The following is a 144,179-nucleotide window of genomic DNA, read 5'->3' on the forward strand; positions in this document are numbered from 1 at the left end:
ATCTTTTTTGTCTTTGGATAAGTGTGGATTTGAAGACGAGATGCTTTCCCTACAAAGTGTAGAACATATAAAAGGTAAAAAAAATGTTCTATCAGAGAAATGTGGCTCATTATTCTGATAAATAAGTCTTTCAAATTTAAAGATAGCAATTTTAAAATTAATTTCCATGTTTTGATCCACATGGGTGTGTAAGTCAACATTTTCTAAGCTAGATTTTCTCAAGTCTAGATACAGATCTCGGTTTACTGACATAAATTTAGAGGCAGAGCTAAGATACTCATTGAGCATAGATATTAAGCCAAATTTCACGAAACTTGTTGATGAAAACCCCCATCAATTTTCACAATGAAGGTTAGTTGAAATACAATTATTTTGATTAAACTAACATATTTCAATTTTTTGTTTTTGAATAGTGTTGTCAATGTTGTTTTCATTAGGCACAGTTGTGACCACTGTGAAAAATAAGTTGCCCACCCCTTATATATACCTTCCTATTTACGTTTTCAAGGTTCATCTAGTGGATAAAATGAATACTAAATTATTATTTTCTGTAGAAATAGGTCATGAACTTAAATCACAGGAAACGAAATGGCAGTATTCTCATTTTATTATCATATATTTATATTACTATAACAGTTATACAATATATGTTTTTTAAATTTGGATATTTAATATGAAAATCTAATAAAATAAAGGCATTTTAAATTGTTACTTGTCTTATAATTTATGAGTTCAGAAAAAAAGTACTTAAGTTTTTTAGTTGTTGTTCTAAACAAAAACCTTTAATAGTATATACACTTTTGTTTAATATTTAAACCTGTACAGTAAACCTTCCGTTGAATAATAATACACCGTAAAAGTCTGTAATATACATATAAAATAAGAAAAGTCATATTAAGTTCTCTTGTTTAGTTTTTAACGCATTCTGTTGAAAATGTGTACTTAAGTTTCTTTTTTCCTGTTCTACTAATATTACAAATGAAGGCTCAAATATATATAGTTTTGATAATTAATGCCACCTACTAAAACAATTTTATTGTAAAAGAATAACATTTAACTAAATTGTGATCGAAGAAGGAATGAGGGGTAAATAATTTTAATGTTATTTATCAAACTTACTGATTTCACGTGTTTTTACTACCACCCATAGCTATGTCACTTTACACGTGAAAATGTAAGGTTAATTCAGTTATATACTAAATGTGTAAAGCTTCATTCACTCAGCATAAAAATGTTTTAATGAGTCTCCCATGATGATGAAAACCCACTTCAAGTAAAAATGTGTTCTCAAGGCAGCTGGTTTGGATATTAAAACTTTAATTAATTTACAGAACAACGTTTCGACCTTCTTTGGACATCTTCAGTGAGTTAACCTGAAGATGACCATAAAATGTTGAAACATCGTTCTGTACTTTATTTTAATTAAATTTTAATACTCATACTAGGCATTTAGAAAATACAGTGACGAGTCTAGTACAACTGTGAAGTATGAGAAATGTCTAGATTACTTTCACTTTACTTCTAACAAAAACAATATGAAGCATACCTTTAAGATAATAAAAGATGGCTTTATTTCATTTTCACCTACTGTACAAGAGGTCAATGTACAAAATTCAATCATGCATTGGACAAGTACAAGAATTCTCAAATTTCAAAAAGATAAAAGAAAGAACATAAAGGTCACACCGTGCACCAGAGAGTTTATCAAATTCTTGTACAACCATGATGGAAGCACTTTATTCATTCTAAGATTTTTCATCAATGGATAACAATCCTTGAATCTCATACTATGGAACTGCAGGACAAGCACGTATCCTTAGATAGTTTTCCGATCTTTAAACACGAGTGGCTAGCAAATGTGTAAAAATAACTTATTGAATGTTACAAGGAGCACACAAAATTATGCAATTTGTGATAATGGAAACTGATGGGCATGAGAAAACAACAGCATATCTTCAAATCCCACTGAACACTTTGTTGTAGAAATATTTGTTATTCTAAATAATATTTCCAGACATATCACAAATTCAAGAGTTGCTTTCTTTCAAATAATTATTTCTTTCCAATAAATTTTTTTTTATGAAAACCACAACAAACATATGGGGCAGAATAAATAGAAAGTCAAAACAACTCAAACAAAACAAAAACTCTAGCTACAGAGTGTCCGAATAAAACACACATGAGTAAGGTGACACGCTCCTACTGTGCATTGTTGATTGTTGATCAGACTACAGTGATCAAATAAAAAGAGGAAGTAAAATTTGAAATGGGTGCAATTTTAAATGGTCAGGCATGTGTTTCCTCTTTTGTGGATGTCAATGTTAAACTGTTGATTAACATTGGACTATCACATTCCATCTTTATGGAAACCAAAGGCCCCATTGGAAAAAAAAATCATGTAGTTATGTTAATGAAATTGTCTATTCACAAAAAATAAACGGAATAACAATAAATTACCTCATAGAACTTGAATCAGGGATGAGTGAGAGAAAGGAAAATGGGAGGTGTGCAATTGTGATTCACACTATTTATATGACTGAAAGGTGTGTATGTATATGTCTCTTTTCAATATCAAAATGCAGGTTTTGATGCCTCATTGACTTGGATATGTGTAAAATATTTTATTTTTGATGGTAAGACCAAATGAATTTGATCCAAATCATGGATGAAAGAATAAATAAGGGTGTTTTAAATAAATCACATTAATGGGAATTGAGCTGGTTTAATCTTAAACAGCAGGTAGAAAGTCTCAAAGTGGAACAATGGTTGAAAGTTTGGTTGCACATGTGCAGAAGCCCTGCGTCATCAGCAAATTTTTATGGTTTTTTCTTCCTTTCAAGTGGAGAAACTGAAACAAAGGTGAAACACCAAGTTAGCAAAATCAAGAAGGAAACAAAAAACTTGAAATAAAACCCTTGGCTATAAGTCATGCATTACTATAAACAAATAAAGACTAAACAAGAAAAACAACATTACGTGCTTATAGTATTTTAACATCTTGCGTGATTAAAAATAGTTAACAACTGGCTAATTAATGATAAAAAACCTTATAATATTCTTCAGTCACTTCCAGGTTAGTGACAGAGAGGGGTAGCAGGGGAGTAACTACCCACGAGCCCAGACAAATAAATAAAACCTAGTTGTGCTGTAAAGCCCACAAAATATCTTTAGGCTATATCTTCATTTAATCATAAAAGCTGTAGTTTCTAGCCTTGTTTTCCATATAGATGCTTAATACATTACCAATGATTGGAATAATAATTTGAGTGATAAAATATAATTATTACTTTATAGGTTTAATGGATATTTTGTTGGTACTATATTGACTTATACTGTGAGCTGCAAATGATTGCTACTACGGTTTTGCCTTGTTTATTAGCTCATTGTCATCCTAGTTTAGGATTTCTTCTTTACAAAGTTCTTAATCAAAGAGATAGAAAGGGGGTCTTGGGAGGACATTCATCCCAGGGCCCATTTTATCTCTCAACACCCCTGATCTCTTCCCTTTATGATAATATACACCAAATGTCCATTATGTTGAAGAGGTATCTGCTGTTGGGAATAGTTTTACTTTCAAAAACAGAGAACACAAAGTTTGTAAGTGTAATATAACTGTGCTGTCTGTTAGATAACTTTAATTTCATTAAAGATTTTTAAAAAATATGTAATTTTACAGCATAAAAACAATCAGTTTTTTCTTTAGAGGAAATGGTTTATTTTATTTTTTTGGGGATGGGTGAAATGAGAAACTGACAATAGAAATAATTACTATATATTGGCTAAAGAACTTCAGCAATGTACTGCAAAATGCACAAGTCTTAAATGTCATATAAAGTACCAAAAACAAACACTACAAGTCAGCATATTATTTCCTGCTCAACAAAATTGTATGCCATATTTTCATTCTTACAAATAAGCAATGGTGAACTGAGACTACACACTGCAATTCCTACAGTTTCCAACTAGTGCCTAACAGTGTACTAATATTAGTTTTTACAGCTAATATCTTTAAACTATGGTTACTATTTCATGATAAAAACAACTAAAAAATAAACCAAACTAATTTCATCAGCAATACAAAGAAAATGCAGTTTCCAGCAAAAAATGAAATTAGGAATTTTATTATCTTTTAGATGCTGTTTTGTGGGGTAAATTGGCTTGTCACATCAAATAGCTATAAATGTCAAATTATATATATCCCATTGAAGTATCATAAGATAATATAAAAACAATACATGTATCAATTTATTTTCACTTTATCAAACTGCTTATGTCTGTAATGTATGTAAATAATTACATGTACAATAAGTGTTTAAGGAAACATCTAAGTAAAAGTGGATACCAACAACTAACAAATTTTAAAACATGCACAACCATAAACATAAAAATTAACTATCTATGCATTGAAAATAGTTCCAGAGATCACAGAAGCACTATATTAAAAAGTACAATTGTGCTTGTATAACTTAAATTTGTTGTTTCTTTTTAATTTTGTTGTTGAATTTCATACAAAGTTATTCAAGGACTATCTGTGTTAGGTATCCCTATTTTTGACAGTGATGGACTAGAAGAAAGCAGGTAGTAAACCTCACCCACTGCCAACTTTTGGGCTACTCTTTACCAATGAATAGTAGAACTGACTGTCAAGGTATAATGACCATGTTCTCCCTCTGTAGGAAACTTGATTAATACACGTTTTTTGTTATTATAAAGTATTTTCAAAATACTTTTTAGAAGGAACACCAATGGCAGGGCATGGGTCAGGTTCTAATGTTAAGATAAAAATGTTATCAATATTGTTTGGAATAAATTACTTTGTAAGAAACAGAAGTTACATGAAATGACGAATAATGTAATGGAAGAAGTCAGTAAGGAGGTGTTATGACATGCAAAAGTGAAAATGTTTTAGTACACTTGTTTGCGAAGAAACAATTAAACACAATAAAACACTTTTACACAAAATATTAATACATTTCTTTTATATTCATATGGTAGATAAACTCATACAAAACACTAGAAATTCCATGTTCCTCATTATACACTGGCGACAAGACATAAGTAGTTAATAACACAGTTCATGCAGATTTAACAACAATAACAACGAGCTAAGATATCTACTAGGATCTAGAATAAAGTTTTCATGATTCTCAAATACTACATGCAGGAATAAACTTGTATAACCTTGGAAATTTTCAACATAAAATGCAAAGTCAGTATTAACTCTAGATAACATGGTATACAGTTTGGATGTGACAATGCAATTCCCTTACAGAGGAGTTCAGGTCATAAAAAAATATATGTACATTTTTTTTTTGTAAGGTTTAAGTAAGAAATTTATTAATAGTTAAGAAACTATGGATTTCCAAGCTTCCAGTTGTTACTGGACTAGTTTAAAAGTATCACGTCTGTTTTCCAGGAAATTCTTTCACACAAATTTACTGAAATTGTGAGAATTTTGAATGCCTACAAAGATAACAAGTGAGCCATTTATGGTGTTTTGTAAAAATTCAACATTTCTTATGCATGCTTTGAGGACTGTAGATATGGTGAAATCATAATTATAAAATATGGAAGTTTCATGAAGAAGATGAAATAGATTAATGATACGTACATTTACATGTTTAATGAAAAAAAATGAATGTCTTGTTTATAATCTCACTCACTGATAACAGCAAACAATAAACATAAGTTGTTTTCAAATACAAACACTACACAGTAAAATGGATTTATATTATGAATGTAGGTAGAGGAACTAATAAGACTAGATATTAACGATACACGAAAACATTTGTTAATCTTGCAATACCCAATCACAAGCACCAGGGGTAAAAGGACTAATAACAGCTATGGGTTGAAGAAGAAATGCACTGGTTGCTGAATATATAAATAAAACAAAGGTTATTTGTCTTGCAGTATTCAATCAAAGAAACAGAGGTCAAATAATGTAAATCAAGGTCAAGGATCAGAAAGGAACTGAACTAAGATGCTCCATGTATTAGACTAAAGGCATCAAAACTGTTAAAGGGGAGAAATACATCAAGAGCAGGAATGAAGATCCAATGAACTGATTTATGAGAATTCAAAACAGATTTTGTTTTTTTCTTCTTGCAGTTTCCAATCAGACACACTGGATTATCAAACAGGAGAGTACATTGTGGTAGAAACACACACTGCCCAAGCAGAAGTAAGCCAATGAAGATTAGCGAGACATTTTGTACCATCAATAAAGTTGCGTGCAATGAACTTCATAATCTCATCTAAGATGAGGACCGGAACAGATATCTTCATAACGGCCATCCACTCATCAAACGTCAGTGGGCACACTGAGAAAATTGTCTGTAAAAAATAAACTTCAAACATTATAGTATGAAAAGTTCAGACATTTCCATTATATATTTGATTCATGTGAAATATATAATAAACTCATTAAATAATCAATTCAAATGCAATTGAACCAAAGATATAACTAGAGTAGTAAAAAGAAAAAGAAAAAAGGGGGGTTATAGTAATACAAAAAGTTTAAAATCATCGTAAGGAATAGAGCGATGTGTGATAAACGTTCTGACCAAATGAACTACAATAAACTTTAACCACTTCTTCATTTTCAGAGTTTAAACCAACCTAAACATACTTTGAAAAATATACAATATCTACTATCTTTTACACTTTACTTATAAACAATATTAAACTAATGAAATAAATGGTTTTTGTTTCTGATTTATTCTATCAAAACATACGTAAAAAACTTACAGAAAGGATATCAATGTAAAGAATCATGAAGTGTAAGGTCATGGAGAGAGCTATTGCAGACATTAACCATAAGTTCGTCCAGGGAGGCATGGTAATAAGGGACTGGTTTTCTGAAAGACTAGTTATATTGAACAGAATTAAGCATTACTTTCAGGATCACTTAATCATACCTTACTATTCCATTTACTTTTGGAAACATTGCTATTTAAATAAGTAACTAATAACTATTAAGTACTCTAGGTTTAACTACAAATAATTTAACAGTTTCCTTTAGACCTATAGATTGTTTAACATTTTTATTCATTAAAACAAACACTGATTTACTGTTTCATATATTTTACCTTTATAACATACAAGTAACATTTTCTGGCCAATTAATAAATACATTATGTTACTGAAAACTGAGGAATGATTCTTTTAATCTGATGTCTTTGATGGTAAATTAGTAGTAATGTTATTAATTATCACTAGCATAGATAAGACCATGGTCACTGGATGGGGTCACTGAATACAATGTTTACAGTAATGTAACTAATACAGATAAGACCACGGTCATAGGATGGAGGTCACTGAATACAGTGTTAACAGTAATTATTGGTTCACCTGTTGAGAGCATTCAACATCTCAATTGTCACTAATACAGACAAAGCCATGGTCATAGGATGGGGGTCATTGAATACATTGCAGTCTATTCCTTTGAAGTGTTCTGATTCACCATGGCAACCAAGATGGTGAGTTAGTTGGTAGTAGTTCATATGGGGTCCTGCAGGAGAAATCATAAACCACCAGGCAGCAGCACCAACAGTACCAGCGCCGACATAACCTGAAAAAAAAAATAAGTATCCCCCATTGAAAATCTTCTCTCAAGTGGTGTACCTTCACTGGAAAATACTTTAACTTGTGTACATCTTCTATTTTTTGGGCTTTAGCTGTTCATCCAAGTACATATTATTAGGAAATATTATGTAGAGACATTTTAAAAATTAGTGTTTTTATTTCTACATTATAATATAACTAAATAACCTGAGCTCCTAAAATATTCTTGGTTTGTATCAGACTCAACCAGTTTTCATCAGTTCAAGTTTTTTTTTAATTTTTTATGTTAGCTCTTGTACTTTTCCAAACAACTCCTCCCCCAATACACGAGTTTGTGTAAAGCTACTCAAGGACCATCTGCTATAGTTGTCCCTAACTTAACAGGGATACACTAGAGGGAATGCAGTTGGTCAACACAATCCACTGCAAATTTTGGGGTTACTATTTTACCAACAAATAATAAAATTGACCATCACATTATAATGCCCACACAATTGAAAGGATAGCTATGTTTGATGCTGGGATTTCGACCTGCAGGTACCTAGTCAACTACCCTAACCATCAGATTATGCCAGGTCCTCTATGAGGGAGATAAAAAAAAAATTAAAGTATAACTTAAGTATACTAAGATATTGAAAACATAAATTACCACAAGTAAACATATGTAACAAATATAAAGAGCTTGCTAGCTGGTCAACAAATGAAGATTTTAATATTATAGAATACCTAGAATTATTTTATTACTTAGATAACATGTAGGTATCAATCAGAAAGATAAAAAACTTGTTGAATTTTCATAAGTACCTTTTAAGAAGAAAAAATATCAAGGGTAATAACAGTTCAAAGTAAAGGAAATAATTTGAAAACCAATTTATATTTATGTAAGAATTTCAAAACCAGTTTATATTTATGTCAGCTTTTGAAGTCTAATTTGTATTCCAAGTTGCAAGAGAAATCTGGATGAAGGCACTTAAACAACAGGTGTATGTAAGAAAGAAAAACTGCAAGGTGTTTTCTTTGGTAAAAAAAGATTTGTAATTTTAACAGCTAACCATTCCCTGTTAGATGTTGGGTACTTAGGTGTCATAAAAATTTATGCATGACATACCAAGCCATGCACAGTATCACATACACTATGCACATCTACTAAATACCGGCAATCAGCAAAAGTACCTGTGTAACAGGCTTCATGTAGTAAAAATTGAAACAACTGATGAAGTCAAACCATTCATTTACTTACTCATGCCATTAAACTCCACTTTTGAACTGGAAGGTGGAAACGATAAACATAATTTCCTTTACCACATTTCATCATAACTGGTTCATCGAGTTTCTCATAAGCCATCATATGCCAGTTAAACAGACAACTGTATTTTAAATATCTGGATATTCAGACACTTGATTCATTGCACAAATTTCAACACAAAACCTGCTACACCCTATAAAATATCTAAAATAGCATAAAACTCTTGCATAGTTCACAAAACAGACTAAAATAGTACTTCAGCCACAGTGCCACCAACCTCCGATCGCCATATAGCGGAAAAATAACCAGCCAGAAATGAGAGACTCATCTGTTTTACGGGGTGGACGTTGCATGATGTCAAGATCTGGAGGATTAAAGCCCAAGGCTGTGGCTGGAAGGCCATCAGTTACTAGATTCACCCACAAGAGTTGAACAGGAATTAAAGCTTCTGGTAGACCTAAAGCAGCTGTGAGGAAAATACTAAAAAAAAAAAAATTACAATAACTATTTCTAGAATATTCCAATTTTTTTAAAGTGAATCACTCATTAACATAGCAACATTTTAATAAGTGAATCATCCCTATTTATAATTGTTGGTCGCTCCTAATGAGGTAATCAATCCCTAAATGTCACTTAAACCGAAACCTCAAAGACTTGAAAAAAGTTTATTATAAATACATGACATAAAATAAATGTACTTTGTATACATTTCCATAGAAAGACTTCTATATTTCACTTTTAGCAGAAGAACCTATTATACTTGTTAAATTTCTTTTATATTATTTAAAATTTTTCACACTAAGAGAAGATACATTTGTTATTATCTGAGCCTTTATACAAAAAAAAAAATACATTTTTTATTATCTGAACTTTTATACAAGGAAACAAGTTTTTACCTTACTACTTCACCAATGTTTGAGGAAATCAAATAACGGATAAACTGCTTCATATTGTTGTAAATCGCTCTACCCTCTTCTACAGCAGCAACAATGGTAGAAAAGTTGTCATCAGCTAATACCATCTCTGCAGCAGACTTGGCGACAGCGGTTCCCGAGCCCATAGCAATTCCGATTTCGGCTTTCTTCAAGGCAGGAGCATCATTCACGCCATCACCAGTCTGAAATGTGTCTTAGGAGTTATAAATGTGTACTTATTAAACATAGCAGTTTGTAAATACAGCACTCGGTACTTTCTTTAAGAGTTAACAGCATGGTTGAACTGAAGTAACTTTAATAACCTGAAATTTGTATTGATATATGAAACAAACAACACACACATCTGTTTATACACACAAGTTAGTTATGTAATGCTTTAGTCAAGCTCTCTACTATAAAACGTCCTTTACAAAGTTACTGTTAACTTTATTACCGTGGTTTACTTCACTAGTGCTACTTGTTATGTACCCCACTGCTTCAAGTTAAAAGTAATTTCTTTAATACATAAAGCTCCATTATGAACACAATCTGAGTTCCAACACAGTTATTCAAGTAGTTCTAATACTTGTAAATATATGTTTACTGGCATAATAATACTGATGATACAAATAAAATATATTAGAATAAATATTTCCCGTTGTCTGTACCATGGCCGAGATCTCTCCATCTGCTTGAAGATATTCCACAATCTTACTCTTGTGAGCTGGTTCAACACGAGAGAAGAGACGAGCTCGAGCACATGCCATCCTCTGTTCACTGATGGAAAGATCATCAAACTCTCGGCCAGAAAAGGAGAGACCAGAGGTGTTCTCATTTTCTCCAAATACTCCAATTCTGCGACAGATGGCTTCAGCTGTTGCCTATTGCACACATTGAGAAATATATACATATATATAGCTCTATCTCTAAAAAATTGTCACAGTGTTCTCTGCAATCTAAAATTTTCATCTTACAAATCAGTATGGGTAGTTCTTGAGTTAAATGATAACTACCTTTCAGAAATTGGTCACACAAATCAAACACTATTTCCCATAGAGTATACACAGTGCATGCAATCCCAGTGGGAATGCAATTAGTCAAGCCTCAATATACTGCAGGAATATACTATAGAAGAATGACAGTAGAAAGACTTCTGAAGATATCAGCAAGATCAAAGTGAGGTAATCTCGTATGGCCTGTGGATAGTGAACTTCGATGCTTTTCTGTTCCATCGGGTATCAAACTGCCCATTTATTTATAGTGTTATAGGTGCTGTTGATGCTCACATAGTCAACATATCTACAGAAAACATCAACTCCAGTCTGAAGCATGATCAATTGATTTGATTACTTCATTGTATAACAAAACGGACCCTGCGACTATCTGGCTACTGCACAGATAATCCTAACATTTATTGCCATTGTAACGTCACTTCAACTACTGTGAGTTGCATTATTCGGGATGTTATTATAATAAAGCATCTGCATTGGCTAAACCTCCAAGCACATGGTTAGTAAATACTCCTATGTGTACCATCACAATATACAAATCTCTCAAAAATCACGTTACTCAGAATTTGCAAGGATGTAAATCGAGAAATGGTGTTATTCCATCAATTGCGTGAATAGAGAACTACCTGTATTTTACATTTCATACTAAATTACAATTTCATTGTATTGATACGAGGCTAAAATGACACTTAGTAAAAGTACAAAATTATAGCTTTAAGCATTTGCTTAACACTGTTAGATATTGTAATACAAGCCATCAGCACCAGTGTTCTGATTACTTTCGCTCATTACTTATCTAGCAAGTGAATCACTGTTATCTTTACTACATGCTTACAGAAACAAACAATTCTTGTTGTAATTTTATAGATAAATGATATAAGAACATATATAATGCATTATGTCACGTAAGATTTTAGTATTCTTGTACCTTGTTATCGCCAGTAATGACAATGACACGAATACCAGCAGCTCGACATTCCTGAATAGAGTCAAATACTTCCTTCCTAGGAGGATCCAGCATTCCTACAACTCCCACAAATGTCATGTTAGTCTGGAAAATGAACCAAAAATAATTATATAATAACAATAATACCAATAAAACAAATCTAATTAATTGGCCTTTTAATAACCAGTTGCATTCATACTCAATAATTTAAGTATTACAAACAATGTTTTAAATGCTCTAGGCAATGTCTTTACATGAAAAAAAATTCAGCTAAGTTTACACAAGTCCAACTTGGTTTGTGAATAGTTTTGCCCTTATCAACTTGGGTGATTTTTGGTTGGGAGACAAAGACTAAATGTTTTGTTTGTTTGTTTTGCCATAAAAACTATCATCTGTTTAAGAAAACCTATACAAAATTACTGCAAACAAAAAAATTCCATTCAACTGTAGTACATAAAATCTTAACATTATTATAAACTATGAAAATAAGTTATCAACAAAATACATTCTCAGGGGTCACAGATGTTACTCTAACACTTAAAAGTTAAGATAAATCATTATAAAAACAAATATGTAAAATGACTTGGATACATTTAGTTTCTATAAACCAAATTAGACCTATTTACTGATATTTAAATATGAAGCAGAATTATTTTTCCTTGAATAAAAAAAAAAAAAAAAAAAATCACATTTTCAAGCACTTATTAAGTTGATAATAAATAGCAACCTTGAATTACTAACTACTTAACCCGAGCCAAAACTTCAAGTTAAGTTGAATCAATTGTGAATGTCACACAAGACATTCATAATTGATTCAATTAGAAAGTTTACATTAAGAGTCCAAAACTGAGTTTCTAATTAAGCCTAAAATGTAAATATTGTTCTCCCAAGAACTGGCTTTCTAACCAACTGATCACCATAATAAAGACAGCTTGTACTGATTTAAAATCAATGCTTATATTTTTCATACATAAAGAAACTTCAGTGTTTCAATTCGTGAATGTAGAATCTAAGAGACATATTTTTCTTTCTTAAATAAACCTAGTGTTTTACCTCATACAAGTAGAATTTTGTGGAATCTACAAGATCCATGTCCTCTGGGGATTGTGGTTCATCAATGGTGGCCAGAGCCAGGCAGCGAAGTGTGTCTCTTCCAGTTCCATAATGTCTTGTTGTTTCCAAAATTTTCTTTTTAATGCTATTTGTTATAGGTATTTTCCTGTTTCCAATTCTTACATGAGTGCATCTATCTAACACACCTTCAGGTGCACCCTAATAAAAAAAAAATTGTAGAGTTAAGCCTCGACATGTACTTAGAACATACAACTATTTAACTAGATTATTTATTCATTTAACTACTACAACAAGGCATGTGGACACATTAGTAGTTTTGTCTACTCTTCATTTATCTGGCTGTTCTTATAATTGTTAATATGATCAAGAAAAAGTCTGACTAAACAAGAGACCAGCCTTTGGTTTATGTTCGAACCTGAGAGTAAAACTAATTAATAAGTTATAAACTGTCTTCAAAAATAATACAAGAACTTCTAAAACAAACAAGTTCTAATAAAATATTTAACTGGTTATTAAGGGCAGTTAAACAGGAAGAAAGTCCAAAATAAATTTAAGAAACTTTCACAAAATTATGATTTAAAAGATACGAAGCTAATCTGAAATTAATGTTTTCACAAAGTTTTATGTATATTTTTAGTATGTCACCATAGAAACATTCAAACTCTTTCAGGTTATTATTATTAAAAATTATGTGGCCTATGAATAAACCTTCTTCCCCTAAACTTACCGTTCATTTATTTATATGCATTTGAGAACTTTAAATATTTACAAATTGCTCATTAATGTAAACAATACCATAATCAACTCAACTTACAGAAAACATTTTCCAATCAAACTTATAATCTATTTTATAATCACCTTAACTCTTACTTACAGGACATTAATCAATCTTTAATCTACCTTAAAAATCATTTTACCTTACCACAACTCTCACTAACAAAACAATTTAAACTCTCTTTAACTTTTCCTTACAGAAACATTTCAGCTAGACTCTTAGTTACAAAAATATCTTAACTCACCCTGACTCCCTGTAACAAAATATTTTATCTTACCTTAACAAACATCTTCGGCCCAGATCCTAAAGGAACAGATTTGACAGGAATACAGTAAGAACTCATAGATTTGCGATCACGGGAGAACTCCAGAGTAAATTCTTTCTTCCAAATAGCTTGAATACCATGGTTTACAGCTAAAGCAGCATCTCTCCTGGTTAGGCCAGCCTTACTAAAGTTGAATGGATTCATCTTTTCCGAGAGAACAGTAAGGGCCGTCTCTGTGGCTTCACCAACCTTTTCAAACATCTGTTTATACTACAAGAAGCAGATGGGAATCATAAAGACAGCTAAGTAAATAAAAATGGGGTATACAGATGGAGATAAAAAAAAAAGAATCTTATTTTAACTTGACAAAACACACGATCCAAAAACAAAGCACAAACTGATTCAAACATCTGGAATCAAGTTTACATAACATTTTATGTTCCTTGTGATGAGGAATAAGGATATTTCTGCTACATGAAGTGTGATGAAATTGATACCATAATTTTCATACAGAACATGTTTTAAATTTGTGAAAACTCTGCTGTAATTTTTCAAAGACAAATAAAACAAACGTAACTGTAAGGTTTGAAATAAGAACTTATTATTAAGATCCAAACAATCATCTGTACAATTAACTTGTGCTTTTAAAGCAAAATTATAATGTAACTGGTTAGACCTAAGTACAACGTAGGTTATGAATACATCTCACATATTCTCATTCCATATGTACTTACAGGGGGTGGACAAAAAAGTGCTCCCCACCAAAAAAAAAAGTTGTTAATTTGTTTTATCTTTTATAAAGTAACAGAAAAATGTGTAAAACTACATGTTTTTAGAATGCACTTGATGAGGTCTGTACAAACATGATCTCAAACCATAATTTTTACACTGGCTTTCAAGTATTTCTCCAATGTAAAAATGAGTCTCAAAATAACACAAACAAGTTTCACTGTTGGCATTCCCTTCTCTTGGATTTTAGTCCTGCTAGATTCATATCAATGTGGTGTGCTTTCAATGCATTTGTTCAGATATTCCTGAATGATTGACTGTCATCTTTCTTTGAGTACTTCAAAAAGTTTATCTTCCATGTTTAGTTTGCAATCTTTTATTAATTTGTTTAATTCAGTCCATAACTTTTAATTCAGATTGATATCAGGTGATTCCATAATATCAATTCCCTTATTTTGAAGATATCTTTTAACAACTACACAGTTGTAGAGAAACTCATTTGATCATTGCATAAGCTAACTGGAATAAGATCTAAAAAGCTACAGCAGGTGTAAAACACATTTAAAGTCATGAAAAGTTCAGATATTTACAAAAGTCAGTGTTAAAATTAAGTTTTGAACAAATCTCATCATGTGCATTCTGAAAACATAGTTTTACTTATTTTTCTACTATCTAATAAAAGATACAAGAAATTAACATCATCTTCAAGAGTGGGGGACTCTTCATGTCTACCCCCTGTACATTAAATGACACCAGAACTTCTTGAAGGCACTAAAAAGTGGTATGTCCTTACCTCATTATAATCAATGCTGGAATCATTGCACATTGAACATATTGTGGCTAGTTCGTACAAAGCATCATAGTCGCTGCACTGCACTTTACTTCCATTTTTGAAACTGTGAAAAAAACGAGATAATTCATATTACTGACCACTCTAAAATACTGAAGATGTCACAAAAAATACCAAACTTTTTTCAGTAAATGACCCCTAATTTTAAATACCACAATGTTTTGACCCATAGCATCAAGTAGTCATCAGGTTAGTGACTTAGAACAGTGGTTCTCAAACCTTCTTGTTCATGAAACACTGTATAAACTACGGTATCATTTCTTTTCATAATCACTCAGTTTCTCCACAGATTAACAACACTGGCCTGGATGATAAGTGTAAACAATATTTAGGTACAACTTTAAAGACATTATGGATATTTCCTGAAACTGAAGTGAAGACATTTTATAAATGTTTTTAGTGCTTGAATGTGTCAATTTCATATAGCTATAGGAAACTACTTTAGTTATTTGAAAATTTCATTATAATAAATGATGTTAAAAATCTAAGTTTGGGAGAAATCATTACAAAATAGTAAACAAGACACAAAGAGGTCCAACATAATATAAACAAGCATGTTTTCACAAATCAAAGATCCTTTATACATCACTTAAACAAATAAAATCACTGAATTACAATGTTAACAAACTTCAAGTTTCATCAGCTTTTATGTGACACATGAAACATCTTTCCTTGGACTCAAATGTACTATCAAGGTTTGGAGAAAAGTTTTATCCCAAATAACTATAAAAACAATTGATACATACATTTCTCCTATTGGCTCATAAGTAGATCCTGTTACTTCAAATTCATGTAAGGCAATGTTGTCATCCTCTACCCGATCAATGATGAAAAACTAGTGAAGTGAAACAGAAATTACATTTAATATTTGAAAGCCTAAAATATCTTTGAAGACATAAAGGTTCTTTGAAGTTCTATGTACCTTCAGTTTCTTTCTTCATTGACCAATTTTGAATACTGATCTAATTTCAAACATTAGGTAAAGAGAAGTATTTGTCTTGTGGACATAGTCATAAAATTTTCAGTAATTCATTTGGAATATGTCTCTGTTCAAGGAAATTTACAGTTTACAAGCATCACAATTCAATGCTCCATATATACATTACTAAAATGCAACAAGTAATGTAGATCCATCCCCAAACAAACCCTAGGAATAACCAGATAACAAGGTAAACAAAGTGCAAATGAATAAGTGATTGTGGAATTTTCAAAGAGAGTACATACATAAATATATATAAAACACTACACAGATCAACAACAACACACACCCACTATGAACGAGCCATCCAGGAAGAAAAGTTAAATATGAGTTGTCCATAAAAAAAAAAAGTAAAATGGTATTAAACTCACTGAAATATGTGCTTTAACCAATTTTAGTTTATCATTTTTTATAAACTCAGTTCTTGTTCTATGATCCCTTGTACTGAATAGATTGACACGAAAGCTTTGTACTAAACAAAAAAAGGGTGACATCACCTCCTGTGTGCAGAACTATACAATTTGAACTATGGTACCAATATGTTTATAAATAATATAAGTATTATAACTGCAGGTGAAAAACACAGCTTTCCAAACAATTCTCATTAATACTTCAACTGCAAGGTAGTCTTTTACAAGGCAGTCGCTATTTTAATAAAAATATTCCAGTGAAACGTTAATCTTAAACCTATAAAGTTAAAATATTTATGCTTAGGAAATTTAATGATAAGACTCTTAAAACTATGTTTTGTTTAAACTTCTACATGAAGTTTGAACTGAGAGATAATAACAGCAATGTTTCACATCACATGCTGCTTTTGGAACCACTTCCTCATTGACAATTATCCTCAGGATCACAACTAGACATTATTGCCCCAAACCACCATGTTTCATTTATGAAGTTGGACAATGACTTTTAATCTGAGACAATATATCTTACCAAACTTTACACAAATCCTTCACTGTACACCAGTGTTGGCTTCCATGATCTTGTTCAAGTACACAAGAGTACATTGAAGTTGCATCAGCAGATCCAATAGATATGTAGTTGAATGTGATTGCTGTTTCTTTGTCCATTTTTCTGAAGAAAGCAGCCACTGATTGAAAGATGCGATTAAAATCCCCTCTCAACTTCAAATTCTGTTAATGGTACTAGAAGATATGTTCTGTTTCATGAAATGAATTTTAGTTCAAGAATTGTCTTTTATGGTCACAGCCTTCATTCTGTGGGTCTAGTGTTGCTCCACAGTGGTTTGAGTGAGATTCTTGGAATCTATTCTTGTCATCTGTAGTCACAGCCCTCATTCTATGGGTCAAGTGTTGCTCCATAGTGGTTTGGAGTGCAATTCTTGGAATCTATTGTTATGTTAAATTCATAGATTTTCACCGATTGCTCCCTTTTTGCTCTATTTAATTTTACTCTAATTCTAAATAATTTAAAAATTACTAATTAATACTTCCTCTTTCAAAGGACTGTAACTAGTTTGTCTTGGAGATACCACACTGTTAAAGGGTCAGAAAACTTTAAAACATGTGCTAAAAATGAACACTTGGTGCCACAGTTCACAGCTGTAGAAATACACTAATGAATAAGTACCTATGCATTGTTTGTGTACAGTGTAGTTAATTCTCTATAGTTGATTGATTCTATCATGTTTTGAGCTACTGCACTAGAGACCTATTTTCATGTTATTAAATGTATACCAGTTGAGTGGTTCTAACACAGTAATTTATTTTCTTCTCATATCAATGACTGATGCCACAGAAACAAGTAACATGTAAGGCTAACAATATAATGGATGATTCTACACTTTTATTTGTGTAACGTATAACACATCTGATAAACAACTAAGTGTTTGATGTCATCAGTGGTGAGAGTATGCCCCTGTGTCCTCCACAACTGCATAGGGACCAGAGCCAAAAGGAAGCCTGAAAAACTTAAGAAATACTGAAAAGGGGGATACATGTGTGTAGGGTGGGCATATTTTATAGCAATGCCACTGGGTGTCATAAATAATAATGGTTCAAACTACATCACAAAAACAATGTTACAAAGTATAAATTAAAAGACTGTTATTAATGTAAGGGACTTGATACACTTTAGCAGCTAATAGCTTAGGGAAGATAAACAGATATAGCCAAAATGTGTCATGTTCTTTACACTGATAACAGTGTTTTAATTCATGTTTTAGAACATGGTTTTTGTACCATAGTTGGATAGATTTGAGCATCAAGAAGATATTTTATACATATTAATAACAATTGTTTTCTTGGAAGTTTACATTTATTTTAGGAAAATCATATTTTTGTATGCATACAAGATCAGTTATTGTGTCACAAAAGTATACCATACTTACCCTAGAAACTGACATCTGGTTAGTAGTTAAAGTTCCAGTTTTATCTGAACAAATAACAGAGGTACAACCTAACGTCTCCACTGAAGGTAATGATCTCACAATAGCATTTTTTTTAGCCATTCTTCTTGTTCCTGTAAGGTGAAACATATTGGTGACTACAACTGGTATATACACCTCATACATGCAGAACCCATGGAGCAAACAAATCACCACTTAATCAAAGAAACTCAAACTTCTTACACTTTTATAGACACAGTTATTTGTAATTAAATTTCAAAGAGAAGCTTGGATGATAGGTTCGTATCTTTGTAAACACTTTACTCCAATACGAAATACTGTTTTAAAACATTCAAAAAACATATTTACAATAAAAGTTTAGCCACATTATCAAAAAAACACATTTAAAATAAAAGCTTAACCAGTTTAGCTGGGTTTGTTATTAGGTGATTAACTGAAAAAAGACAAAATAAGTTTTGGCTACACAAAAATCACGTATTACAACTGTTTCCTCCTGCAAATCAAAGAATAAAGTGAAGCAAAAAAACAAATCATGTATATATTACGTTTATACTTAATTTAGGAAAGAAATACATAACATTGAATTTATTAAAGATTGTTAATAGTTCTGTCTCTTTCCTTCTCACAAACAAAATAAAATCTGTTCCTTGTCCTAAACTGTTTGTTAGTAATACTGCTCAATGAAAATATTAAATGTGCATTTGAAAGTGAATTTTATTACATTTGGTTTCAGTTTCTATTAAAATTTCAAGCTTAGAGAACAGTTGTATGCACTGCTTCTTCCATGATGAAATCTTTCAGAAGATAATACAACACTTTGTACTTTATTTTAAGCTTGGTTTCTGGTTCTTTATCAATAAAAATGTAAATAACTTGTCCAACTGAAATAGTTTACTTGAATTTCCACCAAGAAAAATCTATACTTGATGTTAAGAACCATTCAGCTGACAGAAGTAGTTATTATAAGATGTTGGAATTAAGCCTTTCTATATTTAAGATTCATTGAGCCACCACAAGCCACTCACCAATAATAACCCAGTTTTACAGCACTAATATTTCAAATTTCAATAATTTTCTAAATATTAGGGACAATACAATGAAACTCACCTAGTGCTAAACAAGTTGTAATAACAGCAGGCAGACCTTCTGGAATGGCAGCCACAGCTAATGCAACAGCAATCTTGAAGTAGTAAATGGCCCCCTAAATTGAAAACAGGATCAATAAGGGATTATCTAAGACCACTATAAAATCATCTGAACCCAAATATCCTTATCTAAGACCGATATGGGATAACTTAAAACAAAACAAAAATTTATCTAAGATCAATATGGGATTATCTAAGACCAAAAAAAGATAATCTGAAATAATCACTTTCATTTTCTGTATTTAAAATACAAAAAATTAACTTCAAACAGTGATGGTGAGGTACAACTATTCAGATAAAACTATATAAATAACACTATGTATCACAAATTTTGTTCCTGGATAGTATGTGCTATTTCTTAATTGTTTATGTTGTAAAAGTACAGAAAATGGCCATTATTCCCTTCAAACTTTGCTTTTGTGACTTGGATAATGAAATTTATAAATTAACCTATTTTCTATGTAAAAATGGGCAAATTTGTTCATTTTCATTTACCTAAGGTCTGAATAAAACAACATATGAATCATGATTTACATGTATTTATACTAAAGCTATACAAAAATGACCAAAAATGTTTAGAAGTGAGTAGTTTTTCGAGATTTTCAACTGTAATGTAAATCACTTTCACGTATCAGCCCCCAAATGCAGTCTCCCATCATGTTTTCGTTATACGCTCCTTGGTAGCACCTTTCAAAGTCCAGTACATCTTGGTGGAAGCTCTCACCTTGCTCTGCTGAGTATACTCCACGTTATCTTTGAATTTATCAAGATGAGCATCAAGGATATGGACTTTCAGGGTCATCTTGCAGCCCATTTTGCTGTAGTTCTTCACCAGAGCCTCAACCAGTTCAACATAATTTTTGGCCTTGTGGTTGCCCAAGAAGCCCTGAACAACTGTGACAAAACTGCCCCAAGCTTTTTTCCCTTCCTACTGAGCTTCTTGGGGAAGTTTGTGCACTCCAGGATCTTCTTTATTTATGGTCCAACAAAGATACCAGCTTTGATCTTTGCCTCAGACAGTTTAAGGAAGAAGTCTCAAAGGTACTTGAAGGCTGCAGACTCCTTATCAAGAGCTGTAACAAATTGTTTCATAAGACCCAACTTTATGTGCAATGGTGGGAACAACACCCTCTAGAGGCCCACTAGTGGCTCACACTTGACATTGTGCCTTCCCACAGAGAATGTGGTCTGTTGTAGCTAGTGCTTTCTGTTGTAGTGAGCTGCAGTGTCCCTGTTGTCCCAAAGGCAATGATAACAGGGAAGCTTGGTAAAACCTCCTTGAATGGGTCTATGCATTCACTTAGGCAACTAGAACTAAACTGAAGTGGTGAGCCATTGCATATACATGTTACTATGGAAAATTGTAAAAGGTTCTTGAAATTTTTTATAAGTTCTACAATATTCTAGAAAATTCTCTATCAGCTACTCAGCACTCAATCTACCTGGAATGTTCTGGAAAATGGGTAAATTTGAAAATTTCATTACCCAGGTCACAAAATCAAAGTTTGAAGGGAAAAATTGGTCCTTTCCATTTACTTTAGGCATAAGCAATCGGGAAATAACACTTTCTGCCCTGGAACAAGAAGTAAAAATTTTGTTACAAAGCAATAAAACTAGATTAAATTTGTGTTAATTTTGCTTAAAGTACAAAGTAATAGTGTAAGAAAATTAAAAAGAAAAACAACAAAACTAGTATCAGTAAAAGTAGTTAACATTAAAGGTTTTCTATTTTTATAGAGTTCAAACATGCTAAATAAAGCATGCATTATTAATTTTTCTACCACTGAGATTTACATTTCAAGAAATGGTATCCAACAAGTACTTACCTTGATCCATGATCCACCATGGGCTGGATCATTAAAATGACCAATATTAATAGCCCAGACAGCCACACAGATCACTGAGATCACCTTTGATAACTGTTCACCAAACTCATCAAGCTTTTGTTGCAAGGGTGTCTTTACCTCTTCAGTCTCAGACATTTCTGTTCGGATCTTACCTAAATCAGAAAAAAACCAAAAAAAACCTGCAATTACCACTATAAATTTTTGAATAACAAACAAAACTGATTGTAGAAAATATATTAACACAACTAAAATAAAAGACATTTGATTAAGAATAATAAATTGCATGGGCAATGTTTAGGCACTCCAAATTATGGATCTTTTTTCCTTAACACACAGAAAAGCTGATTGTATATACAATATGAACCAAAATCTCCAATGATTAATATGCATTTATCACTAACTATATTAAGGTGACTACTAGATGTGGGGTCCCTGAAAGTGTTCTGCTACAAGAGTTAGCAAAATCAAGATTAACTGTAAAAAATATCTTTTTCATCCTGCTTTTGAAGATCATATTTCATGCTGTGTTGTAGCCTACAGAGTGCATAATTCTTCTCATGATTCACAATATGCTCACATTTTACTGGCATCACAACAGTAAAAATTACAATGTTAAGCATCCCTTATATGATGTAATTTTAAAGTTATAAAATCAGCAGTAAATTTAAATTAGCAGTTGTATTTACTTCCATGAATAAATAAACTGCAATATTTTCATTAACAAAAATTGAAAATTAAAATGGAAACAAAGATGAAAAAGGTATTGCTTAAACAAAACAAAAACTAAATGGTTCTTCAGAGCAATCATGAATGAAGTCTTAAAGTGGCATAGTAATTGCTAAGAACTCATTCACATGGGAAGGTTTCAAATTGTAACAGACTTTCTCTCAAAAGCAAATATTTTAAATTTACTTATGGCATTGGATAGAACAGTAAGGGACACAGTCTGTAAATGTTATTGAGTTTACTAGACATAACCACGAGCCTTTTTACCACATACTCACAATCACAAAACAAAATAAACACTAAAATATCACTGTAAATAAATATGTGAGCTGTAGGGGAAATGATACGAAACAGAAAGATGTTAGTCTAAAATTGTAACTATTATCTACCAGAGAATAATGTAGTAGTATGTAGGTCAGTGCTGGAAATGTGTAGATTAGAAAACAACAAAAACCACAATAACAAGGACTGTTTAATGGACATAAACATATCCAACACTAGAAACATTATATAAATAAAAATAAGTTTCTTAATTGTTATCATTTCAGTGCTTAATTATAATTTTATTAATGACTGATTATGTGCATCATACATCAACTTAGAATCTGAAACTTAGAAGGCAATGGATCTACACTGAGTAGACAAGACCCCTTAAGCCACCTCCCAGTGTTATTTGCCCTGCTTTGAACCCCATAGTAGAATTTGGGTATTTTATGCCAGATTAACTGTGACACATAGAAAATTAAAAAAGTAACAGTCATACCTATTTTGTTGTTGTTGTTGTTTTTTTAATCAAATGTAGGACTATAAACAAACAGAGACAATTAATTTTTCATAGGTGAAATAGCAAACACTTCTATAGAGAATAAACTTACCAATGGCAGTATCCAAACCAGTTCCAATTACAATTCCTTGAGCCTTCCCTGATGCAATATTAGTACCCTACAAATAGTTCATGCATTAAAGGAGACACACTTTTGTTTAGATCTCAACTGAAATTTTAGAAAACCTAATCAATCTTTTCTTTAAAATCTTTTTGAAACCCAAATAAATTCTATAATGAAAAAAGCAACTCATATTTTTCAACCTAAACTAAGCATGATAACAAGGTATTTTTGTTATAAAAGTGTTTCAAGTAAGGAATTAAAGGGTTTAAAATAAAATAGAAAATACACAATTAAAAACTTAGCCCAACATCTAGAAAATAAATAAATATTGGAATTCTGCTGATTGTCACACTTCATCAAATAACAATTAACTAGATGAATAACTTTTTTGTATGATTTTCAATGTAATATCCAACTGGTTAAAATTTGTTAAAAATAATTAAGATTTTCTTTACTTTACAATATTTTAGATGAAACTGTATGAAATCAGGAGTTATCAAAGTAACTTTAACTTCTGAAAGTAGACAAAATTATTTAATTCTAAGAAAACAACTTATAAAGAAACAATGTACATTTAAAATGGTGTACTAGAATTACATTACTAATCTTAACAGAGGTTTTATGGAGCTGTTTGTTAGTAAAATGCTCTAAGTACTAATGTTGAGTTACAAACTACATTTAATTAAAAAAATCATTAATTATGCTTTGGAAAGATCAATATTAGAATCAATAAACTTTAGGTATTAGAAAACACACTGCTTCCTCATCGTATCTCGAAAGGCTACGCTAACAACAGAGATGTTTTGCTATTAAAAGATGCCATGTTACTATGAGAAAATAGCCTAAACCTAAACAATTGGCCAAAACAAAAGTATGATGGAGACTTTAACGTGCCAACCTTTTCCCAAATAAATATAATTTTATGCTTACAGAGAAGATAATGTTTTTTTTGTCTTGATTAACAGCTCTTGGATCAGGAATAGGGTCAGTATGCTTGATCACAGAGACAGATTCACCTACAAAAGAGAAGTACATATAAACCAAACATAACGATACACAGAGTCACCAAAGATTATCAGTAATAACAATACTATAAAACAGAAAATTAAAAATAAATTATTCTAATACCCTTTTAATGATTAGAAGACAAAAATAAAAACTAAATATTTTAGTAACAATAAAAATATTACAATATATTATAATTTTCATAAATGCACTTAATTCACACAACTTTAAAACTTAAGTAATGGAGTGAAACTTCTATCCAAGGATTTTACTTTATGAGGAAAATTTGATACCTTTTATTTAAACTTTTATTATAACCAACAAAATAATTTTCAAAGCTTTTAGAAAAAATATGGTATCTTGTGATTTTACTTCACTTTCACAAAGCCAGCTTGTGTAACACTTTAAAATGTATTTGTTTGAAGTCACTAATCCACTAGCCACATACAACAGTTTGAATGGTAACATTAAAATGAAAGAAATATTCTTAATTATAACTTATGTACAGGGTGTTTGAAAAGTCACTGTGCAGTTTTGTACAATGATAACAGCATTCATTCAGTCTATTTCAAGCCAGCAACTGATAGCAGTGTTTAGAAACAAAATAAAAAGGATCCAGGCCTGTATTGATGCCAACAGGGGTCACTTTCAACATTGTTTATAATTGTCATTCATATTTACCTCCTGTATTCTATATTGAAACATGTCTGTTAACAAATATACAAGTGCACAGTGACTTTCCGAACACCTTGTACTTTTCACATTTTTTATTTTAGACAATTTATAATTTTGCCAAACATCAGTATAACAAGGCTCAAACTTAGCTTTACATTTCTCTCTAATGTTATAAATAAATATTTTCCAGGGCTGAGCAGTATTACCACAGAATTACAAAACACAGAAATAAATTTTTTGCAGCCAAAATAATGTAAATTGGCACCACACTCAGGCTATAAGAAGAACTCCTTTACTTAAATAATTATAGTTGTGTAACATTGTACCCACAATACTTTCTTTTAAACACACTATTTAGATTTTTCTGCACTTTGAAGAAAGTAGTCAAGGCGTAACTTATCACTTCTCAACTAACTTCATGTTTGAGCCGTTCCTGATACTCCATGAGCATTCCTGAGTACAGAGTACACTCTTTAATATTAATAAACACACATAAACAATTATATCTTTTAGTTTGTTAAACTGTTAACACAAAATTTTTATTAAATTTTAACCTTAAATATCCCCATTACTTATTAATATATGTAGCTTTTTTTTTAAAAAATCACTAATTAGTCCTATCAGTTATTTCATTATTTGCTCACCTGTCAGAATAGACTGGTCCACTCGTAATGTTGTAGAGAAAATCTTAATCAGTCTAATATCAGCTGGTACCTTATCACCAACTGTGAATGATTAAATACTGTTAACAAAAACTGAAATATTGGAATACAGCAACAACAACAAAATGTACAACTACAAGCATTTTTTTACTATTTAACTTAACAGACAAGATTCAATAAATCAATATCCAATTAATCATACGCAAAGCAGGAACTAAGAACACACAAAGCAGAAACATCTGTACATAGAGCTTGACTTTTAAGACCATGTCCATATCAGTTGTAACTACAATTTACTATAAGTTTCAACAAACTTCTGAATGCGCACAGTGTGAATCAAAGCAAGCATGTCATGACCTTTTACAAAGCGTCATTCAACACAGTATTTTGTGTCAGAATAACCAACTATCTATGTTACTGTATACTGCTGTTTGTACCCAAAAAGAGCAAAACATCCAATACAATATAAATGAATAATGAACAAAACTGTAGATATGCATTTCAAAAGTTTTGCAAATACAGTATACAGACTGTACAACGTAGAAAGCATTTTTTATTCTTCATATGAACATTATGTTACATTCTGATGTCTTTAACTCACAAACATATCTTGAACACAAATACATTTGTGATAAATCTGATATATTTTGTGTGTTCATTTTACTAAAAACCTACCACATTTGGCTACCCTGATGCACATTTGTCACAACAGATGCTACGCGCATAGATGTCTTCTATATGAATTATGCAATTTGACAGACATGACTGGACAACATTAATCAGAACAACTCAGGTGAAGTCATCATCATCTAAGTTCATATAACATAATATACAATAGAATTTAGAAACAATAAAATGTATCATATGTAGTCATAATTCAATTATTTTATCATTAGCAAACTCAGTTTAATAATATATATTAAACTTCAGTACTCTCAAACCTATTGTTTGTAAGTTACACTTCATTTTCACCATATTGTTCGTAAGACTCACCAGAAATCTCCACTACATCACCAGGGACAATGTCTCTCGCTCTTATCTTCTGAACACCTTGTTTGTTTGATCGAACAACCTTGCCCATCTCTGGTTCATACTCTTTAAGAGCTTCAATGGCACTTTCAGCATTTCTTTCCTATAGGGTTTAAACAGACTGATAAATTTTTCTAAGCCTACTTCTGTAGAAACATCCTCACATGGTCCAGTGCTATACAAATTTAGTGATTGTAGACATGGTAAGGACTACAAAATAAAAGAAACTCTGCACATTTTTACATCCAACACAATCTTTACGTTACTTTCACTAGCACAATAAAGATATTTTAATATACAAAAGAGTCAAACATTTCAGACCATCAAAAACTTAATGGAAAACATCATGTCTACGTAGTCCAGTGTGATTGAAAAAATAAGGGAACTATACTTACAAAAATTACATGAAGAAGAAACACATGGTAAACAATAATTGTATGACACTCACTACAGTATAACAGTATATAGTTCTTTCACTAAAAAACTTAGACAAGGTATGTTCTTATAGTTTATCACAAATGTTTTAATTTATGCCTTCAAGATGAGGTACAAACACTATTTAGAAAAAAACAACAAAACACTACAGATCCACAATCTGTTCTAATGACAAGTCTTGTACTGTAAAACTACTCCTTTCTACCTCATTAATAATGCTGAGGAGCTAACGTTAACAAATCACGTGTAAAAATAACCATTTATCAAAAGCTATGGTAATTCACAAGAATAAAAAATATTTAGTGTTTTTTTAGTACTTTATATTCACTGAAAAACATACTTCTAAAAATCATAATATATTGCTTGTTATTCATTCAGTAACAAATTAATATACTGAAACTATAAAAGAAACGTTTAAACTAAACATTCTTCTTTCCATACTCTGGAGTAACCACTGGTGCTTACAGAAATATTTTCTGGGGGGGGGAGGCCTTTTATGTGTGTAGGGGATCAGCCTTTTCACGTGTGGTTGGAAAAAAAAGAACGCGTTTTTTGTTTAAACGCAAACTCAAATTTACAACAACAACAATATAATGATAAAATATTTAGTTTAATTACGATATTATGTTTGCTTAATAATACATGCAATTTTTTGTGAAATGTAACGGAGGTAAACGCCTCCTCATGCCCCTTTCTGTGGGGGCCCATGGTACTAACTACTAATTACCGCTCTTTCACTAATACATTACATCGAGAGTTGCAGAAAACGAGATATTCGGCGAACAAAGCACGACATTTAACATTAAAAACTCGTAAACTGTAGTGTGTGACAATATATAAACCACCGCGTGGACTTTACGAAACGAAATACAGTTTTTCAATGGAGAAATAAATTATAAAAGAGAGAGAGAGAGAGAGAAAAAACTCCAATAGTGACCAAAGAGGTTAGTACGTACTTAACCTTAAAATAACGACTTGTTTTAATGTTGTTGACTCTCGGTAGGGTCCACATATTGTATCAAATTACGCTCAGAATACTCAGTGTAAAAAATAAAAGGGACAAAGAGGGTACATCAATTTTTTACTTGGAACACAAAGGCTACCTCAGCAGTATTAGTAGGGTTAACTATACTCCAAGTGGTATTAATTTTAAGGGCTCGGCATAGTCAGATGGTTACGGCGCTCGATTTGTAACATTAGGGTCGCGGGTTCGAATCACTGTTACATCAAATATGTTCGTCCTTTCAGTTTTTGGGGCGTTATAATGTTACGTCAATACTATTCTTCGTTGGTAAAAGAGTAGCCCAAGAGTTAGCGATGGGTGGTGATGACTAGCTGCCTTTCCTCTAGTCTTATGCTGCTAAATTAGGGACAGCTAGTGCAGATAGCTTTCATGTAGTTTTATGCGAAATGCAAAAAAGCAAACAAACAATTAATTTTTAGATTTCTTTTTTGTAATTCGTATTAAGAGCCCTGTAAAGAACAAAACAATCCCTCCACCACCACTACTAAAAAAAGCGATTTCGTGTTTAATTAGTTTTAAAAAATGCGCTTTAAAAATTGGTATGGCTATTTCTAGGGTTAAGAACTTCAAGAAACTAAGCAGAAGAGGTTACAATTCGTACAGTCTCAATCAGACTAAGGTTTAAAATCCTGCATTTAATCTCGGAGATCTAAAACTGAAGTAAACACTGTTCAACAACATGACAAACACGTCTTAGTTCTTCTATTGACAGCGGTGACAAAGGCGTATTGTAATGTATTAGAAAACGGAAAACTAACTGAAGTGTTACCGAAAAAAAAAAAAAAAAACATTAGTCGGCGACAAACAAAAACTCACCAAACAGATATTGAGATGTTTAATATAAATTAAATGCTCGAATAATAATGTTGCTTGTAGTTAAACAAGGAAAACAGTGTGAATAAAAACCGCTCTAACTGCTATTACTCTAATAATTTTACATCAAAGGGTACGACAGTTTCAACATAATACCTGAAACGCACAAACAAAGTGTTAAACTTTACTAACTTTATAACAGAAAGTTGAGAGATTGTGATTTATGGTGTGGTTGAAACAAGTGCTCCTGGGAATTAATACGTCAGGATAACACAGAAAGTTTGGTCCATACACGCCTTGTTATGTCAACATACACCTACAGGTGAACTAATTCTTTAAGAATATAAAGCTGCATATGAAAGGAAGTTTCCTTTCATTGTGTTTGTATCCTGTACCGGTTCCCCAGATGATAACGATAAACATTAGAAGATGAATTCTTTTACCAACACTCGGTTATTAAGAGAAACTCTATCATTAGAATTTCTGTGATCTTTGTCTTTGTATATAGTCATCAAAACTTTTCTATTGATTTCCTTAGTGTAATTTTTAAGAATGCTTTCGCCTTTGTGGAAACTTTAATTGCGTATAGTAGTTTAAATTTTATAGAAGCTTATGGTGTTTCGAAATGATTTCTATTATCTGTCAGCTAATTTAAACTATCACCACATTGATCTAAAAAAAAAAAAAGACGTCAAACAATTGTTATATAATGGTTTTTCGTGTATAAATTTAGACAATACGTTTTCTAACCAGTTTTATCTTGTTCAAACCCACACAGAAACAATAGTTTCCGAAAACAAGTTCGACTTACCGCTAACGCTCACACGTATACAGTTATTTCTAGTCTAGCGTATTATCAAAATGAAACTTCTGGTTAACTCAGTGAGTTTTTTGGCGTTTTTTTTTAAATTTCGCGCAAAGCTATACGAGGGCTATCTGTACTAGACATCCCTACTTTAGCAGTATAAGACTTTCTAAGTATAAGCTAGTCATCATCACCTACCGCCAACTCTTGAGCTACTCTTTTACCAACGAATAGTGGGATTGACCGTAACATTATAATGCCCACACGGCTGAAAGGATGGAGCATATTTGGCATGACAGGAATTCGAACTCGCGATCCTCAGATTAAGAGTCGAGTGCCTTAACCACCTGGCCATGCTGGGCCTAATTCAGTGAAAGGAGCTTTGTTGCTTTGGGCATTCCCTACTTATAAATTCACTACGAAATAGGAAGTCCATTTATCTGCCTTTTTGTTTCGCATATTCGTGCAAATCTAGTAAGTTAGCTGTCCCTAATTGTGAAGAAGTGAAACAGCTAATCGTATACTCAGATAATCTAACACTGGGCTTTAGTTGTCACTCTTATAACGTACCCATTGCCCGAAATTGCGGAAAGCGATTGTGGTGGCAACAGGACGCGGACCATGAATTCTTAAACTGTTGCACATCACTTCAGCGCACCAGGCCTTGGTTATGTCGAGGAAAGCAAAGCAAGTACGCGACAGAAATAAGGAAATAAAAAAAAAAACTTATTGTCAACCATTCTGAAGTCAGCAATCATAAAATTAGCAAATGAAGCTATATTACATCAGTTTTTTAAACATATTTTTGAATTACTTATGCACCAAATTGCTGGCAATTCTTCATCTTTGTCTGTGGGCTGGACGTGGCCTAATGGTTAGCGTCATGTTTATTCAAAATCGTACTCCGCACTATGTAACCGCAGTTATATTATAACAGCGATGGTGAAATCTTGCTATTCAATTACAGTAGCACTAAAATTGGCGATGGGTGCTGTTGGATAGCTGTCTTCTTTCTAACCTACATATACAAAACCATGGTTGTCGAGCCCAGATACCACATGTGTAATTTGTGCGAATATTAGACACAAAGAAAAAAGAAACAAATCTTTTTGGTTACAAATACGAGTCACCCAAAATTTTTGAATAAAAGTTACATCTATATAGCAATTAATCCATTAATTACTTAATGATAGGGGGGGGGGGTCAAACAATTCTTTGAACGTCCTCTAAACCGAGCAGTATTTGAAAAACAAACGTGAAACTACAAATATGACGGTAGATGAGGATTCCACAATGACGCAAATAAGTCAGTAAATATGAGAGTTAAAACTATGAAAAAACTACTGCCTTTCATTTGCTTGTTTATAATTTCGCGCAAAGCTACACAAGGGCTATTTGCGCTAGCCGTCCCTAATTTAGCAGTGAAAGACTAAAGGAAAGGTAGCTAGTCATCACCACCTACCGCCAATTCTTGGGCTACTATTTTATCAACGAATAGTGGGATTGACCGACGCATTATAACATTCACAGAGTTAAAAGGGCGAGCATGTTTGGTGGGACGGAGACTTGACTTCGCGATCCAAGGATAAATTGAAATTCGAAGATGCCTTTACGGACGAAACCGTGGTGATAATAAATGAAGATTTTGTGCAAATTAAACTGGCTTTGTTTTCCACAGTTCTATAATTACGGACCATCAACCGTTACAAGTATCTACATAAATACAATAGTACTGTTATTATATGTCTATATAACTAGTTCGCAGGTTGTGAATGGATCTTTACCAAAATTGGTAGGGAGGTTAATTAGATCCACGCGGGATCCATACAAAGTTTTGTGTCAATACTTCACACCTTCTATTGATGGATCTCTACCAAATCTGGCATGAAGGTTAATTGGGTACATGCGAAGATACATCCAAAACTGTGGTTATACATTTTGTGTTTTGCAGTTATTATGGGATGTTATAAGGGAAGGAACTTTTCATGTCTTAGGATAACCTTTCATTAATCACCAATTTACATAACTTCCGTCCAGGAAGCGGGTGCTGCAGCTATTTAAATCATGTGTTATTAAAAGGTATGCATAACTAGTACGAGGTAATCTCTTTTATTGAATGAGTCTGCGATAAACAAACTGGACGATTTAAAAAACAAAACAAAAACGTGCTTCTCTATCGTGATGAGTTAATGTTTTATAATGTAAATACTATTTTCAACCACCCTGGCACAGCGGCATGTCTGCGGACTCACACCGCTAGAAACCTGGTTTCGATATCCGTGGTGGGCAAAACACAGACAGCTAATTGTGTAGCTTTGTGCCTATTTTTTTACAAACAAAGCTAATTTTCAACCATTTAGCTATTTCATTGGAAGTAATTTTGTTGTAAAGCACAAAGCTACACAATGTGCTATCTGTGCTATTCCCCCACAGGTATCGAAACCCGGATTGTAATGTTGTAAGCCTTCAAAATTACCAGTGAGCCGCTTGGGGGCGATAGTGACAGACTGTCACAAAAGTTTTAGTTCCCCCTTTCCAGTGCTGCCTAGCGGAAAAGTGAAACAATAAATCAAGATTTAAGCAGAACTACTCTTTGTTGATTACAGGAGTCACCTTCTTCTTATGGCATTGCAAGATAAAATTCCTGGACTAGTCGGTGACTGAACATGTTAGTAAACGAATCATTACCTGGATTTAAACATTCTAATAGTGTTTCCGGCGTTCATCCTATGCTAGGTGGCTCTACCATCTGGCCTCTCTATGTGTATGTATTCTCGTTCGTATGCATTACTATTTTGTTCCTTGTGCTTTGGGATTACAACTGGTGTAAACAACTTTAATCTAGAACCAGTTAGGGGTTGTGACAACATTACCAAATAAACCTTTACCCACGTACATCTTAAAAAGAACTCTGTTTAACTAGTTATCTTTTTGCTAAGAATAATTCACCTGATTAGAAACAACCCTGAGTACGGCACCGAAACGTATAGTGTTACAAAAAAGAAAGGATCTATTTATGTTTCCTGGAACAACTGGCTTGTGAAAAACACACACAAAAAACTCTGCTGTAGTTATCATATTAGACATCGCAAAACATGTTTTGACTTCTAATTAAAAACAAACAAACAAAAAGACGGTGCTAACTAGGTCTGATTAAGGAGACTATTTATTTTTAACACTGCTTTTCCTTCGATGTTCAAGCTCAGTTAATTAAAGTAACAGTAAAAATTGAGTAAACCAGAAAACTTGATGTCGGAACACCGAACCAGACGTCGTTTCATCCTTACTTCGCGGTTTGTGGACATTGGATACTGCAATATTTAAATAGCTGAGCGAAATTTCACTATTGTAACCGGTAGTGTAGCCAGGGGCAGGCCATAACAGTCTACAGCCCCTTCACTCAGCACCCAAAACCACTCAGTGAGGGTCTAAATGATGGTTCTCTTAGTGCCCTGTATTTGCTTGTTTGTTTTGAGTTTCGCACAAAGCTACATGAGGGCTATCTGTGCTAGCCGTCCCTAATTTAGCGGTGTAAGATTAGAGGGAAGGCAGCCAGTAATCATCACCTACCGCCAACTCTTAGGCTACACTTTTACCAACGAATAATGGGATTAACCGTGACATTATAATGCCAACACGGTTGAAAGAGCGAGTATGCTTGGTGTGACGGGAATAGTAAGTAGTCTATATCCAAGAGTTTTCATAACCTCTGTCTGCCCCTTGCAGCTCCGGGCTCATTCAGTATTTCGTATCTGGCTACATTAATATTTAAAACACCTTTCTACTTCCATCAAAGTTACTCCTACAGTCCAGTAAACACAATTACGATACAAAGTTGTTGCCCTTGTGTATACCTCGAATATAGTGTTATCACAAGTACGTGTAGCATCAGTCGGTTGTATACCATTTTTACTATTTTTTGGTGACTCATCCCCTCACGATCTATTAGTCTTTCATTAAAACATACATTTTCCTTGCTAGTACCATTTGGTTGTTCTGGGACATTCCAGGTAACCAACAATTAATTAATAGTTTACGTTCCAATGTTTCTTGGAAGTAACACGCGGTTCTTTCGGGACGAAATTTATTCAGGTCTGTTACACTTCCGGCTTAGCTGGTTCGGTTTGTTTTGAATTTCGCGAAATGCTACACTAGGGCTATCTGTACTAGCCGTCCCTGATTTAGCAGTGTAAGACTAGAGGGAAAGCAGCTAGTCATCACTACCTACCGTCAACTCTTGGGCCACTCTTTTACCAATGAATAGCGAGATTGACCGTAACATTATAACGCCCCCACGGCTAAAAGGGCGAGCGTGTTTGGTGTGACAGGGATTCGAACCCACGACCCTCAGATTACAAGTCGAGTGCCTTAACCAGCTGGCCATGAAGGTCCCGCCCTAGCTGAGAACAGTATTTGTGAATGGTGAATACAATGTACGACACATGGAAACCAAAAAAAATCCCATTCAAACTCCGAATACTGGAACAACTGTTCTTTTTTTTTTTGTGGATGTTAATCATCCTGTGTAAAAAAGTTCTTAAAGTGTGGTTTACCTTTCAAACTGTTCGTACTGTGATGTATACATCACGGTGGTTTCCATCATTTGTGATACCAACGGTCGACTATATCTTCGTAAAAAGCTCACGAACCGTTAGAAATACAGAGAGCCATAACGCTGTTTCCTAATTTAGCTTCTAAAATTACAGTTCTGAGCTAACAAAGAAATGACTTCTTGATGAAGAGAAACCCACTTTAACCTGAAGATTACCTAGAAAGGTCGAAACGTTGTTCTCTCCTTATCAATAAAAGTGTTAATACCCATACCAGCCGTTCTGAGATATAAAGAAATGACTTATTTTTAAAAATTGACCAAATTATACATTTCACTAAAACCGAGTCTTCCTAAAAGCCCGATTCCTTTTATTTTTATTTCTTACAGAATTTTGGTTGCGGAGTAGTGAAAACTGAAATCCTGTTTTCGCAGACCGAAAACCAGGTGCCCTGGTTTCAACAAGATTCCAGTCAGTCTTGGGCCGGATTCACCTGAGGAGAAAGGACACGGTTCCTTATGAACACACGTTGTCCAGAGGTTTACAGCCGTTGTGGTTTTTATAAACAGGATTTGTTTGTTTGAAGTTAAACACAAAGTTAGACAATGAACAAAAAAGTGTGGGCTTTGGGGGGAGGGGAGGAAAGGAGGCAACAGAAACGAAGTCGTTTGTGGACGAACTATGGGATTAATCTGTTCATGATTGGATCATTTGCTTTCAGCGACCGTGAAACCAAGGTATAAGGGCAAGTGCAGCTAGGCTTAAACATCTTCTAAGGGTTAGTAACTCTATACAATTGCTAGTTCCAAGGAATGCATCATTGGCTGGAATTAAGGGATGACCATAATATTTAAGGAAGGGCTAATAACAGACACTAGTTACTTCTAACTCGTGAAGCTTTCAGTTTATACAAAACAAAAATAACTTATTTTATAAATATAATAAATGTAAATACATTTCATACATCATTTCATATTCACTCTCCTGCACCTGAACTCAGCAATGTATTTAGCTCGTGTAATATGAATAGAGCTATGTCTGTTAACCTAAGAATTAGCAATGTGGTTCATATTTCACTGAATTTTAAACATTTTTTAGAACTACTAAGATTTTCTTGGTGGAGTTTCAATATGAAGAGTTACACTAAATATCCAAACACAATTGTAATCAATATTGTTTACGCCACTAATAACGGCTGGGACACACTAATAATTTTACATAGAAAATGGGTGATTTCATCCAATTTGTATTCAGTTCTTTACATAATATGTTGGAACACAAAAAAACACCAAATTACTAAATGTGATGAAAATGAACGGTATAAAAACAAGTTGGTAATTTAGGGGTAAGCCATAACATGTTGTATGTTTATAAATGGCATGTAGAAGGGTTGGCTCAAGCCCCTGCTTTCCTCCTCTTGCGACTCTAAAATACCCTTTTTTCTCAGTCACAAAAAAATTGTTCACAACAAATAAATGACACGCCTCATTCTATGTCGTGTTTGTTGCGAGATAGGGAAAAATTCAACTTTAAAATAAATAAAATATGGTAACAATCTGAGGTAAAAACTTATTAATAAAATTTTCATTTTTTGAAAAGGAAATTCCGCAAATAAAAAACGGAAATTCCACTGATGACTGATTGAAAGAAAGTTCAAAGTTACGAGCATAAACGGTAAAAATCGCATAAAAATACGAACTTAAGTTCGTTTTTGTTCAGTCTATGCATTTTGTGTGTCGGTATTACATACACGCATGGTTTTATTGTATCATGTCGAATAAACTGATTGGAACTGAATTGAATACCTTTCCTTTGAGGCTTCTTTATGAAACTGGAACTGTCAAAAAGTGCTCACTCGGTAGCGGTCTTTTCTTGCACTCATTAAAATGACAAGTAACGGTGACATACAGCGTTAAATAAAAAATCCCTGCGACTATTTCGTGAATCTGAACACTATTGTGCTGAATGCTCCCAATGCATCGGAATCCAAACATTTTTGCCAACAGTACACTGTATTCAGTATACTTTGTTTAAAAACAAACGAAATATTCCTTATTGTAATAACGCGTTACGATAAAATACGATTGTAAACGGCCTACTAGACAATCATAGTGCATATACGTCATGATTCAAGACATTCGGGTTATTACACATTTTGTGTTCATTAATTACCATTTCTCAGAAATTTACTATTGAATTGTTCCAACGACCATCCGCTAGTTTAATATAAGAAATTTTTTATTCATACAGACTATAAATAAAACTATAGGGCAGCTGTACTCGGTATAAATCTGGTCCGCCATATTCAATACGAATATGTCCAGTTAAGGTTTTCATGAATTTTAAACTCGAAGATTGTCGATTTCAGAAGTAAATAGAACTTTCAAAAATCCTCTCACCATCTTTTCGCTTCGTGATGGATAACAGAGTTCTTAAACGTTTACTTAACCATAGCACATGCGCTGTTAGTTTAATTTTTTTTTTTTTTGCCGCGGCATAGTGGCTTACAGAGTGGTTCTGCGTTTCTTTTTTAAAGAACAAACTTTTAGGTCATAACCCCATCTCTTAACCAGTTGGTTAACAATACGTCTCTGGACTAATAATGCTACAATCCAGGTGGACAAAGCGCAGATAGTCCATTGCGCAATTTTGCTCTAATCAAACCAACAAAAAGAAGAACAAGAACCCCCGTTGATCGATTTATTAGCACAATGCTAACTGAGCCCCACTAGAAACCACAGTATCAGAGATTCATCGCTTTTGTAATATAACGCCCAGTGTTTGAATAGATTCTACCACATACATGTTATATAATATAATTACGTTTATGGTAGCTTCGGACGGGTAAATTTTACTAGTGTTACAGTAATTAAATAAAGAATATAGTTAATTAATAAACATTAAGGAAGGACAACGAGCATACATCAGGCGACAGATGGCGACTTTATCAAAATGTACACTTACCTGCCACACACCCACAACTGCATTGGCTATGAGAATAAGTAATATAACAAACGGTTCAACGAAAGCTGTAATCTGGCCCTCGTTTTCTTCAAACAAGGCTAAAGCCTGTAAAGAGGAAATATGAGGAATATAAAAATTAAGTTTAGGTAACTCATGAATAATGCGTTACATTTCTTGTATATGGAGTAATGCAACTGTGACAGTTGGTATATATGGAGTAATGCAACTCTTACGGTTCTTACACGTGTAGTAACGTAGTTGTTACAGTTCTCATATATCGAGTAACGTAACTTTTACGGTTCTTACACGTGTAGTAACGTAGTTGTTACAGTTCTCATATATCGAGTAACCCAACTTTTACACTTCTTACACATGTAGTAACGTAGTTGTTACAGTTCTCATATATCGAGTAACGCAACTTTTACGGTTCTTAAATGTGTAGTAACGCACCTTTTACGGTTGTATTGTTTAAATTCATCTATTACCTAATTATGATTAACGCTCACCTATTAAAAAAAAATCCAGTTTTAACTTTTTCACCTAGCATCGTATTTGTTATTATTTTGCCAAACTCAAGTTACAAGTAGCGAAATCTGAACACATTTCCTATAATTTGTAACTCAGAACAAATGTTTTCGATTACATCACAGGTTCTATCGTTCATTAACTGTTCAAACTAAACAATTACTGACAAACACATTTCTACATACTGTGGTTAACCAAAGACATATTGTTGGGTGTTTCTTATGCTGATATATATATAAAACTCCTGTTAACAGGAGTTAGAGCACACGTGGATGGCACGTTAGTATATTAATATACTGTGTCCATACACTTTTATAAGGTATCCATATTTAATCATCTGTTTAGTCATGTTTTGAAAAACGTAGGTGTAGAAGCTTACACGATATCCACCGCTTCACGTATCATTTCTTAAGTAGTCCATAGTGGTCTGCTGTTTGTCGGAGCAGTCTATTGTTTGTATAAAGTTCCCTCTGGTGCACGGCTAGCAGTACTTCAAAGGTTCCTTGAAAGGACTGAAAAGAGCCTCTGGCGGTATAACTTTACAACCAAAACCTATGAGAAATGTTTCATAATAAGAAAGATAATGTACAAAGTCGGGGGAGAGGGGGGGGGTCATCTAAATATACAGAAGAGAATAAACACCATGACAACGATAATAGATATTAAAACATGGAAATACAAACACGAAAGCCCTCGAGCTCAGAATCTTCGACGTACCCGTGACGCGAATAGTTTACTGTATGCACACAAACTTGAAGGTGAGAAACAGTAATAACTATCTCGAACCGACGATATGATAACACAACACACACACACATTCTAGACCGGTGAATGTGACAAAAACCTTCAGGTGATTAATTCCAGCCAATTACAATTTCCATTAATGGAGCTGTCTGTCGTAATTTGATTTCCCGTTACGTTTTCTGATTTAAGTTCCTATTGTTTGTCTCAGAATCGTTTCACTAAAAACAAAACAAAGGGTTATCTGTGCATGACCGTTCCTAATTTTGAATTGATATAATAGAAGGAAGACAGCTAGTCAACGGTGCCCACCGCCAGTTCTTGGGCTACTTTAATCGAATAGTGGAAGTGATGACCGACACTCCTACGTCGCAACAAGAACGCAAACCACAGACCCTTGAATAGACAAGAGAGTAGGCAGCTAATGAACAGCGCCTACCGCCAACTCTTATGTAATGGAACAGTGAGATTTAACCGTAGCCCTTATAGCACAACCAAAATGTTAACTATTAGGCCATATCCGGGTCGATATAATCTCTTGACTATCAACTGTTAACGTAACAATACATACGAGGTATGATATTCAATAAAACTGGCCTTAAACCTGTCATTTGGTCTCAAGCATGCCCTTAGACTATAAAGACTCCATTGTTTGCATTGAACGTACAAACGTATGAGCTCGTAAAATTGTTTCTTTTTAGTTAAGCACAAACCTACACAATGGGCTATTTGTTCTCAGTCCACCATGGGTATCGAAACCCGGTTTATAGCGTTGTTCCGTAGACATTCCGCTGTGCCTCTGAAGGGAAAGGGAAGGTTTGTTTTGAATTTCTCGCAAAGCTACACGAGGGCTATCTGCGTTAGCTGTCCCTAATTTAGCAGTGCAAGACCAAAAGGAAGGCAGCTAGTCATCACCACCCACCGCCAACTCATGGGCTATTCTTTTACCAACGAATAGTGGGATTGACCGTGTCACTATAACGCTCCCACAGATGAATGGGCGAGCATGTTTGGTGTGACGGGGATTCAAACCCGTGACCCTCAGATTACGAGTTGAGTGCCTTAACCACCTGGCCATGCCGAGTTTGGGAGGGAAGGTTTGTTTTAATTTATATTAATAGAAAGTAGTTTGACAACACAGACATAACCGAGTGCTTGCGCTATATATATATATATACACAGGGAGTGGCCAAAAAAGTGGCTCCCTTGAAAACGTTGTAGATTAATTCGAATAAGAAAATCTAACAAAGTAAAGCAGGTGGACAACACCTTTTATGATAAATGAAACTAAAATTATGAAAAGTTCGGGTATTTACGAAAGTCAGTGTTATCATATTTGAATAGATCTCGTCGTGTGCATTCTAAAAACATATAGTTTTTACACGTTTTATCTTATAAAAGATATAACAAATTAACTGTTTCAAAGGAGGCCACTTTCTAGTTTCCTACCCGTTGTATTTGCTGACTTTAAATATTCTAATTTGAAGAATACCAATAGCTTGGGTGGAAGGAATAAAGTGATCATAAGTGATTATATGGAGCATTTTGCGCATGCTCTTTAATCGTTGTTCTCAAAGACGACAGTAGAGCTCATATAGCCATGCAAATGTCTGGAAACGCATCTTTAAATTTAAAGTAATTACATAAACAAAATACATACAACGTGTAACCACAACTATATGGTCTCTAAGACCAGTTAGGTTCAAGAATCAAAGAGCATGCGCAAACTACTCCACATACCGTGTTTACTCGCTTATAAGACGGGGATTTTTCCTCGAGATTTCGGGCTCAAATTGGGGGGGCCCGTCTTATAGGCGAGGTCTACAGACATAGAAAATAAATTTAGTTCACTCAGAACTGTGCAGATATTTCAGACAGTGAAAATAGGGAAGTGAGCTATCTTGTTATTATTAGATCTGTGATTGTGGAGAACACGGAGGAATGTGACCTCTACGATGATGGATTGTCCGAGGAGCAGTTTTATGAACTGTTTGGAGATAGCGACAACGAATAATTTGAAGGCTTTTGAATTTCATAACTTGCATACTGATTTGCTGTGTTCTATTAAAGTGCAGTTTGCGTAAACTCTTTTAATACTTTGAAGAAATGTGGTTTAAAAGTTAGCATAAACGTACTTTGATACTGAAATATGTTGTGATAAGTTTTGTGCGTTAGATTGTTCTTTGTTATGTGTTTTAAATATGAATATTTATCATACAGTAAATAAAATAGTTGATGAAATTCCATTAAACGCTTGAACACCGAGTGCATTTATTTTCTTTCATCTTACTGAGTGCACATTGCCCATTGTTAGTAGCTAAACAGAATAGACAATCTCTCAGCCCGTCTTATAAGCGAATTTAAAACAAAAAACCAATCATCTTACTATTCATTGCCCTTGTGTAAATTTAAAACAAACCAATCATCTTACTATTCATGGCGTATGTAAATAAAAAAAAAAGTTCAAACCAAAGAAACTTTGTGGATTCACAGGTTATGTACATAAGCGGTAGGGATACATCATCTATCATATTTTACCTTTACTCACAAAGCTAGCTAATATGTTAAACAAAAACCTATCCATCTGCGTCACATACAAGCCTCAAGCTCTCCCAACTAGAACTACAAAGGTCTCTACTGAAAGACAATTATATTAAACACAGTATAAAAATAACAAAGATTACGATAACGTAGGACAAATACAATTTTATCATCAATGGTTGTTATCGGTTTAAAAAAAGAATTAACTTCTAACTTTAAATGTTAAAATACAGTGCGTAATCTTAACATATTAATAAATTTGGAAAATATCTCGTATAGAGATCAAATATCGCAAGACAGAATGCTAATAATTTAATTCGTATCCACTAACTTCAGGCTAGTTCTTTCGTTATTTATGTTATGATAGAGGTAACAAGTGTATTATTTTTTACGTCAGTGTCACAGCGAAATGATTTCAGTCGTCAATAGAGGACTACAGGAAAAAAAGTCAAATTGCTTCATTGGAAACCTACACAGTAGATTATTAGCCCTCTGATCTCCACGGGAAATCGAACCTCAAATTTTTGTGTGGTAAAAAAACCCAAAAAGAAACTGAAATTTTCCTTTTAAAGGGATAAAAGGTTAGGGTTACAACTACAATGTGTAGTATGAAATCTTGCTCACACGTTGAAATTCAGTTCCAGCTGACGCATTTAATGAAACTAAAAACCATATTCTAAGTTATCAGTTTTTTTCTCTTCTTCGAGCGGGTTCGAATCCCCGTCACACTAAACATGATCGCCTTTTCAGCCATGGTGGCATTACGAGGGCTGTTCAAAAAATACGCGGACTGTTTGAATTGCGCGGCTCCAGTTGGTTCCAGGGGAATCCGCTTGGTGTCGCTAGGTTCGCACAGATCAGCTGATTACGACGCCATTACCCGATTGCAGATATCTTCATTTGTGTATTAGCTACGCGGTTTTAAGTGAAGTGCGATTTTTTCGTTTGGCGGATTTCAGAATGAATGACCTGAAGGAGCAACGACTTGCTGTGAAATTTTGTGTTAAACTTGGAAAATCTGCGACTGAAACTTTTGCTATGCTTAACACGGCTTACAGTGATGTTGCTATGAAGCGTACGGCATGTTTCAAGTGGCATGAACGTTTTAAGGATGGTCGACAGTCTATTGAAGATGATGAGCGTCCTGGACGTCCTTCCACGTCAACTGACGACCCACACGTCGACAAAATCAACACCCTGGTGCGGGCAAATCGACGTCTGACTGTCAGGGAGCTTGCTGAAGAGTGTGGGATATCAGTTGGATCTTGTTACGAGATTTTGACCGAAAAATTGAAGATGCACTGCGTTGCTGCGAAATTTGTGCCTCGGAACACGCGAGTTTTTGGCCAAACACTCGATCACTGTTCTTCCCCACCCCCCTACTCACCTGACCTTGCTCCTTGCGATTTTTCTTGTTCCCCAAACTCAAAAGACCCTTGAAAGGAAGAAGATTTGAGACGATTCCCGAGATTAAGGCAAATGCGACGAAGGAGCTGGAGGACATTACAAAAGAAGCGTACCAGGACTGTTTCAACAAGTGGAAACACCGTTGGGATAAGTGTGTGCGTTGGGGAGGAGAGTATTTTAAGGGGCCCAGACCTGTAACTTCTAAATAAAGTACATTTTGTTTTATGACGTCAGTCCGCGTATTTTTTGAACAGACCTCGTATACTGTCACGGTCAATCCTACACTATTCATTGGTGAAAGAGTAGCCGAAGAGTTGGCGGTGGATAGTGATGACAAGTTGCCCTCCCTCTAGTCTCACACTGCTAAATTAGGGACGGCTAGCGCTGATAGCTCTCCTGTAGTTTTGCGCGAAATTCAAAACAAACCGAGAACAAAAAAAAAAACTATTCTTCGAACATCGACTACATTATTTAACCAACGTGTAAGCATCTACTTGTTCAAAAGTACGTATCAAACTCGTAGTGTTACAGTAAAAAGATAATTACTGAAATAATCAAAACAACAACCTTATCAAAATGTAAAGAATCCTGTTCATGTCGAATTGCATAAAATACCATCATGTGGTAATTAGGCTTACCAAAATATTTCTATCGTCCTTTATTAATTAGTATGTATTGCAATCAGTACGTGGTTACTACAGTTTTATCTGCAATTCCACAAGAGATTGGATTGTCTGGAAATAACCATAAAGCTAGACAATGAACTATCTGTGCTCTGCCCAGCACGGGTATCATAACTAGGTTTCTAGAGTCCACAGACATACCGCTGTGCCACTGGGGAGATACAGAGGAGAAACAACACTTAATCTTATGCGTGTATCAAAAGGTGCAAAACGTCGTTCACAACGAGCTATTTCCTGTTTTCGCCAAACACAAACCCCTCCGTACTCACGATTATAATAAGCAGATAATATATACAATTAACGAGTATTTTCATCGGAACGCTACGATACTTTTATCATAACGTGACGAACAGTAAAAAGTATTTTAAAATGATTCAAAAGGCGATGTAAACAAATAATCTTTGTTAAAAATAAATAAAACGTATTAAAATTTGTTGTTTTTTTTTTACACTTAGGGTTTGTTCAGATTTCAGTTATTTTCACCGATATTTTGTTGCTGGAGTTTCTAACCAAACAGTTTCAACTGTGAGAACCTTGTATGGTGACATCCAGTTTGATAATCTGTGTACAGAGCTGGACAAGGCTCCATGTTATAACGACCCGTCACGACCAGGTGGTTAAGGCACTCGACTCGTAATCCGAGGGTCGCGGATCCGAATCCCAGTCACATCAAACATGTTCGCCCTATCAGCCGTCGGGGCGTTATAATGTACGGTCAATCCCACTATTCGTTGAGTAAAAGAGTAGCTCAAGAGTTGGCGGTGGGTGGTGATGACTAGCTGCCTTCCCTCTAGTCTTATACTGCAAAATTAGGGACGGCTAGTGCAGATAGTCCTCATGTTGCTTTAGGTGAAATTTCAAAACAAACAACCAACCACTGTATATCAACTCACACCAACCCAGAACAAAGGGGTTTTGTTCATCATTCTACAAGTGTAAGAGGAAAGAAAATGAAACTACAAGTGTTGAGAAACATGACCTAAAGTTAAATCGACAAAAGCATTGTTGTATTAAACAAAAGTCAGCAACATAAGGAATCTCAAATGACAAGATCTGTCAAACCAACAACACATTATATATAAATCTATTATTCTAGTAGGTGAGGAAGTGAACAGAAACCACGTTCTTCTAGCATTGCCGATATATACTTCATGTACTTCTGTGAATGAACAATTAGAAATAGAATCGTTTCCAAGCAACAACATGTGAATTATGTAACACTGATCTTACGTAAGAGTATTCAACTTTAATTCAAGGTTACCTGAGTTATAATAACAGTGTTGGTTTATTAGTTTTAGAGAACCATGCTATCTGACTTTGAACCAAACAAATATGACCTCAAATTTTGTGACTAATACTCTTTACCTCTACTCCAGCAAATTTCATCAATATTCTGAAAATCAAGTTGGTATGGAGTGTTGCTATTTCCAAACTTTGATATCAAACTACTTATTTCCTTAATTGCTGCAAACGTTAAATTACATTAAGTAAAAAGACAAAACAGCCAAAAATATTGAAGAGAAATTAGGAAATGAATAGGATAAGATAAACAAACAGATAATTTTCCACTAGTTATTTGGGTGTTGTACAAAACATATCAAGTCTTCCAGAAAGGTCCACCATGGATGTTACCAAAAGCAAGAGAGTGGCAACAGGCTGAACAAAACCATGCAATTTTAACAGGCGAGAACCATCCTTCTCTTGGAACAAAGGAGGAAGACCTTACATATCACTATTACTTATGTTTGCTGCTGCTATTCTGAAGAAACATAACTGTAAATTGTCTACAGATCAGATGGTTGTCTTATGTTTTCCCAGTGATTCTCTTAAGTTCTTACAGCCTCACCTTATATAATCAAGGTAGCATCAACACAATACCCACACTGGTATATCAATTTTTTCCTCAAATTAATTCTCTAAGAAGACATCTTTTTTATGTCTTCAGCATCCATTTCCAATACAAAAAATCCTGCAATACATTAAATTCATCCACATGCTTCTTCAATAGAAGATCTATTTGTAACCACTTGTTATCTTTCAACTCCTTTGGTTCAATATTTCTTTTTATTACTAGACATCTTATAAATTTCCTTAATGTATTTGAAACTTGGTAAACTTAACAATTTGCATTGTAAATTACAACTACTTTCTCCTAAATTATTTTGCAGTAATGTTCCAAATCATACACATTTACAAGTGAGTATTACATCAAATACAAATACATCCAGTTCAAGTAGTTTCTTTAGATCAGCACTAATTTTTCATGGCTGTTCATCAGATCTTCTCTGTACCAAATATACCAGTTAATTTCCCTATACAATCCTCTCTTACATTCTGTGTGTTGACATTAGATGTCTTTTATTCATCACTTTTTCCAGTTGTTTTGGTAGTCACACCCAGACTATGCACACACAGTTCTTGCACCATCTGGTTAATTTTTAATTTATATCACTGTGACTCCAGACATGGAGAATTTTATTAGCACTTATCAATTTTGGTACAGTGAATAAATAGATAAATTTACATTGTTTAATACAGCTGTCAATCTACCAACCTTTTTGAAAATATTCTTTTTTACTTTTTGTACATACACAAATACTCTATAAATTAGAACTGTCTATTAATAATAAAAAAGCTAACAGAAAGAATGATGAAGTACAGTTAATGATAACTTTGACACACCTTATTTATACATAGCAGGTGTAATCCTAGCCATGACTGAGGCTGTTTAACTCCTTTATCTCTTTTCTTTTTATATGTATACTTTCATTTTGAATTTTTGATAAGAACAATTAGTGGCCATTATTTATTAGGACATGATGGATAAAAAATATTCAAATGTAAAATAAAGTTTAGATCCACTATCATGAAAACAACAAAACATTTATGCTGATACAAATTGTTATGAAAAAAGTTTGAATAAAAAAAAACATTAGTGCAAAATATTGTTTTTGAAATAGTGGATCTTTGTTTTAGTTTACATTACTTTTGTATGTTCACCTGCTATCCAAATCTAACCTCTCTTTAACCTGTTGGCCCCAGAGGACTTATAGACTGAAGGTTTCTGATAAAATAACAATAGTTATAGTTCTGTAATTTACATTGTTTAATACAGCTATCAATCTACCAACCTTTTTGAAAATATTCTTTTTTACTTTTTATACACACACAAATACTCTATACATTATCAACTGTAGCAGTTCACCCAGAGATCATGTAATTCCTTTTCATCATGTATTATGTCTGATGCTTTAGTGTGAGAACCTGCTAGAATATTCAGTGACTACTGAAATACAAGATATGAATACAGACAGAAATATTTTAATCATGCACACACAGTCTTAAACTATACTATACGTTGTGTGTAGAAAAAGGTGTATTTTTAATACTTACTATGAATTATACAAAGACAGTAAGGGAAGAATATATCTCTATAACACTAATCAAAATTATGTCTTTTGCTCTATTACTTTAGACAAAATTTAGGGGTGATTAAAAAATTTAAACTTATACTTACAAAAGATATCACTGCAGCAAGAAGTAAAATCTTTACTAACAGATCATCAAACTGTTCCAGTATAAGCTGCCATAAAGGTTTACCTATGAGACAACATATATGATCAGCCTGAGGTGATTGTTTCTAAATTATGTGCATATGAATATGTCAAATATTTAATAACTTTATAAATTTGAAATAAATACAGAAACTTAATGAAAAACTGAAATCAAATTTTTTAAAAGAATACAAGTATAGAAAAAAACAAATCTGGCATTCTTGATTCATAAAAATATTTCTTAATATATAGGGACAGAGCTTCACATGTATATAATAATTCTTAATTACTGCCATAACAATGTAATTTACTATCAATACCCATTAGGAATGCAGGCAAGTTCTGTTAGAACAATGATATTTAAATGAAATCAAGAAAAGAAAACAGTACAATATAATACACAGACTATATAATACTGAAGTTAATATCGACACATGGACTTGAAATACATATGAAGACCATAATTAAGTTAAGTAACAGATCCTAGGCCATACTTATTCAGAATTTCATACTAACAAACATTAGTCACTCTATTAACATAGTTTTTTTTTTAAATACTTAGATGTTAAAAATGGAGAACCTAGCAAGAAAATATCTAAACAATAGAGGAAGATTGAGAATTTTTGCTGCTCAGTAAACAACAGAAGTCTGGAAAGATAACATTTGTTACAGCTTTCTTTGCAGGTAAATATTTCATTCTGTTTATATAACAAACAACTACAAGAACACATATGCAACCTACAAAACTAATCACAGTGTGACTGAATTTAGGTTTTTCTTTAACATAGCTGAAAACTTTAAATGTTAGGTGCATTCCAAATTTTTGTTTCAGTCAATACACTATAGAGATAAACATTTAAAATAGGACCTTACTAAGTCAATACTGATAGGAACCTATGCCATCACACCTTACTAAAGGTATGGGGTAGGTTTGGTTAGTTATAGTCACATTATTAAAGTACAAATGTAGGACATAGTTGAAAAACAGTAAAGACATAAGCTGAGGACATAACACTTTGCTAGATGAAGTAATGAAAGTAAATTGAGTTCAGTAATTATTCTTAATCTTAAAATCTACAAAACGTACAATTTAGTTTATGTGTTGTGTTTCTAAACACAAGTTTCTCTGGATACCAATATTCAGGTTTAATATAAAAAATTAACATTATGGTCAGTCTATAGCTTTACAACACTGAAAATGTACACTTAATACAATAATATATTAATATTAGAAAAAATAACTTACTCTCTTCTGCTGGTAATTCTGAAATTACAAAAAAGCAAAAGGTTAATGGTAGGTGTTTATTGTCAGCAGGACTGAAATGATACAAATAAAAGAACAACACATGCCAGAAAGAAGCAGGGCTATGAACTAAGCTATGTGTGATACAAATATCTAAAATTCAGAAATTCAGTTGTTTAGAATTTTACAGAGTACCAATTATTTTATATGAAAAACCTGTGGCCAAGGAAGACAATGCATCATACAAAACAATGCTGGTACAATGCAGAAATAAGGAACAGTTAATTAAGTTTTGAGAAAAATCATATACACAAGTACTTTTTATCATAGATGTTTAAACAGATAACTGAACAATGAACTATACTGTTAACAAGTGAAAACACCAATTTGATAATTTTCCTTATTCTTTTATTTGGATTGTTATTTACTGCAATTTTTTCAAATAGTTTTCTCATTTGAAATTTTTTCACTTAATAACACAGAATTTTTTTTTTTTTTTAAATCTTACACATCAAAAAGGTTAATTAAAATGATTCACATCAATGGCTTACTAAAATATAACATTCTTATTGGAGAAAGCTCTAGACATTTTATCCATTGAGAAATGACACTGTATTATAAATTAAGATTTCACACAACATAAAATTACACTCCACACATACAATAAAATAAAAGTCCATACATAGAATATTTGTTTGTTATTTAGAAAACAATGAATCCACAGGTAACATACCAAAAAGGAACATTCTTTAACTGAGCACTAAATGTAGAAAATATATTAGTGTTCCCTGATTGGCATATTACATTAAATTACACAAAATTAGTTATTTTCAGGAAGAATCTTCAATTTCAATACAAGAAAAATCTCTTCTGCAATAGTAACATATTCCTAAACAGTTATCTATAAACATTTTGTATCATCTAAAAATGTTTGACAACACAAACTTTGAGTAAAAGCAATCAGGACAACAAAACAAGAACAGACTTTCACAGATTTAATAACAAAAATTAAATCATTTCCTTCAAATATCATTGTAAGAACAATAATTATAATCTTTGATGATCATACATGCTCATCAGTAAAAAATTCTAGACATTTATGGAATATTAGCTGACAGAATAAACATTTAAATAATGCACTGTTCATTTTATTCAATTTTGTAGCACATTAAAAAGTGTTGGTGTGCTGACATGGAAAGTTCACCAAAAGTGATGACATACTGTCATGATAACCTCTCAAGATATAAATTATGGTAATTCATCAGAACACTGTAAATGTTTTCTTTGGATATGAAAATGAAACCTAGTATAGCTTCAGTTGTTTTGGGTCCCAAGTTAAAATAGTTTTTAGGAACCAATTCAAAAAATCACATGGGACATTGTGTACTTAAGACTTTTCTGTACTTATTTGACCTACCATTTTAACTTTTACACTGTATATAAAATTTATAGCTAGAACTTCTCTTGTATGTCTGAGTAATGTGACCTTTCATTTTAGTGATAAAAAATATTTCCAAGTTTTCTGAAATGTTCAAAATATTTCTTAACACCTTTTGGAACAATATGAAATTCTTAGATTTTCCCACTTGTGAGAATCTACCATAGAGCTTATCTAACAATAAGGACAGCAATACACTCATCCATTCACATTATAATTTAGGTACCCCACAATATCATAAGGAGGACACTTATATTTTAGGTTAAAAAGTGACAAAAACTTCTAAATTCTAATTTTCTTACTGCAAATTATTAGAGCCATTTTCAACATATCCCTAAAATTGTGGTTTCCTTTGTAACGAAGTTCTAAAAACAATGAGCTCATAAGATAACCTGCATTTGTAACTTACATGTACTACAAAACAAATTACTAAATTAGGTTTTAAAACTTTTAATGTGTTAAATGTAACTTTATGTTGAAGCTTTTAAGATAAATCATGTACTTGAAGGTGTATCTAACTGTTGAAATTTATCTGTTGTTGTTGAAATCAAGACAATCCCTGAATAGACTGAACACATAATTTAAGACATAGCAAATATTATCATATTAAACAGAAATTTTCCCCACCTTATATTTCTATGCATTCAATAAATAATCAATATATTTTATCAATAGTATATACCATTTCTCCATTCTACATATATTGATTACAAATATAAAATAAACAATTACTTGCCATTATGCCCATATTTTTCAAGAAATTTCTTAACCTGAACTTCTGAAAGACCCTTTTCTGGATCAGTCCCAAAGTAATCTGAGACTTCTTGCCACGTTTTTGTGTGTGATAATTCCATGGTTCACTGGTCCACTTTGTGGACAGTCACAAAACACAAGGGGATGAATTCCCCTGCACAAGACCACATGAAACACTTACAGGGAGCTGTACAAGATTTTATATGTCACTAGGAACAGGTCTGGCCTGTTAACTCTGAAAAATAAATATTTTATGAAATAAAATTATGTATACATGCACCTAAATGTGTTACGATAAGGGCTTTTATCAGTGAGAGAAAACATATAACTAAGATATCACATTAAAAATATTTTTAGTTTATTTCATAATTTTTTCAGTGTCTTTTCCTGAAAAGAAAGTAATTTATTCTTTATTAAACAAAAGCAACAAAAAATAACAGTTTCAAAGTCAACTTACTGCAACATGAATACCAAACTCTCAAATCAAATGATAAACACTGTAAAAAAAGTTCTCAAAGTCTCATAGTACACACCATACAATATTATGTAGTCTGTACTAATATTTAGAATCCTGTCATTTTGATTTTTATTAAGGTAAAAATGATTAGTTTACAGAATTTCAATGACAAATATGAACTGATTGGCATGTTGTCAGTTTCATTTGGATAGTAAACTACATAACTTGACAACATTTCTGAAATGTTTATTTTGTATGTGTACAAATGAGTAAAAGCTTACTGACAGATGAACAAACAGAAACACGACACTAAATTATCAATACAAAGGATGTTTAACGTGTTAAGGCACTAAGTACTTTGTGTTGTATCACATTATTTTAAATGATTCTTATAGAAGTATAAAAAATGAAACTACAGCTGTACACAAATAAATGGTAAAAAACAACACAATTTGTAAAACTATTAACTTTCTTTTTCACTTCAAGCTTGCCTACAAAACTTCTCATAAACACATGATCTATTACTTCTATAGAAGTACTGCATTAGAATCACACTTTAGAGAAATATAACTCCAAGAATCAATACAAGAGGTTAACCTTTAGCACTCATTACTTGTTACTTCTCACTAGAACAAACTATTAAAATGAAAGGGCAGATAAAGTATTTGTTCTTCCCAACCCAGTTTTACTTCCAAGTGATAGGTCTTCTCATTATATAGATTAGTTATTGTGTCAATAAATGAACTGATAATGTTAGACATATCATAATAAACTTCCTAATGTATAACATTTCCAGGTACACCAAAAAGATGCAAGTGAGTTTGGTACCTAATTATATGAAATACAATGTGATAATAACAATGCTATCTAAATACTTATTAACTGGAAACTATTAGTGTATAGTAAAAGACTGATTAAAAGACACTCAAGTTATATAAAATTGATACTACTCTTATGATTAAAATCATTATTCCCAGATCTATTTCATCTTTGATGACAAGTAACTGAGACTGAAATTAAAAGAAGTTACATTACAAGGTACTGCATTATTATGTGTGACTTCTAATTAATCTAATATTCAAATATTTAAAGTTATTAAAACTGTTTAATTACTATCATAATAACTGAAAATTCATTACTGTTTAAGCAAAGTATAAATATTCCATGTTCAAATGATTTTTTCTTCAGTAGAATTAATTTTGAAATTCTATTCTACTCCCATATGTTGTATAATGGATGAATATCAATTTATGTATCAAACGTTTAATTTGATGCTGTAAATTCTAACCAACATACTCTGTGATTGTTAATCCTAAACAGAAATGCTCTATAAACAGCCAAACAAAACACTTGAAATATCACATTCACAACCATGCTAATTCTTTGCAATAATGTACAGTTTATTATTTTGTAATACATGCAAATTAAGTGAAATATAATCATGTTAAATGATTTACATTTGAAGTGTTTGAAGGGAATACATGTTAAACTTGTGATACTAGTGAAAAATAAAATAACTGTGAGATGACATCTCAGTACATAAATATATTAGCAAATGGTGAAATACACAAAATTTCTATAGAAGAATGTAAAAACTAGAAATATTTAATAGTATTATCATATTTATTATGAGATGGTGTGGATATATTTTTCAATGATTCAGTAAAGTTTCTAAGTGGTAGACTTCCAGTACGAGACACTGTAATATTACTCTTAGATTACTTCATATGAGCGATTGCCAAATAATAACGAAAGCACTAATAATAATAATACAAGTGGTCTCAGTCATACTGTTAGATTAGTTGGAGTAGCTAAATGTTAGGTGTGAGTACACAATGATTCTTTTTAAGTACTAAAGTTGAGATTGAGTTATTTTAAAGTAAATGAATGTAAAACTTATGCCTAACAGTATTTTAGACTTTTAAGGGTTATAAGTTATATGAAATTTTCTGCTGTAAATTTGGCAAGTACAATATGCCATGCATAAAAATTAGAAATATACTTAAAATTACACATATTTTAGTCTACATTTTGTAATTATTTAAAGTAAAGGCTAAATAGTACAGAAAGCCTAAGATTTGCAATATCGTTAGTAATTAGGCCTAATATTACTAGTCTAGTAATATTAATAATGCTTCTTTATATTAGATTGCCAAAGAGAAAAAAATATTATTAAATCTATGATCACTCTGAATTAATAATTTAATGTTTAAAGTTATCTTTACCACTTATACAGCTACGTACACATTATATTTTACACAAATAAAGTTGAGCACTTACCAGTAATAAAAAGGAATACTTCTTCGATATTGATCAATACCATTACAAACATTTAGTACATACATAGTACAATTTAATACAATACTAATGAAACTTAGGTTAGGCCTAAATCTAAATTATAGTTATCACTATGGTTACAACAACAAGGAACCACTTAAGGAGGAATCTAATGTCAGGCTTTTGTATTGGTCGTACTCCTCTCACGTGAATACATGTTTCAGAAGGTGAAAAGGGCGGGAAAAATAAATGACAAAACATCGTCACTTTTATTTTTGAAATTCGGCTTGTTTAATATAATGAGTACCTTTTGTTGTTTTTTATGCCATAATGAGATTAATGGTGTATTTTTATGTGCAACTATGTAATTATTTGTTATAAAGACTTTCTTTTCAAAGAAACTTAATAAGTGATATTGTTGTGACATAAATTAGGCAAATACTGATTTATATTCATGAACGTTGCTTGAAAAGGATCACCTTTGTATGTGCGCAACAAACTTTGTACATTCGTAGCATGCAAACTTTGGTTGCATGTTTGTAAATCAGTCCTTCATAACTATTAGAATAGTTTATTATTGAGTAAAGTAGAAGCTGATATTTCGATTAAACAAATGTAGACTTAAACTCTACGGGGTGAAGAAGAGATCCAATGTGCACCTAACCCTCCCAGACCTCATAATCGAAATCACTGTGCAACTCGCCTCTTTCGATTTGCCCTTGTACTTGGTTATTGATGAGGGACAGAATTTTCCGAAATCAGCAGAATTCGGTGAGGAATTGCAAATCGAATGTTGAGTTTTAAAGTTACTTCCCATTAAAGCGAAAATACACTGTTATGAACATATCGTAAAGTTTCTTTGTACAATATATATTTTTGTGGTTACGGATGAAGATACATCAGTGATTACGAAGATAATTAAAAGTCATCAGTTATTATTTTGACTTTATATTATTTCACTTTAAGCAGTGGTGAATTTAAGGGTATATGGGTCTTACATCCCATGCAATTTTACACAGAATAAAATTATTAATTGGCCCTAGGGCTGGGCCTCCTTTAGCCCCTACCCAAATACGCCGCTGACTGCAAGATATATATAACGACACTCTAATTTCTGGTTGTTCTCGAACTATTTTTTTAAACTAGTGTAATATTAGGCTATACACCATTATTTTTACATTTTCGTATCATTACTTCATGGCCAGGTGGATTAAGGCATTCGACTTCTAATCTGAGGGTCGCGAGTTCGAATCCCCGTCGTACCAAACATGCTCGCCTTTTCAGCCTTCAGGGTGTTATAATGTTACAATTAATTCCCACTATTCGTTGGTAAAAGAGTAGTCGAAGGGGTGGTGATGACGAGCTGATTTCCATCTAGTCTTATACTGCTAAATTAGGGATGGCTAGCCCAGATAGCCCTCGTGTAGCTTTGCGTGAAATTAAAAAATAAACTTCAACGACATCTATAAAAACAAAGTAAAAATAAAATGAACATCGTGATTGTCACCCCCATATCACGTTTGCTGCTGCTTTGTACAGTAAGGTTAAAGGACTTATCACAAGATACTGTCGGGGAACTATAACCTGTCATAGCAATGAGATGATGAATTGTTAATTGTTATTTTCGTTTATAGTGTCATAACGTCTATTTATGTAAATACAGTAAATGCACTTTTTTTTTCAGTACACTCTAGCAGGTATCACCAAAGTTCGAATTCTGTATCACCATTAGCTTCATCAGGATGATATCTTACGAACGTTAGTTGACCATTCAGCCATGCTAATTTTATAGTGTAATATTACCTTGACTGGATTATAATTTGAGACAAGACGATCGCAACAAAATTATTAACAATTTTAATCATGTTCTTAAGTGTAAACACGTAAAATATGTTTAAGTATGACCAATGGTGAGTATCATTTATAGAGAATTATTTGTTTGATGTTAAATACAAACCTATAAACAATCGATTATTTGTGCTCTTCCCATCATGAGTATCTGAGCCTGATTTTTAGCGTTACAAGTCCATCACACCTATCGCTGAACCACCAGAGGGCGTTTATCAACGAATAGCCATTTAGGAGAGTATTTGAATTTTTTTCATTATAAAGAACACATCAGAGGCTCAGTAGTTAGTCTCTGGGATTATGACTTTAAAAATCTGGTTTCCATACCAGTGATAAGCACACGTTTTCAGAAAAAAAAAAAACTATAAGTGTCCAAGTTTATAAACAACAAATTCTCCCACTGTTACTTTTACAAAAAAGAAAAACTAACACAAAAACGCTTCACTGTTTATAGAAAAAGAACTGTGAGACCCAGGTTTGCAGTTTAACAACTCCCACAGTGTCACGTTTACAAATAAACAGATACATTGAAATCAATAATAATTTTAAATAATTTATTGAGCATTCACCCATTTATGTGTTTGATGTAAATCAAAATGATCAAAGGTCCTAAGACTAAGCTTTGAGGTACCTTACATGCGACAATAATTCAGTTTTACTGAACTTCATTTATAACAATCTTCGGTTTTCTTCTATCTACTCTCCTATCCAATCAGCTAACACCTACAGAGTCGTTTTTGAAGCCTTCTATGTAGCACCTTGTCAAACGCTTTTTGAAAATCCAGATACACCAAATCTACATCTTTATCCTCATCTGCTAAGAAGTAACATTTTCATAGGATTTGTAAAGCAAGATTTTCCGTTAGGGAAACCATGTTGACTATTCAATAAAATTCTAATCTTTGTTAAATGACTTCACAAAGCATCTTTTAACAGACTTTTCAGAACGTTTCCCACAACTCATCTAAGACTAATAGGTCTATAATTACTGGGAGAATTTTTGTCATCTCCCTTGAAAATAGGAGTTACATTAGCTAACTTCCAATTCGCTTGTACCTGCCCACTATTCAAGCACTGACAAAAACAACAGCAAGTGGCTCACATACCCAATCCTTAACCTACTTTCAAACCATTGGGGAAATATTATCTGGCCTAAGAGCCTTATAGTTTTTTAAACTTCCTAATATTTTAAACCAGCTCAAAATTAATGTTGTCATCTTGTTTGCTTTCATTTCTATTTATCAACTGTTCAACATGTAGAATACTGCTTAACCCTTCTTTAATGAAAACTGAAGAAAAAGTTTTATAACCCAGACATCTCATAATCACCAGATACGAGCTTTCTTTATGATCCCTCAAGATTCCTACTTCCATCCTAACATTTTGTTTACCCTCACTATATATAAAGAAATTATCACTTAAAGTTCATACAACCATTTTTTCTTCAAACATCATCTTTGATGCCCAAATCCCTGTTTTACACATTCTTTTCAACTTCTAAGCATCTTGTCATACCAGTCAATTTAACTTTCTTAATTTTGTACTGCTTTTCTTCAATAAACAATTCTCCTAGTGCCAGGTTTTCTGATAAACAACTTCCCCAGTGTCAGACTTGTAGATATAAAAAAAAAAAAAAATCATTTTACAGATAAATAGCTATCCCAGTGTCAGTTTTACAGGTAAACCACTCTCCCATTGTTATTATAAACAATAAACTTTCTCAGTGTCAGTTTTATTTTGAAATTCCCAATAAAAAGCAGAGAAATAGTATTAACTTCCGATCAAACCCATCCAATTATTTAGATCAAAAATTAAAATGAACATAAACCTCTAACAAACGTAGCTGATGAAACATGATGTTCTTATTTTATTACATACAAATATTAGAATATATTACGTTAGTTGGTTGGATACCTCGCTGTTAACCGGATATTTTCAGCGTATTTCACGAGGGTCGTCCATCTTAGCTGATTTATATTGTTGTTTTCAATATGAAACTGGCATTATAATTTTTAACTGAAAGCGTATTTTATTTGTACGTGAGCTAAACGGCTTGATGAGAGCCTCCCAAGATTCGGATATGGTTGTCCCTCACTGTAAACTAATTTGTTATTCTCGTTGAACGGTATAACACATTTGACTGTCGTCTTTATAACGCGCCCATCTGCAATCCAAAGAAATTAATCACTAAACCACGCCCAATCCGTATCGTACTCTGGTGGATACATTTCGAACATTTCCTTAAGGTTAAAAGAAAAAACAAATTACTTCTCACTAGCAGTATTTTTTTTTTCTAAAGCACATATTGAGTTTCAATACATATTTTGACAAATAGGGCATAAATGCGGATGAAGTGGCTGTCACTGGTGTTTCTAAAATTTTATATTTGAAACTGGGGCATAAGAGGAGAAAAGGGTTAGTTCACACCCGTGTAATCATGATATGGTTAATTAAAAACGTACAAGACCACACCTCGGATGAGATGAGGTTAATAGGAAGCCGGAACTCTCGTCACCCCTGTGAATACAGCCCCTGGTGGCTGTGAAAGCTTCTAAACAGCATGAGTGAATACTGTTTTCGTGGCAGTTTTTCAGAGCGAATATGTGTACTATTACAAAGTTTATACGAGTAAAAACATATATTTTTGGTTTGTTTTGAAATTCGCGCAAAGTTACACGAAGGCTATCTGAACTAACCGTCCCTAATTTAGCAGTGTAAGGCTTTCTAAGTATAAGCTAGTTATCACCATCCACCGCCAACTCTTTTACCAACATAGCCCGGCATGGCCAGGTGGGTTAAGGCGTTTGACTCGTAATCTGAGGATCATGGATTTGAATCCCCGTCGCACCAAACATGCTCGCCATTTCAGCCGTGGGGGCGTTATAATATTACGGTAAATCCCACTATTCGTTGGTAAAAGAGTAGCCCAAGAGTTGACGGTGGGTGGGTATAATTAGCTGCCTTCCCTCTAGTCTTACACTGCTAAATTAGGGACAGCTAGCGCAGATAACCTTCATGTACCTCTGCGTGAATTAAAAAAAACAAAAAAAAAACTTTTATCAAGGAATAGTGGGACTGACCGTTACATTATAACACCCCCACGGCTGAAAAGATGAGCGTGGTGAGTGCGACTGGGATTCGAACCCGAGACACTCAGATTACGAATCGAGTGCCTTAATCATCTGGCCAGGCCGGGCCCTAAAACAATTGTTTTCTTGTAAATAGTTGTTATCAGCAAGTTTTCCACACCTTTCTAGAATATTTTACACTAATTACATTTAAACTTAACTACTTGCTGGAAGATGAACTGTTCGCTGTCCACAATTTAGCAGTGAAGGATTAAAGTGAAGGTAGCCAGTCATTACCACCACCGCCAATCCTTGGGCTATTATTTTACTAATGAATAGTGGGATTGACAGTAACGTGATAATGCTCCTACAGCTGAGAAAGCGAGCATGTTTGGTGGGACGGAGATTCGAACCTGCGACCCTCATATTGCGAGTCAAGCTCCCTAATGAACTGGCCATGCCAGGCCCCAAAAATGAATTTATAGGAAGATATATTTTCTATTTGAAACTCAGTTGGCCTGTAATAACTATAAACAATGAAATCTTTTAAGATAAAGTTCGGGTGGAATCCATTATATCTTCAAAACCTGAATTTTATTAATGTAAACTGCGAGACTTCTACCAAGCCACCGGGAAGGCTAACAAATTAAAACGAAAGAAAAAAAAATAGTTGTAGGGTTTAGTAAAGTTTTAATTGGGAAGTTGAAATAAGTATCAGGCGAAATCCCTTTTGTAATATTAGTGCTTATAATTCTCTCTGAAGAAACTGGATGATATAATACAACATTTCACTTTAAAAGAGAACACCATGTTACATCTGTTAAAATGTTTTTGTTTTGAATTTCACGCAAAGCTACACGAGAGTTGTCTGCGCTAGCCACCCTAATTTAGCAATTGAAGATTAGAATGAAGGTCGCTGGACATCACCACCCAACGCCAACCCTTGGGCTACTCTTTTTTACCAACGAATAGTGGTATTGAGCGTAACATTATAATGCCCCCCACAGCTGAAAGGGCGAGCATGTTTGGTGTAACGGGTATTTGAACCCGCAACTCTCGGATTACGAGTCGAATGCCCTAACAACTTGGCCATGCCGGGCCCATCTATTAAGGAAATAGGTTAAATATTTTTGTAGGAATAATAAGAATAGCAAATATAAATACTTTATACTACCTTCTGAAGCTTCGAATAAGTTGTCTTTATATTACCTTCTGAAGCTTTGAATAAGTTGTCGTCTTCTTTAATTTCGGGTTTTAGGTCTTAAGGACCTGGGAGGGTCATGTGTGTTCGACCCATTCCTTCTCTTATTTTACTCTGTTTTTCTGGTTGACATTTAAACAATAGCACGTCTGTCTCTGACAAGCATACTAGGCCTTTGAGTAACTATATGTTTCGAACGGCTGCTTGAGACCTACTTGTATTACATCTATTTTTAACAGTTGAGAGACAAAAATATAAATTTGCAATCAGAAACTATATTACTAATCTTTTTTTTCGTCCTAATTGTCATCTTAATTGTTTGCTGGTTTGTTTGTTTTTTTCTAAGTGTTTTAAAACTCGGGGTAGAGAAAACGTCAAATGTCTGCGGTTGATGTAAAGAGCAAATTACGTATTGAAAACAAGGTCTTGAGTCACAACGATGAAATTAACAAGAAAAAGGGTTGTTACATAGATATTATTCATGTGCGCAAAAACTGAAATAAATGCTCTCTACAACATATAGGACTATTTTTTGTGTGTTTGAAGATTCTGTTTACTAAACCTTATATCGTTCCTGTAACAATCTTAGTTTTAATTACCTTAATATAGTAGATTTACTTTAGATATAAATGTTTGTTTGCTTTTCTTTTATATTAATGAAAATTTGTACCAATATATACGAGTGAAAAACAACAACAAAAAATACGTTTACCACTTTAGATGCTATCCCAATCACGTTGAAACAGTCAGTGGTCCCGCGCTAATCCCCGCTCTCACAGGTTCGAAAGGGTTTTCACTTCTTTTAAACAAGTTGCTCGTAACGACCCCTCATATCTATTGTCACTTGCACGAAACGCAGCTACCACGATTTAGACCGCTTAAGACCCACGGCAAGAAACACATTGCTGTGTGAAATAACTAGGAAGAATAAATGGCTTTAAGTTTTAGACTAGCGCCCTCTGATGAGTAAAAATGTAATTATTTGCACATATAGAAACCACTAAGTAGCGTTTTCAAGGTTTTAATTTGGCTTTTAAGCTCTAAACAGTTACTTAAATTTAGTCTTGATATGGATATTTTTTGTTAAATTATAACATGATAATACAAATTTTTAAAATTTTGAAATATATTTGTTGTTATTATTACTCAGTTCTAGACGTCGTTTAATATTTATTGCTATGGCTTACATAAGTCACGCAAGAAACGAAGAACCCAAAATAGCTGTCGACGTAATATAACAGATACAGACGGAGCTTTAGCCATCACTGATTTTAAAATGACGTAAAAAGAAACAAAATGTTTCATAATATAGCCTTTCAAATGTTTTTCTTACCCTCGTCCCGAGGACAGGCGAGAGGAGGGTATTACGATTGGGTCCGCGTGTGTGCCTGTCTGTTTCCGCGCGCGATATCTCGAAAACTAATTGACCGATGTATATGAAAATTTAACACAAGGTGTGAAGACACTATGGACGATCCTTCCCAAATTTAATCTGGATCGAAACCTGGATTCTGGATCACTCTGAGACATTTTTTATAATGGGGAGATAGAACTTTTGCGGTCAATAATTCTGGATTTGTACCAAATTTCATGAATACATTAAGGCTGAGAATTCTCATCACACAACAAAAAATGATCTGGATCATTGATAATATTGTATATGAAAAGAAGTTTCTGTGTTTTCGAAGGTGATATTTGACGGTATACAATATTAACTTATTCAGTCTTGAAAGGGAGCGACGAGGCAAGGGTATGAAATCTTCCTGATAGCTCTTGTTCTCCACCCTCCTTACTTATTTTTCTGTATCGGAAATTCACGAGGCTGAGGCTGATGGTTGGCATTGACTTTTATCATTAACAGTTAATTGTACTTGTCTGGGATATTAGTATTAGGCCTATTACTTTTTAACACTTTCACATTGTTTTTCCCCTTAAAACATGGCGGACTTAGCGTAGGTAAAACACTGTTATATCCAGGGTGGCCCGTAAATCCCTACCCATCCATATATCTTATGTATCCAGTATATCTGTGTGCTGTCCCTCATTCTCGCTGCATAATATTATGCGACGCCATGTTCTGTGAGACATTTTCAAATGTAAATGGGTTTACATCGGCCATATTTCTCTGAAAAAAAGAAACAAATTTATAATACATTCGTAATTGAATATAACATAATAACATATGGATGGGTAGGGACTTACGAGCCACCTTGTAAATATATATCTCCTGTATGCATTTCGAGAGAACAATTTTGCCTTTCGAGAAATGTCAGGCATAGACTAGCAGTAAGAATGCTAGGCTGCGAATCAAACGTTTCAAGTAAATCCTGTCATTCGGATCACATTAGTCGCATACACAGCAATTTTGTTCTGATGATTGCTCTCCCTTTGACCAGCGGCTCTGAAATAGGGTTAGCTATGCCTGATCCGTGAGCTGATCGTTTGGCCTTGGCCGCATAAGATGTCGTTTAGATTGAAAGATTAATATAAGGTGTATTAAATTCTGATTATAATTAGTTTCAAATGAAACGGATCAAATTATTTCTATTAGAAATACAGTTTCACTTTATATGGAAGATGTTTCCTTCGTACAGAAAAAAACGCTCTTCTTTTTTACCAGCAGGGTTATATTATATGAGTAAGGATTATTTAAACTTTTCTTTACCAGCAGGTTTCTATTCCTGATTTCTCCAAGCCCGTTCCTGGCTTATATTATATGAGTAAGGATTATTTAAACTCAAACGTTGTCTTTTAAGGACTCAGAAAACGTGAAGTTCATAAATTGAAATTAACATAATATATTTACCTGTTTTATTAATACTTGCTATTAAACAAGATTAGTGCATGTATTTCTTGTTTTTACATATATGTAAATGCTCGTTATAGGTTTTATTTTGCTTTCAACAAAATAAGAAAATAATAATAATATATCTCGTGAGAGTTATAATTATGTCGACAGAACTAAACTGTCACTTATTGTTGTAAAACGACACCTGTAGTCTGATATCCGAAACCACTTTAATGTTTGTTTTTTGCTCAAAGAACATGATAAGGACGTAAGACAGCGTAGCAGGGGACAATTTTTTTGCATATATATATATATTCAAGTTTCAAGACCTTAAATAAGATATTATTACGTTATTTTCCGTGTAATATCAGCTTAGTTGATGGTTCATATGTAGTTTAAACTGAAACAAATTTCATGGCTATAAAAGCTTGAAAGACCTAAGTGAAGTTTAACTTGCTTTTTGTTTATACAGGAACAAAATATTAAATGCAAGAACTAACAAATTTTGAAAACATTGTTTCTCACAAAGGACAAAACAAATCTGTCACGCACAGAAAAATATTTAAGATAGAAAATAATATTATAACAAGATAAATAAAGAAGGGCTATAAAAAGCTAACCCGAAAAGTTATATTTTCGGTTTGTTTTTAATTTCGCGCAAAGCGACACGAGAGCTATCCGCGCTAGCCGTCCCTAATTTAACAATGTAAGACTAGAGGGAAGGCAGTTACTCATCACCACCCACCGCCAACTCTACTTAAACGGAAAGTTCTGTATGCTTATAACATTAGAATTTTTTGAAATTTTGTTGTTTTTCTTTATTTGTCGTTTTGTAAATGTCAGACTGAAACTTGGCTCAACGATATTAGTTTTGGGTTCGTCTGACGTTGTACATGTCCATCGATGTTGATGTTCGATGGTTATTTCAAGTTGGTCCAGATTTAGCCTTCTTGTTGTTGTTAATTAATTTGTACATAAAATACAGCTATAATAAACTACTGTTTCAATTTAAAATCTTAAAGGTTATATTAATTTTTATCCTATATATTTAAAATCTCATGTAAGGTTACTCCTAGGCTATCTGCGCTAGCTGTCCATAGAATAGAGGGAAGGCAACTATTCAACAACATCCACCACCAACTCTTGGGATACTCATTTTACCAACGAAAAGTTAGACTTACCATAACATAATAACGCCCACAAGGCTGAAAAAGCAAAAATATTCGGTGATGGAATTCGACTCGCCATCTGTAAGTCGAACACCCTAAACAGTAAGTCATGCCAATCCTTACCAACATCGATTACTTGGAATTGGACCATGTGTGGCCAGTGATTGGCGTGCCATAACTGCGAATACGTCGTTGAAACAGTAGGCCTAGAATTATTTTTAATAGGTGTACTATCTCAATTCTTTCATTCCATTTCAAAAATAGGGACGACTATGTCCAGGTAGCCTTATTAGCAGTTTTGTTCGAAAATTCTGAAACAAACAAATAAACGGAGTACAAACTAGGCTCAAATAACCTTACCATTCACACGAGATTTATAAGTATGACAATGACTGCTAATTCGACATTAACAATATATGAATTTTTATATTAAAAAATATATAATCACGTCTGATTTCATTGCATTTTACAAAAATTTTCGTCGTTTTTATTCCTCCACGTAGACTGTGCTCTAAGTTTTTCTTACGAGCTAATATAACATCAAAAGAAGGATCTAGAACATTCCTGAATACGTCGATGTTAAACGTATATAAAAATAATTGTGCCAGCGAATATTTGAGCAATTCGACTTTTAATAGAATTAAAGACGTTAATTTGAAACAATGAAATTTAACGCTGTTAAGCAAATCGTCCTATGTTAGAATGGATCAAGTGGATGTAATATTAGAGGATTTAAGCCGATAGACACACATATACAAATAACTTTCTACCGACATAGTGTATGAAAATACATGATAAAGTGTCAGCACAATTTAAGAATTTGAACTTAAAGGTATGAAATAATATATTTCCCTTTTGACATAAATTAACATTTTATACGCAGTTGTGGAGAGAACTGAATAAACTAATTTTTGTGCTTGTATTGTTGATTTCTAACACGTATAAGGATATTCTAGCGGGATTAGGCTTGGATGGTGAAATTAGAGGGTTTAGGGTTCGCGGTCTGTTGCTACAGAAATGTGTCTCTCACTTTGGGTTTATGAGTGTGTACCATAATAGTGGCCCTCCACTGGGACAGCAGTAAGTCTACGGATTTACAACGCTAAAATCAGGGGTTCGATTCCCCTCGGTGGACGCAGCAGATAGCCCGATGTGGTTTTGCTATAAGAAAAAAACATACAAACATAATAGTAACCGTCATCCCCTTTATTCGATCTTTCAAGAGTAGGCCTTAAATTTGTAGTCTGTGGTGTTGAATATCTGCCGTCTATCTGCTCAAAATCGTGTAGCGTTATAATTAAATTAATTATGGTTTTTAGTTTTGGTTTGGCTGCTGTTAAGCGCAAAACTACACAGTGGGTTATATGTAAAATGCTCATCACATACATATATCGAAACTAGATTTCTAGCTTCGTAAGTCAACAGACTTGCCACTGTAAGGCGATTCATTAAGAACCAAGATAGAGTTATTTAGTTAATTTTCATATAACCGGTGCCCGACATGGCCAGGTGGTTACGGCGTTTGACCCTCAATCTGAGGGTCGCGGGTGTGAAACCCTGTCACATCAAACATTCTCGTCCTTTAAGGCTTGGGGGCATTATATCATGACGCCCAGTCCCACTATTCGTTCTTAAAAGAGTTTGTGGTGGATGGTGATGGTAGCTGCCGTCTCTCTCGTCTTTCTTTCACTGCTAAATTAGGGATAGCTGATTCCGACAACCCTCGTGTAGCTCTGCGCAAAATTCTAAATCAAACATTACCCCCAAATAAAAAGTAATGGATAATCATATAGACATTATTTTTTTTAATTTTTCAGATTGTGTTTAATTATCTTACAAGTATACGAGGTATATTTTATATATATTAATTTAATTAAATCAAGAATAGAAATATGTCTGCCCCTTGTGTTTCTACTTGTAAAACAAAAATATAAAGTTAAAAAAACTTCTTTAAAACATCTCTAAAAGTTATTGGACAGAAAGAAATAAAACAGAAAATTCTTATAAATTTATTTGTGTTTGAGCAGAAGTCAAGTATTTATCTTTGAATTTATATATATTTTTTTAATGTGATTAATGGCCATACTTTAAAGCTGTGATAAAACAGGCCTATAACTTCCCGTTCTTCAGGAAATATTTTTAGATACTGAGTAAACAACGTGGAATGTTTTATTAAATATCCGGCGGTGGGAGGAGGCTGACAAAAAATATTTTATTTACAATAAAAAAGTTAGGCTAAAAATAAGTAATAAACAAATTATCAATGCGCCATCTAGTGGCACAGACCTTGAGTCATATTTCATCTAGATTTGTTTGTTTATTTTTCGAACTTCGCGAAAGTCTGCACGAGGGTTATCTGCGCTAGCCGTTTCTAATTTGGAAGTGTAAGACCAGAGGGAAGGCAACTAGTCATCACAACCCACCACCGACTCTTGGGCTACTTTTTTACCAACGGATAATGAGATTGATAAAACATCATAACACCCTCACGGCTGAAAGGGCGAGCATGTTTGGTGTGACGGGAATTCGAACCCGCGACCCTCAGATTACGAGTCGAGTGCCTTAACCAGCTGGTCATCCCGGGCCTTATTTGGATTTGGATCTTTTACGCACTTTATTGTTTAAATGTGTTTCTTTGTTATTAAGCACAAAGCTAAACAAAAGGATATCTGTGTTCTGCCAACCACGGGTATCGAAATCTGGTTTTAGCGGTGTGAGTCCGAAGACATATCGCAATGCTTCTGGAGGACGTTTGTCTTAAAGCAAAGCCACACTGGGCTGTGTGCTATATCCACCGCGGGGAGTCTGACACTGGAGTTTAGCTGTATGTCCGTGGACTTACCGCTGTCCCACCGACAGACTTGTGACATTGAAAGTGCATATGTTTGTTGTCCTACTTGCTTCGTAACTGTCATCTTAAACTGTTGCAACCACTTATCGTGGCGATCGGGCGTGGCCTTTTGGTTAGCGTACCGAGACTGTAAATTCAAGGTTTCGTAATTTTGCGTCCTTTTGTAGCAAAAGGTGGTCAATAGTGCGGTATAAAAGTGCCAGTCAAATATTACTGTTCGGTCAGATTAGAGACGGCCAAGAGGTAGAGATGAGTGCTGTGGACTAGCTTCCTCTCTCTAGTCCAGCCGTTCCAAATGAAGGGCGGCAGTCCGCAGATAATCTCTGTGTAATACTGCGGAAAACCTTAAAACACACACACATACATCTCATAAGATCTACATCTTAAGTTTGTTGAGCAATGAAACAGATTTCCTTCTGGTATGATAACACTTCAGGTAACTATTACCACTTTTACACAAGTTGTGAAAATTCGTAAGCTATCACAACCCCCCTTCCGCCCAGGAATACATCTGAAAGTATGATCCGGTATGATCAGTTGCATATAACTTACACATTCACCTTTCCTCATATTGCCAATGTCTCGTTAATAACAGGGGGCGCTTCTACAAGAACCTTTACTGTACAATGAAACACCAAAATTCACCGAAAAACAAAATTATCTATCTATTCATCGATTCTCAGAAGTAAGCAGCCATTTCAGATCACTTTATTATTAATCAAGATTCTTCCATGCACGAGTAACCGCCGGAATTGTCTGGAATATATCATTCTCACTGACGTCACGCTTTAAAGTTGATATTTGTGACGTCAGAAGAGGTCTGGAGACTGTAATATGCAAGAAACGGTTATCAAGAAACAAAGTTTTGTTAACGGGTGTTCCCGTGATAGAGAATATAGTAAACAAAGCTGAAAAAATGTATTTCACTTTTCCTTATTTAGTGGACCAATAAAAGCAAAAAAAAAAAAGGTATAAGGCAGATATTCATATCCTGTAAAGAATGAAAACTGTACATTGAGCTGTATGATACTTGTAATTAATTACTTAGAAGGGGAGTAGTAGTACACATAAAATTGTAAGTAGTGATAACTGTACATTTAGATGTATGATACTTGTAATTACTTAGATGGGGAGTAGTGGTACATATAAAATTGTAAGTAGTGATAATTGTATATTTGGATGTGTGATACTTGTAATTACTTGGAATGGGTGTATGGCACAAATAAAATTGTAAGTCGTGATAACTGTACATTTAGATGTGTGGTATTTGTAATTACTTGGAAAAGGGGAGTATGGTACACATACGGTTTGTAAATAGTGGTAACTATGCATTTTAAATAATACAGATTGTATGGTAGTTTCAATTACAGGGACATACAGATGTAGGGCGTGTAGGCAGCACTGCATAGTGGTGTCTTTTCTTCTACACACATAATTTACAAGATATTTTAAATATCAGAAAATAACAGACTTTTAGGACAGTATGGTGGTCCTGTGGCTCCCTCTGTCATTCCTTCCTACGTCCCTGAGATGTCAAGTGGTAGTGATAATTTTATATTTTAACTAGCATATATGATAGTTGGAATTACAGTGACATGAAAGTGATGACATATAGAGGAGATGAAATACTGATAATTGTATATTTTAAATGAGATGCGTTATACTTGAAATTACAGAAATGATGTATTAGTGACGTATAGAGGGGAGGAAACAGTAATGTACAGGGGGGAGGAAGTATTTATTCTCCTTAGATACATCGTGTCATCATTCACTAAACATACTTTGAGAATACAGAATGTGTTGTTAGCTTGCTTGTATAACACCGCCATTCATTTTGAGACACATACACTTAAAATGACTTTCATTACTGAGCTTTCATTAATTGTTCAAGAGATTAATTGGTGTTCATTATTTTATGTAGGCAGCAGGTTACTCCTATTGTAATACAGGTGGTTAAAGTTACAACCAGTAAAATATGTCTGATCTTCTTAGCGTAAGTGAGTGAAATGCCTGATATATTTGATTTTTGGAACATTTGTAGCATCACCCGGTTGGTTGATACAACCTAATAATAACTGAGTGGGATCCACAAGGTAACAAAAAAAATTAGAAACTGTTTTTACAAGAGTAGGTATGAATTCTCTTACTCCGGGTGAGTTGTGAAAACGAAAGAGACTGAATGTAGCATGAACATATTTATTTATCTTACTCAATGCAACCAAAGTTTTATTGAGAAAAAAGAAAAACGTTTTTATTTGAAGTCGAGAGCTCTCATGAAGATCTCTGAAGGTAAATATCTTAATTTTTGCTGGACTAAGAAAACATAGCATTATATAAACGTTTCTATAATACTATTCGTGTCAGTGTCAGTGTGATACCCACGTTATTGTTGATCACGCATATCGAAAAATATTATCAAGTTATCAACTGAATCGCTAAAGAAAAAGATCGCTGTTTACCTTCTCCTGGTATGTTCAACTTGATAGAAGTCTCTCCTGCAAGAAAGCGCACGTGATACTTTAACTAACTGATCCACAACTATCAGTAACTAAGGCGAAAGGAGTATAAAACATCTTGTATTCATGTGCACTACAAAGCTATAAGAGTGAACGAACTTTGGATGAATGCTATGGACGTAATTATAATCCAAGATCTGAATCAAAAGTGTTTATTTTCAGGCATGGTGACTTGATATCACAATAGGGTTAAATTTGAATAACCAGAATCAAACATAAAATTGTAGGCCACCTCATATATATAAACAGTTTGTTGTAGTCCTAATTGCTCACCGAATCTGAAGCTATTTGGTTGAATTAATAACGATTCATTTTTAAGATAGGCTTTCACCCGTCTTTAAAAGAGCACTGCTGCTTTCCAGTTTTATGTTCCAGAAAATTCGAGAGCTTATGTAGAATACTTAATTTTCCTTTTTATTTTTCTTTTACAGGCTGTTAAACGTCCGTATTTTGCGCTTCAAAAGACATGCACAACATTTATATGCTCCAACTACTCCCAGATTTAACTTGTAACTCCTTTTTTGTCAACGTCTTTACCGACCTTACACAGTTGTGCTGTTTAGCAATACGGTCAGTTATTTTGTCGTAATTCACCCGAATATGCATGCGTTAAAGTTTCTTACAATCAATAGTGGACCTCGTTTTTGTGCGTATTTTTACCACATAAACGATTATATTATACGATATATATCCACATCAGTTAAAAAACTTGGACTCTAGACATGAAATTATCGAGTACAAAAAAGAAATAAATGTTCTCTACTATACGATGCCTATTTTACGCTTTTTTATTTAATAATTTTGTCAATTCTATCATTAGAAACTTCCCTCAAGTCTCGTGTTTAATCAAAGTTCTAAAATGGTATGGATCTGCTGTTGTTTCTCTTTCAAACCTACGTCACTTCCTCCACCTACATTTGAACATGAGCATTTCAATCATCGCTGTAGCGCTTATTTTTTTATTTATCCATGTTAAGTGGTAGTAGTGTTTAGGCTTAACGTTATTCCTTCCTTATTTCACGTAATGATTGCCAAACTGCTTTGATTTTTTAAAATAATATTAACGTATCCAGCGTGTTGCACGGATCCTCCATCCAAATCAGTATTTCTCTTTCACGTGTACTACGTTAATTTAATTTTGTGTTTATCGTGGGTGCTCAAAACAGCAGACAACAATTATTACGTTACGGTGTTAACCAAGTTTAAAAGCGCATTAGGAATATGTCTGGTTGAGTTTTCAAAATGCCTCTAAACACTGCTAACACGCTTAACAAGTTGCATACTACAAATAAAAAATGGCTTATAACGTTAAAATTTAAGGCTCAATACCTGCTGTAGGCATAGCATTAACAGATCGTTGTGCAGCTTTGCGCTTAAAAAGAAATTTAAACATGGTATTTCAAAACAACGAAACAAAACTTATTAAAAGTGCTTGTTGATTCTAAAGAAAAGCTCAAAATTCTATTTCATTTATTACTTAATACATTAAACTTTTGTTATATCGTGAGTTGTTACCAGAATGAAATAAATAACTGATTTTCTTTTCTTCAGTTGCATTTAGAAACCTTATTATTTACTTGTTGTTTGTGTGTTTTTGAATTTCACGCAAAGCTACACGAGGGCTATCTATGCTCTGCCCACAACGGGTATCAAAACGCGGTCTCTAGCGTTGTACGTCTGTTGACGTTCTGCTGTGCCACTGGTGAGCAATCTAAGACAAATCTATAAAGTCCGTAATGAAGCGAGATTTTATCAGTCTTATTAGGCTTAAGAAGTCCTATTACTTTACCAGTTCAGTAATGGTAAACGTTCCTTTACACCAATACATAAAATAAGTGTGTAGAAAGTAATCAGTCGAAAACCGGTTTTTAGAATTATAAACATTCAGACCCGCTGCTGAGACATTAGGAGCTAAGTCAAATTTTTCTCAGCTCGATATCAAACCAGAAAACACACCCTAACTGAGCTGTTCTGACAACTGAAAGAAAGAGTCAACCCTTAGCTGTTCCTAATAAGATAAGTTTTAACAGTTCAAACTACTAACTTATCCACCTCCAACAAACAAGGGTCATGGAACGACTACTGAGGCTCGAACCCGAGATGTTTCTTTCGTCGAGCGAGTACTACCCTTCACAAACTGAGCTAAAGAGATAAATGCAGTTTCTAGAAGGGAATTTTTAAAATAAATGACACGAGTGTATATTTTGATGTCATATCTTATTTAGTGTTTATTTGCCCCACCCTCCAAAAAAAAAAAATTAAAGAATGAATAAAAGAAGCAATTACTTAAAGACACGGGAATGTAAGCTAGTTCTGACTACAAAAGTTGCTTGGAAAACACTAATGTTTAGCGGTAGTCAGTTTTATTACAGTTTCATATAAGAACGAAGTTATTTTAAGTTAAATAGTTTGTGTTTGTGTCATTATATATACAAAAAAACATACTAAAGTTATCTGCTGCCGACCTTAATTTTGAACTACTGACCAGCCCCTGTCCCCTAGTGTTTATCTGTTAGTCTGAAGGCTTATGACACTAAAACCCGGATTTCGATACTCGTGGTGGCCAGAGCGCAGATAGCGAATTCCGTAGCTCTGTGCTCAATAAAACAAAACAGAAACACTAATATCTGCTATCTACCTTAAGCGACTGACTGTCGTTCTTATAACGAATCCATAACTCAAAGTCCAAAAATTATTTTATGGTATTACAAAGATTCGAACTCAACTATCCAGCTCCAGAGTTCTACCACAGGGCCAAGCTGCACCATTTAAGTTGAAGGAAAATGGTTTACATAATTAAGCGTTTCCCCAAAATAGTTTGTTCGTCATATTTAAGATAAGTAAAATAACCTTGAACAATAACAAGTGCATATCTTTAGACGCCGAATATGTTTTTAAATAATATATTAGATAAAATATACACTGGATCAGCAGCTGTTGTCGATCTGCTCAGCGGTACGTCTAGGGGCTGATAACGCTATAAATCGGATCTCGATACTCACGTTGGACACGTGTAGCTTTGGGCTTGCTTATGTTACAAATCAAGAAAAAGTGTCACTGTAGTACATATTTAGTTTCTGTTTCTGTAACTCGTGGTAACGTAGGGAATCCATCTGCTTGTGAAACAAAGTTCTTGTTTGGTTTATTTCTTTGTTGTTGTTTAATTCCGCGCAAAGCTACATGAGCGCTATCTGTGCTAGCCGTCCTTAAGTAAGCGATGTAAGACTAAAGGGAAGACAGCTAGTCATCACCATGCACCGCTAACTCTTGGGCTACTCTTTTACCAATGAAAAATGGGATTGACCGTCACATTATAACGCCCCACGGCTGAAAAGGTGAGTATGTTTGGTATGAGGGGGATTCGAACCCGCGACCCTCAGATTACGAGTCAAGCGCCCTCTAACCGCTTGGCCATGGGGTTGGTCATCTTGTTTGGTTGAGGACACTTCTGCGAACCGACTCCTTCATGTTTCAGTAATTTTTATAGCTGTCCAGATGTGCATCTAGCGGAGTTGGGTACAGAACTGTTTTATAAAACAGGTGATGAAGTGAAATGAAGAATGTAGGAAGTTGATAACTCGTTGACTAGTATTATAAGCTGTTCTTATCCCAAGGGCGCAAAGAGCATTAGGGAAGTAAACTAATGACGCATTCTGTGCATATTTAGACTCGATTTATTCCTGTTGCATGGAAGGAACCATGTGATTTTTTTATAATTTTTATTGTAGATCTTTATATTCTTGGCTGGAATAAGATTCATAGGGTATGATAAGATGCCAAGAGCTACATGGCACCCAAGGCCGTAACGGGGCAGAAACGGGTTTGCAACAAAGGGTTATATATCTTAGCTACTGTTTCCAGTAGTGACGATGCCTCCAATATTGGATACTTCGGTGTTGGCTCAACTTGACTGCGCACATAGCGCCCCTAGTGGAAGTAGTCGTTACTATATAACAATGAGTTCTATTTCACGTCGAGCTTGAAGAATGATAGAGTTATATATATCGCAGAAACAATAACAAGACAAGGAAATTCTCTTAGGAATGAAATGCAAAGATCAGAACAAACATCAACTAAAATGCGAAAAGTCTGAATTGTAATTAAGAAAATAAAAATGGAAAAGTTAAAAACTATTAAATAAAACACATTTAAAACTTGTGGAATATATCAGATGTGCGAATTTCCTTTGATCTCTGCTAGTAATATTTAAGTATTCATTCGTAGCGCCCCCTAGTGGCACAGCAGCATGTCTGCGGACTTACAAAGCCAAAAATCGAGTTTCGATACCATGGTGGGTGTGCAGAGCACAGATTGCCCATTGTGTAACTTATTGTTAACTTGAAACAACAAACAAAAAAAACCGTAATATTCAAGGGCTAATGTCAACGAGTATTGACATTAGTAGATCCGTCACACGCGGATTTAATACACTGGAGCCACGGGTAACATGTTAATATATGTTAACAGTGAAACGAAAAACGACGCTGCTTGGCTCTGTGGTAAAGCTCTGGATTTCGAAGTTGGTAAGTCGAGTTCGAATCCTTGCGATACCAAGATGCCCACCTAGTGGAAGCAAAGAGAGTTAAAGAACATGCCGAGCTTATTATCAGGCTTACAGATACTTCCTGTCTTGCTAGAAACAGGTATTAAATCTCCAACGTTAAAATACGGTACTTCACACAAATCGAATCTAAACTTCTTGATTTTACACGTGAGCAATTATATAGGACCAAGATTCGAAACCCGATATGCCGTTGAACACATTCTACGCTTTTAGACGGTCATTTTAATCAAGACAACGAGTCCTGTTAAAAGTAGGTGTTGCTATACGTTGCCCTCTCTGGTGGCTACGTCTAAACCTTTGTCGTTTAGCTAATGTGTAACATTAAAATCCCGAGGATCTCTTTTAACTTAAAAATTTTTTGCGGATCCCCAAACCTATTGATGTTTTTTTTTCTTAAAATCCCCAGTGGCATGGCGAAACGTCTGCGGACTTACAATGCTAGAAACCTGGTTTCGATAGTCGTGGTGGACAGAGCACAAACAGTTTTGCGCTTAACTTCAAAACAAGCATTGTCTTAAAAAAAAAAAAGTCTATCCATACCAAAAGCTGTGTTCCCAAATTCAAAGTTTTAATTTGTATAAATGGAATTCTACAAAAAATATCTTTATTATATAAATCATATTTTTTAAAAACATTTTTATGAAATTTTAGACATAACTTGTGGAACCCCTGGAGTACCCTTGCAGATCCCTGGGGGAGGGTCGGTTTGCTTGTTTGTTTTAGAGCAAAGCCATATTCGACTATTTGCTGTGTCCACCGTGGAGAATATAGCCCCTAATTTTAGCATCGTAAGTCCATAAACTTACTGCTGTCTAAGCAGCGGATAAGGGTCAATGGAACTTAGTTCAAGAAACCATTCAGATTTCAAGTAGCAAACACCAGAAGACAAAGGTTTACCATGAGTAGTCAGCGAGTTGACCACTTAACTCATTTGGCATACAAGAGTTCCTGGGTTCGATCCCATTTCGCAGAGATGCCTCACTTCTTTATAGAGAGAAGGTACACTGGGCTATCTGCTGTGTCCACCGCGTGGAATTGAACCACGGCTTTTGGCGTTATAAGTCCGTGGACTTACTATTGTCCGACCGGGAGACCCCAGAAATGCAAAAAACTATGATTATCATATTTGTAAGTTAATTTTTATTTCGTTGTATTGGCTCTTTCCGTCGTGCCATTTAAATCTGTCTTCTGATTAGACAATTGCTAAAAGATCTAAGCAGCCCAGAGAAACTTACCTTTTGGAATGTACATGAAGAAAAAATTATGTGTTTCTATATAAACTCTATTATATTTTTATGTATTAAATTTTTCAACTTTAGTTTATTTAAATGATACAAATACTGACTAAAGTACATCGTGCTTCTTTTAGTAAAAGACATGTGCAAAAAAAATTCTTGAAGAATGACATCACAGAAATCATCATCATACAATAATGAAACTCTTGCTTATATGATGCTCGGAAAACCTTTTTATTATGCGACGTGCAACCCCAACTTCTTGACATTTGTATCCTGTGTGCATGCAGATTTGCAATAGGAGTCACGATTTTCCTGTTTCGCTTCAGTTTTCCGTTAAGGAGAACTTTATTTTTCTCCATTCTTAGCGTGCAGATATGACTTAATGAACACGTCACACGCAGATTTAATACACTGGAGCCACGGGTAACATGTTAATATATGTTAACAGTGAAACGAAAAACGACGCTGCTTGGCTCTGTGGTAAAGCTCTGGATTTCGAAGTTGGTAAGTCGAGTTCGAATCCTTGCGATACCAAAAAAGACTTCCCCTCTTTAAGCTTATGTTGCTTTATAAGAGTGAAAGTCAATCCATTAGTGAGGATGACAGGTGAGGTAGGGTGCTGTTTTCCTTGTATTTGTTTTGAATTTCGCGCAAAGCTACACGAAAGCTATCTGCGCTAGCCGTCTCTCTTTTAGCAGTGTAAGACTAGAAGGAAGGCAACTAGTCATCACTACCTCCCGCTAACTCTTGGGCTATTCTTTTACCAACGAATAGGGGGATTATAACGCCCCTACGGCTGAAAGGGCGAGCATGTTTGGTGTAACGGGAATTCGAACCCGCGACCCTCAGATTACGATTCGAGCACCCTAACCACCTGGCCAACAAAATATGAGATGTGTTTATTTTTTATTTAACCGTAAATACGTTAGGCTGATATTAGAGCTTTAAAAGGAACTTAAAAGATCTGTTTGATTGATTCAATAAATTTTCCCGATCAAACCTACTCCTTTTTGATTGTTTGTTTCAGAATTTCCCACAAATAACGCAATGGTTATCTGCGCGTGTAGATTGCTAACTCGGAACTAATAGATTAGATTGGTTTGGTTTTGGGAATTTCGCACAAAGCTACTCGAGGGCTATCTGTGCTAGCCGTCCCTAATTTCGCAGTGTAAGACTAGAGGGAAGGCAGCTAGTCATCACCACCCACCGCCAAGTCTTGGGCTACTCTTTTACCAACGAAAAGTGGGATTGACCGTCACATTATAACGCCCCACGGCTGGGAGGGCAAGCATGTTTAGCGCGACGCGGGCGTGAACCCGCGACCCTCGGATTACGAGTCGCGCGCCTTACGCGCTTGGCCAATAGATTAGAGGGAAAGCAACTAGTCAGTACTATCCACCGTCAATTCTTGGGCTACTTCTATTGGATAGTTGTATTTAACCGTCACTTCTATAATTCACACACAGCCTCATAGTGTATAGCGTTATTTTGCAGCAACGAGACACGAGCTGTGGATCCTCGAATTCATAATTCAACATGCTAACCATTTTACCACGCCAAACTCCAAATGTATTCCTATCTAGAACAAACTAACTAAGCAAAACTTTAAAAATACGCAAATAATCATTTCGTAAAGAATTTTAATATCCAAAACAGGTATGGATGCCGTTTGAGATGTGCACTGTCGCTATGTTTTGCGATTTTTTAGTCAGTGATAACTCGAAAAGTAATACTTGAAAACAATTTCAAACCTACATTTTTCTTCAAGTTCCAAATATAGCTACTAGGGGCACTATGATAAAGTTTGTTTGTTTGGAATTAAGCACAAAGCTACACCAAGGGTATCGAAACTCAGTTTCTAGCGGTGTGGATTCGCTGTGCCACCACTGGGGTGCACGATGAAGTTGTAAATCGTTAAGTACAAAGCTACAGAGTTAATAACCTCTGCTTAGTTCATCGCAAATATGAAAACCCGGATTTTAGCGCCATAAGTCTTCAAAGAAGAGCATTCTACGACGAAAGAGTAGTGGAAACATCTACATTCAATAACGACTCTTAATAAATAAAATTTGCTTGTTTGTTTTTGAATTTCGTGCAAAGCTACAAACAAATTATAATGGAGGGTCTAAAATTATAAAAACCCACAATGAGCTCTGGTTAAAAATATTTCTTCTCTTCCTACCCTGTGCTATAATTACAAAGCAATCATTGTTAGAAACTACGTTTCGGATTGCTCCTTCGAAAGAAACGGGCTATTAATTAAAAGTGCTAAACCAGCCTAAAAGTAGCGTTTGCTTGCGTGACGCAGTAGCAGATTGCTTAGGAATTACCAAGTGTAAACAGAGCGGCTAGGACTAATTTATTGTTTCCTTTTATCTTGTTGAAATCAGAGTCTAGTGGAAACAAACACAAATAACGCCAAGTACGCCTTCGAAATGTCTCGTTTATTAACAAAGCTTAATTTAACAGTGAATAAAGTAAAGAAATTACCAGCATATCAACATTTGTCAAAATTATTACCTGACTCTTTTTAAAGAACAAGGGTTTTTTTTTTTTCTTAAATTTAAAGACGAGAAGTTCCTAGAAGTGACTTTATATATAGCTCTTATCAGTGGTTTGTGTTTCGTTAGAAACAACCAAACACTTGGGAGAAGAAATTCTCTACGAAAACCGCTGAGTAGACTTTTCTGTTGTTTTTCGCAGGTTTGTTTTTATCTGTTTAGCGAAAATTGTTATTTGTTTAATTTTAGTCTCCCCTCCCTCCCCTCCTGAAGTAGAGCTAGTTCACTCGCGAGTTTGCTGAAATCTGCAAAAAGAAGAAACTAACAATGCTGTTTGTGTCGATAGTTTCAAATTACCGAGTTTAAGACCAACGGCCTGGTTATACTTTTCATTGTTATTAAAACCAAAATACGAAGATTACATTGGACGTGAATGTTATGTGGGTGAAACATTAATAACTAAGGGGTATAGAAAGGAGTAAGGACGGATCGATAGGTGACTCATTTTTCTGTTAATTTTCCTTCGCAAATGAGGATTAATCTAATGCTTTTAATATGACGTATAATATTTCGCGTGAATATGATTTGCTTTGTTTTGAATTTCGGGCAAAGCTACACGAAAGCTATTCGCACTAGCCGTCCCTAATTTAGCAGTGTAAGACTAGAGAGAAAGCAGCTAGTAATCACCACCCACCGCCAACTCTTGGACTACTCTTTTACCAACGAAAAGTGGGATTGACCGTCACATTATAACACCCCCACAACTGAAAGAGCGAACATGTTTGGTGGGATGGGGATTCGAACCCGCGACCCTCAGATTACGAGTCGAACGCCTTAACCCACCTGGCCATGCCGGGCCGACGTAAAATGTACGAGGTATCTTGCGAATGAACTGTTAATAAAACTAACAAACAAAACTTAAGAAATATTTTCGGTTGATTAAAAATAAGTGCTTAATCCTGGTGATGTGTTTCTTCTGATATTTTTTATAATAGATTCGCATTTGTTGTATTTATTTTAAAACTTTCCCCGTATGTTATTATACTTAAGAGTAGGAGATAAATATTAAATTACATTAAAATTATAGCACGTTTCAACGAATAGCTGGAGGCCCAGGAATGGCCAGATGGATGCAACGATCGACTCGCGATCTTTGCACCAAACATGCTCGCCCTTTTAGCCGTGGGTGTGTTATAACGTTCGGTCAATCCCATTATTCATTACACTGCTAAAAAGTGTTGTTATTATGAAAATAATCTCTAGACACTCCCCCCTCATGACCAGGTGGTTAGGGTATTCCATTCTTAATCTGCGGATCGAAAGATTGAATCCTTGTAACGCTAAACGTGCTCATCCTTTCAGCCGTGGGGTGTTATAATGTGGCGGTCAATCCCACTTTTCGTTGGTAAACGAGTAGCTCAAGAGTTGGCGGTGAGTGGTGATGACTAACTGCTTTCTCTCTAGTCTTACATTGCTAAATTAGGGACGGCTAGCGCAGATAGCTTTCATGTAGCTTTGCGCGAAATTCAAAAACAAACCGAAACAAAGAAACCAAGAACGTGATATTGTTTCCACAGCTCGCTTTCCTGGTTTCAGTTTAGTTAATATTAATCTCACGCGTGCCTCTCTCTCTCTCGTCTATTTCTTTCCAGGGCGTGCCACGTGTACTCTGATGCGATGCTCAAATTTCTCCTAGCTCCGTACGATATTTTCAAAAGGCGGACATAACGAGTGAAGTAAGAACACATGTAAATGACAAATTTCATTAATCGTGTCCAAGAAAATGTTTTTTTGTTTTTCTAGTTTATTAAAATTTCTATCTCAAACGTTAAAGAGTGGGAGGGTATCAAGTGCCTGAATGAATCTGGCATCAACTAAAGCGATGGAAATACTTTACAAGCTTTCATTCGACCAGAACTTCTACGGTTACAGTGATGAAGCGGCCCGTGAAGATAGAAATCCAAAGGTACCTTCAACATCCCAGATGTTTTATTTAATGCCAACCACACGCCTGTTTGTTCTGATTTTCTCTGCGACTTCTTTGTGAAAGTTATTTTAAGGAATATTATGTTGCATTCGATGATAAGGAGATAAGAGTGGTAATGGTGTGGTGGAAGTAGTTGTATGGGGAGGGAAGGAGGGAGGGGTAAGGATTTATTTGGGGAAGAAATACAAAAAAATGAGACTAGAATACATTCTTGGCTGCTGCGATCGTGATGTAACAGTACATGTTAGGTTTTACCCAGTCTGGCGCTTAGATTTAAAAATATCCACCTTTAGTTAACATAACAAGGAATGGCACAGAACAGCGCATAACAACGTTTTTAGCTCGAGACTGGAGTCATCAGATAACATTGTTTGATAATTTGACAAAGGAATACCGGGCCTGAAACTCTCAAACTCAGATGTTCTTAAGCGTTAACAACTGACTTTGTGTCTGGGTCATATAAGAGAAAATATCTAGGTAAAGAACATGTCACCGTGTTTGTTTGTTTTTGTTGTTGTTGTTTTAACTCGATAAAAACAAATAAGTGCTCTTACTAAATTACTAGGCACTAGCATGGCCAGGTGGTTAAGGCCTTCGGCTCGTAATCCGAAGGCTGTGGGTTCGAATCCCCATCACACTAAACATGCTCGCCTTTTCAGCCGTGGGGGCGTTATAAAGTGACGATCAATCTCACTTTTTGTTGGTAACAGAGTAACATAAGAGTTGGCGGTGGCTGGTGATGACTAGCTGCTTTCCCTCTAGTCTTACTCTGCTAAATTAGGGACGGCTAGAGCAGATAGAGCGAAATTCAAAACAAACCAAAAAACAACTGAATTACTGGGTGAATTTGGGTTCAATACTCATCGTTTGATGAATCTTTCAAGTTGCTACGGTTTTATTTATGCAGGGTGCCAGAAAGGTCTGGAATCATATGCACTTCGATGAATTTCACAGAATGTGTTCCACGTGCTGTTTGTAATTCGAAACAGGTTTAGATTAACCCGGCCTTCTCGTGCTTTCACAGCGTCAAATTTAGTCACGCGTCTGTAATTATAAAAAAACAAAAACAAAGCTGCAAATCACCGATAATCCCAGACTTTTCGGACACACTGTATATATACATACTTGAGCTACTGCGCCGTGTCCTCGGCGGGAATCGAATCATGAATTTGGGCACTTGCTCGAGACAACATGTGCTTAAGTAAAAGTGAACGATTATTACAGATGTATTATTCATGACTTCTTACAGTAGAAATAGAATTCCGTTTAATAATAATAATAAATTAAGTCCTCCGAGTATGGGGTGTCTATTATCCTCAAAGCCTAAGAGGAGTCTCCCCTCAAATCTCGAAGTATGTCCCCTTAAAGTCTAGCAACTAGCAGACTTCTTGATGGATTTAAATGGTGTATAGGGTATAAAGTCGTTTTAGGTTCATTTATTTTACGTTACAAATTAACACCAAACTCACGTTTTTAGAGTAAACTCCTTTCCCAACAATAACAGTCCCCTGTACAGCTATAATATAACCAATAAAACAAAACTACCAGTAACCTATTTACATTTTTATCCCCCCCCTTTATTGCTATCGGTTCTCTCCTCCTCTCCTAAACTCTCACGAGGAGTTACGTATAACAAATCTCCTCTAGGAGGCTGTTATTGTTTGTTATTAAACACAAAACAACATGAAGGGCTATCTGTGTTCTGTCCGCCATAGGTATCGAAACCTGGTTTCTACTAGCGGTATAAATCCGCAAACATGCCGCTGCGCCACTGGGGGGCCCACTAGAGGCTCGTGAAAACGAATAAAATGTGTCTTCAACATCTGTCGTAGCTCGAGTACAAACGATTATAGATTCTGAAATTTCAGGAAGTACCGTTGGGTTGTCTGTTATGAACGTTAAATTGTTTGTCATGTGTCACACTATTTAAAACAGACGATTTCGTTTATTAGCTGTCATTTCGGCTGTGGAATGCTAAGATTTTAAATTCAGACTATCTACAGCCTATTGATATACCTAAGTGAATGTTGTTTTACACAGAATTACTACTTAATTTAACTCAGTTAGCCTGGGTATTTCAACTTTAGAAACTCTGCATTATTTAAAGGATTGTTTCCTGTTTAAAACATTTAAAAGCCTCGTGGTTTAACCACAAACACAATTTTGCAAAAAAAATTTTTAGTCAGCTGTAAAATTTCACGAAGCCATATTTTAAGTTTAAAAGCTTTTCTCTGTTATAGAAATATTACAATAAAACGTAAATATTTTAAATTCTCCATGAAATCATAGGAAACTAGATTTACGCGAAACCTCTGCCGTTGACTTTGCAGTAATCCATTTTTTCTTTTCGGGGATTTGAAGGGGGGGGGGTTAAAGAGAATATGCGAGTTTTCGTTAGTGGACTAGAAGAAAAGTATAATTGTTAAAACTATACATAAACCAACTACACAAAACATACTTTAAGTTAAACCAGCGAGTCAGTTGATGTTTCAACTGCTAAAGACAGGAAGGCCAGTTTGGGCACTAATTTGTTAAGTATTCTTCATTGTTTTAAGGTAATATAAAAGGACCAACATAATACAGAATAAGTTAATTTATCTCACAGGGCCTGTCATGGCCTGTTGGTTAGGGCTCTCGAATCTCAATCTGTGGATCGAGGGTTCGAATCTCCGGCATCAATATTCTAGCCCTTTCAGCCGTGGGGGCATTATAGTGTGAGGGTCAATCTCACTATTCTTTGATAAAAGAGTAGTCCAAGAGTCGACAGCGGGTGGTAACGACAGCTGTCTTCCTCTGGTATTTACGCGAAGTTAAAAAAAAACAAAATGCACAGAACGTCGACGTTCTGCTAACGTTTCTAATTACGTGGCAGAAAACATTTTGTTTTGATAAATATGTTAGTGAATGTAACGATAACGATTAAAACACACGGTTCATTGTAAAGTTTCAGTAACAAAATAAACAAACGCTCAGTGTTAGGTTTCAAGGTTTATAACGCTAAAATTTGGAGTTTAATCCCTAAGACAGTTACGAAGCAAATCGTTCATTACATATTTTACGCTAATACAAACAAAACCGACAATGAAGCTAAGTAAAAACAGGTAACTAAAGAACGGTTTGGTTTGAATCTCCCACAAAGCTACACGAGGGCTAGCCGTCCTTAATTTAGCAGTGTAAGATTAGAGAGAAGGCAGCTAGTCATCATCACCCACCGCTAACTCTTAGGCTACTCTTTTACCAACGAATAATGAGATTGACCGTCACATTATAACGCCCCCATGACTGAAAGGGCGAGCATGTTTGGTGAGACGGGGATTCGTACCCGCGACTCTTAGGTTACGAATTGAGTGCCTTAACCACCTGGCCATGCCGGGCACAACTAAAGAATGACAATTATACACAATGCAGTATAACTTGGCATTTTCTTAAGCCTAATTTGCAACTCGAAACCCAACACTCAATATGGTTAAGAAAATTGAAACTGGTCCTAAGATTAAGAATTCAATTTTTTTAGATATTCTATTACATTACTGTAGCCACAATGCAAACACGTGTAAGGTTTGGTAACCTACGTGGAGCTGTGGGCAAAAGGTTCAAGGTTCGAGCCCCAACATGACTTTGAACGTTATAATCATAACAGCCAATTTGACCACTAAGTTAAGAATGGCTGTGGACACCTTGTGTCTCTGAGTGGTCGCCTTCGCTTCGCTATCAATTCTATATCTTGAATGGCTATGTCAAAATCTCGAGTTTTTTTTTAACTGGCCACTAAGAACATGTGTTGCATGAGACAAGTTGAAACCACCAAATTTCTAGTTTATCGAAGAAACACAGCAGAATGAAAAGAATATGATTACTTTCGTCATCGGATTATTTATGCGCATACTCATAACAACAAACAACGAAACATTTTTATTTTTACTAAACAAAATTCAATAAAAAACTTTATTACAGGAATATACGGTATTGTTTAATAAATTCCCGATTAGAATCGCCAGAAAATTGACTCGTTCTCAAAACTCCGGTAGAGGACGCCCCTAATTGTTTTGTGGGAAATAACTAACTACGCTGGATGGTAGAAACCCAACATCTTAACAATAAATGCAGAGTCACGTCTTAAAAGGCTACATATGTACAAGTGTCTTTAAAAAAGACAACCTTGTGAATAATTATTTGGTTTTATGAAGAAGCAGCCGTGCAAGCCAGCGCATTCCAGAGATTCAATCGTGACTCTGAATATATTTAGGGTTATGCCAAATTCTGGCGAATTTGATTATACACGTCGCCTTTGAAATCAGTGATAATTTTAAGATCAACTTGGGTAGTTTCTCTTTCAATTTTGCAGTTCATCGAATAATTGAATATAAACAAAATCGTGTTCTCTACCTTTGAAGGAATTCATGGTCGTATTTTATAAGTGTATAGCAAAGGAGGAGTGGTCACATGACAGCTGCAAAGAAAGAGAAGTTTTTCAATTAGGACACTAAAATAATGAACAAGAGAGTTGACAAAGAGAAGGACATGGTCATCAGTAGGTTGGCCCCCGCGGGTAAGTCCTAGGATTTATACTCTTAAAATCAGGGGTTCCATTCCCTTCGATGGACACAGCAGATAGCCTGATGTGGCTTTGCTACAAGAAAAAGACACATGCATATCAATAGGTAGCCTAAAATCAAAGGAAGGAGACCTCATCATGGAAAAGTACAAGATTTTAGAGAGATGGACATAATACATCAAAGAAATTTACGATGGTGAAAGAATGGATAATTTTATATTCAGGAGTAACTTGAAGGTCCTCCTATTTTGAAAAATAGAAGTAAAAAGTGCAATAAAGAAAATGAAACTTGGAAAAGTCCTTGAATAAGACAACATTATGATCGAATTGATTGGTGGATTAGATGAGTTGGGTATTGACAGAGTCACAAATGTTTTAAAATAGCATCCACGAAAAAGACCACATCTCAACGAACTTATAAAAATCAATATAACTAGCAGTACCAAAGAAATCAGTTGGAATTGAATGTGGACTGCACAAAACAAAAAGTCTTACGAACCACTTGCCAAAAATATTACTAAGAATAGTTATGAAGAGAGTGAAAAAACAGAATCAAACATAAAATAGCAGAATAACACTGTAGTGTTTTTTTAAGGTAAAGGCACGGCGAATGAATTTACATCCTGAGAACCATCACAGAGCGTGCAACAGAAATACAGCAATATTAGCGTCTTTGTTTCAAAGACTACACATAGGAATTTGACAAAGTGGGACTTGAAGTTACAATGAGAATTTTTTAAATATATCAATTCAGATAGTAATGATATGAGAACTATTAAAATATATATATATTAGGAACAAACAGCAGCCATCAGAGTTGAGAATGAGTTTGGTCAATTTCAGAAGATAAAAAGATGAGTCCGTCAAGGATATGTTATCTACTTATCTTTTTCTCCTGATACAGTGAAATGATCATGAGATACCAAGCACACGTATTGGAGGTAACATCATAAACAGTATCAGATGTGCCGATGACACAGTGTTAATGTAAACAGTATCAGGTGTGCCGATGACAGTATTAGTGTAAACAATACCAGGTGTGCTGATGACACAGTGTAACTGTAAACACTATCAGATGTGTTGATGACACAGTGTTAATGTAAACAACATGGGATGTGCTGATGTGTTAGTAGCAGGAACGGAAAAAAATCCCCAGTCCTTACTGGACATTGTAAGTAAAGAAATATGGGACGCAGCCAAAATAAAAAGAAAACGAAACTAGTCTAAAATTCACTTTATCATTAAATGGGACCCTTTTCAATCAAACCTACAAGTTCAACTACTTATGGACATGGATTACATCAGATTGAAGATGTCAAAATGGGGTCAAGAGTAGAACTGCACATGTTAAGACATTTGTGAAGATGAAAAATATATTGACTAACAAAGACATATCAATGAAAGTGCGGAAAAGAGTTCTTAGCTACTACATCGAACCAATCTTGATGTACGGTTGGAATCATGAACAACAAAAAACAAACGAAAACAAAAGCACTTAATATGACCGAAATATGGCTCCTGCTTAGAGTTTCCTACAACGATAAGAAAACAAACAAATAAGTTCTACAGCAAGAAGAAACCAAAAGTACGAGAAAGAGAAGCAGCATTAGTTGGTCACGTGATGAGGAGAAAAGGAATGGAACATTTGATAACAACGGGGAAATTTGTGGAGAAAAGAACCAGAGCTAGATCGTGGACAGTTTAACAGTTTGGCTACACAAAGAAAGGATGACTGGCGTAATCTCAAGCGTCTGGAACCGAGAATATTGGAAGGACATGATCACCTACTCTACAAACCATGGCACTTAATATTGATTATACCCCCCTCATTGTCACAGCAGAATGTCTTTATGTCTGCAGACTTACAACACTACAAACCGGGTATAGATACCTGTGGTGGACAGAGCACATAATTGCCCATTGTACATCTTTATGCTTAACTTAAAATAAATAAATATATATATTATATTTCGGGAAATTAATCTTTTTCTCCCTAACTCTGTAAGAGTAAATAATTTTAATAATGTTATAATGTCAAGGTTTTTTCTTTTCTGAGAGACGAAAAATAAAACGTTTTACTGCTTTAAAAATTGACTCGTTAAAACATGAACAAAAGTTAAAAAACTGTTAGAAAAAACATAAATACTTACGCCCTGACGGTGGGGCTTAAAATTAAATAGTCAGATTTCAAACCCGTGCGACGCAATAAAACACTCCCTACATTTTAAGGTGTAGATGCATAATAAAAGTGACAGCCAACTCATTAGATTGGATCTTGGCGTAGCCTACGAAAGGCTGCTGTTGACTGGCTGCCTTCCCTGTACCCATTAATTCAAAATTTGTTATGGTGGCACGTAGACTTAGTAGCTTTGCTATGAATACAAAGTACGGTTATGACTTGCAATACGGTTGTCTAATAGGAAGTTTGATAAAAACAATTATACAGTTTGAAATTTGTATCGCATTTTACACACGCACACTTTCATGCACGAAACAGATAAAAAAACCCGCTAGAGCAGTGGTTCCCAGGGGGTACGAGATAACATTTGTTTCTTCACTTATTCTTAAATAAATAATTACTGTGAGGGGTGCGAGAACATATTAAAATTTTTTAGGGGTGCGGGGCGTAAAAAAGGTTGGAAACCACTGCGCTAGAGGGACCAACCTTATATTCCAGGAATGTCATTGATTTCGTTTGTTTGTTTGTTTTGCTTGTTATTAAATGATCTGTCTATGCGGAGCCTACCATGGATATCCAATTAATGTTATAAGACTTATCGTTGAGCCACTAGACTGCGCTGTTGACTTAGCAAAATATTAACTTTATTGTTCGAAACTGGGAATCGCAGCGGCTTAAAAGCTAAACAACACTGGCAAAGAAAACGTATTAAACATTCTTCTGCTGAGAATATTTTCTCGAGGAATTATAATGCTGGATTCGTCGTTCGATATGTGCGCCGATGAACCAAAAGCAATAAATCAAAATTGAGTTTATTTTTGTTTTTTTAAACAAATAATTGGAATAAAATGTTGGATATGGAGAAGAGCATGAGAAGATATTACTATAAATATTTTGTAAATTATAAAGTTTCTAAATATCTTTACAGGTATTACAAAACAACTAAAGCATACCGTTTAAAGACTTAAAGCATAAACTACAGAATAAAACAAAATCTAATAGAAAACAAAAATGGCTGACGAAGCGCATCTTCAAAAATTACAAGTCAGAGAAAAATGTATTATCTCTCAGAAACAGCTGAGTGGAACATTTGATTAAGACTAAAAATAAATAAAAACAGAAACAAACAAAACAAAACTGTAAAACTGCCCTTGTAGACTGTGATTAGAAGACAAAAATAATTCTAAAAATCCTTGAAATGCTCTTCCAAGAGTTGTGCCGCTCCGACACGATCGGTGGTACAGTTGTTCCAACTGAATCCGTGGGTTATTTCTGTTTCGTAATTTTTGTCTACAAAACGTTCGATATGTACGCAAAACAGAACATACCAGCGTCTGGGTTATATTGTGTATAATTCTTATTGAATTATGTGAGGATTCTTTAAACAGAGTTGTGTAGAAAGGGTTAAACAAGTCGTGGTGAAAGGGAAAAATTCCCTTCCTCTACAGAGGTACTTGATACAGAAGTTATCCAAACTCTGAATACACAAACTCTCAAAGCAACGACAGACCGTTTACCGACATTTATAAACTCACTGAACAAACAGTTTCAGACAAAAGACGCTGGGGTGGAGAGTTTACCTTAACACGAAAGAGCTTCAGTACTTGAATGGAATGCAAACTGATGAAAACTTAAGTGTCAAAGTTTCGTTATCAGGATGTTTGAAATGATAACATTTTATGGAAGTAGAATAAGATTAGTTTGTGTTTCAAGAACAGAGTTGTTTTTTTACGAATGACAAAGGATCAAAAGCGTAAAAATTACCTGCTATCGGGCATTGGGTGGAACAAAAAACAAGAAGATAATATTAACCAATGGCCTTTCGCTGTCAACACAGCCTAGAAGATTGTTGCTCTCTAGTGGGCAAAATGAAGATTTTCTGTTCATTTATTTGTTGCTTAGAACAGAGATGCACAATGGATTACCTATTCTGTACCCAAAACGAGTGTGGAAATTCAATGTTTGGCGTTATAAGCTCTCAGAATTATCGCTGAGCTACTTAATCTGAAAAACCCCTACATTGTGAAGTATGCTCAATTGTAACTCAATTTTACTTAATTGTAAAAGGTTTATGAGTGCCCTCAGGTGGGACAGCGGATTTCGAATTTACGTTGCTACAATCAGAGGTTCGATTCCCCTCTGTGAACACAGCTTGATGTGGCATTGCTATGAGAACACACAAAACATAGAATTATGAATTGTAAAGTGTGATGCTTGAAGATGTTTCAACAAGGTCGTAGTTGGGGGATGAGGTGCTCGAACGACCCCCCACCCTAATATTCATAAAAGTCTAAAAGGTTCACTTTTTTTTTTTTTCAAATAAATATTTGTCTTTCGTGTAAAGGCTTAGCACAGCCAGGTGTTAGGTCGTTTGACCCACAATCTGAGCGTCACGGGTTCGATTCTTCGTCCCACCAAACATACTCACCTTTTCAGCCATATGGACGTTATAATATCATGGTCAAGACCACTATTCCTTGGTAAAATAGAGGCTTAAAAGTTAGCTGTAGGTGTTGATGATTAACTGCCTTCCCTCTAGTCTATTTAAATTCTTTGTGTGGAAGAAAAACTCCACATTGCTCGGAAAAAGATCCCCCATCTCCCTACACTGTAGTGCTCGGTGGATTCAACAGATAGCCCGATGTGGCTTTGCTATATGAAAACACATACACGCACTGTAGTGTTGGCTGTGCCTTTATGTTTGAAGGCACAGCCATACCAGTCGATGACGGCGCCCTGTGTGAAATATAAATTCGGTACCCCCTCCTCGAAAACATCTAATTTACTCTAACCTTTAAAGATGCAAATTCGCGCTCCTTACGGGTCGACGCTCTGCGCGAGCACATTGTTCGCACTACCTTTAGTACGGCCCTGTTCGAGAATTAATTTAGGTTTCCTAATGTTGGTTTGGTTTGTTTAGAATTTCGCACAAAGCTACACATGGCTGTCTGCATTAGCCGTCCCTAATTTAGCATTGTAAAACTAGAGGGAAAGCAGCTAGTCATCACCATCCACCACCAACTCTTGGGCTACTCTTTTACCAACGAATAGTGGGATTGATCGGTGGGTGATGATGATTAGCTGCCTTCCCTGTAGTCTTGCACTGCTAAATTAGGGACGGCTAGCGCAGATAGTCCTTGAGTATCTTGGCGCGAAATTCAAAATAATAAATAAATAAATTTCGCAGGTAATATTAGCTTCTTAGGGCATTTTGTACTCTCAGATATTGATGATACAATTCAATTTGCGCTTTTACAACACGAAAGTTATACGTGCTGCCACCTATACGCATTATTGTAAATCAATATATATTTATGTTCTTTTTAATAGCTTATGCCAAAACCTGACGTATTATTTGCGTGTCCCCAAGTGCGACAGTAGTAAGCGTATGAACTTAAAACACTCAAATACGGGGTTCAATCCCCCACTGTGAACACTGCAGATGGTCCTGTGTGGCGTTTCTCTAAAATAAACTAATATTCTAGTGTTGACATGCGAACGAAATAACGAGATTGACAGGTGAGTGTGCGGACTGTAATCAGTGCCATCACGTCTTCAGTCCTTGACCTTACAATGAGAAGCCCGGATAGCTGACAACTAGACCACTTTCATCTCACAAAATTGTCATTATATATTATTTCTTCAAAGTATCATCGATATTATTGCGCAAAAAAAGTAGTTTGTAACTCAAGCGCTAAAGTTGTTGGGTAAATAAGTATAAAAAAATAATCACTTTAAGTTCAACCGCCAATTACAGATCGCTACCAAATATACCACACGTGTTGAGCCGTTTCTCGTTAAATCTAATCGTATAATCAGTGGTTATTTTGAATCCAATATTATAAAACACGACGAAAGTATTAGAGACAATCAGAACTACATAGTAGGGGAAATATAGTGGATATTTCATACCCTTTACTAAAACAACATGTCTGCGTGGATTTGTTCTTGATTTAGTGGATCAGTTTGTGCTGAATTACATGAATGACTGTTAAACGTGCAATCCAGCGTAAATCACGTGGGAGTTACAGTAATTACCCAATCTTTCTGGATATTTAATCGCCTAAAGGCGTGTTTACGCCTTCAAGAGTAAAGTTCAATTACTTTAATTCGGTATAAAAATTATTACAGATTTTGTAACACTGAAATAAGTTTCCCTGAGAAATCGAATCGCATTTGAATATTAAACTAACCGTCACAATCTGTCATTGTTGTATTCAATTAATATGTTACTCTTCACATTAGGATAAAGTAATTGTGCGGTACAGATATACAAGGGAATATAGTTTGGGTTTGGTTGAACCTAGTTTGGGGCAACTAATTTTTCACAACTGATACCCGTAATCCCAAACTGCTGACCTATGGTTTAACAGCCTGCAAATGTGTCGCCCCTCATGAAAAATTACGAGGGATTATAACAATAACGTGATCTTAACAAAACTCTATGCAAAAAAGAACTCTAATAACACGTAAGTCAGGTAGCAGGAAGGGTGTATTACTCCTTCTATTAAATTCGAGGGGGTAAATTTACTCTGTAATACTAGTAATTATTTATCTGTCATCTTTGATTTTATTATGCCGTTTATGCATCTATGAATCCATTTTGAATTATTGTAGCGCCACCTTTGGGATATAAAGCTTACTAATTGCTATCATATCAGCAATCTAACGTGTAGTTTTTCAAATTTTATTTTACATGTGAGGTTTGTTAGTGAGAGATCAAATCTGATAGACAATGTATTCCTTCTTATCTGGGGGTACTACTTCTTCTTCTACCCCTGTAAATGAAGTAAATTTTATTCTCACCTCAGTGTAATTTGTATCTCAATATTGTCTGACTGATATTGCAACCCTTTTTTGTTCTTGACTTAGTTGTGTTATTCTCTCTTTCTTTCAGGTGTTGCACTGTTAGAAAATCTTTGTGCCGATAGAGAGAATAAATGTGTGTGTGTGTATAGAATATTAATATTAAATAGTCAAGTAAAATAAAACAAAATCAAAAGAAGGGTTCGCGTTATAAACAACAAATCCATATTTCTGATTAATGACCATTTGTTATAAACAAAACCAAGCCTAAACAAAAATAAAAAACGCTGCACTGATCGAAAAGATCCCCAGGACACAGGTTATCGCTTGAGCACCCACATCTCGCTCTCTTAATTTCTGTTCCTTTGATTATTTTATTATTTTTCATGTAAGACTCGGGAATGGAGATTAAGACTGCTAGACGGTGTATCCCCATCGCAATATGGGTCCTACATCCCCAGTCACCTCTAAAACCTTAGATAAATTTTATATTTCACATTATATAATTAAATGTAAATTACGAAAGAGCGAGAGAGTAACCGTAGTCACAATACAAACATTCGCCACCAGGGCCCAAATCATAAGGTGGGTCATCATGCAATATGTTCTGGTATTTCGAGGTACTCGTGCAAGTTAAAGTGTATAGACAGTGTACCTCCAATACAATTTGGGTCCTACTTCTGCCACTACCTTTAAACACCAGGGCACATTACACGATGACCTATCTTATGATTTGTGCCCTGGTGGTTGATATCTGTGTTACGACTGCAGTTTTTCTCCCTGTTTTTCGTGAATTTACATTTAATTATATTTCATCTAAGGTTTGGATACGCTGTGCACGATTCACACCATCTGTCCTTATGGTGTTTTCTTTTCTTCTTTAAAGTTTAGCTTTATAAATATAAAGGCACAAAACTACACAACATGTTCTCTGCACACCGCGTGTATCAAAATCCAATTTCTAGTATTGTAAGTCCGTAGACACACAGGCATATATAAATCTTTACCTACGAGTCACTGCAAGAACGGTTCGAATCTCCATCACACCAAACATGCTCGCCCTTTCAGCCGTGGGACGTTATAATGTGACGGTCAATCCCACTATTCGTTGGTAAAAGAGTAGCCCAAGAGTTGGCGGTGGGTGGTGATGACTAGCTACCTTCCCTCTTGTCTTACACTGCTAAATTAGGGACAGATAGCCCTCGAGAGCTTTGTGCGAAATTCAAAAACAAACAAACAAACAATTAAACATATACAAATAGGTGAAGATGTGTATTTATGTATTTATTCAATGTAATTTCTCCAGACCTCTTGAAATTTTATACTAATTGCAACAATTCGACAAAATAAATAAATAAATAGACACACTCTGCTTCACAGTTTCAACAACTATTTCACAATTCAGTCTCAATTTGTCCTGGGTGCTTTTATCATCTCACGTGGTATTGTAAGCTATTAGCAGTTCTGAAGGTACGAAACTAAACCATAGTTTGGGTATCATTATTAATATTATCACCAGGTTTAACCATATAGTTCAGTCTCTAACTCTCTTGACCGACAGTTTATCAACTGCTATATTTTGGAAACTGTCGTTTAGACTACAATACACATGTATTTTGCATATTGTTGTACAAAATGTATTAACGCCATTTTGTTTTCACTTATTACATTACTTAAAGAAATGTCCGTGGGTATATTTTTAAAGCTCTGTTTTTAGAGGTCTCTTGTAAATCTTAACGAAAACAAAATTATCTGTTTGTTTCAAATATTCGCGACAAGTTACATAAGGACAATCTGCGCTAGTCCTCCTAACTTTTGACCAATAGGCAGCTAACTGGTCAACAGTACCGACAAACAACTGCTGGGCTACTCTAATTAAATATCAGGATTTGGCTTTTGTTTGAAGTTAAGCACAGAGCAACATAATAGGCTATCTGTGCTCTGCCCACCACAGGTATCTAAACTTGGATTTTAGTTCATACACACACACACACACACAAATTATAATCTGATAAGAAGGAAAGCACTAAACAGAAATATTAACAATATATAACTTTAAAAGCCGATCGTACTAATTAATTTCATGAATTTTAAAGACTAGATGATTTTTGCGTCGTAAGGCCAATAACTTACATTTGAGCCACTGGAGGACGCTTTTAAAGATGACAAGATTTTAGCGTACAAGTAATTTCTACAACACTATTGGTTCACATACTCAACGAATCCTACGTAAGCAATGTTAACCTGAATTAATACAAAAAATAAATAAGTAAAGTTTAGTAAACATTCGTTGTAGCCACAAGTAAAATATTTGCTAAAAATTAGACATAATATAAAATTAAATGAAAAAACAAAACAACAACGAAGTATCATTTTTGTCAGAAAAGACTTCAGTATTCTTTGTTTCACAAATTATTATTTTTTAAAGTGACAAAATATGCTACAATTTATTTCAGAAATATAGGGATTTTAAATGATACAATTTTTAATAACTCAGTTCACAATTATTATTTTAAATAGATATCAGCCTTCCAATGGTACAGCGGTTAATGTGCGGATTTGAAACACCAGAAACTACGTGTAGCTTTGTTCTTAAGTTCAAACCAAATAGATTTAAATATGTTATAAACAGTTTCAATGAGTATTACACTGTATAATATATTTAATAAATTTATGGCTTAATAATCTAATAGTCCATTTAACATATTTAGGGTACTTTGAACTAACAAAATATTTAATAAATATTATATATGGTATTGATGAAAAATAGCACTATAATAACATCGCGAAATTTGTCGGGTTGAGTTGTTTTTCAGCGTAAGGTTACACAAGGGGTTATTTACGCTTTGTCCGCTTGGGGGAATCGTACCCCTATTTTATACTTAAAATAAATTTATTAAAGTGTTACTTTAGTTCTTGATGTGATATAAATTGTCATGCGAAGATGCACTAATTAGGAAGTTTATTGTAGGTCTAAATTATCTTATTAACTAATAATGTTTCATTTGCGAGGGATTGTTTGTTTGTTTTTGAATTTCGCGCAAAGCTACACGAGGGCTATTTGCGCTAGTCGTCCCTAATTTAGCAGTGTAAGACTAGAGGGAAGGTAGGTAGTCATCACCACCCACCGCCAACTCTTGAGCTACCCTTTTACCAACGAATAGTGGGATTGACCGTGACATTATAATTCCGCCACGGGTGAAATGACGAGCATGTTTGGTGCGATGGGAATTCGAATCCGCGACTCTCAGATTACGAGTCAAGTGCCTTAACTACCTGGCCAAACGAAATTAGGTAGATAACTTCTTATATTGTCGTAACATTGTTCTTTTGTTGTCGGTAATTCAAAATTATCTGGTGATGTTAATTTAACACTCAGTTCACTGAACAATAACAAATTAGTTTTATTTTCTTCTTAAAGTTTCTGTACAAACTTGAACACTTGATAACTTGCTATAGACCTACGTTTACAGTCACACTATCTGCACTATACTAACGTAAAAATAAACTTACTTGTACAAAATAACTCAATATACACATACACAATAGCTAACACTGATCAAAAACATAAACACACTAACCTATACTCTTTGTGCTACGCTGTTTCATTGCAAGCTTATTAAGACAACTGACTGGCTCACCTTACTTATAATCTACTCTTTGTTCTAGATATTTAGTAAAGTCTCTCGTTCATTAATATTTCAGAATATTCTAGGACTGACTTGATTATAACATGATATAGATTATTTACCATTGTTATTCACGACTGAAAGTTCACAATTTTTCAGAAAACAACAATTTTATCAGGGAAAAGTTTATCAGAGAACAATTACCTTCTAAATTATAGGCACCGGCATAGCCAGGTGGTTAAGGCTCATAATCTGAGGGTCGTGGGTTCAAATACCCGTCACATCAAACATGCTCACACTTTCAGCCGTGATGGCGTTATAATATGACAGTCAATCCCACTGTTCGTTGGTAGAAGAGTCGCCCAAGATTTGTCGGTGGGTGGTGATGACTAGCTAGCTGCCTTCCCTCTAGTCTTAGACTGCTAAATTAGGGACGGCTAGCGCAGACAGCCCTCGAGTGGCTTTGCGCGAAATTCAAAACAGACCAAACCAATCTAAACGTTATATCGTACAGCGCGACCTTTAGTGACAGATGACACTTTAAACTTTATACTATACAATAGCCCCTCGTTACAAGTTACTTTTTAAAGCTTTGTGCAGTCCAGTTATACAGGAGAGTTACATCTTGTAACAGATGACCTTCTAAAGTTTGTATCACACAGTACCGGAACAACTAACTTTAAACTTTATACTGCAGTAATCCCCGGAGAGGAAAAAGAAACAACAAAAAAAAGAACTCCTATACTTTGTACCATACTATAGCCCATCGTGACTGTCTTTTTCTGAAGATTAAAACAAAAACAAACTTGGAACTTTTCTGTATAATAAATATCAAAGAGCTTCTTCGTATAGTATTTTAACCTGAATATTTACCAAACTTTCACAGTTAATGGGAGTTAAGTCTGGTTACTACAGAAGTTTGAGGAGTAAATAGGAACTTTAATTCCAACTCCCATTATTTTCTTTTCGTGCTACTTTGTACCGGGAGTGATTAAATAGTTATCATACTGGGAAGCAGATTGAAGGGTTTGAGACATGATTGTCTAGAACGAACTTCGTACTTTCAGCCGTGGATGTCTTTTTGAAAAAAGACAATCAGTTCCGTTACTCGGTTCAAAGGGCACGATGAAGCCCTTGTGGAGACGAAGGCTACTGACAAGATGCCCTCCCTCTCGCCAGTAGTTAAATTTTAGATACACTGCTGGCCAAAATCTTAAGGCCAATGAACATACAGAAAAAATATGCATTTTGCGTTGTTAGACTCAATCACTTATTTGAGTAGAGCTATGAAAGTTGAAAATAAGAAAAGGGAAAAAAAAAAAAAAAAAAATTAGCATTTAATAGGGAACATGTGAACACTATGAAATTAGCCTAAATACTAGCTGGGCAAAAGTTTAAGACCATACTGAAACGAAGCGTTAATCGGTAAACACCTAACGAAATTTAGTCATTTATGTTCAAGCATTAGTGTTGTCAAAATCTCCCACTGACATCTCCTGTGTTACATTGGATAAAACATGGCAAAGTTAAAAGGTTGACAGAATTTGAACGTGGCAGAATTGTCGAGCTGCAAAAGCAAGGTCTCTCTCAACGTGCCATCGCTGGTGAGATTGGGCGTAGTAAAACTGCTGTTGCAAATTTCTTGAAAGACCCTGAGGGATACGGAATCAGAATTTCAATTGGTCGGCCCAAGAAAATTTCGCCGGCCTTGAGCAGGAGGATTCTATGAGTTATCCGGCAAGACACCAGTCGGTCGTCGAACCAGATTAAGGCTCTTTCGGACGCAGATCCGAATGCGGCTCAAGAATAATAAGACGGCATGTACGAGAGAAAGGCTTTAAAAACCGTAACCGTCTTCAAAGGCCACGCCTCCTTCCACACCACGAAACAGCTCGGTTAAACTTTGCTGAGAAGCACCAAACATGGGACGTAGAAAAGTGGAAGTAGGTTTTGTTGTCTGTGGAGAAAAAATGTAACCTGGATGGTCCAGATGGCTTCCAACGGTACTGGCACGATAAGAATATCCCACCGGAGACATTTTCTACACGACACAGTGGAGGAGGTTCCATCATGATCTGGGGTGCTTTCTCCTTCCATGGAACAGTGGAGCTTCAAGTTATACAAGGGCGTCATACAACAGCTGGCTACATTGACATATTGGATAGAGCATCCTTATTGACTGAAAACCCTCGCTTGTGTGGAAATGACTGGATCTTTCAGCAGGACAACGCTGCAATCCACAATGCCCGCAGGACAAAGGACTTTTTCAGGGCAAATAACGTGACTTTTTGGACCATCCAGCGTGTTCGCCTGAACTAAACCTCATTGAAAATGTTTGGAAGTAGATGGCAAGGGAAGTCTATAGAAATGAACGTCAATTCCAAACAGTGCATGATCTTCTTGAAGCCATCTTCACCACTTGGAATAACATTCCAGCCAACCTTCTGCAAACACTTATATCGACCATGCCAAAGCAAATGTTTGAAGTTATTCGCAATGACAGCCGTGCAACTCACTACTGAGTCCTCTTGTTGAGTATTTTCTACCCTGTTTAGGACTTCTATTTTGTATGGTCTTAAACTTTTGACCAGCTAGTACTTAGGCTAATTTCATAGTGTTCGCATTTTCCCTATTAAATGATTTTTTTTTTTTTTAGTTTTATTTCCCCTTTTTTTATTTTCATCTTTCGAAGCTCTACTCAAGTAAGTGATTGAATCTAACAACGCAAAATGCATATTTTTTCTCTATGTTTATTGGCCTTAAGATTTTGGCCAGCAGTGTACACTAATATTTTTAACAATTTATTTAATATGTTCTTCATTATAATGCAATTATTTACTGTAAAAGAAAAAACTATTAACTTCCTGTTAACAATAATTGTTTAAAAGTATAGGGTTTCATTTTCTTTGGTTAACGTTTTACTGTTTTGTTACAAGAAACGTGTGTTTTGATAACTTTAAGGTGTCTTTTGTGGTTTGCTTGTTAATGGAATCACATCTTTGTAAACGAATAAAACTTATTTCAAATAGTAAATACCCGATCAAGAGATATAGAACTCCCAGGTTTCCTTCTTTTATGGCCCACTGCTGGTACAGCAGTAAGTCAACGGATTTACAATGCTAAAATCGGTTCTATTCCCCGCGGTAGAAAGATTGCAGGTAGCCCAGAGAGTAGCTTTGCACTAACGAAACAATAATCACAAATGCTGCAATTTAAATCCAACAATGTAAGAATATGTAAAAGGTTTATCAATAGAAACAACAACAGTCTATTGTAACAAAAAGAAGTTCTATAAACAAGTAAAAGTTTTACAATAGGAACAATAACAATCTTAAGTAACAAAAAGAAGTTCTATAAACAAGTAAAAGGTTTAACAATAGGAACAACCACAGTCTAAACTAACAAAAAGAAATTCTATAAATACGTAAAAGGTTTAACATTAGGCACAACAACAATTTAAAGTAACAAAAAGAAGTTTTATAAACAAGTAAAATGTTTAACAATAGGAACAACAACAGTCTAAAATAACAAAAAGAAGTTTATAAACAAGTAAAAGGTTTAACAATAGAAACAACAACAATTTAAAGTAAGAAAAAGAAGTTTTATAAACAAGTAAAATGTTTAACAATAGGAACAACAACAGTCTAAAATAACAAAAAGAAGTTTATAAACAAGTAAAAGGTTTAACAATAGAAACAACAACAATTTAAAGTAAGAAAAAAAGTATAAACAAGTAAAATGTTTAACAATAGGAACAAAAACAATCTAAAGTAAAAAAGAAGTCTAATAAACAAGTAAAAGGTTTAACAATAGAAACAACAACAATTTAAAGTAAGAAAAAGAAGTTTTATAAACAAGTAAAATGTTTAACAATAGGAACAAAAACAATCTAAAGTAACAAAAACAACAACAATTTAAAGAAGTTTAATATAAACAAGTAAAATGTTTAAGGAACAACAATCTAAAATAACAAAAGAAGTTTATAAACAAGTAAAAGGTTTAACAACAACAGTCTAAACAACAACAGTAACAAAAGAAGTTTATAAACAAGTTTATAAACAAGTAAAAGGTTTAACAATATAACACAACAACAAAAATTTAAAACAAGTAAGAAAATAGAAGTTTTATAAACAAGTAAAATGTTTAACAATAGGAAACAACAGTCTAAAATAACAATTTATAAACAAGTAAAAAACAATAGAAACAACAACAATTTAAAGTAAGAAAAGAAGTTTTGTAAAATAACAAGTAAAGTAAAAAGGTTTAACAAGTAAAAATTTACAATAGGAACAATAACAATCTAAAGTAAAAGAAGAAGTTTTGTTAACAAGTAAAAGGTTTAACAGTAAAAACAACAACAATCTAAAGCAAAAAAAAAGAAGTTTTATAAACAAATAAAAGGTTTAACAATAGGAACAACAGTCTAAAGTAAATAAAAGAGGTTTTATAAACAAGGAAAAGGTTTAACAATAGGATGTCCCCTGTTACCTCAACTCTGCGAACTGTACTATACATAAATATGAATGTGGAGTATTGAGTGAAGTTTGGTTCATATAAGTTTATGACGCATTTCTTGACTGTAGGCATGGTGAAGATAATTTAAACGAATCTCATCACCATATTGATTCCGTCAACCCTTGTATGGACTTTTGGTAAAGGCATTTGACTGGCAACCTGAGGGCTAGAACCCATAGCACCGAACATTCTCGCCCTTTGAAGCATTGAGGCGTTATAAGATGACGGTCAATCCAAATAGTCGTGGGTAAAGAGTACCCGAAGAATTGCCAGCGAGTGGTGTTAACTATCTGCCTTCCTTCTAACCGGGCCTGGCATGGCCTAGCGCGTTAAGGCGTGCGCTTCGTAATCTGAGGGTCGGGTTCGCGCCCGAGTCGCGCCAAACATGCTCGCCCTCCCAGCCGTGGAGACGTTATAATGTGACGGTCAATCCCACTATTCGTTGGTAAAAGAGCAGCCCAAGAGTTGGCGGTGGGTAGTGATGACTAGCTGCCTTCCCTCTAATCTTACACTGCTAAATTAGGGAGGGCTAGCTCAGATAGCCCTCGAGTAGCTTTGTGCGAAATTCCAAAAAAACAAACAAACAAACCTTCTAACCAGTTAGAGAATCAATTCGAAAACCTGAAAGGAACAGATTTTTACATTTTATTGGATACAACAGTCGATAGGAAAATTTATGTGTGTGTGTCTGTAACAATTCATAGTAAAACATTTCCAGTTATCATCCTTCCATGAATGAAATTTCACCATCCTCGTTCACAAAATACGTAGTCTTAAGATTAGATATAGTTATAACAAACTTCGTAATTCTCTAGACCAGCGATCCCAAACTAGGGGGATGCTCCAAGGGGGCTCAAGTAATATTTTCTTTTGTGACGGGGTGGATTGATCGAGTTGGGTGGAGTAAATAGTACAATAATGCTTAAATCACGCCCCCAGTGGCATGTCTGCGAACTTATACCTCTAGAAACCAGGTTTCAATACCTGTGGTCGGCATAACATAGATAGTCTACTGTGTAAAATTTGTGCTTAGCTATCTACAAACACCCTTTCACTCATTTAAGAAATGAGCGGTTGCAAAGAATCGTATTCAAAGAGGGCGTGGATGACAAAAGTTTGGGAAATGCTTGCTTGCTTTGTTCTTTGTGGGTATGTTGGATTTTAGATACCCAGGAGGGTCAGGTGCAAAAGGCCTCTTCCTCCATCCTTAACTTACATTCCAGCTACTACTATGTCGTAGTTGTAGTGCTTTGAGGTCAGAGTAACACATAGTACTCCGGCCCTTTTCTTGAGAAACGCTCTCTCTCTCTCTCGGGGTTTGGGTATCATATGTACCCTGGAGTGTCAGGTATTCTTTGACCTCTTCCTCCTTCCTTTACTTGTATAGTCATGCAGAGTTTGGTGGTGTTAGTTACTGATTTTTGGGTCAGAGTGGGCTAAATTACTCTAACCCTTTTTCAGGGCAATGTCCATGTACTGGTATACATATATAGATATTCTTTTGCCCTATCAGTAAGATGTTTGTTGGTGGTCCTTCTTATATTTTTAAATAAAAGAAAGATTTCCAACGAATTTTATTACTTTTTATATATATTTTTATCATTTATACATGTATATGTTTTCATTTATTTATTTTTATGTTTAAAATATATGTTGATCAGGAAGAGGTGTTTAGGACTATCTTCATCATGTATGAGGTACGTATTTAGTTCGCATAATAATTTATTTTTCATCCAAGTTTTATCAAAATACGTTATTGTGCTATGTAGGAGTCTCTCTGGTATGGTTGGTATGTTTGAATATTTGTGTATGAATTTAGATGATGGCGCTCCGGGAACTGTGTATACTGTTGTGAGGAGTGTGTTTTGGATTGTTTGTAGCTTGGTTGTAGTTGTTTGGTCACTTACAGTTATCCATACTGGAGCTGCATAGTCGATTACTGGTCTAATGTATGTTTTGTACATTTTTAGTATGTTGTCTGTTGATACTCCACTATTCTTGCCAGTTAGACTCCTAGCATAGTTGGTTCTTTGCCAGACTTTACTTTTAAATTCATTTACATGGTTAATCCATGTTTATTTTGACTCATAGGTTAGACCTAGAAATTTTACCGATGTGGCAGTCTGAAGTAGTGCTCCCATTCATATATATTTCAGGCTGTAGTTTTATTTTGTATTTTGTTAGCTTTGTAAAGACGACAAGTTGTGTTTTTGCTGTATTTATTTTTATTTTGTATTTTTGACAATATTTGCTTATTCTCTTTGGTTGAGATTGTACAGGGTGTTCGGAAAGTCACTGTGCACTTATATATTTATTAACAGACATGTTTCAATATAGAATACAGGAGGTAAATATGAATGACAATTATAAACAATGTTGAAAGTGACCCCCGTTGGCATCAATACAAACCTGGATCCTTCTTATTTTGTTTCTAAACATCGCTATCAGTTGCTGGCTTGAAATAGACTGAATAAAATATGATTACAAAACTGCACAGTGACTTTCCGAACACCCTGTATGTTTGTGACTACTATTGTTGGTGTTGTGGCACTTTTCCAGACTGCCACGTCATCAGCGAACTGTGAGGAGAATCCATGATTGGGATAGATCCTTCAATGGCAAGTTGTTTACATACATAATGAAGAGTATAGGGCTAACCACCCCTCCCTGAGGGACACCAGCTTCTGGAGTAAAGTACTCAGAAAAGGTTCCCTCTACATTTTATATCTTCCAAAAAGTTAGATAACCAGCGAATAATTCCACGCGGTAGTCTCATTTCATTCAACGGAACCGTAGACCATTGTGCCATACAGTGTCGAATGCTTTCTCAACGTCAAAAAAGCAGACGACAGTGCATTGTTTTTTGTTAAAGCTATCTATTATTTCTTCAGTTAATCTGACTAACTGGTCAGTTGTTTGTCTGAATTTTCTGAATCCATTTTGTTCTTCAGGTAATTTTGATGTTATGTGGAGAGTCTGTTACTGATTATTCCCTCAAGAATTTTACCTACACAGCTGGTCAGGCTGATTGGTCGGTAGCTATTAGGTTTATTTGGTGGCTTTCCTTCCTTATGGAACATTAATATATTAGCAAGCTTCCAAGAAACTGGTACGTATCATGAGGATAGGGATAAGTTAAAAAATGCTTTTTTTTTTTCAGGAGGATGGCTTGTATCTCATCTTCACCCGGAGATATTGGTTTTTGTGTTTTTCACTGCTTCATTCAAGAAGTTCATGTATGGATATTTCATTCGTTAGGATCGTGTCTTCATAGTTTATGATGTGTCTTGTGTTTGTCTCAGATACAATTGTTGGGAAAAATTGGTTCAAATTGTTCTTTATTGTTTAGTATACAGTTTGTGACTTTGTTGTAGAAATATACATTCATATCTGGATCAGAATGAGTTTTAAATGTATTTTGTAGTTTAGCTTTGAAAACTTCGGCTTTTTCTTTACTTGTGCGTGCTACTGTATTATCGTGTTCAAATGCAGGATATGTTTTTGCGGCTGAATTGTCGTTGGTGAGTCGTTTAAGGTGTGTCCAGAATTTTCTCGGGTCAGTTTTGAGCAGAAATTATCCCTGTTTTAGCTTGGTTGTTTGTTTTGAATTTCGCGCAGTGCTACACAAGGACAATCTGCGCTAGCCGTCCCTAATTTAGCAGTGAAAGTCTAGGGGGAAGGCAGTTAGTGATCACCACTACAGATATCGAAATGCTACGTAGCAAGATCTTATAGGGTAAAAGTATATACATATAAGAACCTGTACACCTTATGTTCAATCTGTCTCAATAAAAATACTATATATATGTATACCGGATTTATTATGTTCGTTTTTTAATTTAAGTAAACAGAAACTTTTAGTTGTTTAAACTTGAATTTCAAAGAATGAGAAAAGGATATCAACAAATGAAAAACTAATGATCCACTACCGACTGAGCATGCTCTCAACAGTGCACGTGCCATTATGTGAGTTTAGTTTGGTTTTAATTTCGCGCAAAGCTACACGAGGGCTATCTGCGCTAGCCGTCCCTAATTTATCAGTGTAAGACTAGAGGGGAGGCAGCTAGTCATACCACCCACCGCCAACTCTTGGGCTACTCTTCTACCAACGAATAGTGAGATTGACCGTCTAGTTATAACACCTCCACGGTTGAAAGGGCGAGCATATTTGGTGTGATGGGGATTCGAACCCGCGACCCTCGGATTACGAGTCGAGTGTCTTAACCACTTGGCCATGCCGGGCCCCATTATGTGGGATAAAGTCATTTGATGGAAAATAGTTACATATAGTTAAAAATAGAAATATTTTATGAAACAAATTCTGAGCAGAGGGAAGCAGAGATATCCAGTTGTAGACATCTAATTTGTATATACAATTTGAATAGGACAAGAACTGAGCTGAGTGTGTTTGAATGTTATTTGTAAGTTCTATACTATGAGAAGAATGTTTTTATCTTATTTCGTTTTTAATTAATAAATTATAAATTCATATCGTGGTTAGTGAGTTTTAGAAACAGGTCTAACAGGAACTATAGTCGTTGGGGTAATTAGCATTGGAGATAGTGAATATAATAATACAATTATTTAAATTAATGCAGTTTTATTTATTTTCTCACAATAATGTGTTCTAACACCATGAGGCGCTGTTTTGATATATAAAATATTACGGATGTAGCGTGTATTGGACTGGTGGATATGATTTCAGAGAGTTAATTTTAACTGTTGTTTATACTGTGCGTTAACTTAGATTTGATTTCAAGCAATACCTGAGAGAGCATTCAGGTCATACGTGCCTAAACATACCTACTTTGTATTTCGGTTTAGGGTTAACATTTTTCTCTCTGTAGCTTTATGTCTTTTAATCAAAACATTCTTTCCACATGTTGTTTTTATAAGCAGCCATTGTGAGGAATAAATTGTGTACTAAATTTTTCGCGTGTAAAGTAACGGAGAAAAACAAAATCGTCGAAAAAAACAAACACGTAAGACTGACAAAAAGAATATAACCAATGGGTAATCCAGAATACTGGTTGTCTTGGTTATTATCACACTAAGCTAAGTCATTGCTCGGTGTGAAGGTTAAACATACTCCAAGTTACAGTAAAGTTTGCCATCTTAGTGAAAGAGTACACTTTTGGTGTCTGTCCTACAATACTTACCGGAAACCTGGTGTGATGCCGTTTTATAGTTTTATAGTATTGTTAAGAGTCGAACTGCCTCGATGCGATTTTCTTTAAGAAGTTTTATCTGCCTACTTGTCCGAAGAAGGCCATGAAAAACGAAATAAAAAACGTTAACTCGTACATGAAGAAATGAACTCCAATAGTTGTATTTAAGCATTGATAATAACTTGCACGTGAATGCACATTTTAAGAAACTATTAAACGTGTTGATTCTGCAAAAGATGGTAATAAATCATTGCCAAATGTTAAGGATAAATTTATAGGCATTTAATTACACCCTCCTACCCAGGTATTGTTTTCCATCCTTCAGTGCGCACGCGACCCGAGCAGGTTGGGTCTAGTGTGACGTGGTTGGGAGGACACTGCCCGCATGTACCGGTATGTATCAGACGTTTTCCCGCAGACAGAGACAGACGACCTCGCGGAGCCAGCTGCTTGTTTGTACCGCGCGTACAAGGCAACCGAGTAGACTAAGTGTAGACAGACAGGGCTTATAAAAACCTAGCCTAACAGTGTCGGCTGCGGGAAGGTAGAATGTGAGTGAGTTGGAACTTGATTGTATTGGGAACGGGACGAAAGCCCAAGAAAGCCATTACAAAACTTGATAGTTTCGTTATTCTTTATATAATTGTATTTACTTCTACAACGTAAGAATCTACGGACTGACAATGTGTGTTTCATAAAACGTAAATATAACCATTTCAGTGAATGTGCGACAGGACGTTAAAAAAGGGGGATTGCAATATTTTTATTTTATAGGAAGCAACAGTTGTGCAGAAAAAAGCAGTATAACATTGGTGTGAATTTCAAGACCGCAGGTTTCTCAAACCAGGTACAGAAAATACGTCTCTTATAATACTCTTCTCTATTGTTTTGAGAAACGTTAACTTAATGCTTAACCGGAACGATAACCGCACTAATGATATTGAACATCGAATACTAAGGGGGAAACCGTGACTCCAAGAATAGGTTAATTGCCTTTCCAAAATCTGGAAACAGCTGGCTCCTTCATCGTATATTTCGTCTAACACTATCTTACCAGCTTCTGTTCAGCCACGGCCCTGGACGACGTAGACTTACTCTCGGCTTGAATATTAGGTCGAACCAGTCATCAGACAGAACGTTAGAATACTGATAACAACAACAGAAGTGTTCTGGTAACATGCTGTTTCATTTTTAGGTAAGATATATTAAAATATGCAAAAAAAGCAAGAAATGATTAAATATTTTGCAGAAGATTAAAAATTAAAAAAGCAAAATAATTAGGGTTAGGAAGAAAAGAACTAAGAAATAATGCGCGCGCATCTGACATCTGGTGGCACTTCTATTGTTGTACATAAAGCAAAACTATTTTAAAAAGTCCCGAAACTTAAATAAAGAAAACGAATTCTGCCAGTAAATATTCGAAGTAAAGTAACTGAATATATTTTTTTGAGTTTGGTTTAATTTAAATGACGTACAATTAATTACGTCTTCAACCTCCTATACTTAAGGAGACGTATCATATTTCCTTTGTTTCTTTCTTCTTTTAAACAGTCATAATTGTGCTCCATTCTTTTAATTCTAAATCAATTGTCTTGAAATTTTGGGAGGGGATATGCCTAGATTCAATACACCTACAGTGTCACGAGATTTCAATGTTTATTGAGTTAATTTAGGCCACTGTTCTGATTTTACGGAATTATAATTTGTACTTTGGAAAACTGTGTTTCTTCATCGCAGTTTCCTTACATTTCTATCACTACAAATGATACTTGGAAGAAATAAAGAATTTAACGTATTTCTATAGATCACAGTATATTGATTTTAGCTTTGCACTCTTATTTTGATAAGGGATAAGAGTTAAACAAACAAACACAACCTCAAATCTAGGGATTTTGCGCGGGCCTACTATTTTTTAATATTTCAACCAGTCTAGATGAGACTTTACGAAAAGAAACCCTACGACTATCCCTATAGGCTATAGCAGGTAAATACAAGATTTATAGGAGCTAAAGTTAAACAAACGCTTGTAGTGTATGTAATAGGAAGCAATGAACCTGACGACCTTGTCTGCTTATGTATTAGAAGGGGTTATTATTAGTACTGTTTTAAGTCATACAATGCCTGAAATTGCATATAATGTACTCAAGAATAGGTTTCATTTACCAAAAAATTAACTGCAAAGGTTTGTCATCGTGAATAAATGTATTTACGTAGAAACATATTGTTTTATTATTTATAATTCAATATGATCAGTATATCATTCCTAAGAAGTTGATTCTATGTTAAGTGTCCATCCTATGTGATGCAGTTTATACTCTCTTCCTTTATCATAAATACCATTTTACTTAGAAATATTCTATCCTGGTGGTTTTGTAGATTAACGTGGATTGGTCTTTCTAGTATAAATACAATGTTTTTATGTTGACAAAAGCAAGCCCACTTTAGCGGCTCTGTGACGCCTGTACCGACATGGGTTAAAATAGTAATTGATATTCAGGTTAATAACGTTGTTAAATACATTTTTTGTATAACATTATTTTATCTAACGGTTAGCAACTGAAACGACATTTTAAAGGATAAAATTAAAGCTGAAAAAATCGAATTAAAACAAACTTGGTTAGATACAGATAACAATTTTTTCTTCTTCTTCGCTTTGTGATTTGGTTTCATTTCATGTGTGTTGAGCTATCTGCTGAGTTCACCCAGGGAAATCAAACTCCTGATTTTAGCGTTGTAAATCCGTAGGATTACCGCTGTACCAGCGGAAGGCTTTATTATGTGTTTGAGATTTTACGGCTCGCTCTTGTAGCGTCACTAGATCACGTCCAACCTACGAGAGATTGACGTCTCTAGTTTTCAAGAACAAAACTATTTATTTATATTACAGATTTTTCGTCTTGTCATAACCGTTAGAATTATACTCGTCATTGGTTTTCTTTGTGGAAGCTTTGAACGCAACACAAAGATATCTCATCTCATTGTTATACGGAATCTTATATTTTTTTAATCGCAGGCTAGGACTGACTTTATTTATCTTTCTATCTACTACGAGATTTGTGATTTGAATCAACTGCTTGTTATTATGCAGGATACTGTGAGGGCATGTGAACATTGTTCATAACACGTAGGCCTGGCATGGCCAAGCGTGTTAAGGCGTGCGACTCGTAATCTGAGGAAAGCGGGTTCGCATCCCCGTCGCGCCAAACATGCTCGCCCTCCCAGCGTTATAATGTTACGGTCAATCCCACTATTCGTTGGTAAAAGAGTAGCCCAAGAGTTGGCGGTGGGTGGTGATGACAAGCTGCCTTCCCTCTAGTCTTACACTGCTAAATTAGGGACGGCTAGCACAGATAGCCCTCGAGTAGCTTTGTGCGAAATTCAAAAACAAACAAACAAAACAATTATAACACGTGTGGCCCGGCATGGCCAAGTGGTTAGGGCCCTCGATTAGTAATATGAGGGTCGCGGATTCGAATCATCGTCACACCACACATGTTCACTCTTTCAGTCGTGGGGACCTTATTAAATTACGATCAGTTCCACTATTCGTTGGTAAAAGAATAACTCAAGGGTTGGCGGTGGGTGGCGATAACTAGTTGCCTTTCCTCTAGACTTACACTGCTAACATAGGGACGGCTAGCACAGATAGCCCTCATGTAGCTTTGCGAAAATTTCAAAAACAAGACAAACGAACATAACAGAGGCAACTTGATTTTTTTTTAAGGATAGGCCTTAAACGGTGATTGAGAGTGGCAAAATGCATACCGTTCACTTTGTGAGATAGTTTTTAAAACGCTGAACCATATCCAAACGCCAATGACTAACATTTACGGTTTTTCTATTTGCCTTTGGTGAAAATGTGTTCCTCAGGGACATGTAGTTCGTAAGATATAATAAATTCAAGTGTATGCTGCATGTTTGTAACCAACTGGTAGAAATATCGTAAGAAAAGTATATTCTCTCAGCATTCACGATTAACTGGAATGCAGATTTTCATGGTGATTTTTTAATATTAAAATGATTTTTATTCATGGACTAGAGAAATTTTACATGACATTTTGTGTAAAAATATCGAATATATACATATATTTACACACACACATTTGTTTGCTTTGTGAGGGGATGCCGTTAAACTTTTGTAGTAAATATTGGTATAGTAAGTCCGAAATAAAGACCTAGCCTTGAGGTGGTTACATAAAATTTATCATTAAAGTAAATATATCGATTTAATTTTAAATTTAAATCATTTCTGAATAAAGCTATTTTATGTTGTATCATCAACGTTCTTTAATATAAAACAAACATCTTTATTTAATGGATACTATAAATTAATAAATATTTTTCCACTTTGGTTGTCTGTACATTTTAGTTTATACTTTTAGTACATAGGTTACCAACAATATTAGGTTATACATTTGTTGCTAAGCGACATGACATAAAAGGCAGTGTTGGAACTTAGTGTTGCTAAAACGTATTAACTTTTCTGTACGATAGAAGTTCTTAACATAACTGATTTTTACCAATAATTATTCTATGAACACTGCGAATTCATATCATGAGTGATCTTAATTTTGATTGGCTCACAAATACATTCACCAACGTTTGACTGTCTCGACTGTACTTTTTTGCTTATTTGTTGGTCAAGCATGATTTTGCTATGAAATGTGAGGCTAGAGTATACTATGAGATGGGGGTGGTTGTACTCGCCGCATAATTTGTGACGGGCGCTACGTTAATTTATTTATAATATCTTATCAGTTATAGCAGTTTATATATAAAAATAAATACCAATAACGTAAAAGTTTAATCCAGAAGTTACAGTTTCCAATAAATGTAAGTAATTTTACTCTTAAACAAACTTTCGTGAAACCTTTACACTGCACTTATTTAGCCCTTCTTTCTCCATATATGATTCATTAATCATAATCATTGAAAGTTACGCCTCTTCTATTTACTAGTTTTTTGTGCTTTTTAATGACATTAATTAATTGATTTTGGTCACAATGTAAACATTACAATTGAGTGTACTATTCTGTGGTCATATGTAACGCGTAAACCATACAGTAAAAAGTATTTTTGTTTGTTTGTTTTGGAATTTCGCAGAAAGCTACTCGAGGGCTATCTGTGCTAGCCGTCCCTAATTTAACAGTGTAAGACTAGAGGGAAGGCAGCTAGTCATCACCACCCACCGCCAACTCTTGGGCTACTCTTTTACCAACGAATAGTGGGATTGACCGTCACATTATACGCCCCCAACGGCTCGGAGGGCGAGCATGTTTAGCGCGACGCGGGCGCGAACCCGCGACCCTCGGATTACGAGTCGCATGCCTTACGCGCTTGGCCATGCCAGGCCAGTAAAAGGTATACAGGTTTACTTACACGAATTTCTGTTTGAATTTAAATACAAGTCAGTAGTTAAAAAAGAATAATTCTTTCCTATGGTTATTCTGTATTTAAAAAAGCACGATAAGTGTCGAGTGATTTCATTTATATTCTATTTAAAAAAGTATATATACATATTTATATTAGAATAATTTTTCATGATGGCCGTTACGTTACACTTAAATGACTATATTAAAATGTAGTAGGCGATGTAATTTAATTTTAATTTTTAAAAATATAAGAACAACAGTTAAGTTGTCCATGGTTATACTAAACGTCTCAGTGGCGAGATTACAGTTTCTCTTTGCTGAAACTGTCCATCTTATTTTTCCGTAATGCTACCTTAGATAATCCGAAGAAGCTAAACCTGTACTTAAAACCTTCTTGTAGACACGGTCTTTATCTAGCAAAAAATCTTTAAAGAATCTGGGAGGTTGGGAATAAAGAAAATAATGATGTAAGTTTATTAGTGTATTTTTTCTCCTCATGATGTTACACCCACGTGAAAGCCTTACTTTTAAAACGCATATTAAAGGCAATTTATAAAAGAAAATAACATTCATCTGTGGTTAGGCTTAATGGACTCACCTAGTAAGACTGCTAAAACGTTAAGCCATGGTTCTCGCATTGTTAACATGCGGTTTAATATGTAAATAAAATATAGGCGGGAAGGTTGAAAATTATACAAATTTGTAGTTGATGACAAAATTACAGTTGTTAGAAATGTCAACTTTCATTGTGTTTGTTTTTATGTGTTTTTTTTAACAGCACGTAATGGTTAGAAAACTTTCAGTAACACCGTTTCTTAATTTTAAAAATCAACAACCGAATTACTTGCAACTAAGGTGGTAAGACCAGTTTCTCTTACGCGGTTTACACAGATTTCAGGGTGGGACAGCCTTTGTGTTTCTGTGAGCTGCTCTTTAATGAAAAATTTTAAGATATTAGTCACTTTCGCTTCGTGATGTTTTCGTAAAGTCATAAAAACCTTTTTCTTATATTTTTATAAATTACTTTTAAATTACTGTTAAGATTTTAAAGATGCCTCTGGTTTTCAATTATTTTTAATAAACTGCTTTTAGTCCATAGTTCTGAAACAGGAATCGTCTTTTATCACCACATATATGGTAAACCTATAACCAAAATGTAAAAACCACCATCGAAGACCAGGTGTGGCCGAGTAGGTAACGGAACAAAAGTCCAAGATATGAAGCTGTGGAGGTGTTATAAATGTGAAAGTCGATTTTGCTACTTGATTGAAAGTAGTCCCATTCTATAGGGAGCAATCAGTCAGCAGCTGTAAATTAGGAAGGGGGTCTATATCTAGCATTTATAGGCCCATTGATCTGGATGTTAAGCCTGTAGCCAATATGTTGTACAGTTTACTGAAGTGTTAATGTTTCTTTAAGCCTTATTTCTGGTCATCATCACGTTTTTTTTCTCAAAGAGTAGTGGTATACGTACCATCCAATGAATTAACATTACCTGATTTGTAAATATCTCATTTAGGTTCTTTCACTCTGCATTCAGTTTAAAATGTTACATTTTGAAATACTGTTATAACGTGTTCTTTCGTGCGGCGGTTTCTTTTCAATTGTTTCATGAAAGTCATTCGAAGTCTAGTACACGTAACAACAACAAAATACTTTTATTTCTTCTCTAGGTTTTAACAGAATACCCTCGCTTTTACGCTGTTGTAACTTATTTTTGGCCTAAATTTACAGATGTTACTCAAATGTAAATATCTCTTTAAAGGTATTTTACTAAAGTTAAAATAATCTTGTACAGTTTCACGACTAATCGATCGAGCAATTAAATATATGCGATAACTAACGCTGATCCAAATATTTCACTGAAAACAAAACACTAATTAATCGCTGTCTGAATATATAAACATCGAGTAAAAATACTGTGGTTGATTGACTTACTCGTCTTTGGATAGCCCTTGAATTTACTAGATTTTTGACGTCATCTTTTAGAATTTTCAAGCCATCCTTTACCGACATACAGCATCAGAAGTATACCTTACAACAGTAGAAAACAATCTTATCAGTGATTGATGGAGATAATATTTGTCGCAGTGAGGACCACTAAGAATATAAGTTGTGCATACCTGTCTCTTTGGACTAAGTGGGTCAGTGAAACCCTATTCTCAGTACATGCTTTCGGGTGTGATTTTATAAACCAGGGGGATGAAATTGATGTTTTGTTGAATAACATGTATCCCCTTCAATTCGAGCGCTGGTCTGCAGAGTCACCAGAATTCATATTAACACCAGCTACGGTCATTTTGATTTAGATTAGTTTTGCGCTGATAGGTCAGTTCGTTCAGAGCTTATGAAGTTTGTCTTCATAAAAGTGTGTTAATCTGTTAGTCAACAGTACTATGCATGCACACACATACACAAATTAGATGTATTTCTAAAGTTTTTGTACTAAAGGTATGTTTGTGAAATGTTAGTTGGCCTGAATAAACTTGATGTTTATGTGACGGATAAAATTGCTTTTCTCCATTGCACAGTTTGCCATATACATTTACAGAACCTCTGTGACCTCCCAAATGCAGGTCTAAAGTTTTTGAGTATCTATCTCTGTTGCATCTGGTAATTCGTGTACTTTAATATAAACTACTGCGAAACCAGCATTATAACATAAAAAAGTCGATAATTCGGACATCAAATGCGATGTTGAAAGTCGCTCTGTACCAGGTCGAGGCATGCGCATTTTGACTCCCACTCCAGCACTTAATGGTTACTAAGCGTCTCATTCGTGCTTAGGCCTAAGCTAATGGCATGCTTTCCATACCGTACAACAGAAGTGTTTGTGTGATGAGATTACGACCCAACCTTTTAGAAATCACTTCTTAAGAAGTTTCTGTTAATGCGGGACTGTAGTGTTTGTATCATTAACCTAAACTGTTGAAATGAGCTCGAAGAAAAAAAAAAATTATCGTAGCGAGAGAGAACGCAGAAGTGAAGTTTTAACCGTTCAAACTTTTCTGTCGCCAAGATATATAAACCTTACGATGCAAATGTGACGTAAAATTTGTATGTAATCGGTATCACAGACATTTTATTTTACTTTCGACACGCTCAGTGTGAAGGTTTCAAATAAATGTGATCGTTAATGTTACTTTTGACCCTTCACCCGGTCAGTGTAAACTTTTTAAACAGTTGAACCGATTCCACCCACTGTTTTTAATCATAATATAAATAAGGAGAACCACATGTTTCGTGTACATTGCTCTTGATAATTTAACAGACCCTGTTAAGAAATCAAGTGTTTAAAGTATCCGTTTTGTTTCTTTAATTCATACATTTTTATCGGGATTTGTTCCAAGTTTTGAAAATAGGTAAAAACGATATTATTATAAAAGCCAAAAATTTAGGGTGAAGTGAGTTAATGTAAAAACAGCAAACCGGACACACACACAACATCATACATTATCACAATTCATAATCTATAAGACACCTACAACTCATGATGTAAGGACCGTTAACTCTTCCTACATAAACCTGACACTCGTGACAAGAAGAGTGTAATATATCGACTATGTAATAATTCGTGACGTGAGTAATGTAAATCTTTGACCTAGTTCTTTTATCTCTCTCATGGTCAGTTTAAACCCGTCACTGAATTCCTAGTTCCTTTTCTCCTTTGACAGTCATCGTGAACCTTTGACCACGTTGCTGTGGTTAATGTAAATTTTCATTGTACTTTCACGTTTGACACTGTCTTGTGAACCTATATCTTTAACTCGTGACCCGGTAAAATAGATTTTACCGTTGACATAGTGAGTGTCAATGTTGTGCAACTCTCTATTTATCTTTATCAAACCCTAGTTTTCTGTGATAAAAATTCGGTAATTTTCGGATTATTACAGGGCATGTAGATGTTGCAACCGTTCACTCGAATCCCGTCGATGAATGCACGAACTACATTTGTTGGTTAAGCGCCCTCTAGTGAATGATGTTTTCTCAGCTGTGTAGAGCACGTCTGTGGACACGACCGTTCAAAAAACAGACAGAGCAACAAAGCGCAGGTAAGAGTTTAATTTGTTTACGTCCTATCTTTCAGGTCGGCGTTGCAAAGGTGTTTTAACTCATGACGTATAGCATTACATATAAATGATTGAATCCGTTGTGAATCTAAGCAGTAAAGCGGCTTGTGTTGGTTTGTTTGTAATGAATATTTTCCGACCTCTGATCATCACGGTAATTTTCTGGTTTCTTTAGTAAGCTCCAAGTGGATCCTAAACCTCTTTATCTTATTCCCGTCCCCTTCCTGCTTTCTTACTAAAGACAAATGCAGCACCCACTGGTCCAGCGGTAAGTTTACAGATTTACAACGCTAAAATCAGGGGTTCGATTACTCTCGATGGACTTAGCAGATATCCCGATGTGGCTTTGCTTTCTGAACATACACTAAAGACAAATGCAGCACCCACTGGTCCAGCGGTAAGTCTACAGATTTACAACGCTAAAATCAGGGGTTCAATAACTCTCGGTGGACTTAGCAGATAGCCCGATGTGGCTTTGCTTTCTGAACACACACTAGAGACAAATGATCTGTAAATAAAATAAATGTCGCTCCCGTCGCGGATACTTTTCTGAGTGTACAGTAAACTATTAACGTTCTATTAATAGTAAATTATTTAGATGACATAGCTTTTGTCATCTTAAGAACGTACAAGTTTTAATGCGCGCGCGCGCACACACATACACAAAGAAGAAGGAATAAGAAAGGGTGTTTGTAACGATTCATTATCGCCCTAAAAGGAAAATTTTGGCTCCAGACGTAAGAACCTTTGACTGTGGTCTTCTAAAGAACGTTCTGGTAACCCCTTTCTCATCAACATTAAAACCTTCCAACCTTTATTTTTTAAGTAATAAATCTGTTGTAGTTTTAGTTTTTATATTAAAAAAATCTTCATACAGTGTATATGTTGTCATTGAAGTGAATGCTGACTTGAGTAAATAATAGTGTGCCTATTTAATGGAGTACTGAGTAAAATGTTCCTTTTCAGTCGCAGCATCACGGCTCATTGAATGACTCTGAGTTTTTTTATTTTTTAAAGTACGAACCTTTAACTCGTACCTCCATCATCTCTTGACCGATTTGAAATGTAATTACAGTTTTGGACTTAGGAGGTCAAACGCTTTGGATTGATATATTTGACCACGCCCATGGCCTCGTAGATTAATTTACTCTAATCTTTCCTGAAAGAATTTAAATTTGAGGGTAGGCTAGTAGAGAGATCCTGATGAGGAATGAAATCGAATCGGGTGTACGCGCGCTTCACACTTGATATTGCTGGCGAACAAAAATATAACGACAAAAAAAGGAAAAACAAGGACCGATGTACTTTAATCCTGCCCAACAGAATTTCAAGTACCACGGCTTTTGAAGATTCTCTTGTGTGTGTTTTTTAAGAGTGCGTAATGATTAGAGTAATTGAAATGTATTGTAGGATTAACCATTTTCATTTTATTGTATCATTAATATTCTAGCAACACGTCTGTAGAAAGTAGGCGTGCTGTATTTTGGACCTGAGGTTCCATGGTTTGGTTCCCGTTACCAAAACAAAAAAAAGGTTAAAACAGTTGTTAAGCATAAAGTTACATGGTGGGTTATCAGTAGTGTGCTCACCATTGGTATCGAAACCCTGTTATTAGCATGATAAACCTCCATTCTTACCGCTTAGCCAATGGAGCAACCACATAATGATAGTAGATTACCACACTTCATTCTGATAATAATAATAATAATAATAGCCCAATACTTGACGGTTGGAGCTGTTGACTAGTGCGTGTGTATTTTCTTATAGCAAAGCCCCATCGAGCTATCTGTTGTGCCAACCGAGAGGAATCGAACTCCTGATTTTAGCATTCTAAATCCGTAGATTTACCGCTGTTCTTGCGTCCCACGCTGTTGACTATCCGATTTCCCTCTCTAGTCCATCACTTAAAAAGTAATGACGGATAACCTTTGTGTAACTTCCGGCGAAAAATGAGCAAATAAATCCAACAAAATTTGTCTTTTTTTTCTCTCTTGCGTTGAATTATTAGTAATTCTAATATGTTTTAACCTTTGGTCACATATTAATGTGTTCAGTCATCAGACAGGACAGTGTGATTTCGTTTAAAATAAGGACACGAAGTTTGATATAAAGATTAAAGTTACGCTGGGACTTATAAAACTCATTATTGCATAGTAACTTCTACAGTTCAAAAATGGGGCAGAACTGGATATGCGAACACGTCATCAAAGATACTAACAGACCGGTATGAAAACCTACACTTTTCTACTGTCGTTTCGTTGGCACAAACGTAGCGAGGTTGAAGACACAAGAAAAATATTAAGGTTGCTTTTCTCACCTGGAAATTGTTTTAGTTCTTGTTGTAAAGGGCTTTGTATTAAATAATCTTTAAGTGTTAGACATGCACGTGTTATTAATAATCTTTAAGTGTTAGACATGCACGTGTTATTAATAATCTTTAAGTGTTAGACATGCACGTGTTATATATATTTAAAACTTTTTAACGTTTCATTTGCAGAATCTTTAGAGTTTATAAAGATATAGCTTGTAAGAACCTTGATATTAATTATTGGAATTTATTAAAATGTGCGCCATGGAAAGTTTATCTACATATTTTGAGAAACATTACAGACTTTATCAGTTAAAGCTCATATATATTGGTATAACATATTTTGTTTTTTTTTTTAACAATGTAGTTTATACTGAACAGAATATATTTCTGGAAATCGATCATTTTGCTTCAAGCTTGCAAAAGGTAAATACGTATAGCTATGAGTCTGTTTTTGATAAATTATTTCAGTCGGGTTTTCTCATAGAAATATGCTAATCTGTGAAGTAACTCCGTTGTCGTATTTTAACACTTAGTTTAATTTTCAGATTAAATGTCTTTTTTTTTTTCTCTTTTTATGTATTTATTCTAGTTGGACCATGTGACTCGGTGCTTGTTAATATTCGTGTTGGGCTCAGCACAGATAGCCCATCTTTGGGCTTGACAATAAATATTAGTAATAGACTATAATCGTTTTAAAACTTAGTGGTTGTTCAAGTATGACATTTTTATTTCTGTGCAAAAACAAACATTAATGAAATATCGATATATATATTTTTAAGTAATTCGTGCATGTTTATAAAGGGTTATAATAGAAGGTTTATGTTTAGAGTGCTGAAATCTAAATTAACAGTTAATTCACACAGTAGAAACTTTTGTGAAATATACTCGACCTTTAAACTTCAGTAACTTGTGGATGGACTTTTTCCATTGTTTTTAGTACGGATTTTTTATTTTTATTATAGCCCTTTTTCTTTGTTATTATAACTGACTTTCGTTTTTTAGTTACGGATTTTTCTTGTTCATTATAGTTTGATTTCTTACAGCAGAACCACATCGGACTATCTGCTGAGTCCACCGAGGGTTTTTTATTAAAGGCTTCCTTTTTTGTTGTGGCCTTTTCCCTTTTTTATTACGGACTTTCGCATTTTAATCATGTAATTTGCCTTTTTGTTATGGACTTTGCCCTTTCTTATTGTCCTTTTTTTTAATGAGCGAAAGATTATTGGACGTTTGACATTTTATCCAGCCGTTGCGCATGGAAATTTTTCTTGCGTTTTTAACCAATCCAATTTGAAAATCACAATTCCTTATCCTGCTAAATCGCTCTTAGTTTCAGGTGATTGTTTTAATATAAACATTTAACGACTGTCTGTTTTCATGATTCTAGTTTCCGCCACGGGAATTACACACCACAGTTTGTGATGTGGAAGAAGAGAAAACATTAATGTTTCCCTAGTTGAATGTTAGCTGGTGTTTCAAGACCGGTTTTGGGTATGGTTGAATGCACAATCTGTGAAAGTAATGTGAATATATTTACATGCGTAAGTAGATAAACAAGTTTGAAGAAATGGTTAGAATACATATTGTGCGTGTCCACTTAAGTTAACATGTGTTTCTTTTAAAAATGTTTTCTCTTTTGTAGACGGTTGAGAATTAAAGTTTCACTGTTCCAGATCTACAGTGCAGTATTTTAAATTTTACTGAAACTTAAAAACCTCAAGACATTTTATTTTAGCAACGACGAATTCCGTTTTCCATCTTTCGAACCTTTAATTTTCATTCAGAAATACGTTGTGGTCACATTGCCATATATATTAAAGTACACACAGTGAATGTTTGTTGTAGTACACAGATATGACGTATTAGTTTTAAAGTACACACGGTGAATGTTTGTTGTAATACACAGATATGGAGTATTAGTTTTAGAGTACTCACAGTGAATGTTTTTAAAGTACACACCGTGAAGGTCAGTTCTCGTACACAAATGGATAAAATGTTTTAATTGTAAGGAATTAATAAAGGAGGACAGTTTATAAGAGTTATATTAAGAGTGGTAGTTTCCAGGAGACCGAGAGAGAAATCGAGTTATAATGGATGGTATGTTCCATTTGCAAGGGTTAAAGATGAGGTAGTTTTAGGATGGGAAATGATGTATTTGAAAGGGATATGGAAGGGTAGCTGTTGGAGAAAGGAAAAAAGTTGTATTTGATAAAAATAGAAGATGAGGAAATAACATCTATTAAATGGGCATTATAACAAAATAAAAAGAGATATAGCTTAGCATATGTTCTGTCTTCCACCCCTAACACATGTCGCTATCCAACTTCAATGTTGTATTTCGTGTTCCTAGAAGTCTGGTTTTGAATTTCGCACAAAGCTACACAAGGGCTATTTGCGCTAGCCGTCTTTAATTTAGCAGAGTAAGACTAGAAGGAAGGCAGCTAGTCATCACCACCCACCGCTAACTCTTGGTCTACTCTTTCACTTACGAATAGTGGGACTGGCCGTATCATAATAACACCCCCAAAGCTAAAATGGCGAGCATGTTTGATGTGACGGTAATTCGAACCCGCTTTCCTCAGATTATGAGTCGAGCGTCCTAACCACCTGGCTATGCCGGCCTCATTTTGTGACAGAGACAGACCTCGTAATGTTAACTGTCCTTCGTATATGACTAAAAAATATATAGCTTATATATATTTGTCAGTCCAGTCAGTCATGTAATAATAAGTAGATGTATTTTTCTATTTATTCATAATTCAGAAATGACTAGCTATTAATATTGTCTTAAGTTTTTTCTAAGCATAGGTATAAAAATAAAGAAAATTATGTGGTAGAAATGTCCAACAGTGACTCAGCTGTAAGATTGATGTTGATTTTTAACACTAAAATCCATGGTTCCATCCTCACAGCAAACAGAGCATTGACATTCAACTTACTTAATTTTGCGCTGAAAAAAAGTGGCCAAAATTCGCTAATCTTAAACAAAGTCTTTAATGAGGTTTCAAGTTGCATGCGATACGTACACTGTAACATTTTCTGTTTTGTTCAGATGGCTTCAAGAGTCAAAGTTGTTAAAAGACCACAGCTAAAGATTTTAAGAACTTTTATTTTTCTAAGTTAAAGCTTCTCTTTAATGACGTCTGAGTTTGAGTGGAGACACTTTATGGAGGCGAACAAATAAACTCCAGTAAATAAATACTTAACTCCATGTTCTCTCCCACCCCTCAAACCAACCCACACACCTTGCGGCGGCAACAGCAACTAATATGACTGCCCAGGACGATTTATGTGTACTCTGAGATCCGTGGTTTGTAAGGACGTTACACACAAACACAAGATGTGCTTGGGAAATAGACATGGCGTGGGTGGGCGTAAGGATACGGGGCTGACTTGTTTTTTTACTACGTGGCTCACTCTGATCTTTCTTGTTAAACAGGATCAACGGGTTATAAAAGTTTGCATCTGAGAAGCCTTTTTTTTTTTTTTTTAATCGTTCCAGTGGGAAATTTTCACATTAATTTGTACGGTCACTTGTTTGTGGAAACAGTGCCTTTGAGTACAGCTCAATAGATCGGGCGTGACCTTAGGGCTTAGCTTGCTCGAACAATAAATCCAAGAGTTCTCGATTTGCGGGGTGGTTGCAGAAACACTCCTTGTACTTTGGGGGCTCTGCGTGCGGCACAAGAATGGCTATCAAACCCCAATATTGGATACAGTGGTAAGAAAAGAAAAGTCCAAGAGCTGAGGAGGTAGATATTGACCAGCTAGACCTTCCCTCTAGTTTATCTATTGAAAATTAGGGGGACGGCTATGCACATAGTCCCTTTTCTTGTGGCTTTGGGTTGCCCAATGAAGGAGCTTATTAGTTAATTATAACCACGTTACTTGTTCCATTTTCTAGATCTTGTAACACTTTTTTTTAACATTTGTATGGGTAAAATTGTTTTATTTGTTGTTGTTTTGAGGTTTAGACTTTTATTATGGCTGGATTTCTCTAAAGTTCCTAGATCTCTCATAAAGAAACAGCTTACCCCCAGTGGAGGTTTTTTAAAACCTTTAAACTTACATCTGTAATTCAACCATACTGGTTGTTATCTGAATAGGTATAAATCACATTACAATTTAACGTTAAAATTCAATGTTCGATGCTTCGTAGCATATTCGGCGCAGGTATCCCAGTGTGTTGCATTGAAAACAAACAATCTCTAATAGGACAGAATTATTTGAAAATTAAACCCTATATCATTTTGGACACTGATCTTCGAGGATATAACACTAAATGACTCATCTAGTGTTTTAATATCTTTTCTTGAAACGTCATCATATGTAGAAAAGATTCACTCGGAATAAAATAACAAGTGACGTCACAGCAACCTTCATTATGATTAGCTAAAGTAGAAACTACGTCACATTAGGATCTGGTATGATCGGAAAAGGTTAAATGTGATTGGATAGGATAACATATGACGTCACCTTGAGGTTATATCTGGTCAAGGTAGTAAGTTGAGGTCACGAGGAAGTGATATAGTTTTAGAATTGAAAGCATCAATAGCTAACTTTACACTTCAAATCGATATCCGACATTACCGTTAATCTTAGATTTAGCGGGTAAGTTACAAATCCACTTCATCATTAGGGATACATGGAAATGTTTGTGCAGTTAACGGAAAGTAGGCATAACAGTGACTTGTATGTATCAGGAATATGTCAGAAGGTTAATAACCTTCATCAGACCGTTCACTAGACACGTCCAGACACTAATTACTGCTTGGTGTTAGATAATAACCGTCATCAGGCCATTCACTAGACACATCGAGACACTAATTACTGCTTGGTGTTAGATAATAACCGTCATCAGGCCATTCACTAGACACGTCGAGACACTAATTACTGCTTGGTGTTAGATAATAACCTTCATCAGGCCGTTCACTAGACACGTCCAGACACTAATTACTGCTTGATGTTAGATAATAACCGTCATCAGGCCATTCACCAGACACATCGAAACACTAATTACTGCTTGGTGTTAGATAATAACCGTCATCAGGCCATTCACTAGACACATCAAGACACTAATTACTGTTTGGTGTTAGATAATAACCGTCATCAGGCCGTTCACTAGATACGTCGAGACACTAATTACTGTTTGGTGTTAGATAATAACCGTCATCAGGCCGTTCACTAGACACGTCCAGACACTAATTACTGTTTGGTGTTAGATAATAACCTTCATCAGGCCGTTCACTAGACACGTCGAGACACTAATTACTGCTTGGTGTTAGATAATAACCTTCATCAGGCCGTTCACTAGACACGTCGAGACACTAATTACTGCTTTGGTGTTAGATAATAACCTTCATCAGGCCGTTCACTAGACACGTCGAGACACTAATTACTGTTTGGTGTTAGATAATAACCTTCATCAGGCCGTTCACTAGACACGTCGAGACACTAATTACTGTTTGGTGTTAGATAATAACCTTCATCAGGCCGTTCACTAGACACGTGCAGACACTAATTACTGCTTTGTGTTAAATAATAACCTTCATCAGGCCATTCACTAGACACATCGAGACACTAATTACTGCTTGGTGTTAGATAATAACCGTCATCAGGCCGTTCACTAGACACGTCGAGACACTAATTACTGCTTGGTGTTAGATAATAACCGTCATCAGGCCGTTCACTAGACACGTCGAGACACTAATTACTGCTTGATGTTAGATAATAACCGTCATCAGGCCATTCACTAGACACGTCGAGACACTAATTACTGCTTGGTGTTAGATAATAACCGTCATCAGGCCATTCACTAGACACGTCGAGACACTAATTACTGTTTGGTGTTAGATAATAACCTTCATCAGGCCGTTCACTAGACACGTCCAGACAATAATTACTGCTTGGTGTTAGATAACCGTCAGCAGGCCGTTCACTAGACACGTCCAGACACTAATTACTGCTTGGTGTTAGATAATAACCTTCATCAGGCCGTTCACTAGACACGTCCAGACACTAATTACTGCTTGGTGTTAGATAATAACCGTCATCAGGCCGTTCACTAGACACGTCGAGACACTAATTACTGTTTGGTGTTAGATAATAACCTTCATCAGGCCATTCACTAGACACGTCGAGACACTAATTACTGCTTGGTGTTAGATAATAACCGTCATCAGGCCGTTCACTAGACACGTCCAGACACTAATTACTGTTTGGTGTTAGATAATAACCGTCATCAGGCCGTTCACTAGACACGTCGAGACACTAATTACTGTTTGGTGTTAGATAATAACCTTCATCAGGCCGTTCACTAGACACGTGCAGACACTAATTACTGCTTTGTGTTAAATAATAACCTTCATCAGGCCATTCACTAGACACGTCGAGACACTAATTACTGCTTGGTGTTAGATAATAACCGTCATCAGGCCGTTCACTAGACACGTCGAGACACTAATTACTGCTTGGTGTTAGATAATAACCGTCATCAGGCCGTTCACTAGACACGTCGAGACACTAATTACTGCTTGATGTTAGATAATAACCGTCATCAGGCCATTCACTAGACACGTCGAGACACTAATTACTGTTTGGTGTTAGATAATAACCGTCATCAGGCCATTCACTAGACACGTTGAGACACTAATTACTGTTTGGTGTTAGATAATAACCTTCATCAGGCCGTTCACTAGACACGTCCAGACAATAATTACTGCTTGGTGTTAGATAACCGTCAGCAGGCCGTTCACTAGACACGTCCAGACACTAATTACTGCTTGGTGTTAGATAATAACCTTCATCAGGCCGTTCACTAGACACGTCCAGACACTAATTACTGCTTGGTGTTAGATAATAACCGTCATCAGGCCGTTCACTAGACACGTCGAGACACTAATTACTGTTTGGTGTTAGATAATAACCTTCATCAGGCCATTCACTAGACACGTCGAGACACTAATTACTGCTTGGTGTTAGATAATAACCGTCATCAGGCCGTTCACTAGACACGTCCAGACACTAATTACTGTTTGGTGTTAGATAATAACCGTCATCAGGCCGTTCACTAGACACGTCCAGACAATAATTACTGCTTGGTGTTAGATAATAACCGTCATCAGGCCGTTCATTAGACACGTCCAGACACTAATTACTGTTTGGTGTTAGATAATAACCTTCATCAGGCCGTTCAGTAGACACGTCGAGACACTAATTACTGTTTGGTGTTAGATAATAACCTTCATCAGGCCGTTCACTAGACACGTGCAGACACTAATTACTGCTTTGTGTTAACTAATAACCTTCATCAGGCCATTCACTAGACACATCGAGACACTAATTACTACTTGGTGTTAGATAATAACCTTCATCAGGCCGTTCACTAGACACGTCGAGACACTAATTACTGCTTGGTGTTAGATAATAACCTTCATCAGACCGTTCACTAGACACATCGAGACACTAATTACTGTTTGGTGTTAGATAATAACCGTCATCAGGCCATTCACTAGACACATCGAGACACTAATTACTGCTTGGTGTTAGATAATAACCTTCATCAGGCCGTTCACTAGACACGTCGAGACACTAATTACTGTTTGGTGTTAGATAATAACCTTCATCAGGCCGTTCACTAGACACGTCGAGACACTAATTACTGCTTGGTGTTAGATAATAACCTTCATCAGACCGTTCACTAGACACATCGAGACACTAATTACTGTTTGGTGTTAGATAATAACCGTCATCAGGCCATTCACTAGACACATCGAGACACTAATTACTGCTTGGTGTTAGATAATAACCTTCATCAGGCCGTTCACTAGACACGTCGAGACACTAATTACTGTTTGGTGTTAGATAATAACCTTCATCAGGCCGTTCACTAGACACGTCGAGACACTAATTACTGTTTGGTGTTAGATAATAACCTTCATCAGGCCGTTCAGTAGACACGTCCAGACACTAATTACTGCTTGGTGTTAGATAATAACCGTCATCAGGCCGTTCACTAGACACGTCGAGACACTAATTACTGTTTGGTGTTAGATAATAACCTTCATCAGGCCGTTCAGTAGACACGGTAAGACAAGCTGCTATTTTGAAGCCCGTAGATACTTTTCTGTTTTCATAAAATAAACCAAAACCAGGGACTCGTGGGGCTGACGTGTGTGTTACCAGGATGATAGCATGTATTTCCGTTTTTTCTAAAGATGCGTAAGATGATTTACTGTAAATGACATTTGTGTTTATGGTACATAAAGTTTTCTTATGTTTAATAAGATCGCAAGTAGGATTATTTTTTTAATACTAGAAAATATAACCTTTGGACACGAATTTCATTATTGTTATTTAATTGGGTGCTGAACATTTCGCTTTACAACTTCCTTAGGAGCGTTTCACTAAAAATACAAACCGAAACGTTGAAAGAAACGCTTTTGAAGAAGCTTTAAAGCGAAAATAATAAATTTGTTAGTTTATTTCTAATGTTAAAAAGTCTTTTGGCCACCACTATGAACTACAGTAATTAAACAATGAGAAATATTTGCATTTCTTCTGATCATTGTTTGTAACTTTCGTCTTCTGTTTATGCAAACCTTTTCAGTATTCGAAACACATAAACACACGCAAACGCCGCCCTTCCTTGGCGCTCAAGTGAGCCCACTCTGTTGGTACGAAACATTTCTTCAGCAGTGAGAATACGTGCTCAATTCAAACAAAAAATATGAACTAGTTTTTTAACAAACCAAATGTCCTCGGAACTCTAGCAAAACCTGTCCTTACGCACGCGTGCCTCAGAAGCTATATGGTAGCCTGACATCTCGGTATAATCGAAGAGACAAACAATAACAGTTAATTGTGCACGAAGCCATTGATATCCGAAGGTCTTCCAGCAACAATACCAAATTGTTACCGTTTCTACTGACTTAGAAAGTCTTTTATGTTAATCAGTGATGACGAGAAACCCACTTGTTGAGAAATTTATATGCAAAAACGGCTCGTTTGGGCTGAGAAAACACTTTACATATAAGAGCGAACAACGTTTCGACCTTCTTCGGTCATCGTCAGGTTCACAAAGAAAGAGGTAACTGACCGGAAGCTGACCACATGTTTGAAAGGGCATCTAATACCGCCCCTACATTTCGACACACAGTTACACAACCCCTTTCAAACATGTGGTCAGCTTCCGGTCAGTTACCTCTTTTTTTGTGAACCTGACGATGACCGAAGAAGGTCGAAACGTTGTTCGCTCTTCTATGTAAAGTGTTTTCTCAGCCCAAACGAGCCGTTTTTGCATATAAATTTCTTTTATGTTAACTTTTCCACTGTCATGGACATATCTATCCTCCATCAGAGCACAATGCCATGGACACCTATTTCCTACTCTTTGTGTGTTTAAAATGTATAGTGGTTACTAAAAGAACTGTCTATGTATAAACATGGCATGAAAAACTTCAGAAGTTTGTATCCATTCTTATAATTCGATTGTTTTTTAATTGTGCTTAACCCTCAAAAAACATTTAGTACATGTCCTGTAAAACGTTGAATAATTTTTTAAAATTTTTGCCTGTTACAACTCTGCATGCAGGTAACTAACAAAAAAGGAATGAAACATTCATTTTCTGTTTCAAATACCAAGAAAATGGCGGCAGTAATTATGAAGTGTAATCGTGTTGTTGGTAGTATATTATTGTACAAGTCATGTGTTTATAGACGCCAGGAACAAGTCTCCAACCGACAAAGACCCGATTACTTTTTTAGTAGTCAGTTACTTACTGGTTATTTTTTATTTGCTTCGTTTTTATTGGCTACTTGGTTATTTTTTTATTTGCTTTGGTTTTATTGGCTATTTGATTATTTCTTTTTGCCTACGTTTTCATATTTTACTTATTGGTTAATTTTTTATTGCCTTTTATTTATTAGTTACTTTTTTACTTCATATACATTCGTTAGTTAGTTATTGGCTTCTATTGGTTATTTTTACTGACTAGTTTTTATTGGTTAGATATTTCTTGGCTACTTTTATATTTCTACTAGTGGTATTAATGAAAAAATATTTTATAATTATGCAACAAAAAATAATTGAAAGCGGTGGTGAGTGAACAAAGATGTGTGTTTTTCTTCTCAGACTTTACTCAGCCCTCCGGTTGCTCAACAGTGGTTTATAACGCCTTGGGCTCAGCACACATTGCCCATTATGTGACTTTTTCGTTGTTTTATTAACAAACAAACAATTCTCAATATCCACCTGGATAGGTTTATAATATTCATATCTGATTTAGAAATAAATTATAATATGATTATTAATACCCGGCGTAGTCAGGTGGTTAGAGTGTTCTATTCGTAATGTGAGAGTCACGGGCTCGAATCCCAGTCATATGAAACATGCTCGCCCTTTCAGCCGTGGGAGGGCGCTATGTCGTAACGGTTAATTCCACTATTTGTTGGTAAAAGAGAAAGCACAAACGTTGGCGGTGGATGGATGACTACCGTGTTTCTCCGATAATAAGACCTACCCATAAAATAAGCCCTAGTTAAGAGTGGCAGGAAGAGGAAATAAAAAAAATAAATTATTAATTAGTTTAATAGTTAGTTAATTAGTTTGTTTAAGTATTAATCAGTTAGTTTAATAATAGTTTATTTTAAATGGTTAGTTTAATAGTTTTACTTTGTAACTTCATTTTTTCAATATATCAAAATAAGACATCCCCCGAAAATAAGCCCTAGTGTCATATTTTGGAATGAAAATTAATATAAGCCCTGTCTTATTTTCGGAGAAACACGGTAGCTGCTTTCCTTCTAGTCTTACATTGCTAAAATAAGGATGGCTAGCTCAGATAGCTCTTGTGTAGCTTTGCGCGAAAATTCAAAACAAACAAACAAACAAAAATAATGATTAAAGAGTGAGATCTTATTTCTTAGTGTGACGCCCTCTGGGTTGTCTTAAAGATGTGTCCGAATTTATGTAATTAGTATATCATAATATTATGTTGTAGGTTCTGTGACATTTTCCTCGACCTGTGCTGTTGACATTCCAGTGTATTTTGAAAACATTTTTTGTTTGGGTTCTTACGAGTTTATGGACTCATAGCGCAAAAATCTGGGTTTGATATTCGCGATGGGAAGTGTACAGGTGGCTCATAGTTTAGCTTTGAACTCAACAACAAACAAACAAACGTGTCTGTGTGTGTTGTGCGCGTCATGTCAATTTTCCGTGTACGTATTCCGAATCTCCCCCCCATGTGAAGGTTGTTCGAGTGGATAAGGGCTATAATTATTGCCAAATTTAGGGACGTGCGAACAATGCATGTAAGGCTCCACTAAAGTTATTTCGTAGAATTTTAAGGCGCTCACACATGCATGAATTTCCGGTGCTTACCTCGTCTGAAACCGGTAGCTTGTTAGATGACCAAAGAAGACGGCGTGAAAGGATTTATCGTTCGCTGTACACGATAATACATTCGGTTTTGTTGTTAGAAACCCAATTACAATATACATATTAAACAAGCATATCTTCATCTGAAGAATGTTTTATATATGAAGATGATTTTATAGGTGGAGCGAGTATAGAAAGACTTTTTGTGCTGTTTCTAAAGCTTTGGGGACCGTTGACTAATTAAAAACTATTTCAGCCAGTGCAGTTTAAGTAACAAAAGAAAATTATATTAGAATAAGAATATATAGATAATCAATTCCTTTTATGGGCTTGTGATAATAATAAGTAATAAATATAAATACATACACTAGTTTAAAAGCCTGTCGGAAATGACCGGAAACCAAAGCTTACAAATTTGAATACCCTGATATTCCTCTGTGACTTATCTCTAGCCCAGCATGGCCAGGTGGGTTAAGACATTCGACTCGTAATCTGAGGATCGCAGGTTCGAATCCCCGTCGCACCAAACATGCTCGCCCTTTCAGCCGTAATGTGACGGTCAATCTCACTATTTGTTGGTAGAAGAGTCGCCCAAGATTTGTCGGTGGGTGGTGATGACTAGCTGCCTTCCCTTTAGTCTTACACTACTAAATTAGGGACGCTTTGCGCGAAATTAAAAAACAAGCAGACTTGCCTTCCAGTGATACAGCGGTATGTCTGCGGATTCACACTACTAGAAACCGGGTTTTGATACCAAACATCCAATCAATCAGTCATTTGCAATTTTGCCGCCCATAAACAGATGTACAGAAAAGGAAACCAAAACCTCGATTCTTCTCCTAGCATCCACTGATCAGTTTTTATTTTCTAATCACATCAGTTTTATCTTTTCAGTAGTTCTTTAAAAACAACAACAACGTATTTCCTGTAAATACTCAATCATCATTTAATAACTTCAGAACGAACAACAAGTTAACTGCATTCGGTGATAAATAAACCCTTGATATAAATGCTACCCCTCGACAGGAAAAAGTGATGAAATCTAGGAGCTGCTTACGTCTTTGTAGCGATTAAATTCAACTCAAATAGGAAGTGGGAGGGTGAAAAAAATTGTGGTATAGAAAAAGTGGAAGTGAAACTCGCCAAATACGGAGAAATTGAGACTGACCGACTGACTGACCGAAAGACACTTGGCTTTTATGATTATGATACACAAAAATGGAGGGAAAGAGGAACAACCGGTATATAAAAAAGAATATTTCGTCGTGTGGGGTTGGAGGTGGGGGTCTATATGCAAGTATAATCAGTAAAAGGGTCGTTTGCTTATGTTAGGGGACACCGTTTTCGTAGCTTTCCTCTTACTTACGTGAGCATATTTTCCGTTAACGTAACGTATGGCAGGTGTTTCTTGTAACTGTGTGTTGTACTAGCTTCCAGTTGCACTGTATCCGCCCTCTTGTGGCAGTTTAGTGATTGATTAAATTGTATTGTTTCTGGTTTGTTATTTTCCGAAAAGTGAAAGTTTAGTTTTGCTTTTATCATATGTTATCGGTGAACGTGCTAGAGAAATATGTTGGTTTTGTGTGTTGTGCACATTTAGAATGTACCAAGTCGAAGCTTTAGTGATCGGTGTGGTAGTGTGAGAATGAAGAGAAAGGAAGCAGAATAATGTGGTTAAAACAAATAAATTATAGACCAGTCCTAGACAGATTAGGAATTTGGAGCTCCGAGCACTTCCGCTCAGAAGTGACAAATATAATTTTGTTATTGTTGTTGTTTTTGCGGCAACGGGACGCGAACCTCGTACCCTATGATCGCGTCCCGACATGCTTAATTCCAAACATTATGGAGCTGACAGACTGACAAGTCTTAAGCAACTGAATAGTGGAATGTGACTGCAATTCTTATAACGCACTTTCGCTCAAAAGTGAGGAATTGCATTCCACTATTCAGTTGCTTAAGACTCGCCAGTCTGTCAGCTCCATTCCCTTTAATCTATCACTTCAAAATCAGACAGGAGACAGTTATCGGTTACCTTTGTGTGAAATTCATCGAACAACAAAGGAATTTCGATCTTTTAAAGCTCAGTCTCGTGTTAAACTTTGACATCCTTTTATTTGTAAATAGATAGTGTGTGAATATTTCATTACTATTGGATTGGTGAGTTTACGTCTGGTATTTCATTCGTGAAGTAGAAGACACACCACACATTGTTGATACGCTCTTGATATGCCACAGATTTGATCCATCAAGGTCAGTAGAATTTACCAGGTTAATACCTATCCCTACCTGTAACATATTATCTATAATCTCTGTATATGTTATATCTACTTATCTTACCTCTAACGTATCTATAACCTCTATATACGTGCAAACCTTGTTTTATATTCTACTAAAATCGTTCCTCTGCGATGATATGTGTATGTTCATGACATTTACTCACACATTGTCCACTTAAATGTTGTTTTAATATGGAGAAGATTTCAGAGTCGTTCCACAGACCAGGGATATTAGTGATTAGTTATACGTTTCCTATAACTATTAAGTTATTTCATGTATATCTAAACACACAACGCTTATAACCAGAAATATTTGAGTTTTTTTTTTCTCTTTCTCCTGGAACTGGAAAGTATTGTCTATCAGCAACCGGCCCTTGGAATTTATTTGTTCATCATGAGCTTCAAAATGGTTTATAACTGTGGACTTCAATTAGTAGTGAATCAGACTGAGCTGAGAAACCTGAAAACTCGTTCCCGACAATAAAATTCAGACTAAACGACTCTCCAATCATAAAGTATTAAGCGGTTAATAGAGAGATTTCTCTGTAAGTCGTAACCCTAAACCAAATTAGGAATATTAATAAGGAAGAGAAAAAACGAGAAAATTCGTAGTAGGGGAGGGGTGAGACGCTTTAATATATACAATCCCTAACGTCGACTAGTAGCTTGTTAAAGCCGATTGTTGTTTCTTAAACTTAGTTACTGAAAGAGAAAATTCCGATTTTAAGACATAAAAAAAAAATTTCCTGTCGAACAAGAGCTACAAGCCATTGGCCTTCAGGCATGTTGGCAGTGACATCAAATATAGATATCAATAATGTATTGCTGATAGGGCAGACGTTAACTTCAGGAAGTATATGTGGTTTAATAAGCCTAATTAGGCTTAGGTATAATGAAATATGCGACCAGCGGGTAAAAAAGGTGCCACTGAGATTCACTGTGACCCAAGATACTTTGCTTTAACATTTATAGTTATTATTACGACGTAAAAATTCAGCAAGTACGTATTTATATATTGTTACGTCATAAAAACCCGGCGATGTACAGATTTATTTGCTCTTTTTTTATGAATAACTTTTATATACACTTTTCGTATCATTGCCACACCTTGAAATTTCAACCACTGTTTTCTTTTTGAATTTTCTTAATTAAATTTCTTTTTCAGATCAATAAAAAAAATCGATCAAATCGGAATTTTTTTTTCCGACTTGTTCTTCCCTTTCCTACCAACCCTCAGAAATAATACAGTCTATTTCACTTGAATATCAACACAATTGACGTTAGCCTAATTTGTTGATACATCTTCAGAAGTAGAAACAGTTATTTATTTTTATTTGTTTGGAAGTTCATATTAATTGTGTTGCTAAACCAGTAAAGGACGAAATAAGCGAACAATCCAGTTTTGCCAACTAACTCGTAAGTTGTATATACCTATCTATATTTCTTTACCGTAGAGTAGGGAGGAAAAATAAAACAACGAATATTCGAAATTTGTAATATTATAGCTACGATTAGACAAAACCCTTCTGTTATAAAATAATGTCAATACGTCACACAGTCTTAGAGCTGAGCGTGGCTCAGTGGCTAACTTGCCGGACAAAGAAGCTGCGAATCCAATGCTCGCATTCCGTTACCCCACCCCCAAATCGCATTTTGCACTTCGAGATCTTGAATGCGTTATAAAATTGATGTTCAAGTCATAGTTTTTCACTTAAAATAGAAGTAGTTTAAGAACTACCGGTGAGTAATGTGATCCGATTGGCTTCCTTTTAGTCCATGAGTCCTAAATTAGAAACGGCTAGCGCAGATAGCCCTTGGATAGCTTTCCGTGAGCATTCAAACACACCGACACACAATCCTGTCCAAACCAAAACCGTGACAGGAGTTCGGTTTAAAGAAGGAGGAAAATTATTCCAACCCGAGTGGTCGGGAACTTTCTGTTCCCCTTCAGCCCCGCTCGTGAGTTTATTTGTTCGACGTGGATGAAGTGTGATGGTTGATGTTAGGAAGTCCTAGAATCCGTTTCCTGTGGTAGCTGCGTAAATGGCCATGTGACGAAGCAGCAAGTTCTTGAACTTATTTATGGCATGGTTAGTAAAAACATTAAATGAATTGTAAGTATCCAAAGGAATATCTTAGTATAAAAACAAGTTAAGAATTTAACATAACCAGGTGAATCGAAACGTAGATTTGAAAATGGATTATTTGTTTGTTACAGAAAGGGGTGTCGTGGTGAGCTACATTGTCCAGCGCGATATGGAACAGTTAAACCAACTGAATGATGGCTAGGACTGGTTGCTCGTGAGATGATCGTATGTATCGATGATAGATGTCATTTTTCTCTACTGCTGTCTGGAGTGTTTTGTTTGTTTTTTACTATATAGGTTTGAGTCAGCTCGCATGTTGTTGGTTGATTGTCAGTTGAGTTTGACCTGTGAGTTGTCGAGATCCATGTGGTTTGGATTCGGGTTGAGGTTAAGATTGACTTTGGGGTTGATGTAGTCTGGGTAAATTTGTGACACTTGATGATTGGTTTAAGCTGGAAGCTGTAGTCAGCGACAGTCTGGGTTCAGTTGTTTATCAACTGTCAGGTAGGTGAGAAGGTATTCTTGGTATTTGAGATTGTATGCAATGTGGGGGGGGGGAGGTCGGATTAGTGGCACGTGGGGTAACAAGCTCGATAAACTTGTTCGTTTGTAGTGGTGGAGGTCTTCCACGGGGACGTTCGGCTCTGTGGTGAAAGAGATGTAGAAAACAACCATGAGTCAAAATGTAGTCTGCTACTTGTTTAGAATAGGTAACCACCTTCATAAAGTGGGTACGTAGGCCTGTGAATCTGGAACGGGTTCTGTGAATGGCATGTAGGCTTGACGAGGTGCTGCTTCCAATGAGTGTTGAACTTCGTCTGGGGAGATTGATGGCTGAACATCCCGAAGGAAGACAAAAAATAGGCTTGATTGGATTTTCGTTGCGGAACACCAAATATTAATACTGGCATTCAATGGGTTATACAGGAATGTGGAGTCGTCCATGGTGGAAGGCTGGAGAAAGACTCCACCATGTCGCAAGATCCTTGTTTTTTTCGGATCAAGAAATACATTTGTTTTGTAATGGTCGACGAAAACGGAAATTTGACGAGGGTTAAAGTGAGGTGGTAATCCATCAAGGATTACCAGAGGAATATGTGTTTGGTGAAGTAGAGTCTGAGATAGAGGGGGATATCTCGGTAGCTAATAGTTCGCATGTCTTAACAACTTCGCTACAAGACTCGGAAACCAATCCTATTCAAGTTTCTCCCTTGAAGTTATTTGGATTCTTCACCTCATGGATAGGTCTTAGCATGTTCTCCACTAGTCAGTCAGTGGAGGTACCATAATCTACGTCATTAGCTCACTGCTGTGATTGGCTCTGGTTTCTTCTTGACAGACGATGATTCGATTGACATATTCTTGAAGAAAGAGGGTATTAGGCGAATGGAATAAGCTTGTACCATTGTCAAACTTCAGTCTCATCAAATGTGAACGTGGTGGTGGGTATTGCCAGAATTTGTCCTAGACATAATTATGAGAACTTTGGATTCGACACCAATGTTCCTGTAAAACTCGCAAGAACTCTTAATAGTTGTGTCTATTTTTGTGTCTCTTGGGGCGAGAGCACATGTCGCCCACACCAAGGTCCGGTTCTGGTGTCACATTCCGCCAACTTCGTCTGTTTTGGAATGACATAAGGCACTGTGATCTTAAGGGGACAACATTGGTTTGTTTGTTTTGGAATTTCGCACAAAGCTACTCGAGAGCTATCTGTGCTAGCCGTCCCTAATTTAGCAGTGTAAGATTAGAGGGAAGGCAGCTAGTCATCGCCACCCACCGCCAACTCTTGGGCTACTCTTTTATCAACGAATAGTGGGATTGACCGTCACATTATACGCCCCCACGGCTGGGAGGGCGAGCATGTTTAGCGCGACGCGGGCGCGAACCCGCGACCCTCGGATAACGAGTCGCACGCCTTACGCGCTTGGCCATGCCAGGCCTACAACATTGGTACCATATTACTCGTGTCAATCGTACTCCTTTTTGAGATAAGACCATCAAATGTTCATATTATATTATATTAGGGATGAACAATTGTAAAGGACATAATAAATCGTTACATGCCTGGTTTCTATAAAGGTATTCTAACAACGTTTTCCTTTTACCTGGTATTTACTAAAGTTTTATAAAACAGAACGATCGTTTTATTAATTTAACACTGTTCTCTACTCTGACAGATCAAGAAATTTTCTTTAGTTCATATGTTATTGCTAGAAAACCTACTGAATCATTTTATTCAACTTTGGTTTAAAATGATCGGATTTTTTGGTATTTAAAAACGAAATTTTTTTCCTCTCTCCTAATTGGTCAAGAATACAGCCTCCCGTCACCATTGTCGAGTTAACACCTTCGTGTAACTATTATGTTTCTTAATCTTAGCGGTGATTATAAAGTACGGTACACATCAAACACGTGCAATTTCTTGTTTGTTTCACAGGGAGATCGAACCCCGAATTCTAACTTTGTATGTCCTCAATCTTACCGCAGATCCACCTAAGGAACACAAACACTTTTAATGTCACGTTAAGTCGATAATTTATCGCACAGTTAACGAGTCTTGCTTTAAACAGCCGAAATGTATTATCATATAATTACTGTTTTAACATTTGTTGTTCAGCGGCTTGATTAAAAGACATGACACGTTTTTTGTTTGCCAAAGATTCTCTTAGAAGTTCTTCAAAAATAAATTTAAAAACGTACCGAAAAAAAGCATATTTGGGCGTTTTAGGCCTAACATATACGTTGAATTATTACTTTCCAAATGATCTAACGATTTTAAAACAGTTATTCAAACTTAAGCGTAAAAATTCGTTAGAAATGTTAAAACGAATCAGTGATGTAATTTGAGTGATTAGATCAGTTTTTGATTATAAAAACAGCGGTATCAAAGACGAACATACTTCGGCAAATAACAATAATAAAAACGAAACAACTGCAACAAGACACGACTGTCACACTTAAAATTCAAGGACGTATTAATTAATTATTCCTCTTTTGAGATGCTTTTTTCTTTCCCCATTGTTTTAAGGACCAACAAATGAAGAAGTCAGAATGGCCTTCAGAGAGCAGGACGAACACCTACGGGGTCTTCAAGAGGTGCTCCAAGGAGCTAGCTCAGACGAAAGCGACCACAGTGACCTCTCGGAAGTTGGAGAATTAAGTACTTGCAGCGACGAGAGCGGTCCCTATGCTACTCTCAACAACCATAGGTCCATATGTGCATATGAGGTACTTGCTTCTGTCATCTATCGGTTGTGAATGCAACTAATTTATAAATTATTTCTCTGATCTTCAAAACGAGGATTTTCAGTATCTCTAAACTGAACAGCAACACGGAAGCCATATATAATGATTCGAACATCTTAAATATATTTATTTAGAAGCTTCCGTTGAATAATGAATAAATTTCGATCTTTTGTTTTAACAAGTTTGAAAAGAAATCAAACGTATAATTATAATTTTCTTAAAATCACTATATTTCATGAAAATTCTGCTTTTTTTATTTGGTTCACTTCAACCTTAAAAAATATGTCATGGTTATCTTTCTGCTCTTCTGACCTCTTATGATTTTGTTTTTGTTTTCTCGTTTATGGCCTTCTGGTGGGTCAGCAATAAGTTTACGGACTTGCAACACTAAAATCTGGGGTTCGATTCCCCGCTGTGGAAAGAGTGCACATAGCTCATTGTGCAGCTTTGCGCAAAGAAAACAACAACAAACAACTTATTTATGACGTAAGTTTAATCACTTCTGTTGGTTGGTGTATCTACTTTTGTGAGGGGGAGTGGCTATCATTATTTGTGTTAAATATATTATTAATATTTATTACGATATAAAGAAAAAACACGAAATAAACAGATGTTCCAGTCTAACGTTCAATAATATGTACAATTATTTTATTTCGGTTTCCTCGGCCATTTTTAGATTGTGTTTTTCTTGTTAATTTAAAGGATTACATCTTAGCTTATATATTTTGTCATAGAAATTACTTGTACCCAAAAGTACCACAAAACCAATCGGGAAATTAAGATATCTAATTTATTTTGACAACTTGAAATGGAAAATGCTTCCTTAAGGGTGTCACAGTATTTATTCTTTATTTGAACAAAGCGCCATCACTTTCGTCATCTCGTTGATTTCGTCACAGTTTCTTTGCTCTTTTTGTTCGAGTTTTGTTAACAAAGTTGTTGTTGTTGACTTCTGTTTGCAAAGCAGTGGTGTGTCTGCTGAGTTACAATGCTAAAAACCGGGTTTCAATACCCGTAGTGGGCAGAGCACAGATAATCCATTGGGTAGCTCTGTGCTTAACTGCAAGCACTCAACCAGTTGATGTTATTGCATGAACCTCGTGACTCATCAGATGCAAATTTCCCTAAATTTTGTGGCCATTTCGCTTTATCGATATATGGCGTACCATAACACTTAGCCTATTAGACTTGTGTAGTTTGTCTAGTCATAATTCGTTGGAATTTTTAACCAACTAGTTATCGCATAAATAATTACATTAATCTTTGAGCCACGTTCAGTTGACTCTGAACTTTTTAGCTGGAGCAGTAAAATCCTAAACCAGTGGTTTTCAAACTGTGCGCCGCTAGGGATGCTGCTATACTTTCACCATACGAAGACTAATTAATGTAAAAAATACATACATGTATTGCAGCGAAAAACGTTTGGAAACTACAGACTTAAATCAATAATCAGTGAATGTGTTTGTATGTCGATTAAAGAAACAATATATTTTATTTTGTGTTATAGAGGGCCACGAGAAACGTGAGGGCTACTACCAAATCATTAGCTTTCAACTCAGGATGTCACAGTCGCCATTCGACCGAGAACCCAGCCTATGGTTTATCAAGGCTCTGGCCAGTAGGTTATAGTGATACAGTTCCAGTGTGTAATCCTTCCAATCTTGTGTCTTCAGAATCGGAACCTTCCATCTTAGCCCTTCCTTCTGGTTCACCCTTAGATTTAAAATGCGTTAACACTAAAGTATTAAACGTAACCAAGGCAGCTGACAAGTACTATAAGTGTAATAATGAAAATATGAAGGAGGTGTCCGAAAATTTAAGGAAGTGCGACTCCCAGAACGGTAGGACTGAAACCGAAAAGGACCACGAATCTTGTGAATTGAACGAAGCAACTGGTAATCCACCCACAGTTACAAGTATACAGGAAAAAGCGCTTAGGGAATTCAGAACTAAAGAGTGGGTTCAGAACGGAGCCAGGCCTATGAAATGTCACGACGAACAACTGGAAACTCAGTTTTCTTCCATCATCACTGTGGGAAAGTTTAACACATACCACGGATCTAACGAAAAGACATATTCACAAGAATGTCCCAAGGCTCTAGACCCGTCCGTTTATAACAACAGCTCCAGGACTCTTTCTGTTAAGCCAAGGTTGTACAAAAAGCATGCGACCATGAGGAAAAATCGTATTATTAAAAATCAAGAAAAATCGAGGACTGCAGAGAGCCAGAAGGAAGAAACGACCCCTCACGATTCGAGGGACAAGACTGACAGAGATACACTATCGTCTTCCTTGTCTTCAGTTGTCAACCGGGAAGGATTCTTTGAAAATAATGAAGTTTCGGTTGTAAAAGAAGACAGCAATGTAAACGTTGACGATCAAGTAACTGACAGTGAATCTGGGAACCTCGTGGAGATCACAGATCAGAAAATTGCCAGAAGCAATTTTACAGAAACAATTAATTCATTACTAGCGTGTCGAGACGAAGCGATGGATTCCATAGGCCTAAATACATTACCAGAAGAAACAACGAAGGACAACTCGGTGGCTGTGCCAATGGTCGTTATGCAGTATACGAGGCTTCACCTCCATCTAGGTAAGGATCCCCCATTTCAACAGTCATCTCTTCAAATGGGGACTCTAGTCACCGCGTTCTATAAGAAATCGGATTGGTTTTTCGTTCAGACTCCCCACGGGGTAGAAGGTTTCATTCACTCGGCTGACTGCATGCCGCTGGGTGCATTGTTAACGAGAGAGTCTGTGAAATCTCATCCGTGGGATGTCGTCACCGTCAAAGACAAAACGGACGGCTCTCGCTTGGAAGTCGTGTTTTCCGAGAAAAAGGCGAACTTGCGATGTGACAAAAACGAAACTTTTTTACCGAAAGAATCCATCTCGCTTAAAAATGGCCAACAAGCTTTAGAAATCGAACCTTCAACAAACGATCGTGATGCGAAATTGTCAGCGTCCACCGCCAAGATGCTTAATCATTCAAAGCGAATATCGCACAAACCTGGATCTCAAGTTAATGGTATGAAGCAAATCGAGGAACTTTCAGATGAAAGAGTCGCGTTCAAAGATGTCTTCTGGAACACTGATAACAATGGCGCCAAATCAGAAAAGGAACTCTGTGTTATTCAGGAATACACCAGTAGAGGGCGTAATATCATGACAGTTAAAAAGGGAGATGTGTTAACATTGGTAAATAATGATTTGAAAGATTGGCTTTGGGTTCGATCTGCGACAGGAGAGGAAGGGTTCGTCCCTAAAGCCTGTACTTCAGAAATTGTGAAACTGTGATAAACATTGTTCAAGCGTTATGTATGTGATTATTCTTCTTGGATGCTTGTTCCGTGATTGGGTGATTCTATAATGTCAGTATATGAATAGTATAGAATTGGATGAATAGCACACTTGCTGGTTTTTATAGCTAACGGACCTCATTCAAACATTTGATATGAAAATATGGGTAGATATGATAGCTTTTTGTAATCGATACACGCTTAGAAAATGTCAGCAGACGTTGTGTTACGACAATAAAAAGGCGCTTTTTTGTTTTTTGTTGCTTAGGGTTATTTTTAAAGTGTACCAATAAACATTTATTTTGTTTGATTTAGCCAGACTGTTATTATTATCTCATTCCAAAGTTTCAAATGCATTCAATGGGCCTTTCAAGCAGAGTTTTTGTATATAATTCCCATAACGTTCATTCTTTTATTTTAAGCACAAACAAAATGTTTCATTTTCAGAGTAAACGAAATTTAGGAGGAGTGGAACCAAACAGCCTTAAAAATTTAGATGCAAGAATTTACTACCAAATAACAAATGATATAAAATGTTTGTGACATTCTGGATATCTTCATACCCCTTGTCATTCAACCTACATGTAGTGATACTTCCATACCCCTTGTCATTCAACCTACATGTAGTGATACTTCCATACCCCTTGTTGTTCAACTCACACATGTAGTGATACTTCCATACCCCTTGTCATTCAACCTACATGTAGTGATACTTCCATACCCCTTGTTGTTCAACTCGCACATGTAGTGATACTTCCATACCCCTTGTTATTCAATTCACACATGTAGTGATACTTCCATACCCCTTGTTGTTCAACTCACACATGTAGTGATACTTCCATACCCCTTGTTGTTCAACTCACACATGTAGTGATACTTCCATACCCCTTGTTGTTCAACTCACACATGTAGTGATACTTCCATACCCCTTGTTGTTCAACTCACACATGTAGTGATACTTCCATACCCCTTGTTGTTCAACTCACACATGTAGTGATACTTCCATACCCCTTGTTGTTCAACTCGCACATGTAGTGATACTTCCATACCCCTTGTTGTTCAACTCGCACATGTAGTGATACTTCCATACCCCTTGTTGTTCAACTCGCACATGTAGTGATACTTCCATACCCCTTGTTGTTCAACTCACACATGTAGTGATACTTCAGTATCCTTTATTATTCAACTTGCATGTGGTGATACTTCTATATTCCTTGTCATTCAATCCACATTTTCTGCCAGCTGTCAGAGTGATTTTACTAAGCATATTTTATATTTTATTTGAATGAAAGAAACAAACATAAGGGACTTCAGTAACAAATGATTATTAAAAAAAGAATTGTACCCCACTTTAACAATGACTTTTACAAGGGGTTAAAAATCTCATTGTATTCACCTCTCACACTGACTTTTACAAGGGATTTCCTGTGCATGATTAAGCCTTTGTGACTAAATAACAATTTTCTAAGTTCTTATGAATACGTCACAGCCTACTTATTTGGTAGGATAGGTTGGATTCTCATGAAAACATTAAAACTGTCTTTTCGTCAAACACTTGAAACGATCACTCACTATCCACTTGACATGATTATTCAAGCACGATTACACTTGTCTTACACACCTTACATGGAATTATGTTGAAAAAACAGATTTAAGAAAGAAATTATTTAGAATATTCTATTGTACTTGTTAATTAATGCGAAAATAACTCTTCTTGTCGCTCAATTATATGGCCTTTCCATGACCCATTTTTATGATGGACACAATTATATGAATTTTGACAAGTTACATGAGAATCAAATAATTTTTTACTCCCCGCAAGGGGTATTAAAAGCAACACTTGTATATAGTATCGAGAGGTATAACCACATTACTTTCCTTCGTGTTATACTCTAAATGTGAAACTGAGTGCTGCCTCTACTAAGATAAAAAAAACTATTTGAGTACAACTAACTCCTGCATATCTGGTCCGTACTTGTAGTTTGAAAGTTCAGACTATTCGAAATTCCGTAACTGATGGACTCGGAATTTTATCTTCCATGTTTGCCTTAATAGACTACTGGGTTTGATAACGGAAGTCATTAAAAGCCCCGTGATACGATTTTCTACGTTGATAACGCCAAGACTTCAGTTTACATTAAGCCTATTTCAGCAGTATGTGTCTCACAGGTTACCGAAGATGTTATTGAAATTTTGACTTTTACCACCGACAGAGAGAAAGTACTGTTCAACATGCATGTAACGTGTGCGCATGTCTCAGCATTATTATATTTATTGTAGTCGTGAAAGGCTGACTAACTGCGTAATACTGTAATAGAGTCCCGAGTTTATCTTGTACAACAAACCTAACATTTCAAGACTAATCCCTTTTCTTTCTTTTTGTTGTGACTAATTGATTAAAGTGCTCGAACTGTGAATTTACTAGGTTCGTGGATTGTGTTTTGTTACTGCAAATATCGTTTCGCACTGAATATGCGTTATAGGAGTGAGTGTCAGATCCCACTATTCAGCCACATGAGCTAGCAGTATCTACTGCTAATTAGTTAGCTTCCTTCCCTCTAATCTATCGATTAAAACGTTGATGTAGTTTACACACACACACGTATTTATTTATTTCGAAAGAGAGTTGGTGGTAATTTAAATTGCCAACTGTACTAAGTATCGATTTATTTTTCATTATCAACGTAAAATGAAATATGAGACGCAAAAGTATAATCCCAGTGAAAAACGATCAAACAAACAGAAACGTCGTGCTGGAACTAATAACATGATCCTTAATAGACTCCCTCCTCCCAGTGGCATGTCTGCGGACTTGCAACGCTAGAAATCGATTGTCAATACCCATTGTAGGTAGATCACAGATAGCCAGTCGCGTAGTTTTGTGCTTAATTACAAGCAAAACAAAATCTTAATAGACAAGACTGTTAAAATTAATAACTAATACATAGCATACTAACAGAATTCTTGGTTTCTAGGGAACTTTGTAGAAGTGCTAAAAGAATTTGCAGTTGCTAGGATCTTTGCATATATGCTGAACAGAATTTTTAGTTACTAAAAAACTTGGCAGAATTGCTAACGTAATTTCTAGTTGCTAGGAAACTTGACAGAATTGCTAACAAAATTTTAGTTGCTAGGAAACTTGGCAGATGTGGTAACATAATTCTTAAGTGCTAGGAAACTTAGGAAATCATTAACAGAGTTACTAATTTCCAATTGCCTTAGAACTTCTTGTGGACGTCTAACTCACCAAGAAACTTGTTTGTTTTCTTCAGTCTTCTATATAGTGCACATCGTGAAAATTCAGAAGGTGTCTTTTTAGAGTAATTTTTGTTTTGTTAATAAACATTTAAGTTTTCGAAAGAAACATTAGCTTTGGCCATATCTACAACAGTTGTGTTAAAATCTTAACACCTATGAAAACGCTGTAGACATTAGATATCACAAACAGACGATTACACGGAAATAGATTATAACTGAACAAGCAAAAGTGCCCGTCCCCAGTGACGGGAAAGATTTAGTTTAATTTTTTTTCATGGATTTAAAAATCTGAGTTAAACTTCTGGTTTCACGCAGAGCCAAAACTCTGAAGTGCTTATACCACCCACAGCTAAATGTAATTGTTCAACATTTCAGTCACGCTAAGAGCCACTCAACATTAACATAGTGTAAATATACATTTTTATTATTTAACTTACGTTACATTGTGATTAATTCCTAACAGAATATTCTGATTGTGAAATAAAATTTGACATCAACATTATTCACTTTCCCCTCATTTCAAAAGTGAATATTAAAGTTTGCCTGTATGCACAGTTTTACAAACGCAGTGCAAGAAGTGGCCACCGTTAATGGAAGACAGACAGACACCATGGTTCACGATATGTACGAGATGTTACCTAAAATTGTTTCTCAGGTAATCCTCAACTGGCTAAGTGGTAAGACTACCTACTTATAGCACTAAATATGGAGATTCAATATCCATGGTGAATAGAGCACAGATACCACATTGTGTAGCTTTGCGCTTAGCAACAAACCAACCAAAGGTGACTCTATGTTGAAAGTTCTTGTTCAAATATTAAACTGTAAATAGATGTATGAAATCTGTAATAAAGATATTGAATAACTGGTTCGATTTAAGGAAACGGATCGAGAAAACCAGACTTTTGTATACATGTTGAATTAGAGGTGAAAAAAATTGTCCTTTGAAGGAGAAAAGAAGCTTTAACTTACCTACCAGAGCTACTTCTTATATAGCCAATATTATAACATTTTTTACTGGAAGATAACTGAAATAGTTAATGATAACAATATTAACATGAACATTTGCACGCTACAAGGCGATTATAGAATAAAAAACACTCAACTCTTTAATTGAACTGAATATTTTGTATATTATTTAACACCATGTTCTGTAATAGTTTAATATGTTGCTCCCTAGATGGCACGACAATTTGGTTGAACATATTAATTCAATAGAACCTGTGTTTAAAAGTATTTATTATATAATATTTATACAGAGGAGAATACCAATACACTCGCTACTGAGTTTTAGTGTAGCTTTCACGTGATAGGCACAACGCACGAATATATTAGTGTCATATCTCCTTTTAATATGCTCGCCCTTTTGATCATAACGTGGCAGTCAATCCCACAATTCGTTGGTAAAAAGAGTAGGCTGAGAGTTATTGGTGGGTGGTATAGGTTGGCTACCTCTAATCTATCACTGTTAAATTAGGAATGACTAGTGTAAATAGCCCTTTACTAGCTTTGAGCGAAATTCGAAACAAAACAAACCTTTTAACATTTTTGTTTGTTTTTTGAATTTCGCGCAAAGCTACTCGAGGGCTATCTGCGCTAGCCGTCCCTAATTTAGCAGTGTAAGTAAGACGATAGGCAAGGCAGCTAGTCATCACCACATTATTGGAAAATTGCGGGTTTTTTTTCACGATATTTGATCTTAGTTAACTGAAAATTTTTATATTGCTCACTATTTTCGCCTGTAACAATTGATACTCGTGTAACACGATACAATTTTAAAAAACCTCACAAAAGAAATTTTAATAGAATTACAATAATTTAAACAAAATCTAATTCCAAGATGACATCTAAGTAAGAAATAATTGATTGCGTATTTACTTTAATGTACCGAAACAGATCTAAACATCTCATCTATTCTCTTGCGTTAATTAGAAAAAAAAAGCTGATATACATTGAAATTAATAACCTGATGAAAACTGATAAATGACAAACTGAGCTGCATGTTTATTCATTAGATAGTTGAGCAGCTTATCTGGCTAAATAATATACAATATTAATTAATATCATCACAAATGCATATTTTTAAATTTCTTATATAAGTAATGATTTAATGTATGAATGAAAACTTAAAACACGCCATTCATATAATACATATAATACACACTATACATATAATTCATATAATACACATAATACATATAATTCATATATATACACACTATACGTTGTATCCTCTTAGCGTATTGAACTGTCTTCGTTCAGATTTACTGTTTATAGATAATTCTATTAAAGTTGTATAATGTGGTAATAAGTAGTGAATCAGATTATTTATTCGATTAACAATAAATAGGACCCGGCATGGCCAGGTGGTTAAGGCACTCGACTCGTAATCTGAGGGTCGCGGGTTCGAATCCCCGTCGCATCAAACATGCGCCCCCCTTCAGCCGTGGGGGGTTGTATTGTTAGGGTCAGTTCCACTATTCGTTGGTAAAAGAGTTAGCGGTGATTGGTGATGACTACCTGCCTTCCCTCTGCTAAATTAGGGACGGCTGGCGCAGATAGCCCGAGGTGGTTTTTCCAAAAGCAAACACACATACACACTATTGTTCGTACAAAGTAGAGGTAGAAGTGAAAAGCTCATGTCAGCACAGAGCAGGGATTGTTGGAAAAGAAATCAAATTCTAAATATTAAATTAAAAAACGAAAACATATTTCTACTATTGAAGGTCCCATTCGTTTTAGTACTTAAAGAGTGATAAAAGGTTTGGTGTGTTTCGACGTAAAGCTAATTTAGCAGTGATAGATAAGAAGGAGACAACTAGTCAACTATCAACCTGTTCTTTTGTCAACTAAAGATTGGATTCATGGTCACGTTATAACCTTCTCCCTCAGACAATTATATAAGGTGTTAAGCCCATCACATGAAAGCTACACTGACATTTAATAACCGGTGTATTGGTATTTTTCCTTTATAAATATTATATAATGAATACCTTTAAACATTAATTACTATATCAAATATTCACGCTATTTTATTATGCACACCTGGACAGTAAATATGAAGTATGGTCGAATAAGAAACTTTGTCATTCATCTACAGACGGAACCAGGCTCCAAAATAGTGGCTGAATATGCATTAGTTAGATAATTGAAAAATAATCGGGCTAAACTATACATAAAAATATTTGCTTTTTCTTTCATTATGGGATTCATGTGCAGATGAGCCTAGCAATATGTGGGTCGTGAGGGCATTATAATATAACAGTTACTAACATATTCCGTTGGAAAGAAACACCGAAGAGTTGATAATAATAGGCGTTGGCTATCATCTCTTTCCTCAAGTCTATCACTTCAAAATTAGGGACAGCTGACT

General features: G+C 35.1%; 2 protein-coding genes and 1 long non-coding RNA gene across 11 annotated transcripts; 2 read left to right on the forward strand and 1 right to left on the reverse strand.

Annotated features, from left to right (window-relative positions):
• Positions 1 to 217: 217 nt before the first annotated feature.
• LOC143253785 (uncharacterized) lies at positions 218 to 7,151 on the forward strand. The gene is made up of 2 exons (XR_013029846.1): positions 218 to 351; positions 6,112 to 7,151. It is a non-coding gene; the product is annotated as an uncharacterized LOC143253785 (long non-coding RNA).
• Positions 1,548 to 85,439, reverse strand: LOC143253784 (calcium-transporting ATPase sarcoplasmic/endoplasmic reticulum type-like). Of its 8 annotated transcripts, none has more exons than XM_076508155.1 (24): positions 85,351 to 85,439; positions 50,164 to 50,415; positions 47,993 to 48,010; positions 46,710 to 46,792; positions 37,296 to 37,400; positions 26,669 to 26,807; positions 25,658 to 25,738; positions 24,264 to 24,349; positions 23,322 to 23,388; positions 21,700 to 21,872; positions 19,836 to 19,929; positions 18,711 to 18,841; positions 16,122 to 16,210; positions 15,319 to 15,421; positions 13,809 to 14,066; positions 12,736 to 12,954; positions 11,665 to 11,787; positions 10,395 to 10,607; positions 9,709 to 9,929; positions 9,090 to 9,292; positions 7,354 to 7,573; positions 6,751 to 6,868; positions 6,219 to 6,336; positions 1,548 to 2,848 (listed from the first exon to the last, which is right to left on the reverse strand). In XM_076508155.1, exons 2-24 carry the CDS (start codon positions 50,279 to 50,281, stop codon positions 2,817 to 2,819), a joined length of 3,012 nt encoding a protein of 1,003 aa, XP_076364270.1. In that variant the 5' UTR covers positions 50,282 to 50,415; positions 85,351 to 85,439; the 3' UTR covers positions 1,548 to 2,816. The 8 variants fall into 8 exon arrangements, with proteins under 8 accessions (XP_076364270.1, XP_076364267.1, XP_076364268.1 ...); XM_076508152.1 differs by lacking the exon at positions 85,351 to 85,439 and adding an exon at positions 59,744 to 59,960; XM_076508153.1 differs by lacking the exon at positions 85,351 to 85,439 and adding an exon at positions 59,040 to 59,191.
• Positions 85,440 to 103,877: 18,438 nt separating this feature from the next.
• Positions 103,878 to 137,862, forward strand: LOC143253786 (uncharacterized). 2 transcript variants are annotated; one of them, XM_076508157.1, is made up of 4 exons: positions 103,878 to 104,692; positions 112,763 to 112,921; positions 134,028 to 134,227; positions 135,753 to 137,862. In XM_076508157.1, the coding sequence occupies exons 2-4, from the start codon at positions 112,846 to 112,848 to the stop codon at positions 137,544 to 137,546; spliced, it is 2,070 nt and encodes a 689-aa protein (XP_076364272.1). In that variant the 5' UTR covers positions 103,878 to 104,692; positions 112,763 to 112,845; the 3' UTR covers positions 137,547 to 137,862. The 2 variants fall into 2 exon arrangements, with proteins under 2 accessions (XP_076364272.1, XP_076364273.1); XM_076508158.1 differs by lacking the exons at positions 103,878 to 104,692; positions 112,763 to 112,921 and adding an exon at positions 130,863 to 130,999.
• The last annotated feature ends 6,317 nt before the right edge of the window (positions 137,863 to 144,179 follow it).

This window comes from Tachypleus tridentatus, chromosome 6 (genome assembly GCF_004210375.1).
Source record: "Tachypleus tridentatus isolate NWPU-2018 chromosome 6, ASM421037v1, whole genome shotgun sequence".
Classification (NCBI taxonomy): Eukaryota; Metazoa; Arthropoda; class Merostomata; order Xiphosura; family Limulidae; genus Tachypleus; species Tachypleus tridentatus.

What these genes read in the sequence shown, in the direction of transcription:
- LOC143253784 (XM_076508151.1), bottom strand. Translation starts at nt 50,281, where the DNA reads ATGGAATTATCACACACAAAAACGTGGCAAGAAGTCTCAGATTACTTT. An exon ending in TGATGTAGTGGAGATTTCTG is followed by an intron (nt 25,739 to 26,668) that starts GTGAGTCTTACG and finishes AATCATTCACAG; the next exon opens with TTGGTGATAAGGTACCAGCT. An exon ending in TATGAGCCAATAGGAGAAAT is followed by an intron (nt 15,422 to 16,121) that starts GTATGTATCAAT and finishes TTTTTTTCACAG; the next exon opens with TTTCAAAAATGGAAGTAAAG.
- LOC143253786 (XM_076508157.1), top strand. Translation starts at nt 112,846, where the DNA reads ATGATGTTTTCTCAGCTGTGTAGAGCACGTCTGTGGACACGACCGTTC. An exon ending in GACAGAGCAACAAAGCGCAG is followed by an intron (nt 112,922 to 134,027) that starts GTAAGAGTTTAA and finishes CATTGTTTTAAG; the next exon opens with GACCAACAAATGAAGAAGTC. An exon ending in GGTCCATATGTGCATATGAG is followed by an intron (nt 134,228 to 135,752) that starts GTACTTGCTTCT and finishes TTTGTGTTATAG; the next exon opens with AGGGCCACGAGAAACGTGAG.